A 144179-nucleotide genomic window follows, 5' to 3' on the forward strand; every position below is an offset into this window, starting at 1 on the left:
TGGTGGCCCCTTGAGGGGCGGAAGTAACCCGGATTCCTGGAATTTCGGAGATTGCAGAGTGACACGACCCAAAGCGAAGGGAGGAGACACGCACGGGTATGGATTACTACAAATTGATGAGTGTTTGTTCCTGCTAATGCTGTCGCTGTTGTCGCTGTTGTTGTTGCTGCTGTTGCGGTTGGGGGTGTTGTTGTTGACCACTGGATTAGGATTGATGATGGAAGCACTTGAAGTGTGCGGCGGAGTGTGGGTGGACGCTGTAGAAATAATTCATTGATTAATTGTGTATGAATTGGGATGTCCATGGATTAGATTCAATTAGCTGGTAAGCTTGTAATGAAAGTTTTTTGATAAAACATTACGTGGGTTTTCATTGAACTTCTCGAAACGAGAAGATGGGTTAAAGGGCTGCAATGATTGGTTGTTTCATTGTAGGTTTCAGTGCTTACACTTCTGATTAAGTGGTTTAATGAACAACCAGCAATATTGCTCATGATATATACCTTATTGTATCATGGCTGTTCATTGAACCACCTAATCAGAAGTGTAAGCACTGAAACCTACAATAGATACAGCCTTTTTCTCCCTTTTCTCGTTTCGAAACCTTCTTGACCTTGAAACTCGCACCCACAATTCAAGGGTTATTAAATGTAATTTATTCAAAAAGTTCTTCGAAATAAGTTTCTTCGTGACCTTCGAAACACTCACCCAGCAACTGATCGGAAAAGGAAGCAGTTATCTCCCCACTTGAAACCAACGTGCCACACGTATCCTCAATTTCTATTCAATTTTCGTATTAAAACAAAGACTAATAGCGCTCCGGTTCCGAAAATACGTATGCGTATCTTCGAAACAAGACCACAAATTAATGTTTCATGATTCCCCTTGGCTGAACCCGAACCATTCTGGGCTTCGGTCTTCTTCACTAGAGATGGGTAGAGATAGGTGTACTGAGGTTATCTATGTGCGCGACATTTTAAACTTGGAAACTCCCCCGTAATTTATTCCACTGTCTCTCCACCACGCAGAGTCTTTGTGTGTTCATGATGTGGTGTGGTTAGCCGTCGTCGTCAACCTTCCAACCAACCCAGTCAGAGCGGCAGAAACAAGAAATGGATGGCCCGTGCGTGCTAGGTGTCAGTCAGTGGAAACCGATCGACGACGACGCCGCCGCCGGTTCGGCACCGTTATCCCAGCTTGCAGTCATTTCACACCAGCGCCGGTCGGTGCCGGGATATATACACCAACCAAGTAGATGATGGGGATAAATTTTCATGGAAATCACGGTGGCTTTTGGTGGTAGCTGTCAGTGCCATCGGGGATCAAATGCAGGTGCGCCAAGCGATCGAAATTTAAGATGAGCGGTGTCTCAATCAGAGGTTCCCAACCGTAGACCGGACAGCTCTCGATCTTTGGAGGACATCATCAAACTTTTCTAACAGTCAATAATGGTGAGTTCCACCCATTAAGACCGCCAGCTGAGGGTTGTGTGCTTATGCGAGGTATGCACTTCAAACGGAATCGCTCAAGTAATTTTCGTTCAGTGAATTGTTTTTCCGTGACCGAAATGGTCAAGAAATTTCACACAGCAAGCCCCATTTGATTTGACATTTCGTTTCAGCTCCGTACTAGGATCCGGAATAAAGCAACGCTTTCTCATTTCTTGAGCGATTCCTTGCCTGAATTTTCCACGCAACGAGATAGGCCAAGAAATTTCTTGCGATCTGCATACTACCCATTAGCTGGTAATGCAGCCTGGGCACTGTTGTCCTTCTTACTTCAGCTGGATTGAGGAGGTACGTCCCAAGCGTCTGTTCTTCAAGGAAGTACGGCTCAAACAGCGTCTGATCTGGCAACCAGCGGCTGAGTACGAAATGCTCCTTCACTGGAAGCTGGATCTCAGACTAACGACCTGCTGTTCCCGAAACCCAAAAAAACGTTGCATAGGGGCCATCCATTAAGTACGTCACGGTCCTAGGGGGGAGGGGGGGTTTGTGAAAGTGTGACAAGCAGTGTACGCAGAATATAGGGCACTGCATTATTTTGATTTTGTATGGGATTTTGACGTTTCTTGGCGTTGTTGTTTACAAAAATTCTGTAAGAGTGAAAGAGAAGGAGATAATTTCATGCAGTGCCCTATGGCACCACAGGCGAAAAATAGGCAACAAGGAAGGCACGACAACAACGCTTTGTTTTTTCGTTAGCAGATAATGACAAAATCGCTCCCGAGTTTGTTCACAACAAAAACGGTAGGAATATTTGTCTCGTTCTATTCATATCGTGATTTTCGCATTGTTTTACAACTGAAACTCGACTCTGAGCATGGCAAGAGTTTTAATTCGTCCAAATGCTCATGAATTCGATGATGTGGGTCGAAAATTTCAGCAGAAAAGCCGAAATATCGGCACACGCACGGCAAGTGATGTTTGTTTTATTTCTCTCATTGCTTGACATGCGTTTGTTGCGGAGCGCCTTTGTTACCAACATGCACCGCTTAGGACAAAGCGTTTGTTTTTCGACATGATCCATTTTTCGTACCCTGGTGACAAGCAATGTATTAAGTATAGGAAAAACCCGTACGAAGGGGGGAGGGGGGGTCGAAAATTCCCGATTTTAGCGTGACGTACTTAATGGATGCTCCCATAAGCCGAAATGAACTGCTTTGATGGCAACGAATTTTAGCGCAAATCAACGGAAAAGAATTGGTCACGGAAAAATGAGCGAGAACGGAGAGCTGTTCGCAGAGTTTTGTGGCGACCAGGGATGGGAACAATCACTTGCAAAGAGTTACACTCACTTACAGTTTTCTCAGCTCAGAAGCATGCAATCAAGAAACGATCTATGGACGACTTTTGCCTTGTGATTTTGTCTCAAACTTTGTCGAATAGAGTAGGGGTCACTCACGAATCTCAAAGTCGTGACAGAGCTGTAAAAGCGACTCTCCATTAGGTGAGTGTAAATTACATTCACCTCGTGGAGAGTTGCTTTCGCAGCTCACTCATGAATTCGGTATTCGTGTGCGACCCCTATTCTATTCGGCAAACTTATAGACAAAATCACAAGGCAAAACTCGTCCATACTTCGCTTTTTGATTGCACGCTTCTGAGCTGAGAAAACTGCAAGTGAGTGTAACTCTTTGCAAGTGAGTGTTCCCATCCTTGGTGGCGACAATGACTGGTGGTGGATAATTCGCTCTATCCCATCGATCAGTGAACGAAGTGACATAAAGCGAGCGAAAACACAAGGAGCCAGAGCCGTAGCCCGTCAGCGCTGTTTGGCTCACGAGAAGGAAGTGAAACGCTCCTATCGACGGGAAAAAAGAGCGTGGGTGAACTCCCTAGCCGACGAAGGTAAGAAAGCCGCAAATACCGGCGGCATTCGTCTACTCTAAAATGTCAAACGTCACCTTAGTGGGACTAAGATTGGACCATAGTTGAGCAGAAGAGGAAGAAGAAGAAACCGCTACATATACAGGAGCGTATGGACACCAAACCTAGGAAGTGTATCCAGGAGGGTAGGTGCCATGCGCGAGAAGGCGACGCGCTTGTCATCCAGGATGAACTGAACAGTCTAAGTACTCGAACGTCTTGAAGGCAACACGGTAAAGGATGGCACAACGAATCAGACCTCTTATAAGGTCGTTCAGCTCCCTGTCATGCAACTCCGAACCCTACCTCCTAATTGGAACCGGCTGCAATACGAGCAACTGGCCGGGTAACCAACCCCGGTGGGAACTTTGGTCTTATGCAGACAGGGACGGAGGGTTGGGTAAATATATTGGAGCTCTCCGGGCAGTAAACCGAGGCGTTGGTCTAACATCTGCAAGCCGGCCGTAAAGAAACCAAGCAAAGAATAATCAGCAAAAGAATACGAACTGAGACCAACGGCAACAACCACAGCGAACAAAAAGAACTTGCGATTGAAAACTCAGTACGTGGAACTTCAGATCTCTCAACTTCATCGGGAATACTTGCCGATGTCCTGAAGGATCGCGGGTTCGGCATTATAGCGCTGCAGGAGGTGTGTGGGACAGGATCAACTGTGCGAACGTTTATCTACCAGAGCTGCGGCAACACAAGTGAGCTTGGTACAGCTTTTATAGTGATGGACGATATGCAATGGCGCGTTATCGGTTGGTGCCCGATCAACGAAAGAATGTGCAAGTTTATGGGCCAAGTACCGGTTCTTCAACTTCTGCATAATTGTCGTGCGCAGCCCTCACTCCGGAAGTACTGATGATGACAAAGACACATTCTACGCGCAGCTCGAACGCGAGTACGATAGCTACCTGTGGTAGGTGGCATAAGAATACTAGATATGAACTTAAATATAATAAGACATATTTTAATATTAGTTAGACAGCAACTTTTGAATCAAGTTCAATTCCATTACTTTGTTGACAATTAGAAGCTGCAAGAACACGGCGACGGCAACCTGTTTTTTCACTATGGAGTTTGACAGGTTGGATTGTGCCTTCTTACGTGGAGCATGAATGTATGCTCCAGCCAAAATATTCACCAACACAGTCGTGAAATTTGAATGTTTACCATTTTACGAGGGATATTGGTGCAAAACGCTTGCATCACATTGAATCTCATAAAAGTATTGTTGAGGCCATCAGCCAGCTACCGGGGTGTTTGCATTCCACAGAATGGCAGACGACGATTCCACATCGCATCACGTGCTGGTCCAGCTTTTGAGATCGACATTAAAAACAATTATCTATTTACTTTCATTCTTATGGTTTTCTGACACTTCTAATGCATTATGTCAAACACAATACCTTTTGTATATTATACCTTTTGTACCATATCTTGCATACAATACGTTCACACAATAATGTACTACTAAAACAATTTCTGTAGGCACAATAGGGGAAACGGGGTATAAATAGGACATTCGCAAGTGTATCGAGATAGTTTCAAAATAAACGTTAAGTGGAGAACATTTTCTCTTCGTTTTTTAATCCCTCCGGATAGTATCCGCGGGAACAAGTATTGATCATGAAAAAGCGGCATATTTGATAATTTTCAATTTGTGATTGTCAATGTTTAGGTAAAGTTCCTACAGAGAGTGGATTTTTTTGTGAAAAGACACACAACACCCTTTTTCGCAAACATTGTTTGCCAAAGTGCGTTTTTCCTCATTTTCTCCCGATGCTGTATTGAGTGAATGTTGGTATAGGGCACTGCATGAAATTATCTCCTTCTCGTTCACTCTTACAGAAATTTTGTAAACAACAAGGCCAAGAAACGTCAAAATCCCATACAAAATCAAAACAATGCAGTGCCCTATTAGTGAGCTCTGGTTGCGTATGATAAACGGCAACAAAATCAGATCACCATAGCACCCTCGTGTGCAAGAATGAACAGAGGTTTGAGAGAAATCTCTCTCGCAATCTCTCTTCTTCAAAGTTATTGGAATGAAGAATGCTGAGAATAAGGGGTTCCTCAGAAAGTTGGAATTCCGGCTGAGGCAATCTTACGAGTACAGCGAACTTCAACGAACGCGTGATGGAAGAGGTCCCGGAAAGTTCAGCCGGCACTTACGTGCTTTCGGCTCAAGGACGCGTGGCGGAAGACAACGTTTCAGTAAATGGATCGTTCTCGATCCCATCCAATCACGACACTACCCAAGACACGACGTCATCATGGGAGACCTAGGAGGCGCTCAGATAGGTCAGGAGGAGGAATTCAGGCCGACGATTGGAAAGTTCAGTGATCATCAGGTGAGAAACGAAAACAACCTCATCGATTTCGCCGCCTCCAAAAATATGGCCATACGTAGCACCTTTTTCCAACACAGCATCCCCTATCGTTACACCTGCAGATCACCACAGCAGATAGAATACCAAATCGACCACGTCCTGATTGACGGACGGCTCTTCTCTGGTCTCCAGTTAGCCTAGTGGTTAAGGCTATGGATCGCCAATCCGGAGACGGTGCCTTCGATCCCCGTTCCGGTCGGGAAAACAATCTCGACTTCCTGGGTATAGTGTATCTTAGTGCTTGCCTTACAATATACTCAATCATGCAATGGCTGGCAAAGAAAGCCCTTCAATTAACCCATATCCGCCCAGCGTCCTATTTATAGGACAGATGCCCCGAACGCCCAGCGTCCTATAAATAGGACAGTCCTTTGGATGTAAATATCTCCAGAATTATGCAAAATTTTAGAATACTTTCTTCAGAGAAGATGTTCTCCACACCCATACCTTGCTCATAGTGGACAACATAGTATGTGACTGGTTCACTAGGTGGCGTAAACGATGCTGCAAAGAATGCATATTGTCACGATCTGTGAGCATCATTTCCAATGCGAAAAAAAAGTTATTTCCCTGGAATCTTGACAATGGGAAATAATTTACAGTTCATTTCTTCGGCAGAGTTGTTTATCAATGCATACAAAAGTCGATGTATGTATGATTCCATGTTTATATGCTTGTATGTTTATATATTTGTATGTTTATATATTTGTATGTTTGTCTATTTGTATGATCATATGTATGTATGTTTGTATGTATATATGTATGCCGGAACATAGGCATATCTCTGAAATGCGTCAAGAAATTTCAGTCAAATTTGGTATACACATTCCTTAGGATGTGGAGGTGGTAGTAAGGATATTTAAATCCAAGATGGCGGCTTAGGATCCAAGATGGCGGTCAAAACTCCAGAATATATGCTTTTTTATCGACAATGCTGCTTCGGATACTATGCAATATGGGTATCTATCGATCGGGCTTCACAAGTAGAACTCAAAAATGAATATCCGACGCCATTTTGAAATCAAAGATGGCGGGCCATATCCAATATGGCGGCCATGCAATGGTAGCTTGATCTATGGTATGATCTGCATGGTATTCAATATGGGTATCTATCGATCGGGCTTGATAAGTAGAAGTCGAAAATCGATATTTTACGCCATTTTGAAATCCAAGATGGCGGACCATATCCAAGATGGCGGCCACGGAATGGTAGTTTGAGCTATGATACCATGCAATATGGGTATCTATCGATCGGGCTTGATGAGTAGAAGTCAAAAATCGATATTTTACGCCATTTTGAAATCCAAGATGGCGTACCATATCCAAGATGGCGGCCACGAAATGGTAGTTTGAGCTATGATACCATGCAATATAGGTATCTACCGATCGGGCATGATGAGTAGAAGTAAAAAATCGATATTTTATGCCATTTTGAAATCCAAGATGGCGGACCATATCTAAGATGGCGGCCACGGAATGGTAGTTTGAGCTATGATACTATGCAATACGGGTATCTATCGATCGGGCTTCACGAGTAGAAGTCAAAAACGATATTTGATTCTGTTTAGAAATCCAAGATGGCGGCCCATATCCAAGATGGGGGCCACAGAATGAGAGTTTGAGCTATGAAACCATGCAATATGGGTATCTATCGATCGGGCTTCATGAGTAGAACTCAAATATGAATATCCGACGCCATTTTGAAACCCAAGATGGCGGACCATACCCAAGTTAGTGGCCACGGAATGGTAGTTTGAGCTATAATACCATGCAATATGCGTATCTAAAGGGTAGATGGTAGGGTAGCAGGTAGGATAAAAGGTGGAGCAGACGGTCGGGTAGAGGGTAGGGAGAAGAGTAGGATAGAGAGCAGGTTTGAGGGTAGGAAAAATGTTAGGGTAAAGAGTAGGGTAGACGGATCTATCAACTGGTCGCAGTGACTTAGATACCCAACAAGGAATAAAAAAAGGGTAGACGGTACGATTAAGCACTATATAGACTAGAGGGTACGGTAAAGGTTAGGGCAGTGGTTATAGTAGAGGATAGTTTAGAGGGTAGGGCAAAAGGTTATGATAGAGCGTAGGATCGAGGGTTGGAATAGAGGGAAAAGAAGACAGTAAGGTAGAGGCTAGAGAATAGGGTGAAGAATTGAGGTGAGATTAGGTGAGCTGAGGTTCTTTTTTGAGACCCCTTCAGGAATTCTTTCCAGGATTTCTTCAGGCATTCCTTTCGAGAATCTTCTCAGGTTTATTACCGAGATTCGTTCAGATATTACTTCCGAGATTGCTGTATGGATTTCTCCGGAGTTCTCTTCAGGGATTTTTGCAGGCGTTGTTTTGGAAAATCCTGAAAAGATTCTGTTGGTTATTCTTTTCTGCATTCTTTCAGGGATTTGTGCTGGAATTTCTTCAAAGATTCCTTCCATGATTCCTGCTTTTATTCCTTAAGGGATCCCTCCCGAAAAAAAAATGTAAAAAATTATGTTTCTTCCGAGATTGTTTTCAGGCAACCCAAAATCATAGAGACATCTTCTATGGTTCTTGCAGGAATGCCTGCTCAGCTTCTGTCATTCCTGGTCATGATCTCTCTAAGAAATACATCAGGTATTCTTTACGGGATTACTTCAGGAATAACTTCAGGGATTTCTGCCAGAATTGCTTTAGAAAATTATGAAAGGATTCTTTCAGAAATTTTACCCAGCATTCTTTCGCGGATTTCTTCTGGAAATACTTCACTGATTCATTTTAGTATACTTTCAAAGTGTTCTGTCGAAACATATTCAGAGAATCTTAATGGAGATAAATCCCGAGATCCTCGTTCGGCATTTATACAGCAATTCCTCCCGGGATTTCATCTGTGATTATTTCAGGGATTCCTACCAAGCTTTCAGTTGAGATTCCCTCAGAACTCTACCAGATATGACTCTCAGAATTCCTTCTGTATATCCTCCCGTGATTTATTCGGGGATTTCACATTATCTTTTCGATGTAACTTTGATAGTGCCCAGAATAACACATAAAACTCACATATTGTTCACGAATAACTAATCATGGAGTAGTACAAACATAAGAGGAGAAGCCGTGTAGAGTATATCTGGTCGAAATTTTATATCAAAACATGGAATGATGATGAACCTGGGCGTGTTAGTAGAATACCTGTAAATACGAGACATCGAAGACGACCATATAGTTGAGGTCGAAATACGTATCTGTCATAGGAGACAAATAAAATGGAACAGTTCTTAACACGATTTTCTTTTTTAAATATAAAAAACATCTGAAAAGTTTACGTATGGTGAGTACGTAAAGAGAGTTTGTGGGGTGCTGAAGGAAAAACTCAATTACTTTATTAGAAATAATTATCTGTGTAAAATCTTACTTCTAAAATATTTTAACGTTTGCTTTTGCCACACATAGTGAGCTCACTTTATTTGATTTGTTAAAACAAATGAGAAATGTTGAACACTGCAGTCGAAACTACATGAAATTACAAGAACCACGCATTGCATACTTTTAGGCGTTTATCGGGTTATATTTCTGCCCCAATTAATAAGTCCTTTTTCTTTTCTTTTTGAGTGGTTATCATCTCTCTCACTTGTTTAGAGCTGCATTTTATCTATACGGATCAAAATATAACGATAGCGTCGAAGTTGTGCTGAAGTAGAACTCGAGAAAATTATCAGATATTGAGGACCTACAATGAAGAATTTTTTTGGAACTACACCATAGACTTCCATTTTTTTCATCAAAACATGCTTATTTTATTGGAACTTGACCTTTGATAATAAATTTATTTGAAGATTTAAATTGTGAGACACCTTGGGCGTTAACGGGTTAATAACTGTGGAAATGCTCGAAGAACACTAAGTTGAAGCGAGGCAGTGGCAGGCCAAGGCCAAGTCCCAGTGCGGACGTAGAGCCATAAAGAAGAAGAAGAAGAAGAAGAACTTCTCTGGTACTATTGACGTTAGAACCTATCGTGGCGCTAACATCGACTCTGACCGCTACCTGGTGATGGTAGAAATGCACTAAAAACTCACCGTGATTAACATTGTGTGGCCGGCTCGGTACAACCGTATAACCTTAAGTGACTGAAGCAACCGGATGTCACCACCGTATACGCGCAGAATCTCGAGACAGTGTTGCCGGACGAGGGCGATGAAGCCCCTCTCGAGGACTGCTGGAGTACGATAAAAGCAACCATCAACAACGCAGCTGAGACCAACGTTGGGTACGTGGAACGGAGACGGAGGAACAACTGTTTCGATTTTGGAAGAGAATAACGGAGTAAGGACGGTCATGCTGCAGCATGGGACGTGGCAGAACGTTGAACGATATAAAAGAACGCGAAAATAGGAGACCCGCTTATTCCGAAAAAAGCACCGCCTGGAAGAAACGGAGTGCGAACAAAACTGCTGTGCCGTTCACAGGAAGCACGGAAGTTCTACCAGAAGCTCGGGATGCGCTGAAAGACTTCGTGCCACGAGCCGAAATGGGCAGGTCTAAAGACGGGAGCATCTTGGCGTACGGACGTGAGGTGGTCGAAAGATGGAAAAAGTTCTATGAAAAACACCTGAATGGTGCTGAGAGCGCAGTCATGGATGATCAAGGCAGTGGAAGAAATGACTACGCCAGTACAGCAGCGAGCAACAACAAGCCAACTCCCATGTTGAGGAAAGCTAAGGATGCTATCCAGCAGCCCAAAAACAATAAGTCTGCTAGTGAGGATGGTGTCGGAAAGGAACCCATTAAGATGGGCCCGGACCTGCTTGCACCGGCTTCGTATCTCGGAGATCGAACAGCTATCGGAGGGATGGAAGGAAGGGGTCACATGTCCCATCTACAAGAAGGGTGACATGTTGGAGAGTGAGAACTTTCGATCACACGATTCTGAATGCCGCCTACAAAGTGCTATCCCCCCAGATCATTTTCCGTCGTCTTTCACCTAAAGTGAATGAGTTTGTGGAAGTTATCTGGCCGACTTCGTCGATGGGTGCTCGACAACGGACCAGATCATCACCGTGCGGCAAATCCTCCAAAAATGCCGCGAATACCAGGTCCTAACGCTCCACCTGTTCATTGGCTTCAAGGCCACAGTATCGACCACACAGAGCAGAGCTATAAAAAATCATGGACGAGAACGGCTTCTCCGGGAAGCTAATTAGAATGACGAAATCAACGATGGACAGTGCAAAAAACAGCGTAAGTATTCCGGGCGACCTGTCTAGTTCGTTCGAATCTCGCCGGAGGCTGCGACAAGGTGATGGACTCTCGTGCGTGCTGTTCAATATCGCCCTAGAAGATATTTTGCCGCCAGCCGAGCTCAACTGCCGGTATACGATTCTCATGAAATCCGGCCAATTTGTCTGTTTCGCGGATGACATGGACATTATTACAAGAACATTTGGAACGGTGTCAGAACTACCCGCCTGAAACGTGAAGCAACAAAGGTCGGACTGATGGTAAACGGAACAAGAACCTGCAGTTGAAAAAGATTCACCCGCGAACCAAATGCACCATGTTCAAGACGCTGATAAGACCGGTGGTTCTCTACGAGCACGAGACCTAACTATGCTCGAGGAGGACATGCAAGTACTTGAAGTGTTCGAGTTCGGCGCTCACGGCCCTCTTTGGCGGTGTGTAAAAGAAAGGTGTGCGGAGGCGAAGAATGAACCACGAGCTCGCTGCACTCTACGGCGACCCTAGCATCCGGAAGGTCGCAAAAACTGGATGGATACGATGGGCAGGGCATGTTGTGAGAATGTCGGAATACTTATGGTCCACTGCACGAATTTCTGCTGGCCTGCTTACTCTCACACGAAATTTGACGTTTGAGCGGTACCGACACCGCTCAAACGTCAAATTTCGTGTGAGAGTAAGCAGGCTAGCAGAAATTCGTGCAGTGGACCATACTTCAACGAATTTGCACCTGCGTCGCGCCTGCCTATGGGTTAGGCGACGGATGGAGTGAGCGCGTCCTACTGATGCGGAGTTCAAGATCGAGATAAGGGCCTGATATGATGCTTTTATAAGAGTGCCAATGCGAACCCGTAGGATGATGCCTATAGGGTCGTGATGGTCAAGATAAGGGGTGTTATGGCTCCTTCCGAACAGTCTCCAGAGATGCTGGAAAGGATCATCAAAGGGCTTTCTCGTCTTACAATCAGAGTCCTTAGCCTCCTTTCGTAGGACCGCTAGAGGCATACAACGCGATGAGAATATCGCGAGGATTGAAAAATACTATAGCGTAGGCAAGGCCCCAGGTCCGGATAGAGTTCCTTCCTGGCCTTAAAAGTAGCTATTGCAGAGGATCGTGGGATGTTCAGATCTGCTATGCAGAAATGTCTAGAGGAGGGAGTCTTTCCTGAAGTTTGGAAGCAGAAAAGCCCGGTCCTATTGCCTATTACTCCAGAAACTGGATTTGCGGTGCTTAGTGTAGGCGATTGCACTATCACATAGAAGCGATTTGTATATTGTGAGGCAACTACAACGATACTCTATGCCCAGGGTGTCGAGAAAATTTTCTCTACCGGAACGGGAATTGAACCCGCCGTCTCCGAATTGGTAATCCATAGCCTTCACCACTAGGCTAACTGGAGACCCCCAGCTATTATAGCTATAACAGTGGAACTTCCTGGATGATGTCCGGTAGCTCTACGCTGTATGCCAGTAAGCGCAAGCTTCAGGTTATATATCTATGTAGCAGATATGTTGTAAACGCAAAAAGGTTGGGAAGCGCTGATCAGTCTCGTTGATATGTCGCAGGCGACAGTCCGATTCTCCCTTCCACCACACCGACTCCTAACGCGGAGAACCACGAACAAGATCCCACTTTCCCAACATGTTCTAAAATGCAGGAAACTCCTGCCGCGTGCCCGCCTATATTGCATGTGAGTGAACCATTTGGCGACCTCTGCCTGTCATGCGACGCGACGATGACGACGGGAGGATCTCTGACCGACCCCGGGAGAATTCCGTGTTGAAAATTCCCGCTGCCATCGAGAGCAACAACGACGTGGAGTGCGTACGACAACCGGAAGTCTTCTCTTGGGACCTCTGTGTGACCGTTCCCATACTGTCCCATTTATTCTCCCGGTGTGGCGTGGCGGCGCGAGTGGATGGTGCTGTGTTGTGTTGTGAAGGTGCGTATCTTTCCATTAGCGTCAATAACTTGGATTGTTGTGAATTAATTATGAATGCGCAAGTTTTCGGCACGGTTGCCTAACGGCAGCAATAGCTGCTGATGGAGGAAAAGGACGCGATATCAATTTTCTGGTTCAGTGGATGTATGGGGCGTCGCAGAAGCGGAACGTTGCGGAATTTCGAATAACCTTGAAGAGCGATAGATGAGTTGGGTTTCAACTTTTTGAAAACGGATGTTTTACTTTTCGGTAAAATTGAAAACATGAGCACTTTTAAAATTATTTCAAGTGTGTCGATAAAAAGTTTCTACAGATAAGTATTTCCGTAAAATAAATGCTTTTTCATCTTCCATACAATTTGTTTCTAATTTTTATCCCGAATCAAATTGCTCATACATGCAACAAAATTCCATCAAACCCACTTAAAGCTAGGCCCCAAAACAAACCGATGTAGCAGCAAGGGCATTTTATACATATAATCCCACTTGAATCCCAATCAACAACAACGCATTCCGGAAAAAGAATGCTAGTGTTGTTTTTTCATTTTTCTCCAAAAGAAAAACAACATTTTGCCAAATCCAACGCAATCCCCCTTTGTCCAAGTGGAATTCCTCTAAACGGGTATAAGTGGCGGAAACGAAACAGCCGTGACACCACCGGAATAAGCTTTTGCTGGCATGGTTTTATAAGCCACTGCCGCGTACAAAAAAAAACTTGAGAATTCCGGTTATCAGGAGTTTTGCTACGCGACGACATAAGTGTTTTTGATTTCTGCTGTTCTGTCGTTTGGATTGCTGTTGTTGAATCACATAGGGAAGTGGAACCATCTCGGCAGGGGTCCTATTTTGGGCACTTTTCTGCTATAACTCAACCAATTCTGAACCAATTGACACAATATTTGGAACGCGATGAGATACGTGTAGTATATAGCCGTGTACAAAATTTCAAGTCAATTGGTTTGGAATTGACTGAGTTATAGCGGAGAGTGCCCAAAATACCGGCCGCTGCCCAAGTGGTTCGCTACCCTACCTAAAGTATTCTTGGACTGCTCATATGAAAAAATGGAACCGTTGATGTTTTTCGCGGAACATTATTGGCAACATGCTACAGACCATTTCGAGTGTTTTGCACTTATTTGTTAGAAGTTTAATTTGAAAGTAAAAAGCAAAGGGGAAAGTGGGCGAGGTATTTTGGTTGTGATTGGCGCTTCTTGAGCAGTAGCGTTAACTGCAAGAGATACAAATGAATCTTCAAGCTTGAGTAGTGAGCTCATTTCATGTTATTGTTTTGATAACAATGTTAATGAGAGGATGCTGATGGAACGTCTTCGTATATACAATATTCCACAATGGCCCAAAAACCGCACCTTGTTGAACAAACAGTTTTATGCCTAAAAGTCCGTCCTTGAATTACGTGGATCGAAAACTGACACTTTTAAAGAACTCCCCTTTTCTTCCACAGCAGAGGTAGGCTATTTGTCTCAGGTAGCTTGTCATAATATGCGTGTTATAAAATAAACCGCTTTCGAAGGCTTGTCATTCGACTTTTTGTCCCTGAACTTTCCATATTGAAGTTTTAGGCGAAATTTCATTATACTCACGAAATGAAATTCGTTTTATCAATATATGACCGCGTGAGACCGCGCATAACTCGCGAACAGATCATGCGAACATACATTTTTTTTTTTTGTTATCACGGAAAAAGCTATTGATCGACCCAATGGTTAGCAATGGCCGAGTTCTCGTTCTCAATCAGTTGTGCATCACGTATCAGTAGGCCGGCAATACAGGCACGTTTTCCTTCATTTGGGAAATTTGTGCCATGAGCGTCCTTATTCTGATTCCAGCTGATTAGTGGATGTATTTAAAAGCAGTAACTGAATCTACGGAAAAAAATATGTATTTGTCAGCAATATGTGTCGAATAGGGATACTGTTCATGACACTTCGGAGTGCAGAAAAGTAGTATAGGGTAACGGTCGAATTTTGGACCCCTAGAGGACATTATTTTGAATGTAAGCTTAAATCAAACAGATTCAGAGGGTGTTACACATAATGATGATGTTGATATGACCGTAAAAGCCTCCACTGTCCATCAAAAATACCCACAAGGTTATTTCTGGCTGAAAATTTGATGAATATAACTGATTTTTGAAGCATCAGTTTTCACTGTTTTGGACACCCCAAAGTATTTTGGACCCTCTTAAGTATATATTTTGGACACTCGTTGTTTAAACCCACTTGAAACTATTTCCGAAGAATATGCAACTTGGATATGCTGCATCACATCCTAATTACTTGATTGACAAAGGCTGATTAGATGAACTTTGCGAATTTAATGCGCTAGAATGAAAAACGTTTTTGTTTACATATGCAAGTTTCCCCAGCACCATTTTCTCTTTTCGTAAACAAGCCGCGACAATCGCACGGATGACGAGATTACCAAAACATAATTTCAAGGCAAATAAAAATATTTCCACTGAGGAAATGATTGCTGCTCGTACAGGACAATCTAAAGGGCGAACACGATAATATTGCCACACAGAAAATATTGTATAACTTTTGATTGCGTTCGTCAAAATAGCTAATTTTTTGACCATGAATAGTATATTATGTGTAGCTAATACCATAAAATTTTCATTAAAATCGGTTGAGTATTGGCGCATATATTATCTATGATATTGATTTGATGAGATTTTAGAAAATTTGTGCACCCATTTCAAAAAATTACTTAGGCTATAACTTTTTTGTTACCTCATCAAAACGTTTGAAAATTTCACTCGACTTTCTTAACATAGTATCAATTAAGTGGTAAAAATTTGATCGAAATCGGTTCAGTACTTTTTCCAGTAAATATCCAAAGCTCAAATCGCTTCAAGGTAAATTTTAGGTACTTTTTGACCATTTTTAGTTCCGCGTGTACTATTTTGACTGTAGAACTGGTAACACTGTCCCGATTTTTATAAAACATTGATAGTGTAAAATTGTTGTGTTAAACTGTTTAGAGTGAACATTTCAGCCATTTTTGTTGAGTACTTTCAAAGTAAGAGCAGTTTGAATTTCACTATACCAAAAACCATATCTGCTTATTGTGACATAGTGCGACATATATGGCTATAACTTTTTAATGGTATGATTAAATTGAATGAAATTTTAACAAACTACTTCTACAAACATACTTTACGTACATAAAAATTTTCATTAAAATCGGTTTAGTATTTTTGGCGCCAGCGTTGAAACGGCAAAAAAGAGATATTTTCCAAAATGTTTGTTTGCACAAGGTTCTCAAGTGGCAATTTCCTTGTTTCAACGATCTCCGCCAATACTCCGCCAATACTCAACCGATTTTAATGAAAATTGTATGGTATTAGCTACACATAATATACTATTCATGGTAAACAAATTAGCTATTTTGACAAACGCAATCAAAAGTTATACAATATTTTCTGTGTGGCAATATTATCATGTTCGCCCTTCAATTTAGCGAATGATTCTAAAAACTTTTGTCATCTCTTCATTAAATCTGTGAAAGTTATGATAATACGGTCCAGGGGGTCCAAAATATATGGGGGTCCAAATTATATTGGTTACCCTATTCCTGCATAAATAATGAAAGGAAACGTTGTCCAATGTAGGCGAATATATAAATCTGGATTTCGATTTTGTTAGGTCGTAAGTTTGTTGCGAACCAAACTCCAGATACTACGTTACATTTGAAGTCGAACTCCAGAATTGGGTTCTTTAGGGGTATCCGGATTATTCCATAATCGGATTCTGCGCCCAAAAATTAGTCGAAATCCAAAATTTCATAATTTTGGACTCCAACGGGAACTATTTTTAAAATGCATTTAAAGTTTGTATGGGAAAATTTTTTTTGTTCGGGTCGAACTGTCACTTTATCGATTGAACTGTCATTCTATCCACGAAAATAAAAACTGTTTTGTTAATTAAACCATCAAAACAAAGGTATTGGAATCCAATAAAATCACGTTATACTCAGAAAAATGAGCTCTTTCGATTAGGCTATAGAAAATAGCAATATTTTATTCACTAAACAACCCAATTGTTCGTTGGCATCTGAGACGGCTCATTCGCAACACTTTCATTCCTACTTCTACCCAACTTTCACCCATTATGCTGTTCCACTCATTTCTCACAGTTGTCTTCTCAACTGAGCCAAAAGTCCGTTGTAAGCTGAGTTGAAGTTCCCTCATTCTCTCTGTAAGTTTACAGTCAGAGCGTGTTTTGCCTGTTTTCTTAATGTGGAACACCATTCCTATATTACTGGTCGACTGGCCTTGGATTCGGTCCAAGATAGGATCAAGTGTAGATCCCAGGGGTGTTCCACAGACGTAGCAGGGCATTTCCGGGGGTTTCATGTGTGTTCTAGGGCTTTTAATGGGATTCAGGGGCTTTCAGGGGGCCTCAGGCTATTTCTGAGATGTTCCATGGGGTTTCATGGGATTCCAGGGATGTTCCATGGGGTTTCAGGAGCGTTCCTTAGAGTTTCAGGGAGTTTCATAGGCGTTTTATGGGGCTTCACAGGTGTTTCAGGGTGTTTCAGAAGCGTTCCAGGGGGTGGGTTTCGTAATCCGTGTTGACCGGCAGGCGCTTGAGCCGGCGTGCTTCTTTGCATTGGTCTGGTGCATTGGTAGAGAGAGCTCAGGGGCATATCAGGGTCGAACTGCCGTAATTCTGCAAAGTGACGTAAGCGACATTCAAAATGTCGATATTTGTTGGTATATTATATAGAATATGAGGTGTAAAAATAACACTGTGGTATGCTTGCTATATTAGAATGCAAGATCTAGTCGTAATCTATCATCTATGGAAATAAACTTAGAGGATGAGCAAAAGTTTTATGCATAATAACCAAAAAATGGGCCAAAACTATCAATGTCGCTTACGTCACTTTGCAGAATTACGGCAGCGAAGATGTTCTCCTTTTCCGTTTTCTTCTGCTTATGTGGGTGTCATGTGGATGCTTGCTTTTGCATGTTGCGAGCAATACTGTTCCAGCTTTGAACAACGCTTGTTCATTGATATGCACGGAGAACTAAAACTGTCATTTTTTGAGTTTATTTTACCCAAAAGTAAGTATATCGATTAAACCCAAAATTAGGTTGTTTTCTCTTTCTCCTCCACCGATGTTGTCAAAAACAAAGCGAGTTGAATCGACCCACCGGGGGTACTTTGGCCCAATAAGCTAATTTTGGCCAAATGCCGTTTTTGTCAAAATTGGGTTGAAAAAACTCACGTGTGGGTTGTATTTGACTACTCTTGAGTATTTTTTTTTTGCTGGAGTTAAAGGCAAACTACCTAGTGGGAGGTACTAAAATTTGAATTATGGAGCCAAACTATGCACGGAACCACTAAACTACCCAAAATTTAGTTCTTTTGACGCAGTTGCATAGTTCGACCCAATAAGCCAAAATTAAACTCACGCTAGGTAGATTGCCTTTACACCCAGCTTAAAAATATACTCAAGAGTAGGTAAATTCAACCTAAGACTCCCCTCATTCAACTTAATTTTGAGTAAACCGACATTTACCCAAAATTGGTTTAGAGTAAAGTGGGGCAAAAGTTCGAGTGGGGCAAGAGTTTCTTTTGAAGTTTTTGAGCTCAATTCAAATTATTTCTTTCGGGTGTCAAGGTTGTTCGAACCATTTTTGAAAAAGAGTACATACATACATACATTTATTTGTTCAACATCATTAAGACAAGACATAATCAACAATAGTACGCCACAATACTCGATTTGTGGCTGCCGCTCTCCATTCTCGGTCGCGCCCAATGCTCGCCAAGTCACGCTCCACCTGGTCCGCCCATCGTGCTCTCTGCGCTCCACGCCTTCTTGTGCCAACCGGATCCGTTGCAAACACCAGCTTTGCAGGGTTGTTGTCCGGCATTCTTGCAACATGCCCTGCCCAACGTATCCTTCCGGCTTTGGCCACCTTCTGGATGCTGGGTTCGCCGTAAAGTGCAGCGAGCTCGTGGTTCATCCTTCTCCGCCACACACCGTTCTCCTGCACACCGCCGAAGATCGTTCTTAGCACGCGTCGCTCGAAAACTCCGAGTGCTTGTAGGTCCTCCTCGAGCATGGTCCATGTCTCGTGCCCGTAGAGGATTTGAAAAAGAGTCTTTCATTCCAAAAATTATAAAAACTGATCAATATTTCGAGAAGTTATGACAAAATGTTGGTTTTTGATGAAAAAATTGTAACATGCGATGGCCCTTCCAACGCATGGAATGAAATTTTAATGAAATCGAATTCGATATTTTATTTTGGGGTGTAACTAGGAATATTTTGAAGATGCTCTACCATGTATAACTTTTTGCAAAAAAGATTTGGAAATCGTATTTTACACATAGTGGGGCAAAAGTTCGAATTGTGGGGCAAAAGTTCGAGTCATGTGGCAACTTTAGGTATAAACCTAAAATTCTGCAAAATGTACATATTATCTCTAAGAGTGATGGAATTAGTGAGGAAATTCGATTAAAGTTGAAAAAAAATGTTGTTTCATCTGAATTTGGCGGAAAACTACTAATTTTTGGTGTAGTAAATTTAACCCTGATTTGGGTAAAATCCAAATCGAATTTTAAAATGTATTCCAGTTCTAACATCAAATATTAAGTGTTTTCAGGTATTCCTATTGCCAAAGTGTCAAAATACTGTGCTACGGTTAGCGAAATTCCACTAACACTAGATTCGAACTTTTGCCCCAGTGGTGGGGCAAGAGTTCGAATATAACACACACATACAAAAAGTGTTGTAACTCAAAATTGAAAAGACATTTGGCGTAACTTTGTTCAGCAAAATTTTAGCTCATGGATGGTAGAATCACCACACGGTATTTATTTATTTTTATCTGCTTCGATTTTTTGAAATAGGTTGAAATATCAACTAAGGTCGAACTTTTGCCCCACCTTACTCTATTGGGGTTAAGGACCCCCTTTGGGTAGATGCATCTTTGTTTGTTTTTGACAACATCGGTGAGCCAGAGAGGGAAAACAACCTAATTTTGGGTAACGAGTTTATTCTCTGTCTTCTTAGCGTAACGTTCTCATTGGGACAAAGCCTGCTTCTCAGCATAGTGTTCTATGAGCACTTCCACAGTTATTAACTGAGAGCTTCCTCTGCCAATGACCATTTTGCATGCGTATATCGTGTGGCAGGCACGAAGATACTCTATGCCCAAGGAAGTCAAGGAAATTTTCTCTACGAAAAGATCCTGGATCGACCGGGAATCGAACCCGTCACCCTCAGCATGGTCATGCTGAATACCCGTGCGTTTACCGCCTCGGCTATATGGGCCCTTACTATGACGAAGTTACTGGAAGAATATAATCGGCGTACTCAAAAAGGGAAAAATCAAAGATTCCAAAGCGATGGTGGTGAAAGCAGTACGGAAGAACAAAAACAAGCAACTGAGCTACGCATGTGGAAGCCCGGAGCATTTGATTCGTGACTGTGACAAGCTGGAATGTATGCGCGAGAAGACTTCAAGGAGCACTATTGCAGGTAACAGAACGCAAAAGGCACGGTCAGCTCAAAGTGATGTTCATTCGGATCGTCACGTCTGCTTTGCTGCGCTTCAGGAGAAAAGTGATGAGCATTGGTATCATGATTCTGCTGCGTCAACCCACATGACAGGAAACACAAATAATTTGGATTGGCATCGCAGGACGAAGAAGTAACGAGTGATCCTGGCAAATGGGGATGTGCTGTAGGAGAAGTAATTCTACCCGCTGTTAGTCCTGGCAAAGGATCGGTTGATGTCATGCTGAATAACGTCGTGGTTGTACCCGGACTCTCTACAAATTTAGTTTCAGTTGAAGTAATAACTAGTCAAGGGTATACGATATTATTCAACTTAAATGATTGTAAGATATTGAAGGGTGGTAAGATTGTAGTTGTAGCACAGAAGTTTGTTTGGACGTTTGTACTGTTTAAATATGTAGTGTTTAGTGATATGGGAACAATTAGGTATGACAGAAGCAAGATAAGAGGTCACTAACTTTATCTTGAGAAGGAGTGTTGGACCACAGTTGGACGATACAGGACGATACATTATGTTGTGCAAGACCAAGTTAGCTTTGGATTACACTGTTTGACAGGTAGAGAGAAAATAGTTATTTATGTAACGAGTTGCAAAAAGTTGATTTTTTCAGTACGAGTCGTACATTTATCCAACGAGGCTTGCCGAGTTGGATAAATACGAAGAGTGCTGAAAAAATCGAGTTTTGCAACGAGTTCCATACTAGTTATTTATGTAACGAGTTGCAAAAAGTTGATTTTTTCAGCACGAGTCGTACATTTATCCAACGAGGCTCGCCGAGTTGGATAAATACGAAGAGTGCTGAAAAAATCGAGTTTTGCAACGAGTTCCATACAAAATTTTATGCAATGTTTTTTTCATAATGCAACTCATTTGAGTTGCATAATATTCATAATGCAACTCAAATGAGTTGCATTATGAACATTTTACAACTATTTTTCATTATGCAACTTATTTCAGTTGCATAATGAACCAGTTCGGAAAAAATAGTCATTATGATACCAGAATTAGTTAGATAAAATGTAAATTATGATACTGAATTGCATAAAAAATTTTATGCAATGATTTCTTTCATAATGCAACCCATTTGAGTTGCATAATGTTCATAATGCAACTCAAATGAGTTGCATTATGAACATTATACAACTATTTTTCATTATGCAATTCATTTCAATTGCATAATGAGCCAGTTCGGAAAAATTGGCCATTATGATATCAAAATCAGTTATACAAAATGTAAATTTTGATACTGAATTGCATAAATATATTTATTCCGTTTCGAATCTCCGTACAAGACAGTATAATTTTCTGTGTTATCACGTATCTGCTCAACAAGCTCCAAAAACCAATAATACATCGAACGAGAGTAAGTAAATTTCTCGACTACTTTCCTGAGTACCCAGGATGGCCTGGTTGAAGTAAGGCCTTGAGTTTTGCGGGTTGAACGGGCTCGTTTAGAAATTAACCATCAATGTTAACTTCTTTTCCCGATCAGCCTAGATAGCTGTGTAGTGTCGGTAGCGGTTGTCTCAATTGGCTAAGAATAAACACTACGGAGCACCTGTTCCGGGGGTAAAAGTCCACTAAACAGGGAACCCCAATCCAAGGTGTCAGGCGACCCGTGCTGATGGTTAAATGGTTGAGGGGGTTTAAAATATACTCGATCTTTACCGGAGCCCGTAACGTAGGTAGATCGCCTTTTTGTGTTGCGTTACCAAACCGACCCCTAGTGACATCCGGTTTGTCAAGTTGGGATAATATGTATTAGTAATAAGGATTCATGGACAAAGTCCTTGTTACTGGTGACAGTTTCTAAAATTGCATTTATTCTGCCTTGCTGATAGTTAAAGAATCGGACTTTGCCCACCCGAGACTACACTCGATGTTAGGAAAACAAACATGCTTTACGAATCCGATTGCGTAGTAACCTATCAAGGACTGTTAAGTTCTGGTAATTCAAGGACTCACGTGCATTCTTGTTGCAGAACACATTCTCTGATTTGACAGAGTTTTACATTTGGATAAATATCAGTACCACCGTTTTGTTTTTTCTCAGAATTCAAATAGATTGTGTTTGATTAGAGGCGCTCTGTCACTGGGATTAAAATCTCTATGATAACGGGGCCTTTTCATCGCAATCGATTTCTTGCACCTCTGGGATAACAAAACAGGAACTGTACAGAAATCGTTGCTTTATTGCCTCTCAATGACAATGGAGTAGTACGACATGCACTAAATACTAAGGATACGGGTAATGCCACAAAAGATCTAAACACTGGTCGCAGTGGCTCACCCGAACAGAAAAAAAAGCCTTGAGTTCATTGAGCTGTAGATAAACTGTAATCACACATTTTACGTATGTAGAACCTCTGTGCACTACATAAACTCATATTTTATCATGTGTCAATGAGAAGGCCTCTTACAGCTATTCCTAGGGAAATGGCTCTAATTGTAGTCTATCTATGGTTCTCTGAAATCTAGGCATGTTTTCGTTTAGTTTATCAAATTATCCTAGGAATAGTTATGAGCAACTTTCCGTGCACACATCATGTAATACGAATTTATGTAGTCGATAGAGATTCTACACAGACAAAAGATGTGATTACAGTTCATTAACAGCTCATAGAACTCAAGATCTAACTTCAACCAGGCCATCCCGGATACTCAGCCCGAGCAGCACACATGTCACAAAGGAGTGTCGACAGCGCAGGTTTTTGCTTGTACAGGAGCCACATTTACAAATATGTAACTTGAAAATGACTTCTATACAACCAAAAAGTAATATTGTAGTATTGATTTTTGGAGCTAACCGTTGTTTTCCGCGAGAAAATAGCTCTAATTGACGGCCATCTACGTTTCTTTTTCAGTTTTGTCAATACATTGATGCTGGTGTTGCATCCGTTCAAAATTGTTCGTGCAGTTGAAAATCGGAAATTTCGACAGGCGAAAATCGATTTTTCTGCTAAACCGTGTGTCGGCCGTACGTCGGGCACAGTGCGCTGGATAGAGGGCCAGGTCCGCTGTCCAGCGCACTACGTCCGACGTTAGGTTTTACGCATGGATTTTGAGAAAATTCGGTCGGATGTGGGGAGTCTTCGGGTGTCAACCGCGACAACAATACTCCTTTCAGGTTATAGAGTCGCCAAACAGTTTTCATGATCTGTTTCAGTTGTAAAAAACCAGATCTGTTCCATTGCTTACAACATCCTTAAATAACAATATTAATGTGCAGTGCACTGTTTCGTGCCCAGTTATTCCCCACGTCCGCAAAGAAGGGCCTAGGGCAATGCCATCGAGGGCTCCTAGGGTGCAACTCTCGTTGGCGAGATGATTGCAGTGCTACTGGGTTGCACTTGCAATGTAAGGTACCTGCTGACGATGGGGGCCGTTTTGTGATGATGATGTACAATGTGCAATGTCCATCCATACTTACTCCTGTTCCCAGTTATATTGTTTCCGCCGACCAGTAGCGGGACTTGCGAATGATTGCCATTGTTGTCTGGATGATGGTGTTTCTGTATGGCGTGCAGTAGAGCATGCTTCGCTCATTTTACGACACCGCGGTATACCACGGAATGGCAGGCACGGAATGCAGTGATCATCGCTAAAAAAGGTTTACTTCATGGTAGGGTATGTGTGCCATCAGTAATCTCACGCTCCCAAATTCATCCTATTCGAAAACAAGCGATTACGGGACCGATTGATTCCGTTCTTTTTGTTTTCATGGGTGCTCACTTCTAACAAAAAATACAAAAATAACAAACAAAACAAACAGCGCTGCAATCCTTTGTTTTTCGTAGGATGAAAATGGGAGCCACATGCTTGATAAGGGAACCAATACCCTATTGATAGTTAACGAGCGGGTCGTAAAAATGTGACAACGATGAATATTTGTGTAATTTTGAACGATTCATATAAAACTTTTGAAGCTTCTCCCAAATAAAATGGTTATTTTAGGATAGCTAAATTTGACTTTTTCGTGAATGATTTGATTGAAAACTTTGTCAGTACTTCGGAAATTTTTTATCTAGGATTTCGAGGGTAGACCTCTCGAGGAATTCGTAAAGAAATTATTGTACAAATTCCTTAAATCATTCCTCGTTAGGGTAAACAGGTATAATATGCCCCCCTAAGCAGAAATGGTAATATATCTAAAATTGGCGCCTTATTCCATCTATTGTCCACTTCAAATCGTTGTTTCCAAAGTCAGTGAAGTGTTGCATGAGAACTTTACCTCTGGATGGGCGGTTATGGAAGCTTTGAAACGTTTTCCGAAAACGTTCCAAAATTTACCTTATCAAAACAAACGGGGCAATACGCCCCATCAAAAGAAAAACGTCCAGCCCCGTGATAAAACTGTACCAGGGGATAATTCTACCACATGCTTATCCTAGGAGGGCCTTTTAACAAGTGTTTAACGGCATAAAAGTTGCAAAATAACATAAGCGAACAGAACTAGCTTCGTTTACAATGAAGCCAGCTTGCAAGAGGTAAAATATTACGCCAAAAGCCTCGATTTCAGACTTTTTGATATTTTTATTGCTTTTCTATACCAATCAACTTACGGACCAGCTTGATGGCAATTAATCATCAATATTTAAGATTTCCAATCGATCCCGCATGCAAAAAGCGCTTGAATCGCTAGAAAATGAAGGGGGGCGTTTTGCCCCGGTGGGGCGTATTATACCCTTTTACCCTATATATTTTATCTCTCTACTTTTAGGCAGTATTTTAGCACATTAGTATATTAGTATGCAGCGTAACAGCTTTCTCCGCGAAAAATTGAAATTTGATTTGATTTGGATTGTTTTCCTTTCTTTCACTTCTTCTAGCGCTTCCAACAATCCATCCAGTAGTAACACAGTGAAACCATCGAAAGTCGCCGTCGAAATCTCAAAACTCAAAAACTCGAAAATCCATTTAAAAGGTGCCTATAACAAACAATGATGTTTTAGTTCGACTCCATCCACCTGCCACCAACAGTCGACTTTCAAAGAGTTGACTGTACCTACATCAAGATTGTGAAGGATCTCGAATAACAACCACCGAAAAACTGCGTCTCACAAAGTGGTAGTCTTCTGTGCATCTGTATCTTTCATCCACCCGCTTCGGGCAGCCTGATGGTGAACGCACTTTCTGTAGAGGCTTGGGTATATATGCGGGAGGGTAATTGCAAGAATCCTCACAAAAGTCGGTATTAATTTCATCCAAATCGTCGCAGCGCCACGCAAATTCTGCCAAAAACGGAATCAAGGCCTCCGGGGAATCCGACGACGACGAGGACGACGACAGTCTGTTGGCTCAATTTTCGTCCAAACCGTACGGAGTGTTGAATCCACAGATTTATTTCGTCTGCGGTTCAGAATGACTGTGAGTGACTCTATCACAACAATTCCGGTCATCCTAATCAAGAGAGATTTTGAATCGTTTCATTGGATGCATTCTCCGGGGGGTGCTAAATTTCAAATGTGAGCGGTATCTTGGCTTCCGAGTTTCACCCGAGTGGTCTACACACGCCCGTTCGCTTATCACCCCATGTCCCTCCCGTGCGTTCAGTTATTGGATCAGACGTGAAAGTGGAGCTCGTACCAGATGATATTTGCTCCTGCTAACTGCCTGCAGCATCTGCTGTCCAGGACCAAAACAACCGACCGAAGATTGGCGCATCATCTCACTTCTCCCCCAACCCGGACGATGTGATGCGATGGTCTAAGCTGGTGGCGGGAATGATGATTTATGATGACACCGTGCTGTGTGCCCTCAAGGTCACACGACCGACAGCTTTTTGCTCCAGGATTATGAGTGGTAGGGTAGGTACATGCCGAGCATACTGTTATGTATGAAGTCATACTACAGCAGCAAGCAAATGAACCGCCCATCTTGTACCAACGACGGCTTTTGGGAAACATGTTCAATGCATCTCCCCTTTCGGCCTGTCCGATTTAGTTATTCGAGGATGAAGTTTCACGGTGCGCGAAATATTACACTGCAAGCACTTTTGGAACGCTAACCCGGTGGGAGTTCAACGGCCTGTGAGTTATGGCTTTCAATTAGAAAATTAAAGTATGGCAGAAATCTACTTCGTCATATGTGTTAATTCTCGTCATATCAAACGGGAAAAAGTCAACCTTTCTCAACGCCTCATTAGTTGTAAGCAAAATGATGTAGACTATCAATAATCATCCCTTATAGCACTGGCAATCGAATAATTACGCGAAATTTGACGTACGACGAAGGCAACTGCACTAAAGCAGCAGCTAGCCGAATTGTTCTTCATCACCGTTCAATTTTCACTTCGCCAGATTCATTTTTTGATCAAACCTTCAATTTACACCCCACACAAGCTCTACAGCACTTTAAAGTTGGATGTCACTACTGCAGAATGTTTTTTTCCAGAAGTTTTTATTTTTTCTCGTCTTCCCAAAGAAATATTGGAAGAAAACCAGGTGAAATCTTGCGAGAATCTTTGAAAAGATCCATTATCCCGGAAAAAGTTACGGAAGTAACTCCAAGAGAAAATACTAAGCAAACTCAGGAGGAATTCTGAAAATCACTTAGACATATTACGGACGAAATCCCGCGAGGCAATATAAGAGAAATTTAAGCAAAGTCTCTGGAAAAATCCCTGGAAAATAAACTTCCGCAAGAATCTTAACAAAATCGCGAGAGAAACTGTTGGAAAGCTATCCAAATTTATCCAAAGTTCATTCGGGAATCTCTACTAGTGGTTTCCAAGTAGTAGAAATTCCCGAAAGAACTTTTGATAAATTTTAGAAGGATCTCCGGGAGAGAAGGAATTTCTGGAGATATTTTCAGAAGATCTTCTAAAAATCTTTGAGGATTTTTTTTAAATTTTTTTAAATCACCTACAGGAGGCAGGCAAAATTTTCACTTTTCAAAAATGTTCAACTAGCTGTAACTTTCCGAAAAATGCATCAAATATTCTGAAATTTTCACTATAAGTTCAACAACTAGTTGTGTATCAAAGGTCCAAATTTGGAAAAAAATCGGACTATTTTTCAAGTTATAGAGATTTTTGAAAATGGTATAATTATTCGATAGCCAATTTTGAGCTGTTATATCACCGGATTCAATGAACCGAATGCAATGAAATTTTGACCGTTTATGACTTATATAATGAACTCTGAAAAACGTTTGATTTAACTTGAAATTGTATTTATTTCACGATTTTTAGTAAATCGGTCTATTTTTAACCCGTTAACGCTCAAGGTGTCTCACAATTTAAATCTTTAAATAATTTGATATCAAAGGCTTTAAATAATTTGTTATCCACTTGAGCGGATAACTGACACTGAGGAAGATTACAAGTGGTAGTCGAAATACGCGTATCTGTCAAAGGATAAGCAATTAGGGCGGATTTAAAAGGTACGAAACTGATTACAGTCATTCGAACTCGAACCTTCAATGTAGATCCTCGACATCTAATATTTTTTAAGCTCCTTCCTTGTGCTTAAACAGACATATTGTATACTATCGTTGTATTTTGATCTATATAGATACAATGCATCTATAATAAATAAAAGAGAGGATAGCTTCTGAAGAAAAAAATATGAAAAAGATTGTCAGAAGACATCATGGTTTAGTAAAGATATCTAAGAGTATCAAAAAGCCTATTTTTCCCTGTTACTCTATCTTTCTCTTACTCTCCCACTCTCAAGCTGTAATTCATGCTCGGAGGGAATCCCTGAAAGTCACAAAAGAAATCCCGTACAGAACCCCTGATAGGGTCCTTAAAGAAATCACGGAAGGAGTCCCGGCAGGTCTCCCTGAAGGAGCTCGGCAGGTCTCCTTGAAAGAATAATTGACGAAATCCTGGGAGGAATATAATAAAAGGGAAGAATCTTAGGAGGATCCCCGGTAGGAATGCTGGCACGCATATCTAAAAGAATCCCACAAGATTATCAAAATTCACAGAAATCTTTGAAAGAATACAAGCTGGAATCCCTGGAGTAATGCTAACAGGAACTTCTAAAGGAATCCTTTACGAAATCCTAGAAGGGATCTTCAAAGAAACTCCAGCAGTAATTCCTAAAGGAATGCTGACTAAAACAAAAAAAAAGACACTACACCGTCTTCAGCCAGAGGCTGCACAGACTGAACATTACATACACGAGACAACGAACAGCACACATAACACCCAGTGGCCCAATGGAGAATTTTCCGTTTGACGATAAGTTTCCCCACTGGAGCGGGAATCGAACCCGCACTCCGAGGCTTACGAAACGCCTAGACGACTGACGCCGCTAACCGCACGGCCACGAAGCCCACTTGAAAGAAATCTTTCAAGATTTTCCAAAACATCCCCCGTAGAAATTCCCGAAGGATTCCCGGGAGGATTTACTGAAACAATTCTGGGAGGCATATCTGGTAGAATCCTGAGAAGAATCTCAGCTAAAAGTTTGATAGGCATCCCTGGAATAATCACAGAAGAAATCCCGGGAGGAACTGCTGTGTAAATCTCGAGAGGAATGCCTGAATAACTCTCGAGAAGCCAGTAAGAATCTCGGCTTGTATACCTGAAAGATTTCTACTAAGATTTTTTGAATGATTATATTTTTCCAGAACACTTTGTAAGTATGAGTCTGTGAAGTAATTCCAGCAGCAATCCATGAACTGCTGGCTACAATTTCAGAATTTTCTAATGTTATTCTGGCATAAATTCCCAAAGGAATCCCGTAAAGAGGGATCATGACAAGAATGCCGGTTGAAAGTTGAGAGGGAATTCCTGCAAGATTGATAGAAGATGTCTCTATGACCTATTATTGCCTGAAACAAATCTCGGCAGAAATCATATATTTTTTCAGGGGAAATCCCTTAGGAATCACTACAGGAATCCCGGAAGGAATCTACGAAGAAATTCCAGCACGAATCCTTGAAGGAATGCAGAAAAGAATAACTAAAAGAATCCTTTCAGGAGCAATCCTTGCAGCAAATCCGGATGTAATATCTGAAGGAATCCCGGGAGGAAACTTGAGCAGATTCTCGAAAGGAATGCATGAAAAAAATCCAGAAAGAATTCCTGTGGTTATCTCGAAAAAAAAAAAACCTACTTTACCCTACTCTCTAGCCTCTACCTTACTGTCTTCTTTGCCCTCTACCCCAACCTTATCCTACGCTCTATCATAACCTTCAACCCTACCATCTACCCTATCCTCTAACATAACCACTGCCTTATCCTTAACCGTACCCTCTACAGTTCTACACTAACCCTTCACCATTCCCAAATGGAGGAGAACGTGCCTCTGGAGACGACCTACTAATACCTGAACCCTTCACCATACTCTCTATATTGTGCCTAATCGTACCTACTCTCTACCCTAACCCTCCCTCTACTCTCAACCCTACTCACCATCGTACCGTCTACCCTACCCTCTACCCTAACCTTCTACTCCACTCCCTCTTCTCTACACTCAAACCCTCTATCCGACCGTCTGCTCCACCGTTTAACCTACACGCTACCATACCATCTAAGCTGACCCTCTACCCTTTCACTTATCAAGTACGATCGATAGATACCCATAATATAGGTCCCATATTGCATAGTATCTTAGCTCAAACTACCCCCAAGTAACAATCCTAATTCTATTTGTTTTTATTTGTTTTTATGATAGTTTTATCGGAACAATGCATATTCTTGTTGATCTTATCGGAGTTTCAGCTGAGCACAACTATTCTTCGTCAATATGTGGTTTTAAAACACCTCCAAGAATACTTGAGGTTCAGTTCATGAAACCATAAACATAACAAGAACTGTTGAACCTGTTTTCAGTTTTATAAGGTTCTTGTAGTTATCTTCAATCATTCGTTCTTGATCAAGAGCAACTGTTCTCGCATATGAAAAAGACAAGAAAATACTCAAGCATCAGATTTTGATTCTCATCGTTCCATTATTGCTGCCTATCAAGAACACCTACCCGAAAACCCAACCGCGACGCGGTGCGGTGCAGTGCCAAGTTCCTCTGGTTGAAGCATCCGAAATGAGGTGGGTTTGGTCATCCAGGACGTCGATTCCCGTGCAATTCGGGTTTCAATCATCGATCTTCAAAATCAACAACTACTTACCCGTTGAAAGTGCTGACCGGAGGAATGAGGCACTGCACCGCATCAAGGCTGGTTATCGAAAAAGGTCTGCCTGGTTGGCAACGGTACCGGTCTGATAATTAAATTCATCGGACGGGATGCACAAAATCCACCGCGGTGCGATAATTTATTGTTTGTTTACAATTTGGTGTACATGATTTATGACGTTCTCGGTGGAGTTTGCATAAACCTACATCAAGAACGTTATAAACCTGAGTACTCTTGAGTAATACTTCTTACCCTTGCATAAGATGAAATAAATTTAAGACGTTCTTGATGGAGGCCAACCAGACTGCATTGAGAACGTTATAAATCCTAGTATTCTTGAGTTATGCTTTTAGCTCTGGCATGAATTGAAAGAAATTTAAGACGATCTTATGGTGATGTTGATTGAAACCATCGATGATGGACCGACCACCGGCCTAGATTTCAATGGAAGCCATGTTGAGAAAACTCATGAACAATGTTCTCATGAACAGGAATAATATTTTTAAACATTTTATTAATGCGTTATAATGGAAGCGCGTTGCAATTTTTGGAAGTATCTTGCAACATATATACGATGAATTTTGCTTGGCATTTGGCATCCTTGTTACACCACGGAAATATTTTTAATTTGTGTAATAAATTGATCCCGATTACAAAAATGTGTCATTTTCATTGTGTTTTAATTTCAGTTTACTTCTCTGTCGACATAAAAGCTGCATCAGCAACAACACTTACAAATTTATTATCGTTTTATCGTGCATTTGAAGAACTCTACAAGGAGAGAGCAATTCACCTTGAGGACAACTTGGGAAGTACAACAAGTTTTAAGAGAAATTTAAAAACTACTCTCCAAGAGCATCTTAGGATGGGCCTCTTTAGTCTTATGGCGGGTTTATGGTTGAGTTGATGTTGTTTTGCAGAGCAATTCGGTTTATGCATGGCTTTAAAGAACAGGTGTTGAAGAATACTTCAAAAGCATTATAAAATTATTTTTGTTACTTGGGACCATTCCGTGGTCGTCGTCTTGGATTTCAAAATGGCGTTAAATATCGATTTTTGAATTCTATTCATCAAGTCCGATCGATAGATACCCATATTGCATGGTATTATAACTCAAACTACCATTCCGTGGCCGTCATCTTTGATATGGTGGTCCATCTTGGATTACAAAATTGCGCCGGATATTCATTTTTGAGTTCTACGTATGAAGCCCGATCGATAGATACCCATATTGCATCAGGTATCAGTAGGTCGGCTCTAGACTCACGTTCTCCTCCATTTGGGAAATTTGTGCCATATTGCATAGTATCCGAAGCACCATGTAATGTGTATGCCAAATTTTATTGATTTTTTATTTGACGCATTCCAGAGTTATGTCGGAACATACACACTGGAGTGGGTCAACGTTGTATGGGGAAACTTTAAATTTGATCGTATCAATCCGGAACAAAGCTTTTTCAATCTATACATATTAGCGTCCAAAACAACTGTGCAAAATTTGGGAGCGATTGGTTGCGACCCCGTATTCCGCATTGCGATTTAAATTTGTATGGATGTTAGTATGGAAAAACGTACTTTTTTGCATTTTACTCATAAGTTGAATTCTTTTGTCTTATACCATGTAACTAATAACGTTAAATTATAGCCTAGGATATGCCGAAAAACTTTTCCGAATACCGCAAAGTGATCCGACGCTTGTGAAAAAAAATATTCGCCTGGTAACTTAGGCCAAAAATTGAGATTTTATTATTGATGTTATTCCTTTACATGTTAAATGTTAAGCACCAGCGGACAATCTGTACGTTATATTTTTTTTCACAAGTGTCGGATCACTTTGCGGTCTTCGACAAAGTTTTTCGGCATATCCTAGGCTATACTTCAACGTCATTAGTTAGATCGTTTTGGACGAAAAATTTCAATTTATCAGAAAAATGCAAAAAAGCACGAATTCAGAAATGTAGGTAAAAAATAAAATAGAATTTGAATATGTATTATATTTTAAATAAATTTGCAGCTTTGAAGCTGCGTAGTTCAGCAACTCCAAGGACTGTGTTTTGACCGTGAAGTTATATCAACAGTACCTTTATCGTTATTCTTCTTCTTATTGATGATTCATGCAAACATTCAGATATTTCGCAAAAAGATTTTGAATAGTTTTCCCCCGAAATTCCTGCAGGAATTACGCTCCTTCATGAAATCCTTCGAGTACTCCTACAGAAAGAACTTCGAAGATTCCTCCAAGGATTTCTTCCTCAATCCCATTGAAGACTCTAGCAGTTTTTTTTCCAAATTATCCTTCAAGAACTCCTGCTTGTGGCTTCGTGGTCGTGTGGCTAGTGTCACCAAGCATTTAGTTGCATCTTACTGAAGAGTCTGCTTTCAGGAAAAGTTTTCGGCTGTGCCACTGGGCGTTGCAAGCTAGTCCGTTGTCTAGTGTCATGCTTCTTTCAAAGAGCGAACAGCTCACTGGAAGTATTAAGCGTGCCCGTGTATTTTACAAGTCAGGAATTTTTGCAAAGCCCTTCAGAATTTTCTTCTCATATTCTTCCTGGTAATCATCCAAGCAATCTTTCAGGAAATTCCTTTGCGATATTTTTCAGGAATTCTTCCAGAAGCTTTACAAATAGTATTCTTAATTTCTAACTTTCCTTCTAACATTCCATCAGGAATGCACCAAGGATCCCAGGATTCTTGAAGGCATTCAACAGAAATTGACTTCTATATTCCTGCAGAATTTCTCCAAGTAATTCATAAAAAAAACATCAAGCGAATCCATCAGGAGCTCCTCCAAGGATTCCTTCAGGTGATTATGCATCTTTTCCTATAGGAACATCTTCAGAAATTTCTCGACCAATTAATTTAAATATTTATTCGAGGATACTATAAGTATAATCTGCGTGGGTTCTTTGAAATATTTTTTCCAAGTATTTCATCAAGGATTACTCTAGGATTTCTCCAGAATTTCTTTCAGAATTCACACATGAACAAGTTTTCAAAAAAGAAATCACCTCGACTGGTATATATCGAGTGAATTTAAGTAACAAGAAACTCCAAAATAACCGGCAATTATAAAGTGCCTCCTATTTCACGGTAAGCATTCTAAGCCCATGCAAAGACATTCTAATCATAAGAACTCTTAAAAGCCCAACCCTCAACCACCAACTAATTTCAGGCCACATTATTCATGACAACGATCAGGTTCCAACCCTTCCTGAAAGTTTAATTTCTTCCGAATCATGCCGGCGGACGCGGTTAAAAATACTCCAACTAACCTCCGACAATAGACATTACCTACTCTGACGATGGAGCAAATTGCCTGGTTCACAAATAGAAGTGCCTACGACGAAGCAGCGAACATACTAATTATACCAAACCAGAAGAGCCCGACGACCACACCCGCCCGGCCGCAACGAATGGATTCCGCCGTGGGAGTCGTCCCGGCTGAACTTTTCCTTCCCCCCATACGAAAGGAGTAATTCAATTAGATTTTTTCCCGAATAGATGTTGCCGCGAGCTCCATTGGTGGTCGCGATAAAGTGTATGGGTATGTGCCTACATACCACCTGCCGGTAGCTTTGGCTAAAACGAATCCAATAAATTCAGCGATAACGGTTATAATTGTGATTTATTAGCTCTTTTTGTGGGGTTGGGTTTCTTTCTGTTTTGGGGTTGACTTTTATTTTCCGGCTGCCAGGGAATGACTTTAACTTTTGGGGGATTTTGTTTTCCACCGGAGCGCACGGCCAATGGAATCGAAAAAGGCATTAGTCACTAGAAGGACTTGTTCTGTTTTCGTAAAATTTGGGCAAAATTAGGAATAGATTTGGATTGGATTTTGAAAGAATTTGGATTAGATTTGGATTTGATTTGAATTGGAGTCAGATTGGATTTGGATTGAACTGGAATCGGAGCTAGTGTGATTTTGGAAAATTTGTTTCGCTTCTACATTCACTACGATCATGAACACCATAAGTACCGTAAACTGGGGTGTAGTTGATCAGTGGGGTGAACCTGATCACTGAATTACCAGCGGATATCGACTTTCAAGGAAGTAACAATTGTATTTTAACCATTCGCAATCCAATGACGTAACATTAAAATGGAATGGTAACTTCCTTGAAAGTCGATATCCGCGGGTAATTGAATGATCAGGTTCACCCCACTGATCAACTACACCCCAGTTTACGGTACCTATCAACATAATATCTTATGTATACTCACCATTCACAATCTGCGTGGTGTGAAGCGACGAGCAGGGCTCAACAGCCGGGAACGATTTTCACAAAATCCGGTCAATTTGTGTGCTTTGCGGACGACATGGACATTATCGCCTGAACATTTGGTCCAGTTGCAAAGCTGTACATCCGCCTGAAACGCGAAACAGCAAAGGTCGGACTGGTAATGAATGCCTCAAAAACAAAGTACATGCTGATAGGCGGAACCGTACACGACCGGATCCGCCTGCGTAGTAATGTTACGATAGACGGGGATACCTACAAGGTGGTGGAGGAATTCATCTATCTTGGATCCTTACTGACGGCTGACAGAAACGTGAGTCTTGAAAGCGCATCATCAGTGGAAGTCGGGCCTACTACGGGCTCCAGAAGAATCTGTGGACTGAAAAGATTCACCCACGTACCAAATGCATCATGAACAAAATGCTAATAAGACCGGTGGTCCTTTATGAATACGAGACATGGACCATGCTCGAGGAGGACCTGCAAGTACGAGCGACGCGCGCTAAGGACGATCTTCGGCGGTAAGCAGGATAACGGTGTGTGGCGGAGAAGGATGAACCACGAGCTCGCTGCACTTTACGGCTAACCCAGCATCCCGAAGGTGGCCAAAGTCGGAAGGATACGATGGGCAGGGCATGTTGAAAGAATGTCGAACAACAACCCTGCAAAGTTAGTGTTCGCGACAGATCCGGTTGGCACAGAAGGCGTGGAGCGCAGAGAGCACGATGGGCGCGGCTTGGCGATCATCAGGGATTTCTCCAAGAATTCTCAAAAGCTTTCTCCAGAAATTTTTCCAAGAAATCCTTTAGAAATTCCTCCAAGGATTCCTCTATGGATTCCTCCTGAAAATCCACCAGGAATTACTCCCATTATTCTTCCAAACGAAACGCCAGGGCTTTCTCAAGAATTTTTTCTAGGAATTTCTTCACGGATTCCTCCTGGAATATCCTTAGGATTTCCTCCAGCAATTTCTCCAGGGAATCCTCCTAAAATTCCTCAAGGAATTTCTTTAGAAAATCCTCCAAGAACGCCTAAAGGAATTCCTCCAGGGATTCCTCTAGGGGTGTCGCAAGAGATTCTTTCAGAAATTGCTTTATGGATTCCTCCAAGAATTCCTCCAAGAATTTCTACTCGGATTCCTCCAGAGAATCATCATGCAATTTAAAAACAATCACTTTCGAATGAAATAGTTGCTTAACGCCACAGATGACAAAAAGTTGTACCATTTGTTACAGAAGATATTCATAAACATGAAAATTGCCTCACTTCTCATTATACATTGAGCTACCTCCCTCAATAAAAAAACTCCTCGTTTCATAAGCCAAAAGTTCAGTAATTGAATTCCCTCCTACCTACTACCGGAGGACTCGGGAAATCAAAAGTCATCGGCAAATATCATCCCACAGAGCGACCGGAACTTTCCGGGGTGCCCTGCCTGACTGAATGTGACTGACACCGCGCCAAAATGGATCTTCATTGTTGTTTGCACCGCATTGGGAACCAAACCACAGACAAACAGACGTAACATCTAGAAAAATATTCGTCAAAATTCATTGCCCATTTCACACTGGTGGAAATGTTTCACGGAACACTGCGTTGTGCAATATCATCAACAGAAGGCGCTAGTGTGAAACGCTTCTGGTTGTGAAAGCCATAACTATAAAGAGTTAAAATTCCGTCGTTGGTGATGGAAATTTCGCAAGTGTTTCGTCTGTTTGTCTGTGACCAAACCTTCTATAAAAGTTGTGTCGTCATTGAGCGCACAGACCAAAAAACCGTTAAATTTCCTTCCAGCAAAGTTTTTTCCGGTTCCTTTTGACAGTTGACATTTCCACCATTCATTGTAAAGAATGTCTCCCCGATGGGTACAGTCGATTCGACGGAACTCGATTTCCGACACGTGTGGTTAACCTAATTCAATGGAACTCTTCCTCGTACCACATGCACTGTAATTTCGCATCGATAATTTTCAGACTCCCAAATTAACCGCATTGTGTGGGGGCTGGCTGGTGGAAAATATCCCGGAAGTGTCGTTGACCGAACCACCATCGACGACATCGAAATTACAGTTCGATTCAAAGTTTTTCCCGGCAACGTCACACCGATCCAATCAAGATAGAACAGAGCGATCGGAAGCGGGTGCTGCTGGTGGGGGAGTGGATAAGCAAATATCTAATCATTACGGGTCAAGTCAAGCGGTCTTCCGGTTAATTTGCTTCGATTTGAGCCGTAATGAAAGCTAATGACCTAATCAAGGATGTCGTGTTGTAATGCGGGAGGAAGGACAGGTAGGGTGAGGCAATAAATCATTCTGGTTTTGGTACAAATTCTGCAATCCACCAAATTGTAGAGAATAGAAGATGTTTATGAGTATGCGAACAACTCTGAGTCCACAAGAATGATAGAAATTTATGAAAACTCAGAAATTTACAACCTTCATGGCCAACTTAGAGTTTTTTTTTTTCCATTTGACTACTAGAAGCCTAACAAGTAACAAGTATATGTACCTCGATTTAATGAACCTTGATTTTATGTATTTTTTAATGGTAAAATTTTTAATGTCCAATCAGCTTAAAACTTGCAGTTTGTATTATAATGACTTATAATGCAGGGGTTTTCAGCCTTTTAACACGCGGAGCACTTCATATCAATGAATTGCATTGTGCAGTACCCATAACACAGCGTAACAAAAATTACCTTTTGGTCTGTCTCAAGAGCAAACTTATGTGTCTCTGACAGATTTTGGGCCGCTGAATCCGAATCTGGGCTCAGATTTGCTCCAGAACGTCACAATTTTGAGCTATACCTCAATTTATGGGGCAAAATATGCGATTTTGGGCTTTTTTGACTGCAAGCCATTAAGCATGGAAATATTTTTTTAAGCAATCAAAAGGTTAATTGGTCAATTAACATCTAAATTAACGACTCATGCAAAATATTTCGTTTTACATAAGATGTGTATTTCCAGTGCTATCAAATTAAATCATAGTCAGTTAGTCAAGGTTCCCCGATTTCAACGCCCCTTCACTGGTACATTCCCATGCATGAATTTCTGGAGGAATCTCTGAAGAAACCGCTTGAGCAATTCCTGAAGGAACTGCTGGAACAATTTCTGAAAGAATCCATGTACCAACTTTTGAATAAATCCCTGCTGAAGTTTAAGTTGTAATTCAGGAAATATTGAAGAAGTCTTATAGTCTTATCTGAAGAAATTCGTAGATGAATTTCTGGAACAATAATCTATGCAAGATTTGTTGAAATGAATTCTTGAAGTATTTTCTAAAGGAATCCATGCGGAAGGTTAAGGCATTTCGCGTGGTTGGGCACCACCGCCAGCACCACGCTAATGCTGAGAACAAAAAGCGAATTTCATGGATTTTTTCGATGGTTAAGATATTCCTGGAAGTATCGCTGAAGAAATTTCAGAAGAAATTAAAAAAAAAGAATCTGAAGAAAATTTTAAATGAATTTCTGAAATGAAAAAAAAAAAACAGGAATGATTTCAGAATCTATAGAAGTATTTTCTGAAGGAATTCCGGAAGGAATACATGAAGGACACCTGGAAACCCCTGGTGGAATACCTAACAAAACCTCTTAAGATATTTTTGAAATAAAAAATCCTGAAGAAATCCCCTAATAAAAGTCCTAAACAATGTTTTCAATGAATTCCTGAATGAATCGATAGTCTTAATCCTAGAGGTACGCTTGGAGGAAATTCTGGAGGAATTTCTGAAAAATACATAGAGGAACACCCGAATTTCTCTGTGTGAATTTTTGCAGGAATCTCTTCAGGAAGGTCTTCCAGCTTTTCCATAAGAACCCTTATAAGAATCTCTGAAATCTCTGAATCCTGGGATGATTTTCTTCAACTTTCTTAAGAAATCCTTGGAGCAATTTTTGGAAGAGAAATGTCTCGAAGGAATATTTAAAGTAATATGAAGAATTTATGGATGTTTTTCTAATAATTTCTAGCAGAACTTCTACAGCAATCTTTTGGGAAAATTCTTTAGAAAGCTTCTATGAACATTTCGAAAAAGTTCTAAATTTCTGATTTTCAATGTATCCGTTAATCATTTGCTAAAAAAACATGATGTTTTCTTGAGAAAGTTCATGGAAGGTTTTATAGATGAATAATTTGAAAAATTCCTGGAAGAATCTCTATGAAAAAAAAACCTGAAGAAATTCATAGATGATTTTCTGGAACAATCTATGCAAAATTTTTGAAAGGCATTGTTGAAGTATTTTCTGAAGGAATCCATGTAACATCTTGTAAACTACCCGTGCAAGACTTTCTTAAGGCGAAACTGGAAGCATTTTCTCACTTTTTGGTTTTTGATTTTTTATTAAATAACGAAGCAATATTTTCAAAATCGGTTTTCCTACACAGTTAGAGGAAGGATCAATTGATATCAAGGTATCTCCTCAATTTTTTTCAGGTGGAAAATGCTTCTCAGTTTTAAGGAAACAATTTTTGAATGAAATTTCAAAAAAAATATGGTTTTTGAAAAATTCGTAATAGTTTTACACCTGAAAAAATTCCAGGAGGTAGCTCAATCCTTCCTCTAACTGTGTATGAAAACCGATTTTGATAATATTGCTTTGTTATTTAATAAAAAATCAAAATCTAAAAAAAATAGGAAATGCGTCCAGTTTTTCCTTAAGGAGCTCTTGGAAAAAATTCTGGAGAACATTTTAAAGTATAAAGGATTCTGTGAAATTTCCGACTGAATTTTTTTAGGATTTCCTGGATGATTTTATTGAGTAAACCTGAGGAGTTTTCAGAGGTGACCCTTAAAAAATCGTTGAGAATGCCTGGGAGATTGTTTCAGGAATTCGTGAAAGGTTATTTAAATGAATCCTAGGATGGGTTTCAGCAAGGGTCCATGAAATTATTATAGAAAAACCTGTGGATTTTTTTTTCAAAGTAACCCTTGGCGAAATTTGTAAAGAAATCTCTGGAGGAAAATCTGCAAATATTTCTGAAGACATTATTAAACGAATTTAAGGTCATGGGTGATTTTTTAAAAGAATTCTTCGAAAAAATTGTGAAGAAACCCCTAGGTCAGTAGGAATCCCTGCAGAAAATTTCCGGATGGATCTCGTTTGTAAAAAAAACAGTTTCTGGAGGAATTTCTAAAGAATTCCCAGGAAAATTTTCTGTTAAAAAGTCATATTTTCAAATACAAAAACCTGGAGCAATTTCTAAAGCAAACCCGGGAAAGATTTTTAAAAACCGGATGATTAAAAAAAATCCCAGGAAAATTTTCTGAAAAAAAATTCAGATAAAAAAATCCTGAAACAATTTCTAAAGAAAACCCGGAGAAAGTTTTTGAAATAAAATCAGAATCGTTTGAGAGAATGCTTGAATGTATTTTCAATGGATTTAAAAAAAAAACAAAGTAGAAAGGCCCTGAAAAGATAGAGTAAATCTCTGAATGATTTTCTAAAGAAATTCCTGGAGGAATTTCTGCAGAACCTCGTACACAACTTTCTTTCTGTTCATTATGTTCAAGAAATTTAGTTACGTTGACGTCCATTAGACAGCGCATTGCTACGAGCGACTCGATATTGTAGTAGTTGAACATTCCGTGAAATACAAATGGCCTCCAATACTATTTCAAGTTTGAGTTACGGTATCTACATACTGTATCATGCTTTAATTGTAAAAAATATTCGTGGAGTGTGGTCTATATTGCTGATGGAGCCTCAGTGCACAACTCTAATTCTTTCGGTACATTCATGGGATAGTCCAGGCTTTCCAAACTATTCTGGAATTAGGTCTTTAAGGTCTATAGCCTCTTGTTTCGCTTCACTCTATTGGCATAATTCTTTCACGATTGTGTCTGTTACATCTCATAATATTACGAGGATTTGTATACGTTGCTATTTGGGTGTCCACTGCCATACAAATGGGCACCAATGTATTCTGAAATATGAATTGCAATATCTGTAAATCTTTGAATATTTTTATTGTAACGGATGCTCACGCAATATAACCTACGCTACTTGTAGAGCATCAGAGTGCAGTTCTGATAACTTAGCATCATTCACTTGGTGATCTAAGTCATCCAAACTATTCTTCAGGAGCTATTCCAGAATTCCTTCTAGAGTTCCTCAAAAAATTACTCTAGGAACCTTTCGTAAAAATCCTGCAGAAGTTTCTCGGGAATTGCTCCAGGAGTTTCCACCATATCGAGTTATTCATAGCATTGTGAGGTCTAATGGACTAATGGACGTAACTCAATTTCTTGAACAGGGTGAACACAAATGATGGTAGATCCTGTAGATCTTAAGAAAATGAATCCCGGAGTAGTTTGGATGCCCTAGATCACCCAATTCATCGAGTATAAAATTTGGCTTGGAATGTTTGATTTGTGACACAAACTTCGGAGTAATTTGGAGGCCTTAGAATAGTTCTGGTATGAGAACTTCAACAAACTATGATAATGATACAGTGCTTGTCAAGGATCAGTCAAAATGATTAATGATTAGCAAAACGATGAAATTTGAGCAATAACATGTAGAATTTATAAAAAATACAAAAAGTCATGTCAAGTCATTTTTTTTACCAGTAAAAGAGAAGAGAGTACAAAGGGGGGAGGTACCATACATTTCTTAGCACAACTGTTCCCCTTGACTATAAAAAAAATTCCAGGGTAAAATGTTTGAAAACAAGGAAGATGTTGCATTTGTACCAAAAAAGATCGTCCCGAGTGTTTACGGGTTAAAGGAATCGCAGAAGAAATTTCTATATTTATGCCTATACAATTTTCTGAAGGAATCTCTGATTGAATTTTTAAAAGAATCTCTGGAGAAGTTTTTTGCTCAAATTCATTGATGTTTCTTTGGAAAATAATGGAGGAATCTCAGAAGTAAATCATGCAAAACACTTTGAAAGTATTATTTGTAAAATTTGTAGAATAGAAGAAATTTCTAAACAAATCCCTGAAGAAAATTCATGGTTTTGAAATTTCGGACAAATTTCCTAAATTTTTTAAGATTTTTTAGAAGAATTTTTGAAGAAAATTTAGATAGATTTTCTAAAGGAATGTCCAATAGATTTTCCAAACGAATGGCTAGAGAAATTTACGAATAAATATCCCAAGAAATTTCTGAAGTGATCGAATTTTTCAAACAATCTTTGAAATGATTTGTGATAAATTATTAGCAATTCATACCGAATTACGTAAAAGAATTCTTTGTGACAGTTCTGGGAGAACACATGGAAGATTAATCTGTAACAGAGTCTTCTGAGATCATCGTAATAAAGTTGAAAATTCTGGGTTCACTTCTTTTCAAACCTACACTACTGTACAGAAAGATCGTTCGGCAAATACAGCACAACCAGCAACCACGCTCTATCAAGTGGCCAAAATGTTTGGGATAGGCTACTTTTTTTCTTTCGCAAAAATGTTGAACATGCTGCAACTTTTCATAGAGTGCATAAAAAATTCTCAAATGTTGACTGTTTGTTTACCTATTATATGTGCATGATTGGTACAAATTTGAGCTCGATCGGTAAAATCTTTCGCGAAGTTAGAACCGTTCTGGTAAAACACTATTTTTTAGACAACTAATTTTTGAACTGTCATATCTCGGAAGCCAGAGAACCGAATTGAATGCAACTTTTAACGTTTATCAACAATATATTAATACTTGATAAATACGCGCTATAAAATGTAATATTTTCTCACGATGAAAAAAGTTATACCGGTTTGACATTTTGACCCATATAGAGGAAAATTAGTCAAATTTACAATATCATACAAAAATTACTAAATATGTTATTCTTTCAATCCAAATTGGCTCTATTATATCTTATCAGAGATATCTTCAGAACGGAAGCAGAAAATCTTTGGATATCAATACTAAAATTTTATGACATTGATGTAAAAAAAATACATTTTTTGGAGAAAGACCCCAAAAGTTTCAATCCATGATAACTTTTTTCAACGTTGAAAAAGTACCTATGTTTTAATGACATGAGAAGCATCAATGTATTGTTGATAAACGTTCAAAAGTTCATTAAATTCGGTTCACTGGTTTCCGAGATATGACAGTTCAAAAATAAGTTGTCTAAAAAATGGTGTTATACGAGAACGATTCTAGGCTAGCGAAATATTAATCAATCGAGCTCAAAATTGTACCAATGCTGCACATATAGTAGGTCAACAAACAGTCAAAATTTGAGAATTTTTGACGCACTCTATTAAAAGTTACAGCGTTTTGAACTTTTTTGTAAGAGAAAAAAAAATGTTGCCTATCCCAAACATTTTGGCCACCTCCTGTATGTCTATTGTTCAAAATATTGTCTTTTGAATCAACCATACATATTTTTGGAGACAAAAGATTTCGATTGTAATATGCTAGCGAGATTAGGGGTTTATTCGTTATTTAGCGAGAATTACTAATATATGCCAACAACTTCGAGCCTTTTATTGAAAATTCGATATTATAGACATTTCAAAAATTGAAATGTCCATTGAAGCGAGGTATACCTGTATGTGGATCACTACGAGTCCACGAGTATTTAACTGTAATGTAAATCAACACCTTGTTTATGTAATGAGTCGGAACTAAACTATTTGAATGTGATGAACTAGTGCTTGAGGAGTTTAGATGATGCAAAATTCACTCTGATCGACAAAAAAATAGAGGTCACATTCGTTCATCTGCATTATGTTGCAGTTTATAAACAACTTCTGAACATTAAGTTCTCTGGTCCCGCACTCCATCTCAGCCGCCCGCAATAACAACAACAACGACAACAATGCCTTATTATCATTAAATGTTAATCACCTTGTTTCATCCTACCCAAATTTACGTACCTGCGTCAAATTATATTAACTCAGGCGGTATCTTTATGGAATGTTCCCTCGTTTCAGCTGAACCACCGCGCACGGCACCAGCGTTTCCCGGAACCCTAAATCAACAGCTTGCAGCAGCAGCAGCAGCAACAACATTACAATCGCTGGATGCTTTTGGGGTTCGCTAGGCTGCCAGCAGCACCATCTACCGGACGAACCATGGATTCGCCTGGATTTATGCTAATGATGAAAGCGGTGCTAAATTTATAACAATTAGGTGCTTGATAACCGTGGAATTTGTTGCCCTTCGGGTGCTACTACCTACCGTTATGATTATGAAAGTTTCCACTGAAGAATGATGAAATGTGATTCAAAAATGATGAAAATGTGCTCGTGATTCAATATTTACGATGTGAAAGTTACGCAGTTCGTCGAAATGTAATAAATTTACGAATTAACGTTTCTCCGGAAGACAGTTGATACCCAACGCGGAAAGGTGAATTCATTCGGCGCCTGTGTGCGTGGCAGTAGCGATAGTGGTGGCCCTCCTGCCACCGTCTCGCCAGCTGGTGGTTCCTCCCAGCTGCTGGGGACGAATCCTGCTGCTGCCTACGCTGCTAACCCGCCATCATCATCAGTGTCACCTTCTTCTTCTTCTTCGGCGTCCACCCGGGCGTCCCACCAACAGCCACCGTCGTCCACGTCGTCGTCGTCGGCTTCGTCTGCGACGGCAGCCGGCAGCTTCCCCTACAATATGGAAGATGTGCCACCGCCGCCGCCCCGCAAAAGCTCCCTCAGCATCGACCGGGCGGCGTTCCTGCTGCTGCGGGTCAAGAAGGCCTTCAAGAAGAAGCGACAACAGCGGAAGGATAAACTGTGAGTATACTTGTACAATGCTTTTGGAATAGTTTGACTTTTAATTATGAAAAGGATATGATTAAGGGTTTCCCTGTGTTTTAGAGTGGGTATATATTTTGTGGTTGTCGAGAATTCTCTTAAACACAGATGTACTCATATACTGCATATACTCATCTCATGAAAAATGTCAATTCTCAGAAGAAAGTATTCTTGAATGTATTCTCATAAAAGCCTTGAAGTTATAACTTGATGAAACCTTCGAGGTAACCTGTAAGATTTCTTGAAGGAAATCTGTGGAGAAATTTTTGAAGAATTTCCTGGACATGCTTCCGGAGAACTCTTAAATAATAGAATTCTTGCAAACATTCTGGGATTCACCTGAAAGAATTCCTGGATGAATCGTTTGAATGTATTCAAAAGAAATGGTGCATTTCCAAGAAAAATTTCGGGAGGAGATCCTGAAAGAATTCTGAAAGACCGAAAGAGTCATTTTGGATGTAATCCCTTTAGAAATTCCAGGAGGATTTGCTGAAGAAGTTTCTGGAGGAATCCTTGGAAGAATTGCTGAAAAAATATCTGGAGGAATTTCTAGAGGAATTCTTGGACAAATTTCTGAAGAAGAAATCTCTCGAGGAATTCCTAGAGGGATCCCTGTAGGATATTTTGAAAAAAGACCTGGAAAAAATCCTGGAGAAATTTCAGGATGAATTCCTGATGGAATCCCTGGATGAATTCTTGGAGGAATTCCTGAAGAAACCTCTAAAAGAATTCTGGGGGGAATCTCCGGAGAAATTTCCGAAGAAGTCTCTTGAGAAATTCCTGAAGGAATCCCAGGAAAACTGCCTTGGAGAAATTCAAAGAAAATTTCTGGAAAAATCCTTGCATAAAACTAGGAAGGAGATCCCTGGTGAAATTCCTGAAAGTATCCCAGGATAAGTTCTAAAATAATCGCTGGAGGAAACCCTTAAGGCACTCCCGGGGCAATTTCTGAAGTAGTCCCTTGACAATTTTTTGGAAGAAACCCTTCTTGAAGGCTTTCTGAAGAAATACTCCCAAAACATCCCTGGAAAAACTCCTAGGGGCACCTTTGGAGGAGTTCTTAAAAAAAATAACTTCTTGAAGAATTTCTTGGCGAAAAAGAATCTCAGGATATATTCCTGAAAAAAAAAACGCTAGACCAATTTCTAACGGGATTCTTTTTAGAAGCTCCAGTAGGTTTTTTTTGAAACTCTGGAGGAATCCCTGGAGAGATTTCTGAAAGTATACCTGGAGGACTTCCTGCAGGAATGCCCGGAGGAAATCATGGAAGAATTCCCGGAGGATTTTCTCAAAGTACAACTGGGTTAATTCCTTTAGCAATCCCTGCAAGAATTCTTAGAGGAATCCATGGATTAATTCCTGGATAAATTTCTAAAAAAATCTCTTGAGAAAATCCAGGAGGAATCCCTAGAGGAATTTTTGAAGGAATCCCTGGAAGAACTCTTGTGGAAATCCCTAGAAGACATCCTGGAGGAATCCCTGATGCAATCCATGGAGGAATCTCTAGATATGATCCTGAAGGGATGCCTGTAGGAACTTCTGGACAAATTCCTGGTGGAATCCCTGGAGAAATGCCTAGAAGCATTTTTGGAGAATTTTTGAAGCAATGTCTGGGAGAACTCCTGAAGAATCTCTGGATGAATTACTGGATGAATCTCTGGATGAATTATTGCAGGAATTCCTGGAGGAATCCCTAGAGGAATGCTGGGAGAAATGCCTGGAAAAACTTTTGAAGGAATTCTTAGAGAAGAATCTGGAGGAATTACTGGAGGAATCATTGGATGTACAATTACTGGAGGAAGCCCTGCAGGAACCCTTGGTGAAATTTTTGGATTCTCTTCAGGGATTCCTGGAGGGATCCCTGGAGGATATTCTGAAGGAATACCCAGAGGAATCCCTGAAAAAAAATATGGAATACCCAGACAACCAGTAATCGTATAAGATGTTGTATAAGATGCTAAAGTGGAGCAGGAGCATGCATGCATGCTTCCATTTATTTAGGCGCATGTAAAATGTACGCATATCGCCTCCACTTTAACATCTTATTCAACGTCTTATACGATCACTGGTTGACTGGGAATCCTGGATGAATTCTTAGAAGAATTACTTGGAGAAATTTGGGAAGAACTTCCTGGAGTAATTTCTAGAGGAATTTCTGGAGGGATCCTTGGAGGAATTCCAGAAGTAAGCCCTTGAGGAATGCCTGGAGAAATATTTGGAGAAATCCCTGAAGCAATTCTTGGAAAAATCCCTGGAGGTACCCCTGGAAAAAATCCTGGATAAATTCCTGGAGGAATTTTTAGGGGAATTCCTGGTGGAATTTCTGGAGGAATGCCTGAAGAAATTCTTTCAGGAATTCGTGAAGGAATGCCTGGAGAAATTCCTGGAGGAAGGCTTGGTGGAATTCCTTGAGGAATGCATGAAGACATCCCTGGAGGAATTCCTAGATGAATCCCTAGAGCAGTCTCTGGAGGAATCCTAGGCCAAATACTTGAAGTAACCCATAGAAGAATCCTTGTAGGAATTCCTGGAAGAAGGCCTGAAGAAATCCCTGGAAAAATCCATGGAGAAGTTTCTGAAGTTCACTGAAGCAATTCCTGAAGGAATCTCTGGAAATTCGACAATTGCCGACATTTTCACCTACTCACGATTTTGAGCGCACAAATCTCTTCATATACCAAACCCAGCGTATCTATTTTTCTTAATTTGAGCTTATTACAAGTGAGCAAGAACAAAATATAAAATGCTTTATTGCTTGTAGCTTACTTCTTGAGATTTGTGCGACTGAAGTTCTGATGCACTTTTGAAACGGGATTTCAAGACGTTTGTCCTTGGGAATCCTTGGATATACGTATAGCAAGAGTTTCCACTAGAAGAATTCCTGCAGTAATCGATGATGAAATTGCTGAATTATTCTCAGGATGAATCGTTGAGGAACTCCATAAGTAATTATAGGAAGAACTCATGATTCAATACAGTAAACCTTTAATGGGTGTAATCAGTTTATCACAAGTTAGCTGAACAGTCTATATCTAGCAGCATAAGTAAAACAGTCAAGTCACTGTTGATGTGAAAACAGAATAGGTTTCAGTGGGTTCCAGGATGTTTCAGGGGGAGCTTTTAGGGGCTTTCAGAGGCGTTAGAAGATCGTTACAGAGTGTTTCAAGGGAGCTTTCAGAAGCCATGATAGCGCGTTCCACGGGGCTCCAGGATCTTTCAAGGGGCTTTTAGGTGCATTTGAAGAAGTTACAGGGCGTTTCAAAGGAGTTTTCTGAGCAGTTTTAGGGGGTTTCCGGATCCTGAAACATCTTTTAGTTGCGTTTCAAGGGGTTACAGGTTGTTTCAGGGAGGGTTCAAAGACGCTCAAGGAGGTTTCAGGAGCTTCTGGAAGTTCCATGATGTTGCATGGGGCTTGCAAAAACGCTTCATTGCATTTCAGGACGTTTCAAGGAGTTACAGGAAGTCTCTGGGATGTTTTAGATGCGTTTCAGGGGATGCCAGGATGTTTCAGGTTGGCTTATTCAATTCAAGGTGGTTCCAGGTGTGTTCCAGAGAGCTTCAGGGGGTTTCAGGATGTTCAGGATCAGATGGACTTTTAGGGTCGTTTAAAGGGCGTCAGGAGGATTTAGGATGTTTCAGGTGGGCTTTTAGTTACATGATGTTTCAGGGTGGTTTCAAAAGCGTTTTAAGGGATTTTACGGGGTGCCCGGAGTTTCCAGGTGAGCTTTTAGGGGCGTTTCAAGGGCGGAACCCACTGAAAACCGTCCAGAGCTCCATGAAATCCCGTCGGACCCCCGGTAACGTACCTCCGAAACCGCCACTGTTACGCCTCTGGAATGTCCCGGAAACCCGCAGAAAATCTTCTGAAACTTACTGACCATGAAATCCCCTTAAAATACCCTCAAACCGCTGTAACTCACCTAAAACCTTCCAAAACCCCCGAACATGCCTATGTAAGGCATCTGTAAGGTCTCGGAAACACAACGAAAATTCTCTTAAACTTCCTGAAATGCCTCCGAAAATCCCCTAAAACCTCCTCAGACATCCTGTAACGCACCTGAACGCCTCCGAAACCCCTGAAAACGCCTTTGTAACGTCTCGGAAACTCGCCGAATATCCTGTGAAGCATCTTAAACTGCCTCCGAAATCCCACTCGGACCCCTGAAACCCTCCTAAATCCTCGAAAACGCCTATGTAACGCCTTTGTAACGTTTCTGAAACCTCATGAAAATCCCTGAAGGTGTTCCTCCCGGAATTCCTAGGTGAATTCCCGGAGGAATTCTTGTAGCAATACCTGAAGGAATTTCTGGAGGCATGTCTGGAGGAATTCCTGGTTAAAGGCAAATTCCTGGAGGAATGCCTGTAGGAAGTCTCTGGAGGAAACAAGGCGAAATCAATGAGGGAATCCCTGGAGAAATATCCTTGATGAAATCCTGGAGGAATTTCTGGAAAAAAATGCTAGGGGAATGCCTGGGGAACTTTTGGAGAAATCTATAGAGGAGTTCCTGGAGGAATTCCTGGAGGGATTTATGTAGGAACTCCTGGAGGAACTTAGAGGAATTCCTGTAAACATTCCCGGAGGAATCCATGAAAGAACTCCTGGAAAATCCCTGGAGGAATCTCTGGTGAAATCCCTGGAAGATTTCCGGAATATATTCCAGGAGGAATTCCTGGAGGATGAGTTTCTGAAGAAATCCCAGAAAGAATTCTTGAAGATCCCAAAGGAATCCTAGGAAGCGTTCGTGGCATTTTGTAGCAGTTCCTGGTAAAATCCCAGATAGAATCCCGGAAGTAATTCCAAGAGGAATTCCTGACGGAATCTTCAAACATTTCCTGGAGGAATCCTTGGAGGAATTTTACATTATACCTGGAGTTCTTCCTGAAAGAGTCACAGAAGGAATTCCCGAATGAATCTTGGAGGAATACCTGGAGGAATTCTTGAAGAAACCCCATGAGGAATCCTGGAAGCAATCCCATGAGTAATTCCTTAGGAAATACCAGGAGAGCATTATTAACGAATTCCTGGAGAAAAATCTGAAGGAATCCATGTCTGCAGTAGCACCTGGACGAGTTATTCAAGTCCTTCGATGGACTCCTCTGTGCTTCATTTTGTGCAAAATGATTTAGGAATTCCTCGATATTTTTTGAATAATGTCTGGTAAAATTTTCTGAAAGAATTCCTGTAGAAATTTTTGTAGAAATATTTCGAGTGATTCCAGATAGAACTGTTGTTGCAATCTCTAACGGAATTATTGAAGGATCTCTTGGAGAAATTCGTGAAGGAATCCTCGAAAAAAATCATCATGATGCTCTAAAACCCTCGTGGAATATCTGTTGAAATCCCGAGAGGAATCTGTTGAAAATCGCAAAAGGAATTCATAAAAGAAAACATCTTGGAGAAGTCCCTTGAAGAGTTCCTGAAGGAATCCCTGTAGGAATCACAAAATTTAGCCATTAAGCCAAGCTTGCTATTTGGTAAAATTATATGATAAGATTGAAATGGTGCTCTTAGAGAAATAATTGGCGAAATGTTTTGTGGTTTTCGAGAAAAAAGTTTGATAATTCTGGATAAAATTCTAAATTTTTGGAATAGTTTATTTCTTTATAGTTTTTTTCTTGAATTCTTTGGCTATGCCGATGATTCAAACTAGGTAGATACTTCGTCTGCCGTATTTGATTTTTTTTCCATAAGGCATTGAACGTATCAGCGAAATTTGTGTCGTCGGAAAACCATGGTCTGACACTATCATCCGAAACTCATTTCTTTAATTTGCGGCTATCTCAGTCATACAATTTATTTGACGCTACTTGTTTGTTTTACCCGACGTTTCGGCCATTGTGTGTGGCCTTTTTCAAGGAAACAATGGTTTGTCGTCTTCGTCTTTAAAGATTTTGCTGTTCTGCTTGTCGTGCGGTCATGGTTTTGCTTAATTGTACAAATTTTGACACTTTTACTTATTTGTCACAGGGTTTTGTCTAGTGGTAAAACCATTTTTCCCTTGAAAAAGGCCACACCCAAAGACCGAAACGTCGGGTAAAATAAACAAGTAGCGTCAAATGAATTGTATGACTGAGATAGTCGCAAATTAAAGTCAATACCAAGTTCCAGTCGCAACTACCATCGAAACTCATTTCTTTTCACTGAATCTTACGCTGCTATGAAATCCAAGAACGAACAGCGAGTTTGCAAGTTGTACATACTCTAGGAAAACGCTTAGAATCTACCACAAGGAAAAGTTTCGATCCGTCGCTGATTGGCATTTGCCAACGAAAGATTTCTGAAGAGGTCTCAGACGGCAATTTAAGATCGGAAATAATTCAAAAAGTTACCGGGAAAACCAGTATCACTACGGGAACTCGATTTGCTTTTCTGAGTGGCCACCCTGACTGCTATCAAATTCCTTTCCCGGTCATTGCACATGGCGCAGGTACAGGCGCAGTTTTGTGCCGCCCACCATTGACAGTTGCATAAAAACTCTGCATATCTTTTCGTAGCAAAGCTTTCCGATTGCCGGCTGTGCGAGCCCGTATGAAGTTGATCATCAATATTAACTTCTTTTCTCGTTCAGCCTAGATAGCTGCGTAGTGTCGGTAGCGGTTGTCTCAATTGGCTAAGAATAACACTACGGATAGCCTGTTCCGGTGGTAAGAGGATAAGAGTCCACTAAACAGGTGACCCCTAATTCATGGTGTGATGTGGTTATATGCTTACCGTGCCTAGGAATGGTTTGGGGGGGGGGGGGGTCTAATAAAAACTTAATCGCTAACGGAGCCTGTGAAGTACCAGAGCACCCTCCACAGTATTTTGCCCTAACTGCGCTAACCGGAGCAATACTGCCGTAATTCTGCAAAGTGACGTAAGCGACATTGACAACCCAAGCAACACACATGTCATATTATAGTTACGGCAGCGCAAGTTTTGGTTGTATAAAAGTTATTTTGACGTTATTTTAACATTCCCGAGCAGAGGGGAATATCAAACTAATAACTATCAAATCACATAATCTGTTTTTATATCTTGTTTTGTTATTATTAACTTATCAAGGCATAAGTTTTCCATAACATGTTTTGTTTGACAATCTTATTTTGTTATGATCAAGCTATTGATATACACCCATAAAATAATATTTTAATCATATGTTTTGTTATGGAACAAATTTTATTATTATACTATTGAGAGCATGAGCATGAGCATGAGCATAGATGACCGCACAATTCGTAGTTGCTACTCCGTGATTGACCAGAGCAATCGAAATTGCACAAGGAACCAATGAATAGGCCTTGGGACTAGCTTACTATTCTCAATGTACACAGGTCGAGAGCTCTCAACTTTAATAAGGTCAATAACGGCGCCGGCCACGTCCTTACGGTCATCGAGGATGGAAGGGAATGTTAGTAAGACAAACGTTGTTAAAAAGACCGCGAATCGCTGCATCTCCACGTTTGTCTCAGGAAGGATTTTTTGTTAGTAGGGTAAGGTACATTGTCAGTCCGGGAGTCACCTATGGTTGGTGATATGATTTGACAATGGATCAATATACACAAACCGCCGTTAATAACCGACCACTTTTCGACGCAAGAACTAGCCAAAAGGAAAATTCTATCGCGCGTCTCCACTCCACTAGGGAGCAGAAACCTTTAGTCTATTCCACACAGAAATACACTGAACGCGACTCACTTGTCGGCGCCCGGATTTTTTTCTCGACCGGCGAACCCGAAGTAACATTTTTCACTCTTTTGTGTAAATGCAAAAAATGAAAGAAAATATTTATTATCAACTAAAAGTGTATTGGAAACTAGCGCCGAAGGGAAGCGAAAAATTCGGAACCAACTCGAACCATGGCGCGCGCACACTCGTCCCGTCGTCGGAGCCCCGCAGAGAGAAGAGAAAAAAAAAAATCGCAAAAATCTAGCAAAGCCAGCGCGCGAAACTTTGCTGCTGCCGAACTACCGCACACTACTGACTCTTTATTATTATATTGTACGTGCAGTTGAAACCCGGAATTTTCGACTAGCGAAGTTGGATTTTTCTCCAAATTCGTGCATCGGACCTAACTTCGGAAGTGGTGCGCTGTATAGCGGACCAGGTTTGCTATACAGCGCACCACTTCCGAAGTTAGGTCCGACGCACGGATTTGGAGAAAAATCCAACTTCGCTAGTCGAAAACTCCGATTTTCAACTAAATTGAGAATACTATTGAGAGTGTACAAATATTTAATAAACAATAGCACAACAATAACAAGTTTTGAAATTGAAACTACATCATTCAAGATTTTGTTTACAACCCATTGTTTACAGCATACCGTGTGTATGATTTAATTAGTTCCTCTAATTAGGACTGAACGAGCATTTCAGTTTATTATTTTGTAAACACTTCGATAATTATGACCCGTTTTATGTTCCTTTTTTAGTATTTAGTTACGTAAACTGTAGTGCACAATTGATCGGACGAACGCCGATTTTCATACAAAATGGCCATGTTTGAGATGCTGTAACTATGGTTTGCTTTGATGGATTGAGCTGAATTTTTGACACGGAACTACTAATATGCAGAATTTTACGTGTACAAAGTACAAAATGTTTTCATTCACAGGCCTGGGCGTGACAGGGCGTTGAAAAATGTGGAAAAGTGATCGGACAGCGGTATCCCTTTGATTTACACGCGTGCCGCTGTCCGAACTATGTGACATTAAACTAATCATAACTAATTTTGCTTTCGGATTGTTATCAATAACTTTCAAATAACAGCATTTTTTATTGAAATATATATCCCAAATTCATTGTTATTATGTTGTTATCGAACTAACAAAACATGTTATTAAATTGGTCTTCCAGGAACATTTTTTTGTTATGATTTATGTTATTTTGCCGCTTATTACAGCTAAGTTTATAACATAATTTGTATTGTAATAACATGAAAATAACTTATTTCATTACCCAGTTATTTTGCCAAAATAACACATTTTCTTATGCTGTTGTTATTCCCTTCTGCTCGGGTTATGTTAAAATTACGTCAAATTAACTTCTATACAACCAAAACTTGCGCTGCCGTAACTATTATATGACATGTGTGTTGCTTGGGAATTGTGATACATTTTTGGTTATTATTCATTAAACTATTGATCGTTCGCTATGTTTTCTTCCATAGATGCCAGATTACCACAAAATCTTGCATCCTAATACACCAGACATACAACAGAGCTATTATTTCACCAGATCTATACCAAAAGACGTTGAAATTTGGAATGGCGCTTACGTCACTTTGCAGAATTACGGCAGAATAGTGCAGTGGACCTTGCGTTTCTCCAGGGCAATCAGCTGCCCTTCTTGAGTTTCAAACTTGAGGCTAAATAACTGTGGGATTATGAAGATGTTGTTAATTAGTTTAAATTTTCACCTATATGGTTTCGCATTATACGGTTTACACAGTGTATTCTGTGTATCCTCGTCTTTGGCGTTTTCCAATCGTTACCGATCTGGTTGGTCAGGTCAGGTATTGCTGCTATTCTTTGTTGTGCTATGATTGTAAAGAGTTTAATCTTGCCTAGTTTGGGTAGTGTGAACCCGGTGTTCGCTACTTTCAGTAAAAATGAAATGGCAAACTCGCGTATCATGCCTCGACCCTATGTGCTGGCCAACAACGCAATGGTTGCTTTACTCCATAATTATATTGACATCTTGTTTTGGACACTCTCCGTAGGCTTTATCAAGGCACTCATAGAACGTGTAATCATCAAACCTTGGTGTTTCATTGAAGATCGTTAGGATTCAATGCTGCAAAGTTATAATACTTTTTTCCAACTCAATCACATAATTTCCTCCTCGTGTATTTGATCGTCATGCAAAACTAACGGAACAAATTCCCAACATGTCAGGATAGCAATCAAACTAATTGCTGCCGGGGCTCGAACTTCAACTACAACAACGTTTTATTTGATTTGCTTGCATTGCATATACTCTGTTAGGTAGCAATAGCTGCACTTCGAATCGAATCCAATTCAACAGTTTGGATTGCACGTTTTCGACGTTAATTAAATTTGCGTACCCTTTTCGTTACATGAAGGTCGGAAAATTTAAGTGTGCCTGTGTGTGTTTATGTGGCGTTCCAAACTTTCCCCATACGCCAGCTCAAAAACCATAAAACTTCGATTCGTGGTATGCCAACCAACATGACGACGAGAGTAAAAATACATACCGCTTTCGAGTCCCTGGAAGCTCCATTTAGGTATTTACAGGCACCACCGAACCGGAACCACTTCGTCCCGGTGAACATTGAGCGAGAAAACTCCGACGACAAATGGGGGACATTTCCGAGAGCAAGAAGTGTGGAAACTCATTGTCGTTGTCAGCCCCCTGGCCATGCCTCAGTCCGGCAAACAAAACTATAAAATCGACATCAACTGCTGCTGAAACACTGTGGATGATGTGACTTCACTGTCTAATTTAGCTTCCTCATTTTTGCCATCACGAGCACGAGAGAGACGAGTGAGTCCGTGCACAAGTGCAATCGCAATCGACATGACTTTCGGAGAGCTTAATCCGGGCTGGAAAACAGTGATTTCACATTTCCCCCGCAATCGAAGGTAATAAAAGTTGGTCTTGCTTCAGACTGGCTGCTGTCCGAATACCTACTGCTGTGTCGTGTGCATTTCACAAACCAAACCAAAACCCGTTTCGTTCTTCACTCAGCAGATTAAGGACTTTTGCTAGCAGGAGCACGGCTGTAGCTGTTGGAATAAGTTTTCAACTTACAAGTTGGATTGTATACCCGTCGTCATCGTCGTCGTCGTCCTGGTTCGTTTGACGTTAGTTCAATTTTCTTCAGGATTTAACCCCTCCCTTCAACCGGATTTCTTCACTACTGTTGTAACAAAAGGGCTTTGCGTATAGAATTTTAATACCCAATACCTACCCGGAGAATTCGTTCGGATGCAGTGTTGGTACGCAAGGTTGAGCTCTCAAGGTTGAAGCTTGCCGCCATACTGCTGACTGGGGATAAGAAACGAAACCAACAAGCAGTTTTCCAAATACTTTTCCTATTGTTTTTGGTTTTTGTTCTTGATTGCCACCATCATCGCGTGGAAATAGAATTCACTGGCTTGATTACTTTTTTTTTTAACTTTTTGACTACATACCTATGTACGATATTTTCAAAATTTCATTCATTCATTCCATTCTACTTACTGGTAACATGCTCCACCACATGTTGTACTTGGTTACAGAAGTGCGTCATCCTCTGTGGAGCCACCATACTCCTGTTCTATATCCGATGTCTCCAGATTTCCGACAGCAGCTCTGAGGATCCCACTTGATGTAGGTAGAAACATCTACTAGGCGCACTTGCGTACCACACGGCCTGTCATCCATCTACTTTTGGCTATTACACGCCACTTGAACTGAGTAGCAAAAAATGATTTGGGCTAATACCTTTTTCATCCGATTTTATAAGAGAAACGATAGCAAGCTGTCGAGGACTTGATAATTATTTCTGCCTCGGCAAAAAGTGTCTCCTATGATTCATCATCGAACTTATCATCTACTGGGACTGTTGCTGGAGCTACTTTCATGACAAGTATTCTGCCGCATCAATCCGTGCGTCGACCCGAAGAACTCTTTGATCATCAACATTTGGTGACAGTTTTGCTACCTTGCTCAAGCTTTCCAAAGCTCTCTCCTTCGTTTTGTTTTTTTTTATTGTGCTTCATTACGTCCAATTTCCCTTCCATGTTTTCGGGGAGCTCCATGAACACTTTTTTGTAGATTGTCGACATATCGTACGCTAGGTATCTTTTAATGCACTCAAATTTGGAAAAGCGCCCGAATTGTATCATAGGTTTTACGACAAAGTGTGAACAGACACTTGTTCCTCCATCTAGTCACCATCTCGCTCGTACAGAAATGTAGCTCCACTATACCAGCAGCTACCAGGGTGAGCCAAAGGGCCGCTACCCCATTTTGATACTTCATCGGCTAACTTTTGTCTCGTGTCGATCTTCTCCATTCTGACACTTGAGCTTGAGTTTGATTGACTGCCGCAGTTGCTACTCCAGTATTACCAGATCAGCTACACATACACATGGACCCAATGAGATAGCTGCTTGGGATTAACAAGCATCTTCAGTGTGTGAGCGTTGGTGCTCTTCTATTTTTAGGCGAGAATGGCACGTACTGCGTCAGGTTACAGGTCAATATGGGGAAGGAGAAGACAGGCCTTCTGCGCCTGCACATGGTCATGCGGATGTGGGAGTGTTGGTGAGTTCTCCATTGGGTTCACGCAATGGCGCATGGATGACAGCGGCACAGTTCGCTTGGTTGCATAACTTGTAGGCGTTGCATGATAGATTGGCACTGTGCTGATATAAATATTAGAAGGAAAAGAAACGGCTTTTTGCAATCCGTTTGTGGTGCTAGCGATGGCTACAAATATACGAATATACATGAGATGATGTACAGAATGTTGAAGGAGATGCATATGTAGAAGAGAGAAAAAAGAAGATAAAGAGATACAATGTATCAGGAAAGGGACGAGCCGGGGATTGAACCCAGGACCTTCTGCGTATAAATGAGTAGTTGTAGCCACTAGACCACCAAGGCCGTCAATCCATCTCATTTCTGACACTGAGGATAAACTCAGAATTTCTTTGATTCTGATTGCCAGAAACTGCCAGTAGCGCATTGTATCAGATTTTATTCACACAATGCTTCCACGCCACGTTTGTTGAATGAGAACCTTGCTTTGTATGAAAAATGCAGATACCAACCCTAGTAGATCGTAGCTACTCATTACGATGCTAAGCATTTGACGTTTGCTAGGAATGATGTGCCCGTTCAACAGGCAAGACATGCAACGCCCGAAGCACTTTATCCGGATTTTGGCTCGCAGCTCTTCGAGACTTTCTTGCATAGGAGCCGCCGCTATACCTAGATTTTTCAACTTGCTTTCCAATGAGAAGAACTGGCGAACGTACTCATGAAGGTCATCTGACGTTGTTCGGGTGCAGATATGCATTAGGGTGTCCCAAAATAGAAAAAGTGTCAAAAAGTTAACTTGCTCACCCTTAGAATGATAGATTAGGGTCCAAGCAACAATAGTTCCATACATGAAAACTCAATCAAAAAATATTTAGAGGTTGCACGCATCGATTTTATGAAAAATGGACGATTGTTGGTATTTTTCCAAAAAAATGCTGATATGAGTTGAAAAATAAAAAAAATAAAAGTCATCAATCAAAGTAAATCATAGTTCTGGGTCCCGCAAACAAAGTTTGGAGGGAGTTCAGGTCATCAAAGCTGATTTTATATATTTGGCAAAGATTAAAATATCAAAAAATCGCGATTTTTTTCACCAAATTTTTCAAAAATGCTCAATTTATAAGGATTTTAAAATTTTTCCTGCGATTCACAATTCCCCTATTTTATAGCAAATTTTGTGTAGATTATTTCGGCTGAAGACAGTTTTGAGCTATCTCCTTCATGAGCTGAGATATCGGTATAATAATGATAACACAATCAATGAAAAAATCGTGTTTTCTTGCGTTAGTCGATTTTGTTCACTAGTTTCCATGACTACTATGCAATTAAAACAACACACGACAAATTTTAGACATTATAGTACGTGCAAGTGTACATTTTTGAAGAATTTCAGGAATTATTGGGTTGCTTTGATCATTACTGATTCATACTGCATGACAGTAACAATATGTAAATGTTTTGAGAATTAATCATCGTTTTATATCTACATGCTGAACATAACTTTTCACACCCGCTTTGTGAATACGAAAAGATTTTTTTCTTAGATTTCATCTGTTGATCAGATAACAGTAGCAAGCCACCGATTCAAAAATTGTTATTTTTGATTGAAAATTATGTTTAACAAGTGTTACAAATTGCTAATAGGGCGAGAATGAACTTTATAGCAGCCTATTGAAATCTCTCTCATATTCTCTTTTATACTTCTACTCAACTGTTAATAAATCAGTATCTATCCAGCATTCAAGCCGTGCATACGTTCGTACGTTGGTACTCCGAAAGTCCCTCGCGGTTGGTGGGCTAGATCTCACATTCTGTAGACAGGATACGAATCGCGGATCCGCAGTGAAATAGTTATTACATAACTACGGGCAACCGAGATTCGGGAGATGTTTAATAGTCAAATGGTGGGCATGTGCTATTGAACGAGTGGGGCAAATTTTACCCCGGTGTGAGTTATTGGCCGGTATGGTCAGTGTGGCTATTGTGTGATATAGAGTACAATAGAGAATCCAGAGTGAATACGTGGCAGAGTGTTCTATTGCTGGTGAAAATCAGAACAGTATAAGTGGATGGTCGAACGTGTCGCAAACGATCTAGCGGATTAAACGGTGGAGTGGTTAAAACAAAATGGAGGCAGAACTAAAAGTCCAGATCGCAGCTTTGAAGCAGGAGTTGGACGCTATGAAATTAGTTCGAATGACCGAAGGAGCGTCTAATGTCGTCGTTCCTCCCCGGTTGCCGGATATACATGAGCTGCGAGAATACGTCACGGTATTTGACCCCAGTTCACCAACGAGTGCTTCAGCCGAAGCCTGGGTGAAATCCATTGAAGAGACCGGGAATTGTTACGGCTGGACCAATGAGCTAAAACTGCAATGTGCACGAGTTAATTTGGGGGGCTGTGCGAAGTTGTGGCTAGAAAGCTGCCAACAAACTGTAAAAACGTGGCTCGTATTCAAATCGGAAATCGTGAAAGGGTTTCCAACAAAGAAAAACCCTGTATACTATCACAACTTGATGTCTTCGCGAAAATGGAAACACGGTGAAGAACTCGAAGAATATGTGTACGAAATGGCTGCCATGGGCCGCAAGGGTGGCTTTACGGAAGATGTGACCGTAACGTACATCATGAGTGGACTGAAAGTGTTCTTGCAAAAATCAGGGTTAGCGGTAAGCAAAACGGTCACCGTGCAGGAACTGTTAGACCAACTGCGTTGGGTGGGAAACGTGGAAGCTGTTACACCGTCAACGAGTCGTGGTGTTAGTTTGGGTAGTACCGGTGGCATGGGGATCGTTGGAAGAAATTTTAAAACTGTAGTGGAAGATGTAAGCTGCTACCAATGCCATGAATCGGGGCACGTGGCAAGGGAATGTCCGAAAGTGAAGTGCTTCCGATGTTTGAAAGAAGGACACGTTAGGCAGGACTGCAAGGCCAATCTGAATCCTAGAAGTGAAGTAAGGAGGGAACCGAGAAATGCAAGTGGTGCGAATTTGATGCGAGTGGTGGACAAAAAAAGCTTGTTTCGCAAAAGTGTGCAGTTGGCCGGGAAAAGATTTGAAGCTCACGTGGATTCGGGTGCAGATCGTTCAACGATTTGGGAGAAATTTAAGCACCAGGTCGGGAAAATTTCAGCGTGCCATTTACTGTTGCAAGGCTTCGGAAAAGGTGATAAGGTGAAAGTGACGGAGATGGTGAGGGCTAAAATGCAAGTGGATGGAGTTCAGCTCGAAATGTCTCTGGCAGTTGTACCTGAATGGGCCCAGGATAGCCCGGTCATTATTGGCAAGGACTTCATTGAACGTGACGATATAGTGATGGTGAAAAGAAAAGGTGAAGTTAGATTCGAGTGGGACGAAGAGGAAGTTCATCGTGAAGAAGGTAGTTACTCCTCGGAAGAAGATCTTGAAGTGGCCAAAATGTACAAAATAGACGTGTCGGAGGGAACGCACATTGACAACGGGGACATAAATAGTGAGGGGAGCGTAATGAATACCAGAAAGTTAACGGAGGTGATTAACGTGTATCGGGATTGTTTTGCACTGAATTTGACGGAAATGGGCAGAGCTAATTTTGCGGAAATGAAGATTCAGCTGGAAGATAGCGAACCAGTGTTTGTTAAACCCCGAAGAATGGAATACGCGAAAGAATCCGCGCTGGCAGAAATTACAAATGAACTGCTGGAGGCCGGGATCATTCAGGAAACAGAGTCGCCATACAATAGTAGGGTAGTGCTGGTGCCCAAGAAGAATAAGCAGTTTCGGATGGCGGTGGATTACCGATTATTGAATGCAAAAACGGTGAAGGATCGATTTCCTATGCCCGACGTGGAAACGTGCCTTAATAAGCTCGCGGGTGCCCAAGTGTTTATATCGGTAGATCTGTATAGCGGGTACTATCAAATTCCGTTAGACGAGCAAAGCCAGAATTATACGGCCTTTTCGACAAATGAGGGTCACTATCGGTTTTTGCGAATGCCTTTCGGGTTAGCGAACGGATGTGCAGTGTTCCAACGAGCCGTTAATAAAATGGTCGAAAAAGCTCGTAAACGGGGGGTTATCGTAGTGGCTTATATGGACGACCTTGTCGTGGCGGGCCAAGATGAAAAAGAAGTGCTGGACAAATTCGTGATTCTCCTGGAAGTGATACGTGAAGAGGGATTTACGATCAATTTAAAGAAGAGCCATTTCTTTATGCGGGAAGTGCAGTTTCTTGGGTTCGAAGTCACTGGAGAGGGGATCAAGCCTGGTGAATCAAAGACACTGGCAGTGAAGGAATTTCCAACTCCAGGCTCAGTGCACGAAGTGCGGCAGTTCTTGGGGCTGGCTGGCTTTTTCCGGCGTTTCGTGAGAAATTTTAGCTTGATAGCTGGTCCGCTCTATCAGTTGCTGAAAAAAGACGCCGTGTTCAGTTGGACTGAGCCGCAAGCACGAGCATTTGATCATATCAAAAATGCACTGACGACACGACCGTTGCTGGCCTTATATGATCCATCGGCGGACTTAGAGCTGCATACCGACGCTTCCAGCTCCGGATTGGCTGGAATATTGCTGATGAAATGTGATGCAGGATGGAAGCCCTTAGGATATTTTAGTCGTAAAACCAGTGCAACTGAGGCCAAATATCATAGTTACGACCTGGAGATGTTGGCGATTGTGGCCAGTGTTGAACGTTTTCGGCTATATTTGTTGGGGCGATTTTTCGTCATTCGAACCGATTGTTCTGCAGTACGGGATGCTTATCGAAAGCGAGAAATGGATTCGCGGGTGGCCAGATATTTCCTCAAGTTGCAGGAATATGACTTTCTGCTTGAACATCGTAGTGGCAGCAGTATGAAACATGCGGACGCTCTGAGCAGAAATGCGGTGGAAGAACCGAAGGAAATTGAATCAGTAGTGGAGAACATGTGGACCATTGAGATAAGCAATACCGATTTCTTGGTGTCCTTACAACGCCAGGACCTCAAGCTTACGAAAATTGTGGACGTCTTGTCAAGTGACCCACGCACGGATGAGGATAGACAAGCACATCAGAATTACGTGTTGAATAACCACCGGTTGTACCGATTGGTGGATGGAGCTAGGTGCTGGGTAATTCCTGCGAAAATACGTTGGAGGGTGGTGAAAAGCTTCCGTGATGATCGAGGACATTTTGCCGAGGAGAAGGTGCTGCAAATGATGAAGGAACAGTTCTGGTTTCCAAAGATGAGGAAATATGTTCGATCGTTCATTGCTGCTTGTCCGAAATGTGCTTTCTACAAGGGAAAAATAGGAAAAGAAGAAGGATTTCTACATCCCATCCCCAAGACTCCAATGCCGTTCCATACTGTGCATTTGGACCACTTGGGTCCATTCTTGCGATCTTCCAAGGGAAATGAGCATTTGTTGGTGTATATTTGTGGATTTTCGAAATTTGTGTTGCTACGAGCGGTGAAGTCAACGCAAACAGGGCCCGTACTCAGTATGCTGGACGAAGTGGCTGGCATATTTGGTCAACCAGCTCGTCTGATCACCGATAGAGGGACAGCATTCACGTCGAATGCGTTCTCGAAGTACTGTTCCGAAAATGGACTGGAGCATTGCAAGATTGCCGTTGGCACCCCTAGAGGCAACGGCCAAGTGGAACGGAGCAACAAGACGGTTCTGACTGCTCTGCGCAGTATGGTGGACGATGATGATCGTAAATGGGATGATAAAGTCAAGCAAATCCAATGGGCGATCAATAACGTTCCAAACTCAACAACCAAGGCGACACCGGCATCCCTAGTACTGTCGTTCAAACCTCGGGATTACACGTTCAACGAGTTGATTGTCACCCTACATGACGAAGCGGAGCAGATCGTAATGAATCAGGATGAAGTTCGAGCGAAGGCGATAAGTGCAATAGAGAGGAATCAGAGAGAGCAGAAGAAGTATTACGACCGCAATAGGAGGAAGGCGAACCACTACGAAGTTGACGATTTGGTGTTGGTGAAAAAAGATCAGTTCGTGCCAGGGGGAAGTCGAAAATTAGAGCCTCGATATAAGGGGCCCTTCATCGTGACAAAGGTACTCTGTAATGATCGATACCGCATCGAAGACGTTCCGGGAGCCGAGCGTGCCGGGAGGAAGTTCAAAACAGTGTACTCAGCCGATCGTATGAAGCGTTGGTGTTCTCTCACCGATTTAGAAAACATGGACGATGACAGCGATGAAGATGTGGAAGAATACTAATTACTATGAATTGAACTTTTTTATATTGAATTGTGAAAATCATTCGATGAGGACATCGTTGTGTTCTGGGTGTCCGAACTGTTACAAATTGCTAATAGGGCGAGAATGAACTTTATAGCAGCCTATTGAAATCTCTCTCATATTCTCTTTTATACTTCTACTCAACTGTTAATAAATCAGTATCTATCCAGCATTCAAGCCGTGCATACGTTCGTACGTTGGTACTCCGAAAGTCCCTCGCGGTTGGTGGGCTAGATCTCACACAAGTAAGTAGCGCAGCAGAAAGATTTCAACATTGACATTTCTTAGGTTAACACCTCTTGTAACACATTAGGCCAGTCACTAAGTTTTATTTTTTTAATAATAGTGGAATCTTAACATCCTGATGCTTTCTGAAATCCAACCCTAGCTGCAAATATGTGCGCTAATGGTTTGATTTTAAAATCAAATTATGTAATAGAAATCAATATTGTGTAAAGAATTAGCTTTAGTCAAAATTCGCGAATAAAAAGAAGAAAAAATATCCTTATATTCGTGAAAATATCTGCATTTCCATGCACATATTTTATTTTTTATGTCGATTGGCTGAAACTATAAAACTATATTTTTCTTTCTTAGTTTTTATTAGCTATTTTATTTTCATTTTAGTTGTTTTTAGTGTTAGAGCATAAGTTCTGTTATAACTAGAAAGAACCTATATGTTTGCTTATCAAGAGCACCAAAATCTATTTGAAAAAGGTAAACATTGTTGAGGGCCCATATAGCCGAGGCGGTAAACGCACGGGTATTCAGCATGACCATGCTGAGGGTGACGGGTTCGATTCCCGGTCGGTCCAGGATCTTTTCGTAAAGGAAATTTCCTTGACTTCCTTGGGCATAGAGTATCTTCGTGCCTGCCACACGATATACGCATGCAAAATGGTCATTGGCAGAGGAAGCTCTCAGTTAAAAACTGTGGAAGTGCTCATAGAACACTAAGCTGAGAAGCAGGCTTTGTCCCAGTGAGGACGTTACGCCAAGAAGAGGAGAGGAGGAGGAAACATTGTTGAGCGATCTACACATCACTCAAAATATATCATAAAACTTCACACATGGAATTTGATTGTCTGACTTGCGATCACTTATATTATTAAAATATCGCAGCGAGCCACTTTTTGAGTCTTTCTTTGAACCGGTAAGCACAATCAATGTTAAATTATCAAAGTAACCCAATTATTTCTGACAATCTTCAAAAATATATACTTGCATAACATAACATGTCACAAACTTGTTATTTGCTTTTTAGCATGGTAGTCATAGAAACTATTGAACAAAAACAAATAACATAAGAAAATCCGATTTTTTTTCATTGATTGTGTTATCAGTATTATGCCGATATCTCAACTCATGAAAGAGATATCCCAAAATTGTCATCGGTGGCTTGCTACTGATATCTGATCAACAGATGAAATCTAAGAAAAAAAAATCTTTTCGTATTCACAAAGCGGGTGTAAAAAATTATGTTCAGCATGTAGATATAAAACGATGATTAATTCTCAAAACATTTACATATTGTTACTGTCATGCAGTATGAATCAGTAATGATCAAAGCAACCCAATAATTCCTGGAATTCTTCAAAAATGTACACTTGCACGTACTATAATGTCAAAAATTTGTCGTGTGTTGTTTTAATTGCATGGTAGTCATGGAAACTAGTGAACAAAATCGACTAACGTAAGAAAACATGATTTTTTCATTGATTGTGTTATCATTAGGGACAATGTAAATTCGCGGCAAAATTTCTTAAATTTCGCGGACTACTTTTGTGAATTTCGCGGGCAATTTCGCGGTCCTATATGTTTGACCGTATTGTCGAAGAAAACTCCAAATTTACTTGGTTTTGTGAGGAGTAATCATAAATTCACTGAAAAAAGTAGCAAATTTAAAAAAAGTATAAAACAAATATATATTTAAAATCCAATAAACTCGTAAAAACTTTACACTGTCAAAAGTTATCAGTCAATTTTGCTAAAATATTTGTAATTGTTGGAAATTTGTAGGGCAATTTAACAATGTAACCCAATTTCGCGGCATTTCGCGGAATTCTTCAAATTTCGCGGCCATAGCCCGATTTCGCGGATTTCGCGGCTTCCGCGAAATCGCGAATTTCCATTGTCCCTAGTTATCATTATTATACCGATATTTCAGCTCATGAAGGAGATAGCTCAAAGCTGTCTTCAGCCGAAATAATCTACACAAAATTTGCTATGAAATAGGGGAATTGTGAATCGCAGGAAAAATTTTAAAATCCTTATAAATTGAGCATTTCTGAAAAATTTGGTGAAAAAAATCGCGATTTTTTGATATTTTAATCTTTGCCAAATATATAAAATCAGCTTTGATGACCTGAACTCCCTCCAAACTTTGTTTGCGGGACCCAGAACTATGATTTACTTTGATTGATTACTTCTATTTTTTTTATTTTTCAACTCATATCAGCATTTTTTTGGTAAAAATACCAAAAATCGTCCATTTTTCATAAAATCGATACGTGCAACCTCTAAATATTTTTTGATTGAGTTTTCATGTATGGAACTATTGTTGCTAGGACCCTATGTCGGTGTTGCAACTGGTGTTCCTCTCTGAAGCCACCATACACTGCCCAGCCGATGCGAGTCTTTGTTGCGACTGGCTCTCGCATACGATCCTGCCGTGGCTTTAGCGTGGAGAAGAGATGCGCGTTGATGATTCCAATCAGTATTCCTGGAGTAGCTGACTGAACACTTCGAACCGATAGTGTCTTCAAATATTGGAATTCTTATGTGAGTTGCTCGAGGTCCAGGGACTGCTCTGGTAATCGTAGCCTGCATACGGTATACATTTCACCCTCTTTAATTCGTTTGGTGTTTCCTAGTGCCGAAATATCCATTTGATCCATCTGTGCGTTTGATATCTTTTTGTTGATCCCGCTTGGCCATTGAATGCACAAAGATTCTCTGTTCGGCCATCCATCCCCAGAGTATGAACTCTGGATGACTTGTCGTCGAAAAAGGCCAACGTATCAACCTATTCGGTATTTCCCCTAGAGCGTTACAGCAAGAACTCGGAAGAGAACTGGCTTCTGATGAATGGTAACTGTGGCGTTGGCAACTTGCTCTGTATACTTTGGATCCACTCTGGAGTCGTAATGAAGCAAACGATAATGCAGTTTCTGGCAGCCGTTGACTCTACATACTTCCCCTTTACACGGCCATAGCTGTGGAGCTAAACATCGTCGACAAAGTCTGAAACTCTTTATCACGCTCCAGTGGGCGGCTACGCTGAGTTGCAAAGCTTGTTGAAGTCACGGCGAATTTTCAGCTTCGGATTTACCACAGCTACTGAAGAACAGTGCCCAGTCAACGGGATCGCTGGTGATAATAGGCTATTTTATTGATAAAACTTGTCTGGAAGCCAGTTGTACAGAAGATGGACAAAACACTTCTGGATGCTCCGTCTATACCAACCTCTGGTATCCCACAGCTTCGTGTTTCCGACAAATTCTGTTTCAGAGTCCTTCTAAAGTTGCATATGTTCGATTTCACATACCAATTCCCGTCTGTGTCGTGAGTCAATCTCGATAAGTTGATTGCTTGAAACGATGCCACAGTGCTTTAGCCTCGCTAACAGTTCGTCGGTTATCGTCCGCCTGTCGTTCAGCATCGTTTCGAAAAAAAAAATATGAATTGAATAAACGAAACCGACTTATTAAGATACAGTACAAGCCAGAAACTTACTATGGGAGTGATTTTTGACGAATTTTTTATTTGACAATCACATTTCGTACATAGCTTAAAAATAGCGGCGCAGCCGACATTTTTTTTTCTTCTGAAAACGTTTTATACTGAAAATTTGTTCCTACAAATTGTGCAACTTAGGGGTGGCGGTTAGGGGTTTGCTAGTGGTTAACCCTAAAAAACTTCTCAATAGATATTTAAATTCCAGAGTTTCAAAATGTTCTACTCTCCAGAAACACTTACAAAAATTGTTTCCTTACATATACCAACTTTAATATTCTGTATAATTATGTAGATTTCTGAGATGTTTTGAACCAGCATGAAATAATTGTTTTAAAGAAAAACAATCCTAGAAATATTAGGGAATGTAATCTTTATGAATAAATAAACATCTGGAAATGTTTCTTGAAACTACTGAAAAAAAATCGCCGCTTTTGCAGTATTTTCGCCCCCTTCGACCCGATTTCCACCTACTCTGAGAATCACTGTACCCATCTCTCATTTGCACGTGTTACTGATTACCGATATAGAGAAAAAACGCAAAACTAAGTTGCAAAATCAAAAATTGGTATAAATTGCTCAAAACGAAATAAAAATTTCACATTTTTTGGTAGCACCGCGGCCCCCAAGGGGGCTGTGGACCACCGGTTGGGAATTCGTGATGTAAACCGCCATAACAATACCCAAGTCACATTTTAAGTTTTGTTCGGCTCTACAAGAGATCTTCATGACCAATTTTATAAAACTTGCAATAAAACTGATTTATACATTAAAACCTCTTGATAACCTCTTTAAGAGCATCTTCCGGCTAAGTGGACCACTTTCGGTTTTGCAAACCGCATTAAGACTAGCAATAAACCCGTTTTAAAACCTAGTTGAAAAAAATTCCATTCTCGATTGTTGTTGTTTTTTTTTCAACAAAAAACTATGACAGCTGAAGATGCAGAGAAGCTTCTTCGATGGCACGTAAAGTTCAGGAGGATACATCATTCGTAGGTAGAAAGCGATTATTTCAAAGTAATATTGCGCAGTTCCCACCCAACTGGACCCCTTTCGCAGTTAGTATAAGTGCGGGATCGTGAATAAAACTGCGATTTTGCATCGAATCGTTTCGGTGTCTTCTGCGCACTTATTCGGCACTTTGTAATGCATAAGTGCGCAGAAGACACCGACACGATTCGATGCAAAATCGCAGTTTTATTCACGATCCCGCACTTATACTAACTGCGAAAGGGGTCCAGTGGGGTGGGAAATGCGCAATATTTTAGTAGTTATTGTGTTGGTAGGCTTATGCGCATTCAATTTTACCGTGAATATTGGGGTTGCAGAATCATAACATTAATGCGCTTCGAAAATAGTGAATATTATCATCTTGGAATGAAACAAATCAATTTGTTAATTTAGTAAAACTATCTCGAATCACAAGAAAACTCAGCAGAGAGAGTTTATTCATGTGATCATGTTATGAAAACGGCGGCAAACTATCAATTCATTGCTAATTTGAGTAAAACTAACTATTTTCCATACACGTTAGCTAATTCTTCAATATGGCGACGACCATAGTCAGCGAAAATAAAACGAAAGTAAGTTTACTTTTATGATGACCGCAATAAACCTAGCAGTGTCGTAGTTTCTGCTTTTCCACCAACCGATATCGTTACTAACCGAACGGATCGTCATCTGTTTTAACAGTTTTATTGTGGTAATAATGGTTGCCAGAAGGTTTACATGTCGGAAAGTTTTGTTTACTCTTAAAATCTGTCTTTATGGATATCTTCAAGTATACTATAAAACATTTTATCAATGGTTTTTATAAAAGCAGTCATAAAACTGTGAGTTTTAATTATTGCTGTAATAAAACCCTAATAAAAATTAAACAAAACGAATCAACAATGGAATTGCTACTTGGGTAAGTTTACATGATTAAAATGAAGTTCTCATGACGTGTCAATCTCATTATTTTCCATGCTGTTATGCATTTTAGTATATAGGTGCAAGGTGTCTTATTTATTCCCTGATTTGTTCTTTGCTACTACCCGAAATATGTAGTAACTTCGGTTATTGCAATGAACTACTTATATATGGCCCTGTACATATACTCAGGCTTGACAGAAACTCCCTCGCGAGAAAATGAGGAAGCGATTTCGGCGATTTTCTGAGGAGGTAAAATAAAACTCAAAAATCACAACGCAAATCCTCAACAGCACCGAGCGCGAGCTTGCCGCGCAGCGAGGAGTTTGTTGTGTTTCTCACGTCCACTCACACTCAAAAAGCTCTCGCGAGTTCCACTCCCATATAAAGAAAGACTCTCGAGGCGAAAATCGCACTCAAAAACCCGAAATAATCATCGGCTCTTTTTTCGTTCCCCTCTTCCTCGCTCAGATTTTATTGTCTCTCTGTTTGGGGTTCGTTCGCTCCCTCGCGACGAGGCAGAAGCAAAACACCGCTCTAGAGCTTGTTGCAAAACTCTTTTGATTTCGAGGAGCATTATCAAGCCTGCATATACTATGTAGACTATTTAATGTAATGTAGAGAAGTTTATAGGGTAGCTGAGCTTGTTCACGACTGATAGTCTGCAAAACATTTTAGATCGTTCGAGTTTTGTAGGGAACGCAACTATTAGAACTTTCATGCTGCCATTGTTACGATATCCGGTTGATTTGTCTGCTTCGCTGGTGACTAAATCATTGTCGTCGTAACAGCTTCAGTACACGATTGTTAATATTTGGGTACCTAGCTAACAGACACACATTCGACATTTCAAAGATTTTTTCGAAGTTGTTTGCACTCTTGACAACGCGTGTACCGAGTACTGTACCTAGACATGTCCACAAACGCGTTGCCATTCATTCATCATTTTACGCATCTGAATGAAAAAACGGCACCATTCATTGCTGTCACTTGCTTTGTGAACTCACATTTGTGAAAAACATTTGAATTCCAGGGAACATTCTGCATGGTGGCACCGCCCTTGAGATTACCGTGACAATGGCATAGATGGCGCACTAGAGTAGGTAACAGTCCACGAGGACTTTTGACCTTGCACGATTCAGCTGAAACACTTAACCATAAGTGAAGCAACAGCTCGTGTGTGATAATGTGTCTCAATGTGGATAGAACAAATCGTCAAAAATAGCACTCCACGGTGATGTGACAGCATTTTTTCTTGTATTAAAGTTAATGCCCTGGGGGGACAGTATGCTGCCTTCAGGTATATCCGTTTTCAGTGAGGGCTGACATTCGACCTATTTTGATGCTCCTGGAGATAGATAACAGCAACTTGGTAACAATGTCTTGGTTGGCACTAGGATGACGGTGACATTGTGATCGGATGACATGTTCCTAGAACTTGTTTCCACAAACTAGCACCGAGACGCTCATCAGCACAGCATCACATCATTCCCGCTCATTACGACGACCGGCGATGAAGACGACGACGACGACGACGGTGTGTCCTTGGAAAAGGGTGTGTGCGTGTATCTTGGAAAACTTTGATAAGAAGTTGCGAGAAAGAAACATCGACCATCACTCACTCAGGACCGGAGTGTTAAGATCAATGGAAGTTCTTTTAGGTACTCCCACGCTTACAGTCCTTGGTATGGCGTTAATTGACGATGACTTGCAGTAGGAGGATGTGCCATCTTGTATCAAATTACAACAGGTCAACCCTCTAAAGGCTTCAAATAATTAATGTAATTTGGGTTTGGAGTCGATTCCCGGTCGGTCCAAGAGCTTTCGTAATAGAAAATTATTTGATTTCCTTGAACGTATTAAGACGACATGCGAATGCAGAAATGGTAATTTTGGAAATGCTGTCTCAGTGAGGACATCACGTCTAGAAGAACAAGACATTATTGGAACCATTGGGAATGACTTGTTTAAGCTCTAGCTGCTTTCTTTTACACCTTAATAAAGAATAAGTAATTATTATGTTTCGATGCTACTATCAGCAATACTGTTTTCTAACATAGCATTTCTACAGCCGTGATAATGATAAATCTACCCACAACAACGAACCACCCCCAAGCCTCTATTGTCACTGATTCCACATGGGAGTTGCAAACAAACCCATGTCACAGCATCCCTTGTTCACATCATGTTCAACACAAGACCGTCCAAATTCTTCCAATCATCCTCCAAAGTCAAAGTCAGCGACGCGACGACGGGTGAGTTGCACCACCCCACCTCCAATGCTAATTCATAATAAAGGGTTCGAAGGATAATGTATTTCCAACAGACAGGACGACCACCAACGTTCTTCCCGGAAGGCAGCCCAATTGCTTTTCTTCTCATTTTAATTCGCACCACCACGCCACATCGTGGTAGCAGTGCAGTGCGGCTCTCTAGAGCTGAAGCGTCGATGTCTCAGCTTAATGAGACTTTGATGTACCTGAAGGGAATTTAATCTTGAATTTAGGTTTTGAAATCGATATCCTTTCTGTGCTTGCGGAGCGTATTCCGATTTTCATAAATTTATGAGTGTCTGAAAAACATGGAAAATCGAAATTATATTTTGAATAAAAACTTCACTTTAATTGGTCGGCCTTAAGTCAGGCCGGACCATCTGTTTTTCAATTAATTTGGGGAAATGTCCTGCAAGCACATGGGATATCAAATAGTGCGCTTTATTTTCTGAAAAACATTAGTTCTTTTATGTAATGACCCATCTGCATCAAAGAAACGTCGGATAGTTCAGAATTATCGAATTCCTTCGCTTATCTTTACCTGTCCAAAAAATCGCGTTGTCCACTCTGACATAACGCCGACCAATTATAGGTCGAAGATTTATTTTTATGTTATCATAGAAATGACAAAATGAATCATAAGATAAATTAGTGGCACATTATGCATGACAATGCTTGAGTTGGGTTAGGATGATCTGATACACGGAAATGAAAAAATCGCAGTTGTAAATGTTGAAACGGCAGACAACCTGAAATGGGTGACCAACGTAGCTTTGTCCTTAAAAAATCCTAGAACATCTCAGGCATTTCTTGTAAACTTCTTCAAATTCAGTATTTTTTGAACAAATTAAGTATTTCTTCTGGAATTTCTTTGAAAAATTCTTTTATCAATTGCTTTGCTTGCTCGGAAATTTCATTAGAAATCTCTCAAGCAATTACTTTAGGAATTTGTTCCGCTATTCTTTCGGTACACTCGTTAAGAATTTATTTTGATTTTTTTTGTGAATTCCTGTGCTAATTTCTTTGGAAATTAATGCATCTATGTTCGAAATTGGACCACCCTAATTAAAACAAATTTCCACAGCAGCGTTTTAGTTGTGGCAGCTTGAAAATGTAATGGTCTTTCTATATTCTCACTTTTAGGTACGGTGGCACGGGTTTCGATCCAGTTGAATTCTTCAATTGAGAAAATTCACAAAACTACCAGCTTTGATCACCGTTGTCAAATATACAATTTCAAGTGATTTAAATTCAACTTGAATTATTTTCTTCCATATTAATTTGTCTCACAACTAATCTTCCATTTGCTTTTTTGTTTACCATTGTTTATCTAACTCGCCTTCTAATTTTATTTCCATCTATTTCCAACATACCTGCTGACCAGGGATGCCAGATGATTTTTTTGAAAAGTCCGTATCACTAATTTCAAAAATCTGTATCCCATACAAAATCTTGGTGAAAAATCTGTATCTCATACAAAACTAAAATGACCCCTCTAGCTCAAAAATCTGTATTTTATCTAAAACGAATTCTGTACGGATGATCGAATCTGTATAATACAGATAAATCTGTATATATGGCATCCCTGCTACTGACAGCTATGCTCAGCTTACGGTTCGTCCATCAACGCGTGTTGTCTCGTCCTGTGTAGACCGCATCTTGCGCCCTGGTTGCACTGCCGCAATGCCTTTTCCGTAACTGTGGTGCGGTTCCTTGGCTACACCGTATTTACCCTCTTCCACCTCCAGCACAGCCAGTCTGGTAATCGGCCTTTTAAACTTAGCCAACATGGCCTGTCGAATTTTGCCGTCCGCAGACGATCGTTACGAAGCCCTGGATCCAGATCTTCCACGCGGCGTCGCCGGTGATATTCATCAGGTTGCCACATGCTAGTGGCAGCGATTCCGAAAATCGTTTCGCTCACTGATTGATGGTTGATTGATGGAAGATACCTACTCGGACGCCCACCTATCCCACAGAACATCTGCCAGTCGCTTTGATTACAGTCAGGTCTTTTTTTACGCGGTTTTCATTTACGCGGCCGCGTAAATGAAAACTCCATACAAAAAAAAATTTCATCGTCTTATTTTTGCCTGATTCGTCCAGAAATGGTGAGACTTTTTTTACGCGGTTTTTCGAAATTTGAACTGAGTTTTATTTTTACGCGGTACGTATCCCCCGCGTAAAAAAAAACCTGACTGTACTTGAAACGATCCCACAGTACTTTAGCCTCGCCACGCCACGGACAAAAAGGTTCGGCGTCAAAGCTTTCTCTGCTCCCCGTTCCAGGTCAACGTACGTTAGCGACCAGGAATTAATGAGTTCTTCGGCCTCCGCTATCGTCGTTAATATTTCATTTATTTAGTTCAACATCAAATTCATGATAACACTGAATCAAAAATTTGCCCCATAATACTCGATTTGCAGTTGCAGCTCTCCAACGTCGGTCACACCCAACACTCGCCAGATCGCGCTCCACCTGGTCCGCCCATCGTGCTCTCTGCGCTCCACGCTTTGTTGTACCAACCGGATGGTTAGCAAACACCAACTTTGCAGGGTTGTTGTCCGGCATTCTTGCAACATGCCCTGCCCACCGTATCCTTCCGGCTTTGGCCACCTTCTAAATGCTGGGTTCGCCGTAAAGTGCAGCGAGCTCGTGGTTCATTCTTCTCCGCCACAAAACGTTCTCCTGCACGCCGCCGAAGATCGTCCTTAGCACGCGTCGCTCGAAAACTCCGAGTGCTTGCAGGTCCTCCTCGAGCATGGTCCATGTCTCGTGCCCATAGAGGACCACCGGTCTTATTAGCGTTTTGTACATGGTGCATTTGGTGCGTGAGTGAATCTTTTTCGACCGCAGTTTCTTCTGGAGCCCGTAGTAGGCCCGACTTCCGCTGATGATGCTCCTCCGAATTTCACGGCTCACGTTGTTGTCAGCCGTCAGTAAGGATCCGAGGTAGACGAATTCCTCCACCACCTCGAAAGTATCCCCTTCTATCGTAACACTACTACCCAGGCGGATCCGGTCGTTTTCGGTTCCGCCTACCAGCATGTACTTTGTTTTGAGGCATTCACCACCAGTCCGACCTTAGCTGCTTCGGGTTTCAGGCGGGTGTACAGTTCTGCCACCGTTCCAAATGCCCATGTCGTCCGCAAAGCACATAAATTGTCCGGATTTTGTGAAAATCGTTCCCCGGCTGTTGAGCCCGGCTTGTCGCATCACACCTTCTAGAGCGATGTTGAAGGGTAGGCATGAGAGTAAATCACCTTGTCGCAGTCCCCGGCGAGATTCGATTGAACTGTATAGTTCACCCGAAACCCTTACGCAGTTTTGCACACTGTCCATTGTGTGGAGCGGACCTGGTGTGATGGTTAGAACACTTGACTATCACGCCGAGGACTTGGGATCGAATCCCACTCCCGACAAACTCGCAAAAAATGTGAGTTCTTCCTTCGAAAGGGAAGTAAAGTGTGGGTGGGTCCTGAGATGATGTAGCCTAGGCCTAAAATCTCGTTAATACAGAAAAAAAACTGTCCATTGTTGCTTTCAGTCAGCTTCCCAGGAAAGCCACTTTCGTCTATGATTCGCCAAAGCTCTGCGCAGTCGATACTATCGTATGCCGCTTTGAAGTCGATGAACAGGTGATGCGTTGGGACCTGGTATCCACGGCATTTCTGGAGGATTTGCCGTACGGTGATCTGGTCCGTTGTCGACCGGCCGTCGCTGAAGCCGGCTTTATAACTTCCCACGAACTCATTCGTTTTAGGTCATAGACGACGGAAGATGATCTGGGATAGCACTTTGTAGGCAGCATTCAAAATTGTGATCGCCCTGAAGTTCTCACATTCCAAATGGTCACCTTTCTTGTGAATAAGGCAGATTACCCTTTCCATCCACTCCTCCGGTAGCTGTTCGGTTTCCCAGATCCTAACTATCAGCCGATGCAGACAGGTGGCCAACTTTTCTGGGCCCATTTTTATGAGTTCAGCTGCGATACCAACCTTACCAGCTGCTTTGTTGGTTTTGAGCTGGTGAATGGCATCCTTAACTTCCCTCAGCGTGGGAGTTGGTTCATTTCCGTCCTCCGCAGCACTGGCGTCGTCGTTGCCTCCGTCACCGTGGGCGCCCGTGCCTACGTTCTCGACGCCGTTCAGGTGCTGATCGAAGTGCTGCTTTCACCTTTCAATCACCTCACGTCCGTCCGTCAAGAGGACTCCGTCTTTATCCCTGCTTATTTCGGCTCGCGGCACGAAGCCGTTGCGGGATGCATTGAGCTTCTGGTAGAACTTCCGTGTTTCTTGTGAACGGCACAGCAGTTCCATTTCTTCTCCAGAAAGAGGCGGGTCTGCCGTCTCCGCTTCTGTTTGTAACGCTCCACGTTCTGTCGGGTCCCTTGCTGCAGCATTACCGCCCTCGCTGCGTTCTTCTTCTCCAAAACCGTTCTGCACTCTTCGTCGAACCATTCGTTCCATCGATTCCGTTCCACGTACCCGATGGTGCTCTCGGCTGCGGCGTTACTGGTTGCTTCCACTGTACTCCAGCAGTTTTCTAGAGGGGCCTCATCGAGCTCGCCCTTGTCTGGCAACGCGGCCTCGAGATTCTGCGCGTATGCTGAGGCAACATCCGGTTGATTCAGTCGCTCTAGGTTGTACCGTGGCGGTCGCCGGTACCGTATATTGTTGATGACGGAGAGTTTTGGGCGCAGTTTGACCATCACCAGATAGTGGTCGGAGTCGATGTTGGCGCCACGATAGGTCCTGACGTCGATAATGTAGGAGAAGTGCCGAAGTTGAAGAATCGGCCCTTGATCCTCAACCTGCACCTTCTTTCGTCGATCGGTTCCAGGATCATGGATCCTGTCCAACACAGCTCCTGCAGCGCTACCATGCCGAACCCGCTGTCCTTCAGTAGATCGGCGAGTATGCGGGTGCTCCCAATGAAGTTGAGAGATCAGCAGTTCCACGTACCGAGTTTTCAATCGCAAGTCCTTTTTGTTCGCTCGCCGTTGGTCTCGGTTCGTATTATTCTGTTGCTGATTTTCCGTTACAATGGTTTTTTACGGCTGGCTCGTAGGGCCTGACACCAACCCCCTACTTTCCGGTGGACCAGTGTGCAGTCCAACCTAGCTTAGACCTTACTGCTACTGGCTCCTCCGGACGACCAATCCGCGAGTCCAACGGCGCGGAACGGTGAATGTCCTTCAGCCCGACCAGAATTTGTGGAGTTCGTCGGTGATCAGCAGGCCCTGGGAATTCGTGGATTTCCTCGCCACTTCCGTAATAGCTACCGAGTGTTGCGTAAGCAAACTTTCCACTGACTGTGTGAGCACGTGGCGTGGATCCCCTCGCCGAGATGAAGAGACTCACGCAATACGAATCTTTCATCATTCTGGAAATTCCGGCAGTAGAATTTATGCATAGTGGCATTGTCGCGCCTCGACATCCTAGTCGATTTATCAGTGCCCTTTCGATCAGGGTACACGACCATCCTTCGTCTAGAAAAGCTATAGTGTTGCCGTAGTGTAGAGTGGCGGGCATCATCCAAAAATCACGGTTGGCTTTGGCAGCGTAGCCCTGACGAAATGGAGCAGCGGATTATGACGCTCCTCACAGCCTTTCGATGCTGCAGTGGAAGCATAGCTTGCCACTGACGACGATACCGTGCTCATTCAGGCATAGCTTCCATTGGCGTACAATTTCTTATCGCTCTCTGAGCTGGAGCCTTCGAAACTTCCCACAGTTCGAGATTCACTCGGTGATCCACTCTGCCACAAATCCGGCTAGGCTTCCTCTTTCTCAGGGGTGGACAAATTTTCCGTGAAGTGAAACTGCTGTGAGAGCGTAAAGGGCTACGGATAATTTCAGATGGAGTGTAGTTATGTTAGATGGAGTTAAATTACGCTGTATCGAGGTGTTAAAAAAGAAGTAACAATTAGTTCTTCAAGCATACCCGGTTTCCCAATATTTTAGACAGACATCGTTATTATAGATGAATGATTCACAATAATTATATAAATAGCTTATGATCACACCACAATAAATTATCCCAAAGCACGCAACCAAGTACCGCATTCCAGGAATTCACAGCTTTTTGCTATCCCCGGTTTGGAATCATACCCTCACACCGCACCGCGCATCAGATTCTCCACCTGACTAGCACCTTTTCCATCGATTCGGACGACCTTCGTGACGGCACCCCTCCTCCTCTCCTCTTCTTGGTGTAACGTCCTCACTGGAACAAAGCCTGCTTCTCAGCTTAGTGTTCTATGAGCACTTCCACAGTTATTAACTGAGAGCTTCCTCTGCCAATGACCATTTTGCATTTGTATATCGTGTGGCAGGCACGAAGATACTCTATGCCCAAGGAAGTCAAGGAAATTTTCTTTACGAAAAGATCCTGGACCGACCGGGAATCGAACCCGTCACCCTCAGCATGGTCATGCTGAATACCCGTGCGTTTACCGCCTCGGCTATATGGGCCCCCGTGCTTATCATATTTCATCCATCACTGAGCCTTCCGGTCCGCACCTCCAACACAAAACAGCTCCCCACCCCATGAATCAGAAACCTGGAATTCCAGAAAATGACCCTTTCTCCTCATCCCAGGGCATGGTTCTCTAGCAAGCCCACCCTGGAATGCAGTCGGTGAAAAGCTTTCACTCACTCCATGGTAAGTCGATAAATCATCACCCACTATTCGACTGGAATGAACTTGGTCAGTGGTTGGTCAGTCACAAGGCTGGCTACTTTCCCCCATGGTTAGAGGCGGTTCGGTACTGAAAAGACGAAATTTTCATTTACTGGTACAGCGCCAGACCAGTTTGGAAACGTTTATCGAAAATGTTTCGCCATAAATCAACTCTTAGAGTTGTTTTGCTTTGGACTGGCCCTGAACCAGTTGCATTGGATCCCTTTCTGGAGGGGGAGGGAAAACGCATTGTTTGTTTTCGTTTCCCATGGAGTTTTGCGCCTCCGAAGAAATTCTTGACCCACAGTAAAAAAAAACTTAATTATGTATATCTGTTTATTTATGTTTTTGAAGATTTTTATTGCAACTGCTGAGATTTTCCCTGAAATGTTAATATTATGTAATATTTCAGACACTCAACCGAAAAATCAAGTAATACAAATGAATGCCATTAAGATGACGAGGCAGATTACTATTTCGGAGCAGTCTAGTAATGGTGTACCGGAACGTTGACCAATCGCATCCTTTGGAGTACCCTTCCACTAACAACACCTAGAACAACACCCATATCCTCTTGACACCTAGGCCTGAGAAGTCGTAGAGCTTCCTACATCTTTCTTTAGGTGTCCTAAACTAACCATCCTTTCATATTCCTCAGCAGTCGCAAGGACGAGGCCAGGACAACTCTCGACTGTTGGAGGATTGCGTCAGTCTTGTCGAGAAGTCAGAGATAAGTCTCCAATCTTTGTGTTTTGGTATCCGACGGGAAGGAAGCAATTCTCATAACTGTGGTCTATGGCTGTACTACCTACGGAATTTGTGCGACTTGCTTAATCTTATTTTTACTTTTTCAGTGGTAACCACGTGAATGATTAAACCATGACAATTTCTCGTACGCTTTTTGGCCAAGGAAAGCACCCCATTAAACCCTATCCAATTTCCAACTCCAGATATCTATGAAGTGGGCCAAGTTCTTGGACATATTCAGAGTAGATAACTAATCAACATTTCCTCCTCATCCCCGCTGATCGTAAGGACCTGGCCAGGTGTCGAGAGTTCGTTAAATGAAAGATTTGTCAAGTTTGAGGCAACTTTTCTGGTGCATTAAACTTCTCTATCGACAGCCACCCCAGGATGTGTACGGTCGGCTATGCTATGCTATGCTAACTGCTGAGATTTTCCCTGAAATAACCGGAAAACTTTTTGAAGACCCAAGAAAGCCCCTCACCCCGTTGTGATTCCTTGAAACACCTGGACAAATTCTACAGCCTTTAGAAACCCTATAAAGCCCGTGAATCGCTTCGGATCGCCTGGAAACTCCTGCTAACCTCTCTGAGAGCCTCGCAAACTGCTCTTAAACTCTTCTGAAGCTCCTCAAAGCTCCTCAGAAATAGCTTTCTCGTTAACACTTCTGAAGCTCCCTGAAACTCCTGAAATACATTTGCATTTTATTGAAACTCTTGAAATTCCTGAAATACCAGGCAAGAATGTTTCCAATGGGACCTCCAATCTTTTAGAAAGCCATCAATAGTACTTTGCCACAAAATTTCGGTAAATTGGACGCAGTGGCTTAGTTGTTCCAACAGCGGGGTAGGGAAAAAATCAACAGTACTTCAAAACACTCTTGCAAAGATTTCATGAAGTATTTTTCCAAAATTATGTTATGATGGGATTTCTCCAAGAATTCTTTAAGAAATTCCCCCAAAGGTTTCATTTATATGCTCTTAAGGTCCCATTAGACATAACAAATATTTGTCCAAACATGCCCAACAAATGACCAACACAACGTGAATCAAATTAACCTTGGATAAATGTTGGACTTCAATGGGAAATATTTGGCATAAAAACAGTCTAATAGCACCTTTAGGATTAATTTAGAAGATCCTTATATGATTGTATAAGAAATTCTAGAAAGAATATCTGTTAAATTTCTCCAAAGATTCCTTCGGAAATTTCATCATGGATTCTTCCTCCATAATTGTCTCCTAAATTCAAATCCATGTATTTCCTTCAACGACTTCATCAAGTATTTCTCTACAGGTTTTCAAGATTTTTTCCTAGAATTCTTCCATGATTTTCTCTGGATTCATCTAGATGTTTCTTCAAGGATTATTTTAGGCGCTCCTTCAAGGATTTTTTTTAAAGAAATGCTTCTTTTAATTCCAGAAAATGGAATAAGGCCTCCAACTCCAACGAATCTCCCAGATCTAAATATAGTATGCCGAGAATATAGTCTGCTGCCAATGTTTCTACAACAATCCCCGACGGCCAACCAAATTCACCGAACGTATGTGGAACAAACAGATGCTCCGAGAGTGGAGAGATATAACTTGAACTTCATCTGGAAACGAGCTTGGCTGTCTATTTCTTCCCGACGACTGCCTAGCTTCGTGCGCAGAAATCTCTTGATGTTTGTAAACGAGAAATATGAACACGGACAATTGTACCAGCGGATAAGACGAGTGGACACAGCAGTATGTAATCACTGCAACGCAGCGATTGAAACACTGTAGCACACATTCAGTGAATGTACTAGAGTTCTACCTGCGTAGGCAACACTACAGCGAAGAGCAACAGTGATTCTCTACGGATGTAGACGATTGAACTTTGACGATTTCTCAATTCCAGTTTTGCAAAATTTGAATATTGCAACAAGGCATAGAATTCTAAAACATCTCCTCATTATACATCTCCTTTATTACACGAGTAATATTAGAATTGATGTATCAGAGCTTGAATTCCATTTAGACAGTGAAAGTTAAAACAATTATGTAGATAATATTTTTATGCAATTCAGTATCATAATTTACATTTTATGTAACTCATTTTGGTATTATAATGGCCAATTTTTCCGAACTGGCTCATTGCATAAAATTTTGTATGGAACTCGTTGAAAACTCGATTTTTTTCAGCACTCTTCGTATTTATCCAACTCGGCAAGCCTCGTTGGATAAATGTACGACTCGTGCTGAAAAAATCAACTTTATGTAACTCGTTACATAAATAACTATTGTACATTCACGACAAATAAAACTTCTTTTACAAAAAAAAAATCTTAAAATGAAGGATTCCTGAAAGGTATTATTTGAGAAATTTCTCAAAGAATTCCTTCAGGAACGGTTCCAAAGATTACATCCAAGAATTCCTTCAAGAATTCCTGCAACGGTTCCTACAGAAGTTTCCCTAAAAAAATCTATAGAAATTCTCTCAAAAAACGCTTTGGAGATTGTCTGAAGAATTCTTTAAAATTCATCCAATACTAAATTTGTCCAAGATTGACTTCAGGTTCCTCGAGAAATTCCTTTAAGAATTCTTTCAGTAAATTCTGCAATGATACATCTAAAGTTATAAAGTTTCTGCAAAGAATTCCTGCAGAAGATTTTCCCAAAGATTCCTTTGAGAATTTCTCCAAAGATTTCTTAAGGCATACTTGAAGAATTGCTAGTTGAAGCCCTTATAAGAATTTCTGAGAAAATTCTTGAAGAAATCTTTTTAGTAAATCGTTAGAGGATTTTTAGAACAATTACTAAATTTATCATTTAAAAAAAAAACTCCTATTCTGGGACGGTGTTCTGAGAGAACTCTTGCAGCAATTCTCAATGAAATCCTAGAATAAATTCCTAAGGGAATTCTTGATGAAAGTGATGGAATTTTTGAAGTAATCTTTTGGGGACAATAAAATTCTTGGAGAAAATTTTAAAGAAATCCATGAAGAAATCCCAAAGTAATTCTGGGTGAAATATCTTGTACCGACTTTTCGAACCCTCTAATCAGAACACACTCAGATTACACTCATTCCCTCTTCTGCTTCTTGGTGAAATATTTGATAACATCTTTTCAGGATTGATTTCTTCCAAAATTGTTCCATGTTTTCCTGCAGAAGTTACTTCAAGAATTCTGTCTTAGAATCTGCAAAGGTTTCATTCGGAAATACCATCAGCGGTTTCTTTAGTAATTCCTCTAAGAATTGTTCTTGGTAGATTGCCATGTGTTCCTTCTCCACCAGGGATAACTTTATAAATTCTTCTAAGAAAAACTTTTTTTCTTTTTTTTTCTTGCACATAGGGATTCCTCCTGGGGTTCCTCTATGTATTTCTCCAGAAATTTCGCTGGTATTTCCTTCACGGATAAATTTAAGAGTTTTCTACGGTTTTTTTTTAATAATTCAGAAATATTTTCTTAGAATTTTTGCAGGAACTCCTTCAGAAATATCTAAAAACAGGAATTCCTTCAGAAATACGTCAACAGTTTGCTCCAGGAGTACTACTCTCAGAGTATCCCAAGAATTTTAATAAACGATTTATCCAGGAATTTTTATTAAAATTCCTCAATAAACGTTTCTATGAATTTCACCATGGGTTTCCCGAGGAGTTTCTCCAGGAAGTTCTGCAGAAATTCCACCTGGAATTCCTACCCAAGCAACACGCATGTCATATTAGAGTTAAGGCAGCGCAAGTTTTGGTTGTATATAAGTTAATTGGACGTAATTTAAACACGTCGAATTAATGTTCAATTAACTTCTATGCAACCAAAATGCGCTCTAGGGATGGCCCAACTAACATTCTTGCTCATTCTTGCTGCATAAGAGTTTGATAGAGCTTTCATCCAAAGGCGTTTGCTCCATAAGCTGTTATGCAGCTACTTTCATTAGTACGGGGTGTACTACAAAAAAAAAATAAGAAGTAATTTCTGAAAAATAAAACAAAAATCAGGACTACTTCTTTAAAGAACCACTACTGAAATTTCTTTAAAAAATGTTTTTTGAGGAATCTTCGAATGTGAGAACTGTAGAATCCACTGCAAATACACATAGACGAATTTCTTGCATAAATCCTGAAACATTTCCGGAAAAAAAATCCGAATCGCTCAAGAAAGGTCTGAATAAGTTCTAGGTAAAAATCCCCTGGAACTGCATATTTACGGGAATTGAAGGAGGAATTTTGGGGCAATCTTAAAGAAAAAATAAATCCCTGGAGGAGATTCTGATGATATTTCTGAAGAAATTTCTTCAGAAATGTTGGAAGAAATGCATGGAGGAGCTTGTACAAGCTTCTGTGGGAATCCTTGAAAAATTTTCCTAAAGATTCTATAAATGAATGCAAATGAATGAAAATTTCCCTAAAGATTCCATAAATGATTAATATTTTGAGAAATTTCTTGAGAAACTCTTGAAGAAGACCCAAGATAAATTCCTGGAGAAATTCATAAAACAATTTATGGAAGATTCCACAGAAAACTTGAACAGAAATGCATTTAACTCAGAAGAACTCAAATTCCGAAAAAAAATCCCGAAATAGTCCCCAAAAGAATTTCTAACGGTGTCCTTGTAGGTAATTGAGGAGAAAATTCTTAAGAAATGCACGGCAAGGAATGAACTCTTTAAGTTTTCTCGGAGCAATCTTTAGATGAATTCTTGCTAAACTGCAGAATAAAAAGAAAATAATGGAGGGATTTTCCCGAAATACCTATTTCTTAATAAGGTGCAATATTGAAGTCATTTGCTTGGAGGCGTACCGTACCTGTACAGGGAGCGCTGAGATTTGGAAACCTTGAGTAAACAGTAACCAGGAAACCTTGAGTAAAGCAGCGACAGTTTAGGAAGGAGCTTTGGCAGCTAACATGGTTTACCGACGAAACTAATACGGCTGCTACGAGCAAGGACGGAAAAGCTTGCCTGGTTTCGCCAGATTTCAACATTTTTTACTGTGCACAATTCCTGTACAGCTCCCTTTCTGAACACCCAATTTGCGCCGGCCCGACTGTGTTTGCCTTCTTTGGGTCCTTTGGACTTTTAATGACTCCATTACGGGAAATTGGACCAAGCCCCAAGTTTTTACCAAGCAATGAACGAAAAAAAACCGACGGAAATGTAAACAGTTGGCTGGCATGTGGCTTGCATTCAACCAACCCCCTTCCCAAAGAACCCACTTGGACTTTAATTGGAAGTTTGGCAGCAAGCGCTTGCTTGATTTCCGCTGACCTCTAGTGACCGCAATTCAACGACGAGCAAGTTGTTTTTCATTCTGTTCGTATGGAAGAAGAATTTTGCATTCATAACCATTTAAAGATCCATTTTTTCGCTTTGGCGCATCAGGACGTCCAACACGGACCGTTTAGTGGGCAAACGGCCCCTCAGTGTCATTGAGGCTCGGTATGAAACGCTCCGTCGCGGTTTCCGTTCAATCGTGCGGAAATTATTGGACCAGGTTCGGACCAGCAGCTTTCGGAAGGGGTGTGGAATGTGTTTTGTGTAAATCTTTTTATTTGGATTATCTCTTTCTCGTCTCTTCCTTGACTCATTGTGCTTCGACTTTTACGACATGCGTTCAAGATTCCAATCACGTTTTTGTGCTTCCTTGTTGGGTATCAGCCAACCAAAAGGGGAAAGGGGAAGCTATTGTGTGGCGAAATTGTGATATAATATATCCTTTAGGAGAACTAACGCTGTATCCTGTGCCCTTCGCAACGGGGAAGATAGGATCCTCAAATGGGAGATATCTTAAGCATTGGCAATCAAATGATGAGTTTTGGCATTGGGAATGCCAATGACATCGTTTTAGATGTTATGTAAGACTTACATAATCTGTAATGTTGGATCATGTCCTGCAAAACTAAATCAGTTGTCGACTTTCTTCAGATAGATAACATTCAACACAGTTGGCTTTTTGTATTCCTTTGACAATTTTTTTTGCAAATTCATTCAGCAATTCTTTTATGAATTGCTTTTATAGTACCTGGACAACCGTATAGAGACTTCTCAAGTAGTTATTTAAGGAATTCCTGCAGCAGATTTTTTTTCGGAATACCTTCGGCGATTCTGAAGTAACATGCGAAGATTTTTTTGAGAATTTTATAAGCAATTGCTTTGAAAATTTCTCAGGCAAATCTTTTGGAGGCATCTTAATTTCGGTATCGGCATCGGTAATTTTTTAACCTCTTGTAACTTTGGGAATTTCTTCAGTAATTCTTTTGGAAATTTCTTTTTCAAATTTCGTAGAGGTTTCCTTCGGCAAGTCCTTCGGCAATTTCTTCGAAAAAAATCTTCGGAAATTCTTTCAGAATTATTTCGGGCTTTCCTTCAGAATTTGCTTGGAAATTCCTTGGGCAATTTCGTTTGGAATTCCAGTCTAAAATTTCTCCAGAAATTCTCTGGACGATTGCTTCAACAATTCCCTTAAGAATTTATCTAGCATGGTCGTTAAAAAAAGTTTAGTAATTCCTTTGGAAACTTCTCAAGCAACTCTTTTGGGATTTTCTTACGAAACTTCTTTGACATAAGCTTGGTGGATTACTTTGATTTTTTTTGTGGATACTTGGACATTTCTTTAGAAACTTCTTTGGAATATATTTTGAAATTTTTAGAAATGGAATTGGTAAATTTCTTTGAGAAGCTTTCAAAATTTCTTTGGCAACTCTGTTGAAAACTTCTAAAGAAATTGTCCCGATACTTAGTTAACATTGTAATTATTTTTGTATTAGTTTTCCTGATGTTCTCCAACTTTAAACAATTGTTTCTTTCCTTGACTTGAAAAATAGTTTGTAACTACCAGGTTTACGTTATCACTAATAAAATTACAAATTTCAAATCAATAGCCGAAGAAATTTACAAAAAAATAGCTGAAACAACTGCCATACTATATACCGAAGGATTTGAGAATTGAATTCCTAAAATTGTTGTATGAGAAATTTCTGAATTAATGACCTATGGAATCTCTAGTGGAATTGCCTAAAAAGATTCTTGAGAAGTTGTCGAAGAAGATTCGAAAGAAATAACCGAAACCAAATAAATTCCAGAAGGAATTCTCAAAGAAAGTACTGAACGCCGAACAAGAAAATCACCGAAGAATAGCCAAAGGTATTTTCAAAAATGTTGCCAAATAAACTTTCAAAAAAAAAAAATGCCAAAATGTTAATAAACAAATTGCTGAAGCAGTTTTTGGAAGCAACAATAATATAAACACAAAGAAATCACAAAAAAAAAAACAAAATGAATCGCAAAGAAATTGCCGAAAAAAATACCAAGGAATTGCTTAAGGAATTCTAGAGAATTTGTCGTTTAAATTTCTAATAAATTTCAAAAGAAATCGTTTATCAAATTTCAATGCAACTACTATGAAAATTCTCAAAAAAAAAAAATTAAAACAAAAAATTAACATACCTTGAAAGACTTTGAAGAAATTCTTTTACGAATCCCTTCTATAATTTGCGTGAGAATTTTATAGAGAATTTTTTACAGATTTTTCCAGTAATTATCAATTGATTTTCTGCGGCAGATTCTTTCGGAATACCTTCAGCTTTCCACAGTTCTGATGTAACATGCTTCGATAATTTTTTTGAGAATTTTATCAGCGATTGCTCTGGAACTTTCTCAGGTAAATATTTTGGGGACGAGTCCTCTTCGGTAACTTTGAAACCCCTTTGAAACTTTGGGGACTTCTTCGATAATTCTTTTAGAAATTTCTTCATCAAATTTCATGGAGGCTTGCTTCGGAAATTTCTTCGATAAACAATCTTTGGCAATTCTATCCGAATTCTTTTAGGCATTCCTTCAGAATTAGCTCAGAATTCTAATCTAAAATTTCTCCCGAAATTCCATGGACAATTTCTCTAACAGTTCCTTCAACAATTTCTCTAGCAGGGTCTTTGGAAAATCTCCCAGTAATTCCTTAGGAAACTTATGAAATATCCTTTCAGAACTTTTTCGCGAATTCTTCCGAAAATTTATTTGTGAATATTTGCCGAAATCGTTAAAATATTTTTCGGCAACTCATGTGGAATATATTTTGGAAATTTTGGAACTGGAATTGGCCAATTGCTTTGAAAAGTTTTCATTATTCTTTTGGCAACTCCTTTTGAAACTTCTTAGGTGAATTTGATGGAGCTTTTTCCGGAAATTCTTGAGAGAATTTTGCAGGAAGTTTTTTGGCAATTTCTTCGGGTTTTTCTTTTAGATTTTTTTTTTCGCAAATTGATTTGGTAATGCCGTTTTCAAATTTCCACGGCTATTCTTTTGGAAATCGCAATTATCTGGTAAATTCTTTGAGCAGAATCAATTTTTGAATTTCTGAAGGAATTTTCTGAGAATTTTAAAAAGAATATCCGAAGAAATTTACAAAGAAAACGCCGAAAGAATTCCTCAATAATATACCGAAGGAATTATGATTTGTATTAAGAATCATTTACCCATTTTCAAAGAGATTTCTTGAGTTATGATATTAGAAATTCGTCCAGCAGATTCTATTAGAATACCTTCTGCAATTTCGATGTAGCATGCTTCGAAAATTTCATTAACCATTGATTTGGAAATTTCTCAGGCAAATCTTTTGGAGACCTCTTCAATGACGTGGGTCCCGATCCCGAGATGAACTAGCCTTGGGTTAAAAATCTCGTTAAAACAGACAATGAAAAAATAAAAATACAAATCTTCAATGACTTTGTAACCTCTTGTAACTTTGGGAACTCCTTTTGTAATTATTTTGGGAATTTTTTCGTCAAACTTCTAAGTCTGTCTTCGGAAATTCTTCAAAAAAAAAATCCACAGCAATTCTTCGAGAATTCTTTCGGGTATTCCTACAGAAATTGCTCGGAAGTTCCTTGACAAATTTCTTTTGCAGTTCTAATCTAAAATTTCTCCAGAAATTCCTTGGATGACTTCTTCAAAGATTCCTTCAACATTTTATCTTGCATGGTCTTTGATAAATCGTTTAGTAATTCCTTAGGAAACTTCTCAAGAAACTCTTTTGGGATTTTCTTCCAAAACTTCTTCGGCATATTTTTGCAAATTGTTTCGAAATCTTTTTTGTTTCTTGCTGAGATTGTTATGGAAATTTCTTCGGCAACTCATTTGCAACTCAACCCAATTTCTTCGACAAATTTTCTTAATTTCTTCAGAATCCTTTGGGAATTCTTAGAGGAATTCCTTTGGCAACTCCTTTTGAAACTCCTGTGGTAAATTTGATGAAAAGAGGCGAATGCCGCATTGCGGTAAAATCTCGTAAAAAAAAAAAAATTGATGAAAATGTATTTGGCAATTCGCTAGGGAATTGCTCAGAAAGTTTTTTGGGAATTCTTCGGGTTTTCTTCGGGAACTCTTTTGTTTCAGTAATTTCATTTTCAAATGTTTTCGGCTATTCTTTTGTCGATTCTTTGAGCAAGCCCAATTGAGATTTTTTGAGTTTTTAAAGGAATTATCTGAGAGTTCCCTAAGGAATAGCCGAAAGAATTCTCAAAGAATATACCGAGATAGACAAAATGATCGGGACAGGCAAAATTTTCACTTTTCAAAAAATATTCAATTAGCTGTAACTTTTTAAAAGTGCATCAAATATTCTCAAATTTTCACTGTAACTTGTTTAACTAGTTGTGTATCAGTGGACAAAATTTGGAAAAGGTCGGGCTATTTTGCAGGAAGTTATAAGCATTTTAGAAAAAGGTAGAAATATCCGATAGCAACTTTGAGCTTTTATATCTCCGGATTTAATGACCAGAATGCAATGAAATTTTGACCATTTATGACTTATATAATGAGCTCTGAAAAACGTTTGACTCAACTTGAAATTTTTAAGTTTTAACATTAAATCAGTTACCCTTCTAAAAACACTTTAAAGAAATTTCGCTTCAGGCGGTAGTCTGACTGTGTTTCAACAAGATCTGCATGCTTTCTCAAAGTTAATATTCCCATGGCTCTTCGAAGAGGAAGGGTTTTAAAGTGATGTTTGATTTTTCCTTTTTTTTCGATTCTCACCAATGCTTGAATCTTGGTGGACTTCATGCTATGGATGGATTCTATGGATGACTGAAAACTGAGGACGGTTTGGAATGGAATTTAGGGTGGATTTTCTTATCTGAAGTGGTTTGGAGTCAATTTTGGAGCTTTTCCAGTTTCCAGCTGCATTGGACCAATCGTTTGTCACTCAACTCTGAAGAAAAACTCTTTAATTGTTTATCAAGTGCCTACATCTGTTTTTCCACTGCTTGGAACAAAGTTAGTGAAACGGAAAGCGAAAAGTTCAATGCCTCTGCGTATGCATGTTTGCAAACAATTTCCTTTTTTGCGACAAAAAAAAAACATTACATTACATTAGCAATGAAAAATGTACATTACGCTGACACAAAAAAACGCCTTGAGAGGATTGTCCGTCCCGCAATGGGGGGGCCTAGGCTGTGAATAATTTACTGCGGCATTATTTCGCTGCTATCACCCCATGAAGCCGCCGGGCTCAACATCGGTCGCGTGCAGGTCGCAACAATCACATTTTATGATTACTTTCCACCGCTCAATTTCTGTGTCACACGAAAAAAAGGAATGTCACCACCGCCAGAGACAATCAGAGCAGACAAAGTACAAAACAAACAGAAAGGACAGACAACGTAAACCCAATAGAACAGAAGAAATAGAGTGTTCACAAACAGAACAAATAGGCAGGACAGACAGAACAGACAGAACAGACAGAACAGACAGAACAGACAGAACAGCAGAACAGACAGAACAGACAGAACAGACAGAACATACAGAACAGACAGAACAGACAGAACAGACAGAGCAGACAGAACAGACAGAACAGACACAGTAGACTTAACAGACGGATCAGGCAAAACAGGCAGAGCAGACAGAGAAGACAGAGCAGACAGAGAAGACAGAGCAGACATAACAGACGGAACAGACAGAGCAGACAGAACAGACAGAACAAACAGAACAGACAGAACAGACAGAGCAGACAGAGCAGACAGAGCAGACAGAACAGACAGAACAGACAGAACAGACAGAACAGACAGAACAGACAGAACAGACAGAACAGACAGAACAGACAGAACAGACAGAACAGACAGAACAGACAGAACAGACAGAACAGACAGAACAGACAGAACAGACAGAACAGACAGAACAGACAGAACAGACAGAACAGACAGAACAGACAGAACAGACAGAACAGACAGAACAGACAGAACAGACAGAACAGACAGAACAGACAGAACAGACAGAACAGACAGAACAGACAGAACAGACAAAACAGACAGAACAGACAGAACAGACAGAACAGACAGAACAGACAGAACAGACAGAACAGACAGAACAGACAGAACAGACAGAACAGACAGAACAGACAGAACAGACAGAACAGACAGAACAGACAGAACAGACAGAACAGACAGAACAGACAGAACAGACAGAACAGACAGAACAGACAGAACAGACAGAACAGACAGAACAGACAGAACAGACAGAACAGACAGAACAGACAGAACAGACAGAACAGACAGAACAGACAGAACAGACAGAACAGACAGAACAGACAGAACAGACAGAACAGACAGAACAGACAGAACAGACAGAACAGACAGAACAGACAGAACAGACAGAACAGACAGAACAGACAGAACAGACAGAACAAACAGAACAGACAGAACAGACAGAACAGACGGAACAGACAGAACAGACAGAACATACAGAACAGACAGAACACACAGAACAGACAGAACAGACAGAATAGACAGAACAGACAGAGAACAGACAGAGAACAGACAGAGAACAGACAGAGAACAGACAGAATAGATGAAACTGGTTGTGCAACAATAGCAATAGATTTGAAGTAGTGAAAGAGAGAAAATATTCAGATGCATATGCTTGGAACAAAAGTATTCGTCCGCTTGTCTACGCTGTCATCATCGTAAGAAATCATAGCAGTCATCATCGTCATCTTTATCATCGTTTCGGTGACCGTCATCGTCTCAAGGCGTACGGCAGTCAGGGCAGGCATTGGTCAAATAAAAATGGAACGAAATGGATACCGGAACCAGAATGAGGAAAGTACGTTTCTGCCGCATTTTTTATCGCCTAATTAGAAATTCCTCCCTCTCCAAGAGCTCCCTGTATATATTCGTCCTTCTTGCGGCGCAAAATTGATATTCTCGATGAAACCGTCTTGAGAGTAAATGGAGAAAGCAATATCTGAGTTCTTACCTACAATTTTTATCGATAACGTTTCGGAATGCGAAAATGATCCCTTTTTAATTGGCTCTGTCTTGATTCGTTACATTGATTGTGGTTTGCTCATTGAATTAATCAAAGCGAGCGCAAAAATTGGACTCTTGAATTTTTTTCTTGCAAACACGATGAACGTGAACCACAAGTCTCACGCTCTTTCATCAGAATTCTGAATAGTGTAATGTGAATCGGAGAGAACAGTCAGAAGAGAATTACTTGCATTCAAAAAAGAAAAAAATCCACTGAAATAAAAAAACTTCGAGCTTTTGTCATCGTGGTTTCAACTTCTACCTTGTGTCCCTGAACAGTCCAGTTATGCCTGTTACTTTAACAGAAACACGTAAGAAATTATTAAAATTTCAATTGGAATTGCATTTCTATTGAAGTACCCCTCGACAGATTTTGGTCCAGTTGTTTCGAGCTATCAAAGACTGACTCATAGAAAGCAAAATGCAAAATGTCTGTATACGGTGCACCATAACTTTGGTCGACCTTTTCGCCGTGGATCACTCTTCCGTTTTTTTTTATCAACTCCAATTCCAGTCAGACGGAACAGATTCCGGTGGGACATAGGCACAGTCAGTGACTGTCCGGAAAGAGTGAAAAAATCAATTCCTTTACGTGCATAAGCAGCTATTTTTCGTCATTAGCCTTCCAGGTTCTTCTCGTCATCGCATCGTCGTCGTTTGTGGGTATACTTAGTAGCATACCTTACCTACTTCAGGTCTGCCGGACTGTTACGGGAAGTCAAGGGCGTGACTAAGAAAAAAAAAAGAACGAAAGTTACTTTTGTAATGGCGTGGCAGTTGGGAGAAAGCATGATTATTCATATTGTTCTGCGTCAAATCATTGGTTTCTGGTATACTAATACTATTCGTATAGTACCCTTCCCGTATGCGTATTTGCTGAATTAAAGTCATTGCGAAAACAATTTTTTGGCCTTAAGTATGTGTGAAAGCCTTTGATTTTCCATAAAACCCTTCAAATATTTTACCTCCCTAAATTAACAATCATAAGCCCTAAAACGGTTCTATACTGCATAATTGGTGCATTTAGCAATTTATAATTCCTACACAAATTTTGAATCTGACGGTGATTGTATTTGGTTCAATTTGTGCAGAAAAAAACTGGCACTTTTTATGAGTTCAGATCAATAGTTCATCTAAAAAAAAAATAAAACAGCAAATTTTATGTTTTTCCTGCAAACTACAATAGATAAGCTTCAATTGCTTTTAACAACACTTTTTTTCAAGTGAAACCGTTTTTGATCTGCAGCCAGTTGTAAGTGTACCGATTCTAAAGTGCACAGGCTTTATTGAAACGTTGAAAAAAAAAAATGCATTTTGTACAGATTGTACAGAACATTTTTCAATTTTTTTCAGGCTGTTCAAAACATAACTATATTGTGAAGCTTAGATAGAAGAACGGAAATTAAAAGACAAACCATGCTTCGAGATAGAACATTCTGAACATTTACAGTTAATTTCCGATACACTCCTTAGTTTCTCAACGCGAAAGTGACAGTCACGAGTGAGCAAAGAGACGGTTATACCAAGATATGCAACTTTGTTCTCTTTTGACCTTCAAAACTACAAAAGATGTTTTTGCATTTTTTTTTATTTATGGTACTTGAAATTTCATAGATACTCGATTAGTGCAAAAATATTATTGTTTGGTTGCTGATCCTTACCTTCTTTGACAGACTGTATTTTGATGTTTTGGAGCTATGATTTCTTTATCAATTCGGATGATCAACGAACAGATTGTTGAATGATATCGGGATTTCTTCAGGACTTAGTCATATACAGCACATTCATAACACACAATAACACCTTATTTAACAATACACTAGGACAGTATTTAACAAGATAACATTTATTACTAACTAATTACAATTATATTATTTGGGGATCATTTTTGTTGATTGCATTCGTTATGGCTCCGTTTGAGCCCTATGCCGACGTACTACGTACTGGTCTTCTCTTGTAACTGTCGATGCATCTTCGCAAATGTATTCGTATGCTGGTTTACTAGAGGTTGGTAGATGCGATTCACCACTCGAACAATTACATCAAATCTCTATACGTCGAGGACCTAGGATCGAATCTCACTAGTCTAGTCTAGTCTAGTCTCCACATACACAGCCATTCATTGAAAGAATCCTGGAAAATGATAGAATCGACTTCTTCTACCATTTTTCTTGTCATTATCAATACTTGCAAAGCATCGAAAATGCATTACAAGTATTGATGCGGCCAGGCCTACTGTGCAGCGTTATTGAATACAATTGAACAAAACTATGGAACGGCGACATCTCGTCAGCCGCTCCATATCGTATGTGTTATAAATGTGAAGCAAAAACGTTGGGAGTGACGTGGCTAAGAAAGTTAATGTCACTCCGTTGGCGTCCTTCTTCCTGGGATGGGACATAGGTATTTACCCCTTATGCCCTGGCTCGAAAGCCTAGGCTTAAGCGCCATTGCTCGCTCTCTGAAACGAGAAGAAAATATAACGAAGGACCTGGGATCGAATCCCACTCCCGACAAACTCGCTAAATGTGAGTTCTTCCTTCGGAAGGGAAGTAAAGCGTGGGTCCTGAGATGAACTAGCCTAAGGCTAAATATTACAGATAAAAAAAAAATCTCTATACAAATAAAGTAGACTGTATAAGATAGTTCGTTTTACCTCAGTATTAAACTGATTTGCCCTACACAGAAAACAGTTTTAACCAGCGCTGTTATTGGTTGTGAACGTCACATGAAGGTGAAAAAATAGCACTTTCATCGTCAACGAGCATCATCATGTCATGTGATTTAAGCGAGTACGTCAGCTGAGGACGGAAATGATCCAACTCCCACGCTAAAGGTAGATAAAGTACCAACAAAGCCGCTGGACTGATCAAGATGGGAACAGAAAAGTTGGGCAACAGTTTATAGTCAGGATCTGGGAAACCGTACATCTATCGAAGGAGTGCAAGGATGGGGTAATTTATTCCATTCACAAGAAAAGCGACGACTTGGAATGAGAGAACTTCAGAGGGATCGCCATTTTGAATGCTGCCTGCAAAGTGCTGCCCCTGATCATCTTCCGTCGTCTGTCACCTAAAACAAATGCGTTCGTGGGAAGTTATCAAGCCGGCTTTATCGCCGGTCGGTCGACATCGAATCAGATCTTCAGCGTACGGCAAATCCTCCAGAAGTGCCATGAATACCAGGTCCCAACGCGTAACAGAATATGTTTTGTTTTATCAAGGCTCATTCCTGCTTTCCAACATTCCAACATCGCCCTGTGAAGTTTTATACGGGCTCAACAGCTGGGATACGATTTTCACAAAATCCGGTCAATTTGTGTGATTTGTGGCCAACATGAACATTTGAAACGGCGGCAAATGCGTGCAGCAAAAAATGTTAAAATTGTTGTTTCATTTTTCTCAACAGAACAATTCCGTCATTACGTTCCCGAATCTCGGTACAAATGTAATCCCGCGAGTCACTAATCCATTGTCATTTCGAGTTGTAATTGCTTTCTGAGCTCGGTGATTAAAAAGTCGCTGTTTAAATAGAAAAATAAATCCGCCTTGAGACTTGACATTCGCATATTGGCGCGGTGCTTTTTCGCTGATAGCTACCAATTCCATTGAACAAAACGACAATCGACCAACGACGACGTTCGAAATGCGAAATTCAAAATGTCGAAAAAAGTTTGCTCCATTTGAAAGGAAGTTTACCCCGCCGTCGCCGCGGGTACTACCGCGGCTGCCGTTGGCAATCAATTGAGAATTAATTCTTGTCACAGCGCAATGGGTGGGTCCACGTCGATGTTCATTCCAATATAGATGCGGAGCGGAAGATGCTGCCCGCGTTTCTGGTGGTGTAGGGTTCTGGCCGGGCGCCATGCCTTGTAAACTTGTTCTTCGCAGCGCGCAGTGAGCAATTGGAATTTGATTTCGAAAGTTAGCTTCGAATCTTGGAGAGCGAGCGTGAATCTCCGTTTGAATATTTACTGTTGGTGTGCTGCTGCTGGGTCGAAAGAATGGCAGATTGATTGGGATATCCAAGTACAAGTTTTGCAGCACTTTTCCATCTGGAGGATGTCGTCATGGTTGGTTGTGTAGTTTCCCTCCCGATTGGGACGAATCCTTCCAGATGTAGTTTTGAATTCGTAACAAGTTGTTCCCCCCACTCTCCATCAAAAAACACTGCCCCAAGAGGGCCTCTGAGCAACATCCACAATCTCGATTCCTCGGCTAGCATCTGTTTTTCCTTTCGCAGCCAAGTGTTGAACTTCTGTTGAAGCGTTACACCATGAAGAATGCCAAATGCTAGCCGGGTGAAGTAAGACCCCTGCCAGTTCGCATAATTTATGGCGCTCTGCTGCCATAGTTTTCATAATTATTCCGCTACAGAGAGAATAATAGTATACCAGATACCAAGAGCATAGCAGCCGACTGGCACCAAGCAACCGGAGAATAACCTTGGTCCTTGGGCGTCGGTAGTGGTGGTGGTTTCGAGCAATGTTGATTCGGTGGCTAGTTGCATATAGTTGTCTCCCCTGCTGGGTGTGCTGTTGAAAAAGTGAATCGTCACGCGCTGCCACCAGTTCTGTGTGCTATGATAGGTATGAAAAAGATGCTGATGCTAGGAACTAGGAAAAGAGTGAGCTTTCGTGTATCTCGGTGCTTGATGCTACTTATCACTACATGAGCAAATACTCACACGTGAAGGGGTAATAGTTGAGGAGGCACTCTCCGAGAAAAGGCCATGGAAGAGTGAAAGCTAAAATAGTCATTCTATAATACTATCAGTTTTTCTCATAGCTGATCTGGTCAACAACGGCACAAAACTCCACGTGAAAATGATTTTCGATGATATCAATATTGGGGATTCGAGGCAAATTTTTCAACTACAGGCTATTTAATTTTTTTTTTATCTGTATTAACGAGATTTTTAGCCCTAGGCTAGTTCATCTCGGGACCCTCGCTTTACTTCCCTTCCGAAGGAAGAACTCACATGTTTGCGAGTTTGTCGGGAGTGGGATTTGATCCCAGGTCCTCGACGTGATAGTCAAGTGTTCTAACCACCACACCAGATCCGCTCCACAGGCTATTTAATGTCTATGCGCCGACTAACAACAAAACTAATAACATGAAGGATGCGTTTTACGAATGTCCTTACAAGATCTGAAATACGACGTTAAAATGGTCATCGTAGACGCCAACCCACAGATCGGAAGAGAGGCTAATGGGCGATAAAAATGTATCCAAGAGCCAGATGCTAGTGTCGGGGACCCGGCAGTGCATGGAGCGATAGAGAAGCAAGAGTAGCCGAAAAATGAACTCTCCACAAAAAAAAACCATGAGGAAAAAGTGTTTGCTCGAGCGAAAGAGAGCATAGAACAGAATTATATGCGGAGGTTTTACGAAACTGTCAATGGCGTACCTAGTAAAACAGCGCTTACTCCAGCCATGTGGAACGGCCGTGATGGAAACTTGATGACTGATTAAACAATGGTGGCTGCCAGAGGAGAGAGCACTTCGAGGTATTGTTGAACGGTGGCAATGGGCGAGCGACTGAGAGAATTCGAATCGAAGACGAAGTCAAAACAGCTATTGGGTGGCTGAAGAACAACAAGGCTGCTGCGAAGGACGATCTCCTGTCCGAGCTTCTCAAGCACGGTAGTGGGGAAGCGCATCAACTCTTACACCGTATTATATTGAAGATATGAGAAAAGGAAGAGCTACCCGCTAGTTAATTGGATGGTCTTATTTTTCCTAGGCGAGAGAAAGGGCATGGACTGGAGTGTGTGAACTACAGAGGAGCAACACTTCACAATTCAATGCTTACGATTTCGTCGATTAACAGGTTAGGCGATTGAGGAGTCCTTCGTCGGCGAATATCAAGGGGGTTTTCGTGAGGGCAACGACGGATCATATGTCCACTTTGCGGTGACAGCATTCATGATTGTACCATGTATTGATTCATCTGCAAAATACCTTCACTATCATTCGTGGCACATGAACTACTATCTTTGCTTCTCTCGCTTCTTTGTACCATTCTCCATTCTGTCGGGTACTAGACACCATCATTAGGCTTCTAGCTACTCTCTTCTTATCTGTCACTATCAGGCACTCCACTTCGAACCAACCGTTTCTGGGTCGCCTTTGAGCAGTCCCCCTTCACTTTTTGCACTGCTGTGCTTTCCGCTCCGGGAATTGACTCCCTCAAATTATTGAGCTTATCGTCGTTGATTCCCCTTTATCGCTCATCAAGTTTAAGGCGATGCTCATCTGCCACACCTTCTGCTATTGGATATACTCCATTGCACGGTGACGTCATCAAGAAATCGCTCTCATTCTCTCCTACGGGAAATCAGAAAACAACAGGACCAACACCTGTCAATTTTGACAGGTACTGGTCCTGTTGTTTTCAAACTCTCTGAAAGAGCGAAAGAGATAGAATTTCACCGTGAGGTGGTCTATTGAAACGCAACGGTCGCTGAGTTCGCAAATTCGCCTCGGTCGATGATCGGGCTTATATTTTACTGACATCAAGTTAGTGATCCTCTGAAGGTTCTCACATCAATGTCATTTGAGTAGTGCCGACCGTCTAAGAATTCATGGAGAATTCTTTTAAAAATCCCTTGAGAAAAAAGTCTCCAGGAGGATTTTTAAGAACTTCTACATATATCTCTAAATGTTCTCCTGAAATGCAAATTCTATCGATCGGTAGCTTTTCCAGAATTCGCACTCCGTTCATAGGGGTATGCCTATATCGCGGCGTGTTCTTCCTATTAGCTTTTTCGATCTTATTGGAACAGAACAATACATAGGCAGTCGGGTGCCTGAAACTTTTGCCAGTTTTGGCAAGGTGGTATTAACTACCAATTAAGCCGATTTGTTCAAAAGCACAGGTCGTACGGCAGAAGTTTCATGCATGCGATGTATTCGTTCAATACATGGCCTACTTGCCTAATTTCACTTTCTATAAAATTTTCACAATTGTTCGCTACCTCGCGAATACTATCATATCTATCATTTCATTATTCACTTTGATCCTACTCCCTTATACTATGAGTAGAAAAAGACTGATATAGCCACAAAATCATCAAGTTATTAATAGAATACGGACAATAAATCAGAATATAAAAATATCTAAATTACCGCTAGGTGGAACCCGTGCAGTAGCTTAAGAAAAAAATCCTGTTTAAGCTATAAGAGGAATCGCTCGAATAACTGCGAGGATACTATGGAACCCGCCTGAGTGAAAACTCAGCGAACGAATTTTGACGGAACAGGAGATCGATTCATGAAATGTCATGGCATAGATAGAAGAAAATGTACCTAGATGTGTGATGCAATGTGTATAATGTAATGTGCGCCCGTCGCAACTAAAATTCGGGTGATCTTTATCAAATTAAACCTCTGTGTTGTATTCGTAGGTCCTATGCCTTGATCGCCTAATCTAGATATTTAGATCTAACCTCTTTTTTCACTCAACCCGACGCGGTTTGTAGTGATCATGAATATTCATTATCATACAAGAAATAAGCATTTAATACCAATTTAATTACAATTACTGAATTTTTAATATTCGTAGCCCAAAACTGCTAGTTGAGTCGAAGTTATAATTATTGTTCGGGAATATTGAATGGATTTGATATATGCGTACTGGAATTGTAAAATATGTCCTTCTATGACGTGTTTTCATTCGGTGATAAATTCCCACTTTCAGTTTGTAGCTGTCGCTTACAAGATTCAGCGTATCATTTCATTGTTTCTCCAACAATTTTTATAAGAATTACATCATGAGTCGAGCGGGCGATCAATCAACCCGAGGCGATATTGATGAAACCACCAGCCACGTAGAACGCCTGGGATCAGCCTCTACCACCTCTAGTCGTCAAGCCTGGCTGTAGATTAGAGTGGGTCAACGTTGTGCAAAATTTGGGAGCGATTGGTTGCGTCCCCGTATTCCGCATTGCGATTGAAATTTGTATGGAAGTTAGTATGGGAAAACGTACTTTTTTGCATTTTACTCATAAGTTGTATTCTTTTGTCTAATACCATATAACTAATGACGTTAAAGTATATGCCAAAAAACTTTGCCGAAGACCGCGAAGTGATCCGACGCTTGTGAAAAAAGTTATTCGCCTGGTAACTTAGGCCAAAAATTGAGATTTAATTATTGATGTTATTCCTTTACATGTTAAACGTTAAGCACCACCGGGCAATCTGTGCGTTTTAACTTTTTTCACAAGTGTCGGATCACTTTGCAGTTGTGGTGGACTCGACGATCGTGTCGGCGATCTACCACTACAATAATCAGAACTTCGTGTTCTCATACCAATGATGATCATCGTTATTTGCCGTATCGCAACACTAGTGAAATGACCTGAACTATGAAATATTGTAAATAAAATTTTAGTTATTAGTTGACCATCAATCAGATCACACCCGATGTGTTAACCGATCCGAAAATCGAATCCCGTATTCTCTGGTCCTCCAAGTCCCTTTAACTATTGGATTAGCTACCAATAGCTCTCCAAATTTGGTGACCCCGATCGAACAATTACGCAGAATTCGACCCGCGAGTTACAGTGCGAAAAATCCGCGAGTTCACAAGATGGTAGGCGACGACGATACCAAGCCTGAAACAAGCCATCAACAGGTGATCGCCAAAATTGATTATCCGCCATTCGACGCTGAGGATATCGAAACGTGGTTTCTTTGTATCGAAGCCGCTTTTACCGTGAACCAAGTGAAGAATGATAAGACGAAATACAATGCCGTTATCGTTGCCCTTGGCTCGCGCGCGAAATTCGTACACTCTACGCTAATTAAGTGTAATGCATCCACCGAAAGTGACCGTTACGAAACACTGAAAGCGGCCGTGCTCGAGCATTTCCAGCCGTCTGAAATGCAACGCCTGACCAGCCTGTTATCCGGCATTGTACTTGGTGATCAAAAACCCAGTGCCCTTCTAAGTGAAATGCGTCGTTTAGGTGGTCAGGGCTGTTCCGACAGTGTCCTATCCAATTTGTGGCTCCGCGATTTACCGAACACTGTGCGTTCCATAATCGCCTCCATGCCAAAAGCTAAGCTCGACGAACAAGCCGTTGTTGCTGACAAAATAATGGAAGCCCCGCGCAGTGAAGTGTCCGTAGTGAAGTGCTCCGAAACGCCGTCGTCCACGGCTACTCTCGAACAAAGAATCGACGCTTTAACCCGTCGGCTGGATGAAGCGTTGGCGGGAAATTTCAGAGGCCGCGATTCAGGCCGAAATCGTTCCCGTAATCGTTCCCAACATCCACGTCAAAGAACGCCGTCCCAACCCAGAGCTAGCAACAGGTGGATCTGCTGGTTCCATTACCGGCATGGCATAAAGGCGCAGAAGTGTGAAAAGCAAAAAAGTGATAACGAAAACATTCCGTGCATTTTTTTTCGACGGAAAAATACCCGTGTACACTCGTCCACGGAACAATTAGTGAACTGTAATCCTAGTGTCGGACCGCTGGCCGAACAACCCCCCAGTGTCAGTGCTAACCAACCCCAGAACATTCAGCGCATCCACGTCCACGACGAAAAATCTTCCAGACAGTTCCTGATAGACACCGGCGCTGACATTTCAGTGCTACCTCCCTCGCCAAGAGAACAGCTCCAGCCTACAAGCAACAACCAACTATTTGCCGCCAACGGCAGCCCCATTAAAACCTACGGCACGAAGCGCTTGACCATCGACATCGGCCTCCGCCGATCATTCGTCTGGGTGTTCACAATTGCCGAAGTAAAGTCCCCGATCATTGGTGCTGATTTTCTAAAGCACTACGACTTGCTCGTGGACCTGCGGCGAAGCAAGCTAATCGACAACACCACACGCTTGGAAGTCAACGATGTAAATGCCGCAGCCGAACCCCTGATTTCAACGTACGATGTCAACATGCCCTTCGCCGACCTGATGAGAGAGTTCCACGATATCACCGTGTTCAACATGAATCACCGCCCAAGCGAAACTACAACTTTGCACCAAATCATCACCACTGGACCTCCTGTGTTCAGCAAACCCCGTCGGCTACCTATCGACAAACTCAACGAAGCGAAAGCCGAGTTCAGATTCCTCGTAGAACAGGGGATCTGCCAGCCCTCAAAAAGTTGTTGGGCAAGCCCGCTCCACATGGTGCGAAAATCGAACGGTAAGTGGAGACCGTGCGGTGACTACCGCAACTTGAACGCCATCACCGTACCCGATCGCTACCCGGTCCCACACATACAAGATTTTTCTAATATCTTGCATGGCAAACGCATATTCTCGTGCATAGACCTCCAGCGTGCGTACCACCAGATACCCGTTGCGCCCGAAGATGTTCCCAAGACAGCGATCACCACACCATTCGGCCTGTTCGAATTCAAATACATGACATTCGGACTCCGTAACGCTGGTCAGACCCTACAACGACACCTACACGAAATTTTAGGAGATCTCGATTTCGTCTTCCCATACGTAGACAATCTCTGTATTGCATCGAAAAACAGAGAAGAGCACGAACAGCATTTGCGAATCGTGTTCGAGCGACTCCGTAAACATGGTCTCATCATCAATCCAGGAAAATGTCAGATCGGCCTTCCCGAGGTCGAGTTTCTTGGACACCAAATCACCGCCGATGGAATCAAGCCGAAGCCGAGCAAGGTGGCAGCAATTATGGAATTCCCGAAGCCCACGACTGCGAGGCAGTTGAAAAGGTTCCTTGGCGCAATCAATTTCTATCGTCGGTTCATACCTCGTGCCGCCGAAGTTCAGCAAATTCTGCAGGCGATGATTCGTGGAAACGTAAAGAACGACAACACTCTCCTAGTTTGGGATACTACGACGACGAACGCATTCGAAACATGCAAAAGGAATCTCTCCGATGCTGCACTACTCGCACACCCGTCGCCCGACGATTCGCTCGCTCTCGAAGTGGACGCCTCAGGTACGGCAATCGGCGCTGTTCTTCATCAAGTCAACGAAGCCGGCCGTCAACCGCTCGGATTCTTCTCCCGAAAACTAACAGGCAGCCTTCTCAGAGCGAGTACCTACGATCGTGAACTGTATGGTATGTATGCAGCAGTCAAACATTTTCGGGATGTATTGGAAGCCCGAATTTTCTGTGTGTACACGGACCACAAACCCCTCGTCACCGCCTTTCGTCAACGTCCCGAAAAAGCAAGTCCCACACAGCTGCGAAGACTCGCTTACATTAGCGAATACACCACTGATATTCGCCATGTGCCCGGACACGAGAACAAGGTCGCAGACATGCTCAGCAGAGTTGAGTCGATCACATCCACCAATGACGCCATCGATTTCACCGCCTTAGCCGAGCAACAAAAGAGCGATCCTGAATTGCAGACCTTCCTGCAAAATCCTCCAGCAAACACCACATTGAAGCTGAAATGCTTCAGCTCCCCGTTTTCGAACATCCCCGTGGTTTGCGACACTTCAACCGATGCAATTCGTCCATTCGTTCCCGTGGCATTTCGAAAGCAGATAATGAAAAACCTGCATAGCGCAGCCCATCCTGGTGTGCGCGCAACAACCCGCCTGGTGATCGACCGGTACGTGTGGCCTTCCGTTCGCCGAGATTGCAGAGACTTCGTGAAGTATTGTATACCTTGTCAGAAGGCCAAGACACACAGACACAACAAGACGCCGATTACACCGATCACCACCCCTAGCAGCAGATTCTCCCACGTTCATATGGACATAATCGGGCCGCTACCACCATCAGATGGAAACGCTTATTGTCTTACTATGATAGACAAATTCACCCGATGGCCCGAAGTAATCCCGATCCCCAATATCACAGCTCCCACCGTCGCCAAAGCATTCGTGAGTGGTTGGATATCCCGCTTCGGCGTCCCCGAAAAGGTCACCACCGATTTAGGTAGGCAATTTGAGTCGAACCTATTTCGCACACTTGCAAAAACCTTCGGCATCAACCACTTACGAACAACGCCGTATCACCCGCAAGCCAACGGGCAAATAGAGCGTACCCACCGTCAGCTCAAAGCGGCAATCAAATGCTATGACACGATCAAGTGGTCAGAAGCTCTCCCTCTCGTTCTTCTTGGTATGCGCTCTGCAGTGAAGGAAGACATACAATCGTCCGTCGCTGAGTTGGTATATGGCACTACAATTCGGCTGCCAGGAGAGTTCTTCGTTGAATCCAAAGAGACGAAGCCATCGCACGAATTTATCAGCGACCTGCGTAGAGCAATGGCTCAAATTCGTCCAACACCAACAAGCAATCATGCTAGGCCTTCTACATTCGTGCAAAAAGAGTTAGCTAGCTGTACCCACGTCTTCGTTCGGATCGATGCTGTAAAACCACCACTTTCGTATCCGTACGATGCACACTGTTGCGGATGGCCCAAAAACGTGATCGAAATTGTTTTGACCATGAAAACATGATTTTTGATCTTTGGTGTCTTCGGCAAAGTTTTTCTATAAAATAAGCCCTAATTTATGGAAATATCAGTTTTGTGATCAATCCCTCTAAAAGTGAGAAACGGTTTCTAACTTTTTTATTTGTAAACTAAAAAAATATGTTTGTTCAGAGAAGTTGTAGGCAATTTTACTAGAAACAACTTTGCCGAACATACAAAATTTCTATCTTTTGATTTGTATGTACATTTGAGGCGTTTTTTATTAAGCACCCCGGAAAATCAGTTTTTTGCTTATAACTTTTTCTATGAATTTTTCACGATTTCCAAATGTTCTAGCAAATGTTTTGCCTTATTAAAACGCGTAACTTCTGCGAAGAAGGTATATATCTATCTCTCATATTTATCATGTTATTGGAAATTTCACTTTAAAAAATGCTTATGTTTGACATACCCATTTGTTAACTTTCGCACGTTTTCGCAGACCAGGATTTTCACATTTGAAAATATGGAACGAGTTTGATCTATTGCAAATATAGCCAGTTTTAGCCTGATTTCGCCTGCATATTTAAATTTACATACTAGAAATGACTATCATTATAAAATGTGTTATTGTAAAATGATCAAGATATCAAAAAAATGTACTTAGTGCTTTTCTTACATTATTTTCCCACATGAACACGCAAAAACGTTTTCACAGAAACACTTGGAACTGCATCAGATGACTTTCCCATAAAACTTAAGTTTTTTTTATCAGATAAACAGTGGCTCTCATAGTAGTACGATAAGTTCCTTCCACAAAATAATCGATATTTTTAAATGCTCTTGCTAATGCTCATAAAATTTTTCGTGTTCATGTACACTTTGCGAAAATGTTAATTTGCAGAAGGTTCAAATACCGTCAAGGCGCCATTCACCGTGGGGGCTCCATTCACCGTGTGCCTTCCAATATTTTTTTATTATTTCCATATTATGAATGAATGATATGACAATTTCCCTTCAATTCCACCAATACAACACTAATGTATTGTTACCATGTCAAAACGCTCATTAGAAACATTTAAAAGTATCATTTTGACACTAAAGTGTCTTTACATGAAGCGGGTTTCTGCTCGTTCACTGCATTCATAGTGAAAAAAATGCAAACTGCGCTAAGGTGATTTAAGCGATAAACTAAATGTAGTAACGTTTTTATTCCACCAAGAAGCAATTAAATTCACATATCAGGTATGTATTTTGCATTACCCAAGTAAGTTTAACAAGAAAGAACGATTACTCGTACTTTTTATTTGAAACAAAAAGGCAAGGTGAATGGGTACCCTAAAAATCAATGGTCTCCATTCACCGTGCCCCATATTGTCCCATATATCTAGAAAAAATCGAAAATTTGAACATTCGTTTTTCTAATAAAATCTTGCAAGTTATTACTTGAAATGAATGTAAACGAAGAAAATTCCCTTGGCAGGATTGGTTTGATCATTTTTAAACAAAGTAGAATAAAATTTCTCATACACGGTGAATGGGTCCCTACTACCACGGTGAATGGTGACCTACCACGGAATTAGGCGACCCTACTACCCTTTACTAATTGTACTATATCACCAAATTTTGTGAATAATTTTCTACTTCTGTGGATATTGCTTTAATTTTAACCTATAATGAAGGCTATTAAAAGCGGCACCAACAATGTTTATAAGACTGGTGTCAAATGACAGCCCTTATTTGCCCTGAATCCTCTTAGATTCACGGTGAATGGTGCCTTGACGGTAACAACAACTGATGTTTCGATTAATATTGATTTTTAATTTGTTTACTTGAAAAATGAAACTTATCTGTTAATATTAACACATATCATTGATTACTGTCATCATTTAATGTATTGCTTCCAGTTACTGTATGTATGTTTTTCTGTCCGAGGAAGCACAAGAGTCACGCAACAAAACACCAGGAATTACAGACAGGATCATAGACGTAAGTTTCCAAAAATCTAAACTAACACTGATCTCCTACATCGTCTGCTTGAAACATCTAATCCCATAATAAGGAATATTGGACTATTTCCTAAAAAAACTAGAACACCATAAACGTAGGATGCGGACAACCTTTTGCTCTAAACATATGACGAGATAGTAACTGGAAGCATTGAAATAAGTGATGACGTTAATCAATGATATGCGTTAATAATAGCAGATATGTAATAATTTTCAAGTAAACAAATTGAAACCCAATTTTAATCGAATCATTAGATGCTGCTATTTCAACATTCTGAAAATTTACATTTCTGCAAAGTGTACATGAACTCGAAAAATTTTATGAGCATTAGCAAGATCATTCAACAATATCGTTTATTTTGTGGAAGAGACTTATCGTACTACTATGAAAGCCACTGTTTATCTGAAGGCACACGGTGAATGGAGCCCCCACGGTGAATGGCGCCTTGACGGTATTTGAACCTTCTGCAAATTAACATTTTCGCAAAGTGTACATGAACACGAAAAATTTTATGAGCATTAGCAAGAGCATTTAAAAATATCGATTATTTTGTGGAAGGAACTTATCGTACTACTATGAGAGCCACTGTTTATCTGATAAAAAAAACTTAAGTTTTATGGGAAAGTCATCTGATGCAGTTCCAAGTGTTTCTGTGAAAACGTTTTTGCGTGTTCATGTGGGAAAATAATGTAAGAAAAGCACTAAGTACATTTTTTTGATATCTTGATCATTTTACAATAACACATTTTATAATGATAGTCATTTCTAGTATGTAAATTTAAATATGCAGGCGAAATCAGGCTAAAACTGGCTATATTTGCAATAGATCAAACTCGTTCCATATTTTCAAATGTGAAAATCCTGGTCTGCGAAAACGTGCGAAAGTTAACAAATGGGTATGTCAAACATAAGCATTTTTTAAAGTGAAATTTCCAATAACATGATAAATATGAGAGATAGATATATACCTTCTTCGCAGAAGTTACGCGTTTTAATAAGGCAAAACATTTGCTAGAACATTTGGAAATCGTGAAAAATTCATAGAAAAAGTTATAAGCAAAAAACTGATTTTCCGGGGTGCTTAATAAAAAACGCCTCAAATGTACATACAAATCAAAAGATAGAAATTTTGTATGTTCGGCAAAGTTGTTTCTAGTAAAGTTGCCTACAACTTCTCTGAACAAACATATTTTTTTAGTTTACAAATAAAAAAGTTAGAAACCGTTTCTCACTTTTAGGGGGATTGATCACAAAACTGATATTTCCATAAATTAGGGCTTATTTTATAGAAAAACTTTGCCGAAGACAGCAAAGATCAAAAATCATGTTTTCATGGTCAAAACAATTTCGATCACGTTTTTATGCCATCCGCAACAGTGTGCGATGGCCCATACCGTGTATTGCGCCGTCGTAAAAAGGTTTTCGTGGTGGACATCAACGGTAAGCCCTCGCCCATATCCATCGATCGCCTCAAAGCTGCATTTGTCGACAACCAAAATGCTGCTAATACAACGCCACCAACCGATACTAGTCGAAGTATCCCGACAGTGCCTGATTCTCCAGTCTACCAAACCAGATCGGGCCGTCGTGTTCATTTTCCCCGCCAATACTGGAAAATCTAAGGGGGAAGTACTGTGGTGGACTCGACGATCGTGTCGGCGATCTACCACTACAATAATCAGAACTTCGTGTTCTCATACCAATGATGATCATCGTTATTTGCCGTATCGCAACACTAGTGAAATGACCTGAACTATGAAATATTGTAAATAAAATTTTAGTTATTAGTTGACCATCAATCAGATCACACCCGATGTGTTAACCGATCCGAAAATCGAATCCCGTATTCTCTGGTCCTCCAAGTCCCTTTAACTATTGGATTAGCTACCAATAGCTCTCCAAACAGTCTTCGGCAAAGTTGTTCGGCATATCCTAGGCTATACTTCAACGTCATTAGTTACATTGTATTAGACGAAAAATTTCAATTTATGAGAAAAATGCAAAAAAGCACGTTTTCCCATACTAAATTCCATACAAATTTCAATCGCAATGCGGAATGCGGGGAAGCAACCAATCACTCCCAAATTTCACACCGTTGTTTTGGACGCTAAAAGGAATCGAAAAAGCTTTGTTCCAAAATATCGACTTTGTTGACCCAGTCTACTGTAGATATATTTACAGCGGCTCGAGGAGGAGCAAGCCATTCAGAAAAAGAAGGCAACACTCGAAATAGAAGTTTACCAGGAAGAAGTTCGAGGCCCTGGAGGCATCCATAGCGGATGATTCGGTGAGCATGCGGAGCCGGATCAGCAAAGGCTAGTTGGATAAACAGGTACGAGATTGGGTCGGATCCCGCGAAGGATCAAGTGAAGTTCAACCCCGCACTTCCAGCAGCAGCGAAGCCAGTGGACATCAAGAGATCGGAAGGAACCGATCACCCAGGAAAGGGAAAAGGTAGAAGGAGAAAAACCGGCAGCAGCCATCTGCGCCAGAAATTAGTTTCAGCAAAGGAGCATACTCGAAAATGATGGCCGCCGAATTTTCGGAAGATCGTCCTGCATCCTCAACGCCGAAGCTGATTGGGGAAAGGCAGGATGACCCTGAGAAGCTACACAAACTGACGTCGCACTCAGCAACCGACGGATTAGGAGAAGGTAAGACCAACTGAAGATGGCGTATTTTGGTTACACCAAGGAATGTTTCGAAGGAGCAATGTTCCAGCCATTAGCAACGCGCCATTTACCACTGGAATCCAGCGAACAAGAAGCCCAAATGACACGTACATGAAGGGGCACTTATTGGGAGTGTAGACCGTCCATCCGTACTTCAGATGCGGTCGGAACACACCATCTTCCCCGTAGCAGTTGGTCCCACGCCTCAACAGCTTGTCGCTTTCAAATTGTACTCCGAGATTTATCAAGCTTCTCCGGAAACCCGGCGGATTGGCCTGTATCCATCAGTCAGTACACGTATACGACCGAAGCGTGTGGCTATAGTGACGACGAGAATATTATTCGCTTGCAGCGCTGCCTGAAAGGCGCAGCCTCCCCGTATCTATGGCCCACGTCATTGAGTCGCTTCGTATGCGCTATGGGCGGTCCGAGCTGTTGATTGAGTCGCTGATCTATTTAGAGGGTCAAGAGCACATCAAGTCTCAAGCTCGACACCGTCATCTCTTGTGATCATATCACAGCTGTGAAACTTTTGGATCACCTCGGCAGCGTGGGCCGGTTGCCGTGAAATCAAGGCTTGGATTGTGCATGTACGGAGGTCATTGGGATGAAGGACAACTGTCCGTCAGTCAACTACTACGTCTGCAAGTGTTCAGCTGATCATCCCGTTGACAAGGCGTATTTCTCGCTTGAAGAATCTGGCATACAACCGACCGGCGCTGAACTAACTGCAGACGATGAGCGCGCTTTACGTATTCTGGAGCAAACTACCCATAATACCAATAATCGATACGAATCGGGTCTGTTGTGGAAATACGACAGTTTTGAATTTCCTGACAGCGGTTCGAATGTCTGGAGCAGATCCACGAGTACGAACAAAAAGGATACGCATATCGCGCCTTACCCGAGGAGCTTAACAACGCTGATCTTCGTCGCGTGTGGGTGCCGTAACCAACCGTAGAAAACCCGGAAGTGCGGCTCGTCTGGGACGGCTCTGCAAAGGTTGATGGGGTTTCTTTAAGTAATATGCTACTGAAAGGGTTCGATCAGTTGACACTTCTACCAGCGGTACTTTTTCGTTTCCGGCAGTATCCATTCGCCGTAAGCGCCGGCATCAAGGAAATGTTCCATCGGGTACGAATTCGGCCAGAAGATCGGCATTCTCAACGGTTTGTGTATCGAGCTGACCCATCAGCCCCGCTGAAAACTTACCTGATGGATGTGGCCACTTTCGAATGCCAACCGGTTCACACAGGAATATCCCAGGGCAGGTCAAGGAATCATCCATAACCACTATGTGGACGACTACCTTGACAGCTTTGCTACTACTGAAGAAGCTGTTCAAGTCGCGTCACAGGTAAAGAGATCCATCAACATGGTGGGTTCGAGATTAGGAATTGGTGCAGTAACCAAAGAGTCGTCTTGGAACAACTTGGAGAGGTCAAGAAACAAACCGTCATCGATCTTACCTCCGGTATCGATAAGCAGTCGGAACGGGTCGTCGGAATTATGTGGGATACACAAGAAGACAAATTCCGATTCAGCACTTCTTTGCTCGACCCACCTGCGTATGCTTAACACCAAACCGACTAAACGGCAACTGGTGCGGTGAGTCATGCCATTTTTCAATTCTCAAGGGTTTTTGGTGCCATACCTGATATTCGGAAAAGTTCTGCTACATGACAGCTGGCGATTAGTTGGGACGAACAGATTTGTTACGGAACGTTCGAGCGTTTGGCTAGAGATGATGCATGCTGGACATAATCAATCAAGTAAACATACCGAGAGAAAGGGTGATCTTATGACTCTGGACATCGACACCTTCGTGGATGCAAGCGAAATAGCGTATTCGTTTGATATAGTAAGCTTCATTATATGTGTTAATTATTTGCCTAGATGGTCTTGCTGAATAACCGTACGCTTACCGCATCGGCTATCTACGCCCTATCGATTTACGCTATCTGGAAAGTCTAGTTTTCAACCAAATTGACAATATCTCTCTCTGGGCCCAAATAGATACCAATGAGACTCTCTGAATGGATACTGATAATGAGCAGAATGTTGCGATTTTGGTCTCTGTTGATTCTGTGGACCAGGAAGATCTGCAGCTCATGACTCTGGACGATCCGGAACTGATAATCTAAGCAATTCTGACCTTGGTATTTCAAGAAGTGCGCATTTCAATTGCGTTATATCATTAGTGTGTACATCGTATGGAATCTATGACATTTCGTCGAAAGACATTTGGTCGAATGACGTTTGGTCGAATGACATTTGGTCGAAAGTACATTTGGTCGAACGGACGTTTGGTCGAATGGACATTTGGTCGAAACCCATATTATGGAGTAGGAAACATATGACATTTAGTCGAACGGACAATTCGTCGAATGGACATCTAGTCGAAAGCCACGAACTGATGAAAAGACACTAGACCAATCGATGACAAAAACCGCTAGATAAGAGTTATGTGCTTGGCAGGTAGTGCAGTTCGCGCACTGTTGTATTTCCAACTTCAGCTTGAGGAGGTACGTTCCGAATACTCAATAGGAAGGTGCGTTCGTGCGTACCCAAGAAGGTAGCCCCTTGAGCGCCATGTAGGCTGAGCAGCCCCGGTAAGGAAGCCTGCTTTAAACCATCACCTACCAGAAAAAGCAAAACTAGATAAAACGGATTGATTTAACGGCAACAGACCAGGCAACGATTTAAGGATAACGATTGGAAAATCAAATCTTGGAACGTGAGAGCTTTAATTCAACCCACACGTCTTGCGCACCTGGCTCGTGAACTGCAGAATGCCGGCTACTATTCGCAGATCAGCGGAAAAAACTTTCGTTGAACCTTGGAAAACTTTCATTTCGTTGCCAACAATATTGCTCTGCGAGCATTCACTGCTAGAGCAATGCAAATCAGCAGTAAATATTTACTTCGTAGGTGAGAATGTCCGAAAACACACCTAGCCAAGCACCTAGCGATACCCGATACTTGCTTGCAGATACCTACTACCATAAGAGGATAACATGAAAAAAGTGACGCATTTAAACGCGTTCAAGTTAAACTCGGCACGCTGCGATCAGAAATATTTGAAAATTCTTCAGTTGGAAGTTGGAACGCGAGCGAGCTCTAAATTAAACGCAGATAAATACATAATTAGGTACATTCGCAAAATGCCTGCATGATACCCTGGTATTCTCAAAACTGAAATGGTTATATATCCGCCATTTTTTCAAAGATTTGAATAATCTTGGGATTCAATTCAAAAACATATGTTTTATTGGGAGCATATCCGAGTGAACCGGTTTGATTACCGTGGTTTTCGGAAAATCCGGATTTTCAGGAACATGTTCGGCATGCTACAATAACCATCAAAGATCTTAAACCAATAGTCTTGTCCAATCAGTCTTATTGTCATCAAAAAGTTATGGCCATCAATAACACTTTCTTTCACCTCAACCCCTCTTAACCTCACAAATTTAGGTATATTAATATTTACGGATTTTCTGAAACTCCGGGTGACCGGACCAATTTATTCGCATAACATATCGATAGAGTAAGCACATATGAGTTCGGAGCTGAATCGGTATCTGAACGGGCGTTCTTGAGCAGTAAGCTCTGACACGCAAGTTTAATTACTACTGCGTTTCAATCAAAACATTGAAAGCATTTATATTATTTTCGACTCGTGTTCAGTTCAAGTGCAACACTACATGAAAGAACAGCCTATGTTTAAAAGAAGGCAAAATATCAGATGAAAAATCTACAGCTTCAACATATGAACATAGTAAAATCCGGAAACTTGAACAAAACCCCAGAAGGTAAAACCACTATTGAGAAAAATCAGCAGTAGGTACATGACACAATGAAATTAGTAAACTTGAAAGACCAGCCTATGTTTGAAAGAAGGAAAAATATCTAAAAAAGGCATCAGCTAATGAAGAACAGCTTGTGTTCAAAAGGAAAAAAAATCTTCTGAAACATTCAGCAGTTGGTACAGCGTACAGGAAAACGATGTTGGGGCCAATATGACCCAAACAGGCACGATGAATGTGCATTACGCCATCGTGGTGCGAAAAACCTAACATCCTAGGAGGGTTAATAAACGTAAAAGAATAGCCTATGTTTCAAAGAAGGAAAAATACATGAGAAAAAGACAGCAGCTATAACATTCAAACATAGTACAAATACGAAACTTGAAAGAATAGCCTATGTTCAAAATAAGGAAAAATCATCGATAAAAAAAATCACAACCATAATGTCCACTGTCAGCACAAATAACAAACTTGAAAGAACAGCATATGTTGAAAAGAATGAGAAACCTTTGATGGAAAAGCCAGTATGTGCTACACAAAAACGCAATTTAATGATAAAACTTGAAAGAACAGCCAATATTAAAAATAAGGAGAAATCTTAGATGAAAAAACAACTACTTCACCAATGCCAACGAAAACTACATTGCAAACCAAGTTACCATAATAATAAACACCCTTGAATGAAATATTTGCTGTTTAATGTTTGATATTATTAACATGATTAAATTGCTATACGATTTAACGTCCATTCGACAAAACATACTTTCAACCAAATAAGTTCAGTAACAAATAAATTCAGAAACCGAAATCTAAAATATTTTTTTCCACTTAAATCTCTTTTCATCGGTTAGTGCCTTTCGACCAGATGTCCATTCGACGAATTGTCCATTCGACTAAATGTCATATGTTTCTTCTTCCACAAAATGGGTTTCGACCAAATGTCCATTCGACCAAATGTCCTTTCGACCAAACGTACTTTCGACCAAATGTCATTCGACCAAACGTCATTCGACCAAATGTCATTCGACCAAATGTCCTAAAGCCCATCGTATGAACCTATGTTGACTATGTAGAACTTTTGCAGTATGATTCTTCAAGACCTGGACTACTGGACTTCGGACATTCATTAATACTTAATTATTAAAATAATACAATGGTTACTTACCTTACCGGTCAGACTAAGGCCTGAATGTCTTCTGCATTCGATACAATGCTCACGGAGACATTATAAAAGTGTGCATCTTATATATGGTATAAGTGCATGCAATCTATACCAACTCTGTGGAACTCTAAGTGCCGTTATCCACTCACGAGTTGCTTCACGACGAGAACATTTCTATCTCTGGTTGGAGCACGTGCGGGTGAGACCCACTGTTAAATTAAATTGCCTCCTAATTTGAAACACTCGGACCCGATTCCAGGCAATGGCACACACAAGGCATCAAGTGGCGAAGTGGTTTATCCAATTTTGGCGGTGTAAACACACGAGCTTCAGGATCAAAGGAGGGAAATTTTCCGGACAGCTGTGAACTGGCAAATATTAGTGACCTTTTTGGGGATCTGGACGATGTTTGCAAAGGCAAAACCATCGTTGGGGGCATTCTAATTTGTTAGGCATTTGTTAGGGAGTTTTAAGAAGATTCGTTATGCAAAGATGTGAAGCCATTCCGTCAGTTTAATTAACCACTGCCAGAGGCAAATCCCCATAGGAGACTTCCGTCGACTAGCAGTAATTAACGAATCACACGGTCGGGCCCACCTTTGCTCGCAGTCAATGTGGGAAGGCAGCGATTGCACCCGATGATGCTCGTCTGACAACTAGTTTAATTATCCTGTGCAGTACATGCATACTGGTGCCGTTGTTGGATGAACGAATAGAGCTTTCCATGCCAATCCTCCTCTTGGCAGGGGAGTTGCCATTAACCACTTTCATCTATTGCAGCCTGCTGCCACGTATAGCACACTACTGGTGCTGCTGCTGCTGCAGTATCCTTCTGCTAAGCCATGCGGTGCAACGAGGCTTTATTGCTGAAGGCAGGTTGCGTCAAGCGAGCTTTCAATGAAATGGCCGTAAATCGGTGGCGAATTGAACACATTTCAACCATTTCTCCGGGATAGCACTGAAAGAAATGTTAGTAATACAAAAATAAAAACAATAAAAAAAGAAGGTTAAAAACTGTAATGAAAACGAAACGTAGACATTCCAAAGCTGAATTGCAACTTTCTTCCACATTACGGTCTTCTGGTGGCAGGAGTCAGTGTAAATTTAACAAGCACTTGATCTGTAATTACTTCCCACAAGTGCCTACAAGTTGGACAGCAAGACACACACACACGTTTCCTTGGAACATACACAAAACACACGACGTCGACAGAGGACGTCTCTTCCTTCTGCAGCCCTATAGCGCTAGGGTGGCTTCCGCTCTTTTCCATTCCCGCGAGTAGTAAGACAACTGCCACCGTCGTCGTCGTCGTCGTCGGCAAGGTGAAATTGTCGGCGCTGCTACTCATGTAGATGCCTCTTCCGCAGAGCACCCCACAAATTGGATCTTGAGCAGCAGCTGCTGCCGGGTGTGACGGAGGAAGGGGTATCTTGCTCCTTCCTGGAACCTGGACGACTTGCTGGATGTGAATGTATCCAGGATAATAAACGTGGCACGTTATGAGTTGAGATCCCGTTGTGGATGTTGACTTCTTCGTTTTTGTCTGTACGTATTTACCATTATTGCTTGCATAACTGCAACTTCATCTTTCTGTAGCTACTGTTTGTACCAGAGTTTCTCAATTTTGGGAATGCAGCTTTTAGTTGATAAAGTTTGAAGCCGCCATTTTAATCTATTTTGCAATGAAATCACCCAAAAGTTACAAAGTAAAGTAAAATTTCCACTTGTCAAAAAATGTTCAACTAGCTGTAACTTTTTGAAAAGGGCATCAAATATTCTCTAATTTTAACTGTAAGTTCATCAACTAGTTGTGTATCAGTGGTCCAAATTTGTAAAAGATCGGGCTATTCTACATGAAGTTAGAAAGATTCTAGAAAAAGGTATAATTATCCGGTAGCCATCTTTGAGCTGTTATATCTCCGGATTCAACAAACCGATTGCAATAAAATTTAGATCATTCATGACTAATATAACGAGCCTTTAAAAACTTATGACTAAACTTAAAATTCTTCACGAAAAAAAATTATAACGATTAGATTATTTTTTTAATATAACACCAATTTATCCAAAACTTCAAAATCGTTTCAAAATTCGAGATAGCATTTTCAGTCAGCTATAACATAAGGATAATTAAAAAATTATTGACATTGAACTTTAAGAGAAAATCTATATTTTAGTTCAAAATACAAAAACCAAAACTTTTTTTTTACCGTGCATATTTTCTCCATATAGCACCAACAATAGTCTAAAACTTCACCGAAGACACCAAACCGATCGGACAAACCGTTTTCTAGATACATTTTTTTGAAGATATCATGTGCATTTTTCATAGGCCCTTCTCATAGGTAAGGCAAGATTCAAAATGACGAACCAAGTATGCAAAACGGCGTTTTTCTCCCCCAAAAACTTGTATGCAAGGTTTCATGCAAATAAAAAAAATACAAAAAATAAAAACTGAAAAAATTTCCCACTTGTTCGTGGAATCGCTTAGGAGTATTACAAGTGGTGGTTTTGCTGCTAGGTGCTGCTAGTTGTCAAAGTTTTAAACGTTTCCATCTTGGAATCTATAGCAGGTAGAAAAGTATTATCTTTGGCAAACCTCTTCAAAAATTATAGAACAACCTGGTTATCCAACAATTAGTAGGTAGCTCGCCGCTACGTGGCGGTATTTGACAAATAGGATGTTGAACATCTCTATCTTGGGATCCAGATCCGATAGAAGAGTGTCTACGCAATTTTAATCTTTTCTCGCTCGGGATCCAGACCAGGGTTGACAATCGTCGTTCTCTTCGCCGCCGCGCACGACTAGCGTTTTCATCGCCGGCAAAGGGTTCCACAATGAACCCGAGGATTAACCTCAATGATAAATATGTAGTCGACCCACCGACGAACCGACGTGACAGTGGTGATTCAAAACTGTCCCCCCCAAATTTAACGGTCGCCCAGCGAAGCGAGCGAACGCTTCTGTCAAATCAGCGCAGACGCGAACCTCTTCCTATATGAATACACGGGGGTTTGGAGTCAAACTATCAAAACAACGCGAACCGTTATAGAGGAGGCGGTAGTGTTCGGCTATTTCTCATCATGGCGTCGGGGACAACAAATTTGAATTTATTTGTTCTAGCTGTCACGTCGGTTCGTCGGTGGTCGACCACCAACGTTTTTGTCACCCTTTTTTTCCTTGCAAACGAGCAGCGATCGACCAAGGAAACACCACCAGAAAGTAGCATTTATAGGTGTTTTAGCGCGTATGGTAATGTGGCACCGCAACAGTTCTGTTGCTAGGAGTAATCCCAAGTAATACGCTTGCCACATAAGAGTCACGACAGTGCTAGTTTTGGTTAAGCAGAAGTCAGAAGTTGTTAGAATCAAGTCACAGTGACTTCTGCGCAACAAAAATTTGCGCTGCTTTAACACTCTTCTATCTGCTTTGGATCGCGAGCTAGGTGAGTAAAAATTTTAACTTGACAACTAGCGCCACCTAGCGGCGAAATCACCAACTAAATGTTGAATTACCAGATTGCTCTTGGCTTGCTTAAAAACTTTGCAGAAGACGACCTTTTTCTGTCTGCTTTGGATCGCGAGCTAGAGAAGTTTAATAATTTACTTGACAACTAGAGCCACCTAGTGGCAAAATCATCAACTGTATGTTGAATCATCAAATAGGTGTTGACTTCCTGAAGAGCTTTGCCGAAGACGACCCTCTTCTATCTGCTTTAGACTGCGAGCTAGACAAATCTAAAATTTTACTTGACAACTAGCGCCACCTAGCGTCAAAATCCCAAACTAAATATTGAATCACCAAATAGGTTTTGACTTCCTTAAGAACTTTGCCGGAGACGACACTTTTCTATCTGCTCTGGATCGCAAGCTAGAGAAGTTGAAAATTTTACATGATGACTAGCGCCACCTAGCGGTTAAATCACCAATTAAATGTTGTATCACCAGCTAGCTCTTGACTGAAGAACTTTGCCCAAGATTATACTTTTCTATCTGCTCTGGATCCCGAGATAGCGGAGTTTGAAGCTTTACTTGACAACTAGCGCCACCTAGCGGTGAAATAGCCAACTAACTGTTAAATCACCAGATTGCTCTTGATTTCATGAAGAACTTTTCCGAAGACGACACTTTTCTATCTGCTCTGGATCGCGAGCTAGAGAAGTTTAAAATTTTACTTGACAACTAGTGTCACCTAGCGGCGAAATCAACAGCTAAATGTTGAATCACCAGATAGGTTTTGACTTGCTGAAGAACTTTGCAGAAGACGACATTTTTCTATCTGCTCTGGATCCCGAGATAGAGAAGTTTGAAACTTTACTTGACAAGACAACTAGCGCCACCTAGTGGCGAAATCATCAACTAAATGTTGAATCAACAGATAGGTTTTGACTTCCTGAAGAACTTTGCCGAAGATGACACTTTTCTATCTGCTCTGGATCGCGAGCTAGAGAAGTTTAAAATTTTACTTGATAACTAGTGCCACCTAGTGGCGAAAACACCAACTAAATGTTGAATCACTATATAGCTCTGGACATCCTGAAGAACTTTGCCGAAGACGACACTTTTCTATCTGTTCTGGATCCCGAGATAGAGAAGTTTGAAATTTTACTTGACAACTAGCGCCACCTAGCGGTGAAATCACCAGCTGACTGTTGAATCACCAGATAGGTTTTGACTTCCTGAAGAACTTTGCCGAAGACGACATTTTTCTGGATCCCGAGATAGAGAAGTTTGAAACTTTACTTGACAAGACAACTAGCGCCACCTAGTGGCGAAATCGCCAACTAAATGTTGAATCAACAGATAGGTTTTGACTTCCTGAAGAACTTTTCCGAAGATGACACTTTTCTATCTGCTCTAGATCCCGAGATAGAGATGTTTGAAACTTTACTTGGCAACTAGCGCCACCTAGCGGCGAAAACACCAACTAAATGTTGAATCACTATACAGCTCTGGACTTCCCGAAGAACTTTGCCGAAGATGACACTTTTCTATCTGTTCTGGATCGTGAGCTAGAGAAGTTTAAGACTTTACTTGACAACTAGCGCCACCTAGCGGCGAAATTACCAATTAAATGTTGAATCACCAGATATATTTGGGAGCTGGTCCTGACCTGTTTCCTTCAGTAGTTTCTTCCTCGGATTTCACCCAATTTATAACACAGTTATTTATTAACAAGGTCCATTACACATTCACAACAGTTTATTCAAACATTTACACAACTACATTTATTAAACTAATAACTAATTACAAGTTTTGGGAAAGGTTTCCGTTTCTGCCTAAGCCCCGATGTTAACAATTCGTCTACTTTTTGTCGCATGTACTCGTATCGACCTTCCTTCGGTGCATTCATGGCCGATGATGCTCTGAAGGGCTCTTCGATGCATCTAATACTCAAACAGATAGGTTTTGACTTCCTGAAGAACTTTGCCGAAGACGACATTTTTCTATCTGCTCTGGATCCCAAGATAGAGAAGTTTAAGACTTTATTTGACAACTAGCGCCACCTAGCAGCGAAATCATCAACTAAATGTTGAATCAACAGATAGGTTTTGACTTCCTGAAGAACTTTTCCGAAGACGACACTCTTCTGTCTGCTCTGGATCCCGAGATAGAGAAGTTTAAAACTTTACTTGACGACTGCGCTACCTAGCGGCGAAATCTCCAACTTAATGTTGAATCACCAGATTATTCTTGACCTACTGAACAACTTCGCCGAAGACAGCATTGTTCCAAATCAAGAAGATCTTGAGATATCGCATGTGATAACTTATGAGCGCTTCTACTGGCGAGAGAACATAAGCAACCACGTCTACATAGCGCCTCTATCGGCCAAGTTGCCAACTAATTGGATCTTAGTTCGCATTGTGTGGTAGATCTATTCTAGTACTACAACTTTGCCAAAGAAAGTATGGCATTATCTTGTAATACTCCTGAGATATTCGCTCACACCTCCAATTAGGCTCCTCAATATGCTCTAGGATTCCTACAACATGGACTGCCGTGTAATAGGTGACCGTGTAGACGGAAGCAATCGCCCAGGATGAAAATCTTTCAATTCGGCCCTCTGCACCACAGTGGGTGCCCAGGAATGAAAGCAGTAGTAAGTAGTAGACGGAAGCCGTGTAGTAGGAGTCTAGACTTTAAGAATGATTGTTCATTTAAATTCCCTCTAATTAACTTGAACGTTTTGCCTTTCTCGTACACCAAAGTGTACTGAAAGGCTATATATTCACTCAAAAAACGAATTTTCGATAGAAGGCTCGGAGTGTCAAGTCACATATACCAATCAACTCATTTCGGTGAATTGAGATGATGTCTGTATGTGTGTATGTGTGTATGTATGTCTGTGTACAAAAAGGTTCCTCACTGTTAAGGCACTTCCCATTGGCCATTGGCCATTGGATTATAGCTCGAATCGAACCGTAATTTTACCGCATTGTTTGCTATTAAAAATGGCCCGGATCGGTCAAGGCGTTCCGGAGTTATTGCTATTTGAGTGATCCGGACCAGCACCGGTAGAAAACTGGGCACATATAAAACTGAACCAAGTCCCCGACCAAGCCCCATCATGCGACACATCAAACTACGGCGATTTTTATAACCTTCAGCATGGTTGACAAATTTTGTGCGGATATTAACACAGGAGACCGAAAATTCTACGATGTCGGTCCAAAGTTCAAGATGGCGGTCTAAAATCCAAAATGGCGGCTCCAAATTCAAGATGGCGGCTTATAATGGAGTTTTAAGCCATAAACCATGCAATATGGGAATATTTTGTATGGGGAAGATGGTTGGAGTCCATTAATGGCATCCATAATATCCAAGATGGCGGTCTAAAATCCAAGATGGCGCCTCCAATTCAAGATGGCGGCTGTTTAATGGAGTTTTAGGCACTAAAACCATGTAACATGGGTATATTTTGTGCGTTCTAAACTTCAAGATGACGGCTTCAAATTCAAGACGGAGGCTGTTTAAAGGAGTTTTAGGCCCTAAAACCATGCAATATGGGTACATTTGGTATGGCGGTCTAAAATTCAAGATGGCGGCTCCAAATTCCAGATGGTGATTGTTTAGTGGAGTTTTTGGCTCTAAAACCATGCAATAAGAGTATATTTTGTATGGGCAAGATGACCGGAGTCCAAAAATGGTGACTTGAATATCCAAGATAGCGGTCTAAAATATAAAATGGCGGCTCGAAATTCAAGATGGCGGCTGTATAACGGAGTTTTAGACCCTAAAACCATGCAAGAAGGGTATATGTATTTTGTATGGAAAAACTGTCCGTAGTCCAAAAATGGCAACTAAATATCCAAGATAGCGGTCTAAAATTCAAAATGGCGGCTTCAAATCAAGATGGAGGCTGTTTAATGGAGTTTTAGGCCCTAAAGCTATGAAAAATAGGTATATTTGGTATAAGGAAGATATCCGGAGTCCAAAAATGGCGACCACAATTTCCAAGAGGGCGATCTGAAATCCGAAATGACGACTCCAAATTCAAGACGGTGGCTGTTTAAAGCAGTTTTAAACTCTAACTGCATGTAATATGGGTATATTTAGTATAGCGAAGATGTCTGGAGTAAAAAATGGTGACCGCAATATGCAAAATGGTAGCCCAAACACCAAGGTGGCGGCTCCAAATTCAAGATGGTGGCTGTTTATTGGCGTTTTAAGCTCTAAATCCGTGTCACATGGGTTTATTTGATATAGGGACGAATTGTGGACTCCAAAAAATGGTAACCAGAATATCTAAGATGGTTATCAAGAATCCAAGATGGCGATCAAAAATTCAAGATGGTGGCTGTTGATTGGAGTTCTGGGTTCTAAAACCATGCAATATGGATGTATCTGGTATGGGAAAGAAATGTGGAATCCAAAAATAAAGACCAGAATAGTCAAGATGGCGGATTTAAATCCAAAATTGCGGCTCAAAGTTCAAGATAGCGTTATAATTTGTTATGGTGAAATGGGAGAGCGTCCAGGTGCATTTTTGACTCGCATTTTTGAGAGCACCGATCTCGTCATCCACAAAACACCCGAAAACGAAAATGCTACTCAATGTTTATCACGAGTGAGCAAGACTACTTATTGCTTTCTCAGCTCTGTTTGTTATTTAGATGACGAGTTCCGTGCTTTCGGTATTTACAAGGCAGCCATTGTGACGGCCATTTTTGGATTCGCTCATATATATCCTTAAGACATATAGGCGCAAACATCAAAGCTACATAAACGATATGATTTCTGGTGCCATGTAATGGATTTTTGTTTAACGTATAAAAGTGGGATATTCATCAACATGGCACTTTAGTTTTGTTGAAATGTGTTTTCGAAGGCACTAGGAAGGCGCCATCACTGCTAGGTGGATTAGTTAGGTTTTTTTTGTATTTTTATCTATGCGTATTTTAACATCAAGCTAAATCTACACTTCACTGCTTGACTTGAACGTATTTATGTTTCGAAGAAAAGCAAGTGGCCGACATCGAATTAAAAAGGAATGAGATGTATGTGAAAAAATAGATAAATTTATGTATTCTTTACGTATTACCTGAGAGCTTTCTTTGCCAAACCTATTGCATTATCTGAGCTCAAACATTGTTTGTTTCAGTGAGTGTGGGTACAAAACCTAATCCTCCCCGGAGCCACCCAGCCAGCCAGCCACCCCGTCACTTTTATTTGATTTTGCCACTAAAACAATAATTTTCGAGACAAATTTGTGAAAATGGCGTAAAGCTCATTATTGTGATTTTTACAATAGTGTGTATTTAAGCACACAGGAAAAATCGACAACAAACAGATGTCACTTCGCCCTCCCAGAATGTTTTACGCCTAGGAAACAAGCTCGTGTGACCCGTGCGTGTAATGGACATATCGACGTATTGAGTAAAAACCAAGAACCAAAAAAACGATGTTGCATCGAGAAAGGGAGATAGCGAGATTGACATGAGAGATCGACATGTGTATGTAGATTACAGAGACCGAGCAAACAATCCAGAAGAGATATCGAGATGGAGAACATCGAGACATGGAGAATGGACTTCACTTAGGATATCTTTTGTTTGAAAGCTAATTAAGCATTTTCATTGCAAAGAACTTCAGGACCTATTATTAAAAAATAGACAGAAAATTCCAAACATATTCCCAAAAAAACTAAGTGTAATCAAAGACTTTCTGATAGATTCTGATTTTCAGGTAGCAGACAATTTGCAAAATTTCAGGAAGGCTAAATGTAGAGATCTTTGAAAGAATCAGCAGCTGAAATCTTGAGGAAATTCCTAAAAAAATACAGAATATTCGGCACCAACATTTCAAAAGGGCGTAACTGCATTTGAAAGTAATTCCTTCTTTCAAAACTGTAGGTCGTACTGCCTCCCATACACTCAAACCACCGTGGTTGTCGGAAAGAGGAGAGTTTTTCCCATCTGGTACTTGTTGTGAAATACATGGAAAGCATAATACATGATCCACAGCTTTAAAGGAAGGTGATGACTCGAAAAGCAGTTACACCCTTTTGAAATGTTTGGTGTCGAATATGTAAAATAAGAGTAGCATACATGCCCTAATCCTCCCTGGAGCCACCATAGGTCACTGCATTGTTTTGATTTTGTATGGGACTTTGACGATTGGCCAAGGCCAAAATTGTTGTTTTCAAAATTTCTGTGAGAGTGAAAGAGAAGGAGAGAATTTCATGCAGTGCCATATACGGTTTTGGAGCCACCTTGGCTATTTCATCGCCCATTTGCTGGAAGGAAATCAGGAATGGGGATAAGGATACGGACAAGTAAGAGAACATTTACTCTGGAAGAGGGACGAACGCATCAGCGTCATGAAATAGGTTCAAATAGCGCCTCAATGAGGGCATTAAAAACGCTTAATACGGGCTGGCAATAGATAACTATCTGGAAGAACCAGGTTTTTGAAGTCAGTTTCATACGAAACGAAGATAGTTCAAGTATAGTTGCTAACCCCTGACTCAGATTAACGAATGGGTTATGATAGGACTGTTGATGGGTACATGCTCCCAACAGAGAACATGATATCCGAGCGCAGTAAAGTGCCGGTTCGGTATGCCTGTGGTGCATCATCTTCAGTGGGAGTATAGAAGGATATGTACTGCAGTACAGCACAACATTCCGGTGATGACAATAAGCGTAATGGCAAATGGGGCAATGAGGAAAGAAGCTCAACTTGACGAATGCTGATCCCGAAACCAGACAGCAGCAGTTGGTATCATCGGCTTCCAACCATGTTCCGCACCCCGGGAAGACCAGTTTCTCCGGTTGCAATAAACATATTTGTCGCCTTTCACCTTGACACTACTGTCTTGGAGGAAGGGGGTGAAGCTGAAGACCTTGCGCCAAGCAGACTCCACCAGACGATTCAGCAGTTGTAGGCAGGCAGGCAGGCAGGCATGCATGTTCCCAACGCAAACACACGGAATCAGGAGACAAACGAACACGAGTGCAAAATCTTGTAAGACGGTGTCGGATCCACCGCACACGTGTACGTGTACTATGACACTATCATTGCTGCGCTGCTTTGGTGTTCACTTGGGAAGGGGGAATGATGAGTCAGCTGCTGCTGCGTGGGGAGCCTTCTTGTGTAATAATATACTCACTCGCTCAGTTGGTTGGGTATTCATATACCGACCGAGGCACCTATTTGCTGGCATAGCTGATAGTTGTTGCCGACAAAAGGATATAGATCCAATTCTTGGGAAGGTAATAAAAGAAATCCTTGCACATTCTCAGGAGGAAGCATATTGTGGCTGCTGTTGTTCGGTGTCAATGAATGCCTGCTGTGGGAAAAGGTCGTTCAGTGTATGGTATTACTGTGGCAGAATTGTTACTCTGAGAAAACAAAAACAAAAATAAACAACAGATTTTTTTTCGTTTATATTCAATCTTTCAGCTCCATTTTCTTACTTTTACTTTTTGACTTTTTGTACTATCATCTATCTCCTACCGTTTTCTGTTTTATCTTATCTGTATTATCTTTTATCTGTATTCTGCCTCCCATCTCCTTTCTTCAATCTTTTTTATTTAATCTATGTCCTATTTTTTGTATATTTTTGTATTATATCTACATAAATGTATATATTGTTTTTATTTTTCTATCATAACTTATCATATTTATCGTACATTTTCCATTTTTCGACGTGACTATGTCCTAACTTCTATCTTCTATCTATTTCTCCAACCTTTTGTTTTTGTTCTGTTTTCTATCCTCTATCTCTTATTTGTCCTGTATTTCCTGTATTCCTATCTTCATCTTTTTTATTTCTTATCGTTATTATTTTTTTCTTTTTTCTTGGTATTCTTCTACCTCGATTGCCTAGGATTCTAATTGAAAATTCTTATTTGCAAATGTTCAAAATTATAGACAGGAGCGACGTTTCTTAAACTCCCACACAATAAAGCTCATCTCGAATTGGATGCAGCAGCAAAAAAGCCATAAAAATTCCGATTTCCCTCGGCCCATTTTGGATTTCCCATCAGATTAAACGACCTTGATAACGGGGCGGCCTGCTCGGTCGACCTCTGAATGGATGCCGACGAAAAATGCGAAAAATCTAAACATCCAAAATTGGGCTGCTAGGCTACTTAGGTAGGTAGACTGGGAAAACGACCGTTCGGAAAAGATAAATATCCTTGATGAATCTGCCCAAGTGGAAGCAATAAAGTCCAGTCGCGATCTAATAAGGTGTGGAAGAATGGCTTCCGAAAGGAAGACGTGGGCATCAACAAGAATTTAAAGTAGATGGGAAGAGATTGACCTCTCCTCTTTATGCTTTAAATTCAATCTGTGAAGATTTTCTCGCATGAAGGGAAACCATAAGACCAAAAACCCCTTTTCCTTTACATATTCCCATTTCGATCGAATGGCAATAGTGCTTTATCGTACTTCAAGTCCCTCCTTCAACGGGATTCCAGTCGGTTCTGGCTAACGCCAACAGAACGCAAGCAACTCAAAGAAATTGCGAATGCTAAATCGACTGAAAGTTATCCTCATCGATCCAGCTCTCTGATGAAGTGTATTTAATATCCGACTCATGCATGCATCCACCGTCATCCAGCATACGTTCTGCTAGTGTGTCATTCTAACCGTAAAATCAAAGAAATTAATGGAATCGATTTTCGCGAATGGGGAAGAATTGACGACTCACTGTTTTTCGTAGAAGAAGAAGAACGGTGAAGCTCAAACAGAGAATTTGATACGATGACTTTCTTCTTTTTTTTTCGTAGGGATGCTTAGGTATCCCAGGTGGATTCCGGCGAAGGATGAGTTACATAGGAAGTGAATATTTGTCTCTCCTGGCGGTGGTACGTTTGAAGACTCAGGTGGAAGAAGAGTGGTTGGTACTTTGGAAGGTCCGATTGAAATTTTCTTTTCAGGTTGTAAATACGTTTTACTTTTTGATCAGATTTTCAATAAAGAAGAAAAAGCTCGAGTCAGCTTGTAGAGCTACATATCTTAATGTTTGGAGTAATTTTCAGCTCAACGCAAGAATCGCGTAGACGATACTTTTTTCAATTCAAATGAAATTTCGCTCTATCCGAAAATGTTTTTCATGTTTTAGTTTTGAAATCACCTTTTAAATAGGGTGCAACTCGAAAACATTTCGTTGAATTGAAATTGATGTGTTAGAAAGTTTTTTATTATCTTTGAAAGATTTCTACAAAAATAGTGTATTATTCATTACGGATTTATGTTAAGTTTCATATAACTTTAATTTTCCAAAAACCTTACCTTTAGATTTTTCTTATTCTCTTTTTACTGTGGAAAGTCGATTTCCAGCCTCAAAATTTGCTAAGTAGCCTAAGATGGTCAAATGCATCCAACTATATCTTCTCGAATTTTTAGTTTTCATCGACAAGCAGAAGCAAATAGTTTTTGATACTTTTGATACCGAAAATAGGTTCTACATACAATTTTTAATGTAAATAACATATTCTTTTTGCATTCCTCATACCGTTCTTACTTAAGAACGCCAATTAAAACTAAGTAATAATATAAATAAGTAAATAAAATTAGAACTTGGAAAATATTATACGAGTTGTTCTTAAAATTCACAAAATGTGAAAAAAAAAAATTTTTGTTTACTAAAACAGTAATCTCAAATAACATTTTACAAGGTCGACGACCCAAAGCCTTATCTCTAGGCTAACTGGAGTCCCTATGTATGCATATTACCTTTATTTTATCATCCTATTCTGAAACATGTATAATTGTGTTTCAACTGATTTTTTTTAATGGCCCACCAACTACCCCCACACCAAAAAGCTCAGTCGAGCCTCCTGGTAGTGGACACCTTATAATGTTAATACACACAAACAATTCATACTTTCTATAACATAACACTTAAGGTATAGTAGAAGGAGCAGCAACAAAAGTCCCAGTGGATTTCAAATCCTTTGAAGGGACAGACGAGACAAAACATGAAATAATACTAAAAATAATGTTAAAAGGAAGTTTATGGTGATTTGATCATATTAAAGGAATTCATTAATTTTTCTTTTAAGGTGCAGTTTTAGTTTAATTTTGAAGATGTTTCTGTTATTAATAAGTTTTAAATCATTTGGCAATAAATTGTACTTTTGTGGTCCTATGAACGTTATTCTTTTTTGACCAAGATTAGTTTTTGCCCTAGTGCGAATCAAATGATATGCTTGCTCTTTTTTGCTTTGTCGAAATAACTAAGAGATTCTGCATAAACTACGTAACGATACGTAACGGGTCTACAACATTGTTTCTTATAAAATTCCAAAATATTGCACACAGAAGATTTTTCATATAAATTCCGGCAGAAACCCCTGAAGGAGTCCCGGGAGGATCCCTTACAAGAATTCTGGGAATCCTTGGGAAACCCCTGCAAGAATTAGTGGAAAAATCCTGGGAGGAATCCTTGAAAAAATCCCAAAAAGAATCTTTCAATGAACATTAGTAGGAATCCCAGCACTTATACCTAAAAGCACACTCATTAGATTAACTGAATATATCATAGCAAATTTCGTGAAATAACCCCAGCAAGAATACCGGAAGGAATGTCGACTATAATTCCTGCAAAAATCCTTCCAAGATTTTCTAAAGCCACCTCGACAGAAATCCCTTATATTTTTCCTAAAGGAATCCCGTAGAGAATATCTGATGGAGTGGTTTGGGGAATCATGACAGGAATGTCAGCTGAGCAGGAATCCCTGAAAGATTCATAGAGGAAATTCTGGAAGAAATTATTGAAGAAATCCCCAAAATAGCGAGGGAAGAATTTTTGAAAGAATGTCATCAGAAATTTCGGCACGAATGTTTGCTTGATAAAATCTCGGTAGAAATCTATATTCTTTCATATTTCTTTTCGGGATGAATCCCTTAAGAAATCACAGCAGGATTGCCAAATAAAAAACCTTAAACAATCTCAGAAGCAATCCCCATAGGAATTCCAGAAGGATCATTTGGAGAAATCTCGGGAGAAATTCTACGAAAATTCTCGAGAGTAATGTCTGAAGAAATACTGGAAAAAATCTTGAAGGTATCTCGATGAAATATCATCTCATCTAATCTTATCTGATTTCTTCACCCTGCTCTCTATCTTAACCTTCTAGTCTCTACTTGCCTTCTATCCCAATCCTCTATCCTAACCCTATTATCTACCCTACCCTCCACCCTAACGCTGTATCATACCCTCTACTCTAACCTCCACCGTATCCTCTACCCTATCTTTTGCCATACTAATTTCCTTACCCTTTACCCTACCCTCTACCCTAATCCTCCACCCCCACTATGCTACCCTCTATCCTACCTTTTACATGAACCTCCCAGCCAACAAATTGATTCACATAGCTCCAAAACAACTGTGCTAAGTGAACTCTTATTTGTTAAAAACACATTGTATGAGATGTACCAAATCCCGGGTAGAGGTAGAGGCAAAGAACAAACCAAGGACATAAAAATAACAAATTTTGCCAAAATATCTCATTTTATCATTCTTATGTTATTGATGAATAACACCCAATAACTCGCTAAGAACAAAAAACGTTATCATTGCAAAATTAGTTATTTATGAGCTATTATTGAATAACAATAAATAACTGAAAAATAACCAACAATAAGTTCTTCTGAGCATTCTAAGTAAAATCCTAAAGGCATATTTCGCAATCATAACTTATTTTGTTATTGATGACTTATTTTTTATTTATTTTATTTTGAATAGAATGTTGATGAAGAGCAAATCTTGTTATTGGGTTGTTGGGAATAAGCGCTAAAAGAACAAAAAATAATAACTCACTTTGTTCCAGCAAAAAAGTAAATAATAACTAATTTTGTTATAAAAAGATCAAACCAAAGACAAAACATTTCTGAACTTACACTACTTTTTTTTCATTCATAAGAAAAAAAAAATACAATTATGATGATCTCTTTTGAAATAACTTATTTTGTAAAGTAAGTAGTTCTCAATAACTCGATAATAACTTATTCAGTTATTTTTCATTTTGAAATATTTTGTCCTTGGTTTGTTCTTATAAGGGTAACTTAAGTTATTATTGAGTTCATACGGAACAAAGTCAGTTATTATTTTTGTTTTTTTTTTGCTCATATTCCCAACAAACCAATAACAAATTTTGCCATTCAGCTATTCATTTTCAATAGCAAAATTTGATCTTCGTTAGTTATTTTCTTCTGCCCGGGATATGCTCTATTCGCACAAATTTGGATGCCCTATACGTACACTTTGAGGAAACAACTTTGAGTTATACAATTCCAGGCGAATTCATTTGGCATGTAATATAACTTCTTTTTTATAACTTTGCTTGGTAATATATACGATTTGATTTTTACATGTTCAAATGTAAAAAAAGGAGTTTACAAGCCTAGACTTTCCGACCTGCAGCTCATTAATCAGATGTCCTACCAATGTGTCAAGCACTGGCTGTTATAGACCGTGAAATTTAGGCAAACATATATAATTAAAAGGTTTGTCTGAAAGGCCACAAGTACCAGTATCGGGTGATAAAATTGTGTTCCCAAACCCAGCCAACAAATTGGTGGACATTACTCTGTCATAACGCAGTTAACCTTTCAGGACACGCGCTATCAGGCTATCGAAACTGCGCCGCGCTTTCGCCGTATACGACGAGCGAGGTTTTTTGGTAATCCCGAGCAGAAGAGAATATCAACAGCATAACAAAAAGTGTTATTTTGGCATAATAACTGTATAATAGAATCAGTAATTTTTATGTTACTAACATACCTTATTATGTTATAAACTTGTCTGTCATAAGCGGCAAACTAACAGAAATCATAACAAAAAAATGTTCCTGGAAGACCAATTAAATAACATGTTTTGTTAGGTTCAATAACAGCTTAATAACAATGATTCTTGCAGTGAATTTGAAAACTTGTTATTGTTTTGTTATAGTTCAACACATACTTGTACATTTTCAATAGAAGAATAATAACACAACATGATCTACAACGAACTATATTATTGAAATGTTATTTAGTTGATGAATTTCCAAAACTTGATCATAACAAAATAAGATTGCCCAACATAACATGTTATAAAAAAAATACTTTGATAAGTTAATAGTAACAAATTATGAATTAAAACCAGGCTATATGATTCTGTTGTTATGAATTTGATATTCTCCTCTGCTCGGGATGTTGTACTTTTTACAACAGCGCGCGTCCTGAAGGGTTAAGTGGGTATTTATTCGTTCAAAAAGCATTGTTTAAAATGCACAGGTTTGCTCTATCTGTACTAATTTCATATTGATTTATATAATTCTAGACGAATTTATTCGGCGTTTTATATAATTTCACATATAATTTAGTTTGACCCTCGTGCAAAAAAGTTGGTAAAAAAGTGTAAAATAGATTTCGGTGGTTTCTCTGCCCTATCGTTAATTCTAACCCTCTACTCTACAATCTATTCTACCTTCTACCCTAACCATCTACCCCAACGTCTACACTTCACCATCAGATATCAGTAGGTCGGCTCCAGAGGCACGTTCTCCTCCACTTGGGAAATTTGTGCCCTTCACCATACCCTCTACCCTAACCATCTACTCTAACCCTCTACCCCCTCTACCCCATCCTCTACCCTGACTCTGTACTCTAAGCTCTACACAACGCTTCACCCAAACCCTCTAACTTATCGTATACCGTACTCTCTACCCTACCATCTACTTTGACCCTCTACCCTGCCGTCTATTCCACCGTCTCTCCTAGTTTCTATCCTACCATCTCAAGTAAAATTATTTAGTCGAATACTTAAACTAGAAGAGGCTCTTAGAATTATAATAACACCAAAATAAAAGGTATAAGGTTTTATGACGGTTCTGAAAACCTCATCAATACTAATTGGCCATCAAAATGTTACTTAAAATTTAATCTTCAACTAATCAAGTCCAATCTACAGATTTTTAAAATATGATGCATGGTATCATAGCTCAAACTACTATTCCGTGGCTGCCATCTTGAATTTTAAAATATCGATGTTTGACTTCTACTCATCTAGCCCGATCAATAGATACCTACCCATATTGCATAGTATCCGTAGCAGCATTGCCGTTCAATAGCATACATTCTGGAATTTTGGCTGCCATCTAAGGCCCTAACCCGCCATCTTGAATTCCAATACCCATATAACCACCTCCACACAACTTAAGGAATGTGTATGCCAAATTTGGGTGAAACTGGTTGAGGCATTCCAGAGGCGTTTCAGGAAAATATATTTATTTTGCATTGGAAATAAAGCTCATGGATAGTGACAATACGTAATCTTTGCAGCATCGTTTACGCCATCTAGTGAACCAGTCACGAATCAAATTGTCCGCTAGGAACATGTATGTATTATTATTATTCTTCAACCACTTAACCTAATTTACAGCTCTTTTGTCCACTAGGGCACTGCGTGAGCGATTCCAATTGGCGGCTGCACTTGCAACTTTGTGCAGCGCCTAAATGTATTCTATTCTAATTCTAATTCGAACTGGTAGCCTTTGCGCTGCTGTTACTTTTCTACCCTGTCCATGGTAGAATGATGAGCACGATATTGCTGTGTGGCTCTTGTTGCATTTCCAGTCCGATTGGGGGTCCATTATGAGTTGCCGTTAGCTGATATCCAAGTTTCCGGGTCCGTTAGAGCATTTGCTCAGAAGAGGGTCAGGTGTCAGCCGCTCTCGGGGGGAAGAGCAAGTGACGAAAAATTGCAAGTGCCGGGGCTGGGATCGAACCCATGACCATCCACTTATGAAGTGAACGTGTAGCTACTACGCTATGGGTCCAGGCAACATGTATGTACTGAACAATAACTTCGCAGAAGACAGTATTCGGAAAATTCGCCAAATTTTGGAGATATTAGCGTCAAAAGGACTTTCATGACGCTGTGTATGAACTGATATCAATATTGTTGTCATGTTATTATTTATCTTTTGTCTATTTTCCGGTCATAGTTTGATGATCTTCTGATTCATATTTATTCATATCTGGGATTGAATCGACTGTATGGTACAATTAACTATTTTTGGCTACGCAGTCATGAAATGAACAAACGACGTTATTTATTTGCCCGGCCCCATTTCATGACTGCGTAGCCAAAAATAGTTAATTTATTCATATCTTTTTCCATATTTTGACCGCCGACTAGTCATTTTATCGTCATTTTTTTGCATTTTGGCAAACTTTTGACTATCCAATCTTTTTGCCATCTGCTGATTATGTCTTAAACATTTTTTGGGTATCTTCTGGCTACCTTACCTTTTGGCAATTTTGTTGTCATCTCATAGCCATCCAACACATCGTCTGACCATCCTCCTTCCAACTTCTGATCATATTTCGGCCGGCTGGTAAGCATCTGTCTTTTGGCTTTGCTCCGTGCAACTGTTGGCCACTTTTTGTCATCTTTTGCCTTTTTTTATCAACTTTTTAACCATCTGGTCTCCCGGTCTTTTTCTAACCGTCTTTTGGCCATCGTTTTCGACATCGACTTTTTAGGATTGGCTTTCTCAGTCATTAAGTCAAGACGAGTATTGTATACTGTTCCGACGTTTCGGCCTTTTTGTTGTGGCCTTCTTCAGTATACAATACTCGTCTTGACTTAATGACTGAGAAAGCCAATCCTAAAAAGTCGATCAATATCCAGTCAAAATCGCCATTGCAAAAGTTTTCGACATCTTATTGCTATGTATGTTCTGGCCACCATTTGAGCATCATCATCATCATGGGAGCGGATCTGGTGTGATGGTTAGAACCCTTGACTATCACGCCGAAGACCTGGGATCGAATCCCACTCCCGACATACTCGCAAAATGCGAGTTCTTCCTTCGGAAGGGAAGTAAAGCGTGGGTCCCGAGATGAACTAGCCTAGGGCTAAAAATCTCGTTAATACAGATAAAAAAAAATAAAAATCATCATCATCTTCAGGGGTACATATTTTCATCGCCGTCTTGCCACTCTCTAATTTGATTTTGGTCAGCTTTTGGTTATACTTTGACCATGTTTTGTTCATCCTCCAGTTCTCTTCTGCGCATCTTCAACCTTTGGACTTTACTTTAACGTTTTTTGCCTTTTTCTGGACAACATCTACAGGACATCTTTTTGTTATCCTATGCCAATCTCCTGGCTAACTTTTGAACATCTATTGAGCATCTTTTTATAGGATTTTTTTGGCCATATTTTCAAAATGTTCGTGATATCTTTTGGTCTGTTTTTAGATACTTTTTGGACATCTTCTGTCTGCTTGTCAATTTGTCATCATTTACTGGAAACTTTCTGACAATCGGCTGGTTATGGCTATTTGTTAATAATGTTTGACCATCCTTTTGCCATTCCTGGATCATGTTCTAGATGTCTTCTTGAGCTTTTCTCAATATCATGAGCATGGTTGTGAAATGTCATGAACATGTCATGAAAAAATGAACTAGATAACAAATTACAAGATAGATGGTGATTAATAAAGTATAAACGGTACACAGAAAGAAATTCTGAAAACTACACTTCACGTAAATATTAGAACGCTTAAATTTCCATTATATTTGATTCGATTTTACATAAAAGAATCTCTTGCACGCAAAATTGTAAGCAAGCTCCATACTGCAGACAACCTGTAATTTTACAATCTGATGGAGAGTTGTGTTGAAAGCGATGGAGGTCAATTTGTTACAGCGAACTCGATGTAACAATTTTGAACTGTGTGGGAAATATCTAATGTAATTCATGGACCTGGAAGGGAAAGTACAGAAATTCTGTCTCCTCAGTCACTATTGCCGACATCAAAGGCCATCTATTTTGGTACTCTATCACCAGTCATAAGTAGCCCTTAGCACCTAATCAAATTATGTTCAATCAATTATCTTATTCCCTGTTTAGCTTGAAGCAAGACAGTCGCTTTAGATACTTCCTGCCTGCTTATAGAAAGCCGATTCTTCTTGCTACCGATACGAGCTAATTGATGGCATTAGAGCCATCGATGTCTGTAATCAGTGACGCCATCAGCAAGCTGATGGGCAGTAACCATTTAGATTTCCATCTTTAACGAGAAATCTCGTCTTTCCGATTGTAGGAACAAGCCGAATGCCTCAAATTAACCCTTCGTAATTAATTAGGTTGCTCGAGGATCATCATCGTCAATAACTCCCTTTCTGTCATCCTATACGCCCAAATATGTTTTTACAATAGGTATGATGTCATGGTAAGAACGAATTTTCTTGTTGTCTTCTATCATCAGTAATACCTACATGTCAAATAAAACTCACCTCTCTCACTAATGCAAATAAGGTTGTCTTTATCAGTTCTGCTGATTTCACTCAAAAATGATTTCATCACCTTCAAAATCCCAGTAGAACAGCTCTTACCAAAGAGAAATGGATTCCTCCATCGATTGCCGCAGGACATTTCAATTTATCACTCATTAGCCACGCCTTGTGGTGATTGGCCAAATATCTTCACAGATTTCGAGAGAATCCGAATCCAATTTAAAAATGAGTTATCTGTGTTCGATGTTTCGGTCCAATCGAAGAAAATCTAAGCTTCGAACCGTAAAACCGTACGTGAGAAGTGTGGGAAATCGATTATTGATTTCGCCTGAAGGTATGCCAGCTAGTTAGCACGTATGACCTCTCTGTCTATCTTAAATCTTCGCATCACCGCGCGTTGCCGTGAGGTTTTCTCGGAGTAACGATGGACGATGGACGAACGGACGGAAGGACGGAACAAACCGTGACGTGGTCAATTGCTGTGTGGTGTTGGGATTCGAGTCGAGTCCAAGAATGAACAGACACTGAATTGATTGCATTTGACATCAATTATTTACGGGATTCTGGGCAATGTGGTCGATTTTGCCGACTAATTGGCTAGTCGGGCGGGGCAGATTCGGACGGTATGACGGGACTTTTTTTTTTTCGAAAGCATAACTGGCAGATTGAGTACTAAGCAAATATTTTTCTTTATGAAGTGCTATCAGTTTCGTTCAGTCCGGTGTGATGTTCTTTCCGTGGAAAACTTAACCACTGACCAAATTGAAATTGTCATTGATGTGGTCATTGATGATCATCGAGTTACAAGAAAAGATTTACAGAAAATTTGTTAATAACAGACAGCAAAGATGAATAGTAGAGAAATTTGAATCCGCTAAAATAATGAATATTGTGTTAAAAAGATATGTCTTCCATTCTGCCGAAATTCTGCAAAGTGACGTAAGCGACATTGATAGTTTTGGCGCATTCTTTGGTTATTATGCATAAAACTCTTGCTCATCCTCTAAGTTTCTTTCCATAGATGATAGATTGCGACTAGATCTTGCATTCTAATACAGCAGGCATACCACAGTGCTATTTTTACACCAGATATTAAATATAATGTACCAAAAAATATCGACATTTTGAATGGCGCTTACGTCACTTTGCAGAATTACGGCAGCATTGGATTCAAACCAATAGCCGCTACTTGAGAGCACCAAAATCGTATAAAATTCATTTCGGGCACGAGCTGTCAGCAAACTGTTTCTAGGATTTCTTATGTGTGCTTTAAAGTTCTAAATAACTTAAAAATGAAGCTGCTCTTTGACCTTCTAACAGAGATCAATAACATATTACTTGAAAGGAGAACATCATGTTGAAACTGATTAGCTTCAGTTTATTTAGACATCCGTTTAACCCTGAAGACATCTTGGAGATGGCCAAACAACGACCAGAGCATGCCTAACCATACGATAAGCTATAGTATAGCCTGAAATGGCCACAAGACTTCTTAACTGATGATGGCATAAATGCGACCAGTAAATGACCAAATTACGTACGAATATAACACAGCGCAACATTTTTTTGTCTCAAGAGCAAACTTATGTGTCCCTGACAGATTTTGGGCCGCTGAATCCGAATCTGGGCTCAGATTTGCTCCAACACGTCAGAATTTTGAGCTATACCTCAATTTATAGGGCAAAATATGCGATTTTGGGCTTTTTGACTGCCAGTCACCAATCATGGAAATATTTTTTTAGGCAATCAAAAGGTAAATTGGTCAATTAACATCTAAATTAACGACTCATGTAAAATAATTCGTTTTACCAAATCGAAATTGATAGTTTTAAGCGATTTATGATAGGTACGATATTTCCCATACAAGTCACCTCCCAAAAGTTGCATGCAAGTTTACATACTAACATAAAATGCTTAAATCTATCAAATTTGATTTGGTAAAACGAAATACTCTGCATGAGTCGTTAATTTAGATGTTAATTGACCAATTTACCTTTTGATTACTAAAAAAAAAAATTTCCATGCTTAATGGCTGGCAGTCAAAAAAGCCCAAAATCGCATATTTTGCCCTATAAATTGGGGTATAGCTCAAAATTGTGACGTGCTGGAAAAAATCTGAGCCCGGATTTGGATTCAGCGGCCCAAAATCTGTCAGAGACACATAAGTTTGCTCTTGAGACAGACCAAAAGTTAATTTTTGTTACGCTGTGTAATCAGAAAATGACAAGATATTAGCAAAAAAAAATGTGCTGAGAGTATACCGGTACCCCAGGTAACAATTTTATGCTGTACAAACGTTCCTCCAGCTATTTTAAATCAGTCTTCATTTGAACAAAAGCTGAGCACAAGAGGTACAATCCTTTATTCAGCTCCTAAACATTTAATATTGGTGATTTTATTCAACCTTTAGCTGATTTGAGGTTCATTAGAAGGCTGATTTAAGGCTTAATATGCGCTTAATCAGTAATTAATTGAATTTATTAATTGTATGGAAACACAATAAAAACACTTTTGTGAGCCTATTTTTACTAATAGCTGCGTCTATTTCCAAAAGAGATATATAGGAATGTATAAATTAATCTGTGGGAAAACTGGGAATTGAACTCAGACCTTCTGATTTATAGTCACTCACCTTAGTATCTACATCACACACAATTGTATACATATCCTTGAAAACAAGAGCAATACTTTTTGAGTCTGAATAATCAAGAACATAAGTTGAACTAAGTCTGAATTGAGGCTGAATTGAACTACACAAAAACATGCTTGGGTCAGCTTTAAAAAAATATTTGATTAAAGTTTGAACAACAGATGAATAATTCTGCATGTCGGTGTATGTTTTAAAGCTGGTTGGTTACCCAGATGAATAATATTCTATTCAACTTGATATTCAGCCATCTATGTATTGCTGATTGAAGAGGTTGAACAAGCCATTCTTCAGACCAATATTCAGCTGTCATTGTGTTCAGCCATTAACACTATTAACCAGCTATTTTTCAGCTAATACTCTCACTGTTCAGCGTTCATTGTTACTTGGAACTAGCGGTACCAGAGTTTATGTTGCCCCCTTTTTGTAAGCGCTCAGTGCCCTAATCGTAGTGTGAGCACGGTCAGCAGTGCATTGACATAAAATAAAACTAAAAGGGTGCCGGGTCATTTGGCAGAACGCCGTTTGGCTGTATGTCGTTTGGCCGAAAATGAATTATGAACTCAAGTGATTATGCCATTGTTTCCCACATAAGTATAACTCGAATGAACAGCCTATGTTTCAAAGGATAAATCTCTTATAAAAGATGGCAGTTTCAGGGTAAACTAAATCTCTGAATGGTAAAACTGGAAAAAAATGATTGAAAGAAGGAAATATTTCTGTTTGTGCACATGTATTGGTCCCTCAATATACATACATGTACTATACCCATTTATATACCTTTGCCTGTCAATAAAGATTATTAGTCTCCATACCTCCGCCATGGCCGGACGGTCATCCAAAGAGCTGTGTAATTTATTAAAACCACAACGTAGGAAGAAGGAATAAACCCGTGCACGATCAATTTCTGATGATCATATTGGCGGCTTGCATGTCAAAAAGTTCTCCGAAATTCCTTTTATTTTAATTCGGCCAAACGACATTCAGCCAAACGGTAGGACACCAACTAAAATATAGCAAGGTGCTGTTCATAAACCACGTTGACTAAATTTTGGCCAGCTCTGACCCTCCTCTCGTCGACTTTCGTCCATACAAAACTTTTAAAATTTGTTACTTTGGCCCCTTCGGCCAGACATCTCCTCCCCCTCCCCCCAAAAAGTCCACGTTATTTATGAACGGCCGAACGAACTATTACCAGAAAACAGCCAGAATATGGTAAGAAGGTAGCTAGAAAATGACCAAAAGATAACTAGGGTTCCTTCAAATATTACGTAATGCAATGTATGACAATTTTAGACCCCCTTCCTCCAGAACGGAACAACTTTTGTATGGAAGATTTTTAATATTTATATGAAGCGTAATACAGCGCTAGACCCCCACGCTCCCCCTATTTCGTTATGAAATATTTCAATGAATTCTTAGTAGATATCCAAATAATTACAGTAAAAAAAACTAAAGGCGTCCCGACGTTGAACAAAACATAATCAGAAATCAAAATAATATCTGTCACAACATGTCGAGCAAATTTCAAGTATTTCGCCGAAAAAGCACAAGATGTCGAAAAGACTGTCAACAGCTGACTAGAAGAAGTCATAAAATAGCCAAAAACGTCCAGAAGAAGACGACTGCCTCAAGAAGTCGACAAAAGCAAAAGAAGACATCTAGAACATGACCAACGGCAAAAAGATTGTCAGACATATGATAAAAGATGGCCTGAAACTAGATTAATAGATGGGCAGAAGATGGCCAGACGACGGCCAAAAGATTTCCAAGAAATGATCAAACAATGATTTGAAAGCTACTAAATATGCCAAAAAAGAGACTGAAAATTTCTGGAAGAAAATAGCTAGAAGACGACCAAAAGATGCGCAGTAGATGCGCAGTAGATGGCCAGGAGATTGGCAAAAGATAACCAAAAGATATCAGGAGATTCGCAGAATGTAGCCAAAAATTATCAAAAATGGCCAAAAAGTAGAAGATATTAAAATGCGGCCATAATATCGTCAGAAGAATTCAAAATGGTCAAAAAATAGCCAAAAACTGGTCAAACGATGACTGCAACCAGACTACTGGATGGTAAGACGATGATCAAAATATCTTCCTAAGGATATCGACTGACGATGCGCAAATGATGCCCCAGAACATAGCCAAAAGATGGCCAAAGCGGTGACCAGATGTCGGATGATATGACCGAAATGATCCAAAAGTTGCCCGGAGTATGGCCAATAAATAGCCATAGGAAAGAGAAATATGGTCTGAAGATACTGACCAGATGGCCAAAATATGTCCAAAAGATAGACAAAGAATGGCCAAAACATATCAAGAAAACAACAAAAAATACGACGATCATAAGATGCCTTGTACACTGCCATAAATTCACAAAAAAATGGCCAAAAGATAATACATAAGACGATGTCCAAAAATCGGTAGCCAGAAGATTGCCTAAAAGGGGCGATATAATGTACAACAGATATTCAAGAGATGTTTGGGACATGATCAAGAGATGCCAACAAGACAACTAAAAAATGGTCAAAAATAAGCCAGAATATGGCAAAACAAATAAAAAAACAAATACCAGAAAATGGCAAATCCGTATTTTTTTTGTTTCGCAATTGTTGTGGCGATTTTGAAAAAAGGGTGGTCCAAAAATCAAGTAGGGTGACAATGGGTATTATCGGCAGGTTTGTTCTCTTCGTCATGAGGGGTTTTTGTCACCCAAATTGCCTGAAACTTGGCCATATAATTCAGCTTAGTTGGGAAGGATTTGAGACCAATTCTGAGTTCAATAGGTTTCAAAAAACCCCCAAAGACGAAGAGAACAAAACGGCCGAGAATAGGCAATTTCCCCTATATTAAAACTGAAAATTTTCATTATTTATAACTTTTGAACCAGTAGGCCTATTTCAAATTTTTACATACCTTGAATTTTTGATATGTAACGCCAAATACCTGTTCTACATTGTCTGATAAAAATATAAAAACAGACACCTCTTTTGGTCCTCAGACTTTCATAATCTTGATGAATGAAAAAAAAAACTTATGTATTTACACATACATCCATTCCATAGAAAAACGATATAGTGCAACTTCGATTTTCGTGTAACTTGGTGGATTCGTAGTTCTTCGAAAATAATTAGACCCGTATCTCTTTATTTCGTCATTAGGGTGACCAATTTTCAGATAAGGTGGTCCTAAAAATCAATGTTTTTAAAAACTAAAAATTTTCAAAAAATCATAACTTTTAACCGGTTTACCGATTTTGAACTTCTTCTTTTTTGTTTGAAAGCTTTTGAATTCTAGTTTTCAGGAAAAATACGTTGAATGGGCCAAATTGCGTTTTTGTGTAAGAAATATGCAAATATATTAGTTTTTTCACGTTTTCATGGTCTCGGACCAAAGAGGTATCCTGATTTTATATTTTTATCAGAAAACTCAGGACATTTGGCGTAACATATCAAAAAATCAGAGATGCATGTTTTTTAGTTTTTTGAGATATGATTTTTGAAAATAACAGGTCAAATTTTCCCATACAAACCATTTTTTTTTTAATTTGATTATATTTTGAATCTTTATACATGTATGGATCTCTATGTACAAAATACCATATCTCAAAAACTAAAAAAAATACATTTTTAGTTTTTTTATATGATATGCCAAATTTCCTGAATTAAAATATAAAACCAGGGCACTCCTTTGGTCCCGAGACCTTGAAAACGTGAAAAATCTAATATATTTGCATATTTTGTCACAAAAACACAATTTGGCCCATTCACCGCATTTTTCCTGAAAACTAGAATTCAATAGCTTTCAAACAAAAAGAAAAGAAGTTTAAAATCGGTTAACTGGTTCAAAAGTTATGATGTTTTGAAAAATTTTAGCTTTTAAAAACCTTGATTTTTAGAAACATCCTTTCTGAAAATTGGTGACCCTAATAAAGAAATATAAAAATACGGGTCTAATTATTTTCGAAGAACTACGAACTCACCAAGTTTCACGACAATCGGAGTTGCACTATATCGTTTTTCTATGGAATGGCTGCATGTATAGGCACATTTATATTATTATTTATATATTTTCGCACTTTTAACGTATTTTTCTAAAAAGACCATTTATTTTTTTTATCTACAAAAGAAGTTTGAAATCAGCCAACTTCTTCATTTTTTTAAGTTTAAGTTAAAAATCCTTTGGGGTGAAATGGCCAACCAAATGACGAAGCATCATTATTTTCGATTAACAAAGGCTACGAGTACACAGTGTCAAATATTTGACAAGGATAGAACTAAAAAGTGGGTCTCCAGTTAGCCTAATGGTTTAGGTAATGGATCGCCAATATGGAGACGGCGGGTTCAATTCCCGTTTCAGTCGGAAAAAAATTCCCGACTCCCTGGGCATAGTGTATCATTGTTCTTGTCACACAATGTACAAATTCATGGTACAGAAGGAAAAGTAAGCCCATCTATTATTAACTGTGGAAGTGGAACTGTGGCATATCTCTATGCCCAAGAAAATCAAGAAAATTTCTTTTACGAAAAGTTCCTGGACCGACCGGGAATCGAACCCGTCAGCATCATGTTGATCATGCTGAATACCCATGCGTTAACAGCTGCGATTATATGGGCTCTATCATTGGTCTACTGGAAACACTAATTGGAATGTTATATCACCATCTACTTTGCCTTGCAGGTTCTCCTGAAAAATACGATGCGTCGCATCATTCGATAGGAGGTTAGATCCAACGAACCATGGCATTAAAGCTGACCTATGTTGTCCTGTATTTTCTCTGTTGGTGCTGGTTTTATGTCTCTACATGTACACAACAGCCAACTATCCTTGGGAAAAGGTCAGAGGGAAATTGTCCTGAAATGAGGGATGTGTGTAAACATTGCGTTGTACCTTGGCTGAATCAGAGGCTGGACGATAGGGGAAGATAAACAATGATACGCATTGAGTCTTCTGAGTGAATCTGAGATAGATGGGTTTTCTCAGATTGATGGGGATGCAATGAGCTTTACTGTGCCTTATTATCACATGAAACAACTTAACCCCTCTAGTGCATCATGTTGGGAACAGAAACCTGACGTAGTGTACGGTTTAGGTCAAAAATGATCCTAAATAATGCACAAGGAGGGATAAACGATATTCATAAATCACGACGATGACTTTAATTCGAATCACACATTAAATTCAAAATCACATGTGTGGGCGAACCCTCCATCATCGCCGTATGGAAGCCACCTTAGTACCGAAACCCACGGATTCCCATCAGCATAAAACGTGTACGCTGGCGAATAAATTTCGCTTTCGGAACGATCCGCAAAACGCTGCAAAACGTGGTGATTCTTGCGGGTAAATAAAACTCCCCACATCCATCGTCGTCGGTGTGCTATACGGTTTCCGGTATTCCACAAACGTACAACTCCAATTTACCCTGGCCCTTTCGGGCAGCTGATGCGATGATGTCTACCGGTCGACACACGAAGCGGATTCATTTCCGGCTGGCGTCTACCGAGTTCCCCGGTACGGTGTACACGTCTGGACTAATGTGTCGGGGATAGAAATTCATTATATTGATTTTTCCCTGGGGTTATGGTTTGGGAATTGCGACGACGTTTTTCCGTCGGCAGGAACGTTACCACGTTACCAGATTTGGAATTCAGACGGATGAATGTACGGATACTGGAATCTAAACTGGATACCAAATTCGCACATCGTTACATTTTTCTTGACCATTTTAATTGGAATCAGTTGAAACAATATTTACTGAAGTAGAACATCGTTCCGCATGAATGGAGACAGGCCAAGTAATAGCTACTCAAAAGCCTGGTAAACCAGCGTCTGATCATAATTCATACCGCCCAATTGCTATGTTATCATGTTTAAGAAAATTGTTGAAAAAATGACCCTATCACGACTTGATCATTGGGTCGAAACGAATAACTTGCTTTCAAATACACAATTCGAGTTTCCAAGGGTAAAGGAACAAACGATTATCTAGCGTTGCTTTCAACAAATATCCAACTGGCCTTTGCGGAAAAAGATCAATTGGCTTCAGTTTTCGTGGACATTAAGGGCGCCTTTGATTCAGTTTCCAAAGAAATATTGTCAGAAAAACTGCACAATAATTGACTACCAGGAGCTTTAAACAATTTCTTGTATAATTTGTTGTCAGAAAAACATATGAGCTTCAACCTCGGACAACTGACAACTTCGAGAATTAGCTAAATGGGCCTACCCCAAGGCTCATGTCTAAGTCCCTTGCTTTATAATTTCTATGTGAAAGAGACAACTTGCAGATGATGCTGTGGTTTCTTTAAAAGGCCCACATGCAAAAATGTTGCAAAGACCATTGCAAAATTCCCTTAATAATCTGTCCGATTGGGCAAGAGGTTTGGGGATCGAGTTTGCTCCGCAAAAAAACTCAATTGGTTGTTTTTTCTAGAAAGCGGAATCCAGCCCAATTGATACTTAATATTTTGGGAACAGAAATCGACCAGTCTTTAACTTCGAAATACCTTGGGGTCTGGTTTGATTCAAAAGCCACTTGGGGTACCCAAACTAAGTATTTGGTGCAAAATGTCAACAAAGGATCAATTTTCTACGAAAAATTACCGGAACATGGTGGGGTGCTCACCCGGAAGACCTCATTACGAACTTATTACGATGTATCAGGTAAAGTCATATAAGAATACAAATAAACTTTTATAAGGTAGGAGTACATCGTAGTAGATGATATTCTGATGTTTTATTGCGATGAATTTTACTTACTCGTAAAAGCGTGTGAGCGAACTCGCAAAGTGTCTAATGAATTCGCATAATTGCGTACTACGATGATTATACGACTTCGCTTGGTACTTTTCTTGTTTTGTCAGTTAACCTCGCATTGGTGTATGGATGAAATCGCATAAATCGGCACCAACATTTCAAAAGGGTTTAACTGCATTTACAACCAATGCCTTCTCACAAAGCTGTGGAGCGTATCCCATCTCTCTCGAGCAATCCACTAGCACAAATAGAAAGATAAAATCCTCCTCTTTCGATTAATGGATGTGAATTGCGTGAGATGAATGAAATACGACTCACAGCTCTGTGAGAAGGCATTGGTTGCAAAAGCAGTTACGCCCTTTTGAAATGTTGGTGCCGAAATGTACAAATAAACACTTCTACATACAAGCTCGCATAAGCTAGAAGCGTTTATGTTGGCATTACGCGATTTGATATGTGATAACAATTAAAGAGTTTCTGTTGCACTGTGGATACAGTGCCAAAAAGCTATAAGAAAGTGTACAGCCATAATTATGGTTGCAAAGTCATCATTATTTGTTTAGTTGGCTTGATAATCAACAATGGGAGGTGCTAGCCAGAGAGGGGATGTGAAAACTGTACGGGAAATCGTTTTTAGCCTGCCAAACACGCACAGCGAAAGTGAACCCAGTGCATTCCAACAAACACTGAGGTGAGTTAGAATATCATAATTAATCAGCTTGTATAATAAGTAGCGTTTGGTGTTGTGTGTGAAGTGTGGCTCGACAATCCAGAGGTCATTAGTTCGATATCGAGCTGACAGAATTGTTTTTTTAATATTATTAAATCGCATAAGATGCTAAATTGCATCGCAATAGTGCACGTGGTGAATCGCATAAGATATCGCTTCAAGTCATATACACTAAATTCTGTTTTTACGCGATGGATGCGTTCGCGCAAAAAAAGATCGTGTAAAAAAAGTTCGCGTAACTTCGAGAAATCGCGCAAAAAAAATCCAAAGGAAATTTTTTTTACGCGATTTGTCCTCCGCAAATGACCAAAATCGCGTAAAAAAAAGTCGCGTAACTTCGAGAAAATCGCGTAAAAAAAGTCGTGCAAAATAAAATCGCGTAAAAAAAAGTCGTGTAAAAAAAGAATTCAGTGTAGCGTTATAATTTTTCCGGCAATGCACGTTTAGCGCCTCCACTTTTGTACGCATAGGGCACTTTTGCTGCACCTTATGCGATGTAACTTTAACGCATAAAAGTACGTATAACATGAACATAAATTTCATTATACGTGCAAATTGGTTGTCTGGGTCTGCAAACTGGTCGTCTGACATAAGCCTACAAAGTTATAACCTCCCTCGTGTACACTTCACTAATGACAGTCCCTCTGCTAAATACGATCTGTCCATGAAA

Source organism: Aedes albopictus, chromosome 1, assembly GCF_035046485.1.
Source record: "Aedes albopictus strain Foshan chromosome 1, AalbF5, whole genome shotgun sequence".
Classification (NCBI taxonomy): domain Eukaryota; kingdom Metazoa; phylum Arthropoda; class Insecta; order Diptera; family Culicidae; genus Aedes; species Aedes albopictus.